Genomic DNA, 117,874 nt, shown 5'->3' on the forward strand with positions numbered 1-117,874 from the left:
ACGTCCCAGTTAACAGGGACTAGATCTGAACCCGAGAATGACTTCACGTCCGACGTCCCAGTTAACAGGGACTAGATCTGAACCCGAGAACGACTTCACGTCCGACGTCCCAGTTAACAGGGACTAGATCTGAACCCGAGAATGACTTAACGTCCCAGTTCACAGGGGCTATATCTGAACCCGAGAATGACTTCCCGTCCGACGTCCCAGTTAACAGGGACTAGATCTGAACAAATAACTTATCTAACAACTAAGTCCAGAAGGAACACATCAATAATCATATAATGTAACTGAATCTAAGCATGAAATATTCGTTTGTTATTCAAAACCAAAAATTGACTTTTTTTAAACTCGGGCAACAAATTACATTCTGCCATATCTGACACTGAACCACTGATAGGACGGTGTACGGTACAGTGTTGGGGTGTTTTTAGGTAAGTAAACCTTAATTAACCACACAGGCTGCACCTGATTCCGTATCGTGATTACGTCGACACTTTGAAGTAGTTAACAGGTGTTTCCTTAACATTCCCTGTGATTTATCGTATATGACTGCGTTTTTTCGGATAGTAAATTCAACTTTAAAGACATTTTTGAGGGTATGAAATATATAAACCGGTATCATTGCGTAATGAAATGAGGTAAGTTATGTAGATTTATGACAAGCCTGGTTTGAGCTTCACTTTAATGTGGAGCTAGGGAACCCCATATATCACGGCTCTTGTATGGGTTTTTGTCTTCGCTAATATCAGACACTTACAGTGAACAATAAGAAAGGTAATATTGGCGGGATGTGAGAAAAGAATTGGACATAAACCAGATATAATGTTATAAAAGTTAAACTGCGTTAAAATCACTTGACAAAACACTCAGAATGCAATACGTTAACAATATGTATATATGTGTATTATATGATATGTTGTACACGTCGCTCAAATTAATATTATTTTTTTTTTTTTTTTTTTATCAAATATTGACGTACATCATGTGATATTACAACTCTACAATATTGTGAAGTCTGCACAACTTAAAGATAGTTTAATTAAATATAAAATTGAAAAGAACCATAGAACGCCTTTACCGTTCTACTACGCTTTTGATATTTACTCTAAATGTGAGTATGTCGTGATGGTGTCGTGTCAATTCTATTTTTCATCTAATGGAGACTTGTGTCAGTGTAAAAATCCATAGGAGTAATAAAAATATTGATACACCTAGAAAAACAAGCAAAACGGGTAGCTTTACCCAGAAAAAATATGCTCGCCAGTCCATTATATAATATCTACAGTAATACATGTAGCGTCTTGGTTGGTGTACATCTTTCCTTTTGTGTCCGTATTTTAAACAATCATTTAAAGCGCCTGCGCAGAAATCGTAATAACCATTCCAGACCGCATAATATCCTTCATTCTATTCTGGGTAGGCGGATTCGAGCAACAAGGCGAATGCAAAAGACAAAAACAAAAACAAAAATTCCCCACACATACACAACCAAGGGGTAGTCGGATGGCGCAGTTGATGGCGCACTTGCCTTTCACCAAGGCGGCCGGTGTTCGATTCCCCGATCGGACATGAAAAAGTATGGGGGTCACCTGCCCGATCATGTGGGGTTTTTCCGGGTATTCCGGTTTCCTCCAAAAGTAAGACTAACATCCGGTCCAACAAGAATAATTAGAATAAGTTGTAAAAACTTGTTTCATAATTGTTGTAAAATAAATCAAGTTTATATTTATAACCACAACTAAAACTGTCATTGAAGATATGATACTACGATAGTTTTATATTTGATGTTTTGATACTATATATGCCGATTGTTCCGTCTCTCTACTAAACGCGGCAAAAATATAGTTCCTTCACATGTCTCAATCGAAGAAATAATAATCCGTGTAAATTATCTTTTTATTTTATTTTGGGTCAACATCGCGAAAATTTAAATCCGCTTGAATAGCATGTTATATGGTTCGCTTGCCAATCTAACCACCTTTGTAATATAGCTTCCTCCTCAGGCTTAGATGGTTGTAATAGGGCCGATTGGATTCGTATGGTAGAATTCAAACTGTTATCGAAAGCTAAGAACCATCATTGATCTTTCCAAAAAGTCGTACATCCTTCATAGAAACAGAGCCTGCCAAACTGGAAGTTAATTTAAACAGAGTCGCAAGTCCTGTCTGTAGTACACATGTATTACTGTCATACTAAATGGCTTTATTATATAGCATAAACGAATGTTGTATATAGTATTGTAAAATACACCATACGAAAAAAAGTAATATACAATATTATATACACTGTACCATCGTTTGATATAACCACTATACAACACTACTGTATTGAGATGGCATTCATGTCGGCTATGAATGCCATGGCCGATTGTTGGCTTTATATTTTCTATGACATTAATATATTCCAACAAAAGTCAATATAAATATTAAACTAAATCTTTCTGTTTGCGTTCAAAGTAAATATGAATGCCAACTAGACAAAGGGAAATCCAACATGAAGCACTAAAATCCAAAATGAAAGCACTTCAATGCTAAAGTAATATACAGTGTACAATCATTCGTATACAGTATACATGACTGTAAAATACACTATACACGACAGTGATAATTTATAAATAACGCTGATATCTCCATTATCTCCTCAATGTTAAAGTCGGTTTTTTAGTTCCCTGTCAGTATATATTTCTATATGAAGATGGATAAATTGAGTACCCGGTTTGTTTGTGTTGTGCTGACAGCTATGACATAATGGAGTGTGACTAGGCTACATGTTGTATCATTATTAACAGGCTACAGTTTCTAACGTACGTAACGTTACATCCCCAGTTAGTTTGGTTTGGCCGGTACATCCAGCCTCTGTAACATGAGACGCGTGACTGACGGGCCGTCATACTACTAAAATATTTATTATTACTGGAAAATTATCAAACTATTGAGAGTTTACTGGGATACAGGTGCCTGAGGAAACGTTAGCCCCGGGGAGGGGGATCTGGCGGGGGGGACGGGAGTTGTGACGGCGTGTTAACAGCTGGGGGGTGTCGGGTAACTTGAACGACTCCTAAATCATAACAATAAACAAAGAGATACACGGTGTGTCCGCTTTGATCTCCCGTCCGTTCGTAAGTAAACACAGCGTATTAATAAAATCTCCCCGACAAATGATAAATATACGTCAATGTTGTGTTTTTGTGAGTTTTAAATGCGAGGAATAGTGTAAGTAGGGTATCGCATGTGGGCGATAGCGTTCTATCGTACCTGGCCGGCAGGTGAGGTAGTTTGGCGGTATATTGGGCCATAAACACATACCGGGATAGGGTTTACACGTTAAACATCTTTATCCTTCCCTTTCCGATAATTCAGGAACAACTTTACAATAAAACACGAACCGTTGCATCAACTTCGAAGCTTGCCATTGATTACGGTGGATATAACGGCATGCTGTAGGGTTACTTGCTACTTATAGGGAGGGGAAGGGGGAGGGGAATCCGGAGGAACGCAGGGTCGGGGCTTCCATCACAGGTGACGGGTAGTGAGTCATTTGTAAACTCGTCAATTTCCTCAAATAAATTTATGACATACTAAATAAATATTATTGCACATATCTTGAATTTTTTAGCCAAAAATATGTAAAGGGAAATAGATTAGGATCAAACGTTTGACTATATTTTGAAAAGAATCCATTTTTATCAGCTCAAGACCATATCGTGTAAGTTTTCTCGATGTAACGATTGGTTAGTTTGGTTTCCGGTCTACGTGCTTCATTGAGAGAACCGGAAGTAGAAAAGTAAAATGACAGGAAGCCACTGTGACATTAGGAAAGGGGTAATTTCGGAGTAGGATTTCGTATTTTGTCAAATTTGAAATTATGCGCCTCCGACTGTAACCTGATAATTAACATGTTATAAACCAAATTCTATCTAATAAAGATATACGTTGGTATTGTCATAAAGTGTCTCTCAATGTCTACGACTCTCGTATCGATGATAAAAATACCAGGCTTTTATACAGATTATATAGCACATCTGTAGGATGTGTCATACACTTGTTATATGTAGTTTACGCATGTGCTTTGTATTACACCACTGTGAAATGAATTCCGAAACTCAACTGTGACACAAAATGAAAATTACACAGCACACCTGTGATATGTGTAACACAGGTGTGATATGTATTTTAAAGCTTACCTGATCTATTAATTATGCAGAACTCATATGCTATGTGTTACATTGTTAACAGTACACCTGTGATATGTATTATACTAAACACCTGTGAAATATATTAAAACATGCATGTGATATACAGTATACACCACACTCGTGATATGTATTATACTACACACCTGTGGTATGTAATGTACAGCACAGCTGTGGTATATATTATACAGCAGACCTGTGATATGTGTTATACAGCACAGCTGTGGTATATATTATACAGTAGACATGTGATATGTTTTATACAGCACAAATGTGATATGCGTTATACAGCACACATGTGATATGTATTATTCAACACACCTGTGATATGTATTACACAACACATGTGTGATGTGTATTATACAACACACTTGTGGTATGTATTATACAACACACCTGTGAACTGTATTAAAACATGCATGTGATATACAGTATACAGCACACTCGTGATATGTATTATACTACATACCTGTGGTATGTATTATATAGCACACCTGTGATATGTATTATACTACACACCTGTGGTATATATTAAACAGCACACCTGTGATATGTTTTATACAGCACACCTGTGATATGTGTTATACAGCACACATGTGATATGTGTTATACAGCACACATGTGATATGTATTATACAACACACCTGTGAAATGTATACCACTACACACATGTGATATGTATTATACAGCACACATGTGATATGTATTATAGAGCACACCTGTTATATGTTTTATACAACACACCTGTGATATGTGTTATACATAACACCTGTGATATGTTTTATACGGCACACATGTGATATGTATTATACAGCACACCCGTGATATGTGTAATACAGCACACCTGTTATATTTTTATACAGCACACCCGTGATATGTATTATACAGCACACCTGTGATATATATTATACAGCACACCTGTTATATGTATTATACAGCATACCTGTGATATGTGTTATACAGCAAACATGTGATATGTGTTATACAGCACACATGTGATATGTATTATACAACACACCTGTGATATGTATTATACAGCACACCTGTGATATGTATGTATTATACAGCACACCTGTGGTATGTATGTATTATACAGCACACCTGTGGTATGTATTACACAACACACGTGTGATATGTATTATACAACACACCTGTGATATGTATTACACAACACACCTGTGATAAGTATACCACTACACAAATGTGATATGTATTATACAGCACACATGTGATATGTATTATACAGCACACCTGTAATATGTATTATACAGCACACCCGTGATATGTGTTATACAGCACACATGTGATATGTGTTATACAACACACCTGTGATATGTTTTATACAGCACACCTGTGGTGTGTATTATACAGCATACCTGTTATATGTATTATACAGCACACCTGTGATATGTATTATACATAACACTTGTGATATGTATTATACAACACACCTGTGATATGTATTATACAGCACACCTGTGATATGTGTTATACATAACACATGTGATATGTATCATACAACACACCTGTGATATGTATTACACAACACACCTGTGATTTGTATACCACTACACACATGTGATATGTTTTATACAGCACACACGTGATATGTATTATGGAGCACACCTGTAATATGTATTATAGAGTACACCTGTTATATGTATTATACAACACACCTGTGATATGTATTATACAGCACACCTGTGATATTTATACCACTACACACATGTGATATGTAGTATACAGCACAACTATGATATGTTTTATACAACACACATGTGATATGTATTATACAGCACACTTGTGGTATGTAGTATACAGCACACCTGTGATATGTTTTATACAACACACATGTGATATGTGTTATACAGCACACCTGTGATATGTTTTATACGGCACACATGTGATATGTATTATACAGCACACCTGTGATATGTATTATACAGCACACCTGTGGTATGTATTATACGGCACACATGTGATATGTATTATACAGCACACCTGTGATGTGTATTACACAACACACAGGTGATATGTATTATAGAGCACACCTGTGATATGTATTATTCAGTGTTATACAGCACACCTGTGGTATGTATTATACAACACACATGTGATATGTATTATACAGCACACCTGTGATATGTATTATACAGCACACATGTGGTATGTATTATACAACGCACATGTGATATGTATTATTCAGCACACCTGTGGTATGTATTATACAGCACACCTGTGATATTTATACCACTACACACATGTGATATGTAGTATACAGCACAACTGTGATATGTTTTATGCAACACACATGTGATATGTGTTATACAGCACACTCGTGATATGTATTATACTATACACCTGTGGTATGTAATATACAGCACACCTGTGGTATGTATTATACAGCAAACATGTGATATGTTTTATACAGCACAGCTGTGGTATATATTATACAGCAGACCTGTGATATGTGTTATACAGCACAGCTGTGGTATATATTATACAGTAGACATGTGATATGTTTTATACAGCACAAATGTGATATGTGTTATACAGCACACTCGTGATATGTATTATACATCACACCTGTGGTATGTATTATACAACACACCTGTGATTAATGTATTAAAACATGCATGTGATATACAGTATACAGCACACTCGTGATATGTATTATACAGCATATCTGGGATATGTATTATAAACACATCTGTGATATGTATTATACAACACACCTGTGATATGTATTATACAACACACCTGTGAAATGTAATAAAACATGCATGTGATATACAGTATACAGCAGACCTGTGATATGTTTTATACAGCACACCTGTGATATGTATTATACAGCAGACCTGTGTTATGTATTATACAGCAGACCTGTGGTATGTATTATACAACACACCTGTGAAATGTATTATACAGCATATCCGGGATATGTATTATAAACACATCTGTGATATGTATTATACAACACACCTGTGATATGTATTATACAACACACCTGTGAAATGTATTAAAACATGCATGTGATATACAGTATACAGCAGACCTGTGATATGTTTTATACAGCACACCTGTAATATGTATTATACAACAGACCTGTGGTATGTATTATACATCACACCTGTGGTATTTATTATACAGCACACATGTGATATGTATTATACAGCACACCTGTGATATGTATTATACAGCACACATGTGATATGTATTATACAACACACCTGTGGTATATATTATACAGCAGACCTGTGATATGTTTTATACAGCACACATGTGATATGCATTATACAGCACACCTGTGGTATGTATTATACATCACACCTGTGAAATGTATTATACAACACACCTGTGCTATGTATTACACAAAACATCTGTGATATGTATTATACAACACATCTGTGATATGTATTATACAGCACACCTGTGATATGTGTTATACAGCACACCTGTGATATGTATTACACAACACACATGTGATATGTATTATACAACACACATGTAATATGTATTATACAACACACCTGTGATATGTATTATACTACACACCTGTGAAATGTATTCAAACATGCATGTGATATACAGTATACAGCACACTCGTGATATGTATTTTACTACACACCTGTGGTGTGTTATATACAGCACACCTGTGATATGTGTTATACAGCACACATGTGATATGTATTATACAGCACACATGTGATATGTATTTTACAACACACCTGTGGTATATATTATACAGCAGACCTGTGATATGTTTTATACAGCACACATGTGATATGCATTATACAGCACACCTGTGGTATGTATTATACATCACACCTGTGAAATGTATTATACAACACACCTGTGCTATGTATTACACAAAACATCTGTGATATGTATTATACAACACATCTGTGATATGTATTATACAGCACACCTGTGATATGTGTTATACAGCACACCTGTGATGTGTATTACACAACACACAGGTGATATGTATTATACAACACACATGTAATATGTATTATACAACACACCTCTGATATGTATTATACTACACACCTGTGGTATGTATTATACAGCACACCCGTGATATGTGTTATCCAGCCAACCTGTTATATGTATTATACTACACCCCTGTGGTATGTATTATACAGCACATATGTGATATGTATTATACAGCACACATGTGATATGTATTATACAGCAGACCTGTGATATGTTTTATACAGCAGACCTGTGATATGCGTTATACAGCACACCTGTGATATGTTTTATACGGCACACATGTGATATGTATTATACAACACACCTGTGATATGTATTATACAAAACACCTGTGAAATGTATTAAAACATGCATGTGATATACAGTATACAGCACACTCGTGATATGTATTATACTACACACCTGTGGTGTGTAATATACAGCACACCTATGATATGTATTATACAACACACATGTGATATGTATTATACAAAACACCTGTGAAATGTATTAAAACATGCATGTGATATACAGTATACAGCACACTCGTGATATGTATTATACTACACACCTGTGGTGTGTAATATACAACACACCTATGATATGTATTATACAACACACATGTGATATGTATTATACAACACTCCTGTGATATGTATTATTCAACACACCAGTGAAATGTATTAAAACATGCATGTAATATACAGTATACAGCACACCTGTGGTATGTTTTATACAGCACACCTGTGATATGTGTTATACAGCACACATGTGATATGTAGTATAAAACACACCTGTGATATGTATTACACAACACACCTGTGATATGCATTTTACAACACACCTGTGATATGTATTATACAGCACACCTGTGATATGTACACCACTACACACCTGTGATATGTATTATACATCACACATGTAAAATGTATTATACAGCACACCTGTGATATGTTTTATACAACACACCTGTGATATGTGTTATACAGCACACCTGTGATATGTTTTATACGGCACACATGTTATATGTATTATACTACACACCTGTGGTATGTATTATACATCACACCTGTGATATGTATTATACAACACACCTGTGATATGTATTATACAGCACACCTGTGATATGTTTTATACAGCACACCTGTTATATGTATTATACAGCAGACCTGTGGTATGTATTATACAGCACACCTGTGATATGTATTATACAGCACACCTGTTATATGTATTACACTACACACCTGTTATATGTATTATACCGCACACCTGTTATATGTATTATACTACACACCTGTGGTATGTATTATACAGCACACCTCTGGTATGTTTTATACAGCACATTCGTGATAGTTATTATACAGAACATCCGTGACGTGTATTATTCACCTGTGATCATATAGGTTAAGTAAGTAAAGGCAGTAACTACAAACAAGAGTGACAACTCGTTACAAACACCGTTTAATGGACAAAAAGATATTCACAGCAATCTTGTTCTAACAAAAACGTTAATTTGTTTCTCGCTATTTCTGTTTATTGGAGGAGGAATGAATGTCTAAACACAACCTCGGGGTGATATAGGTGTCAGCCATCGTCAGCGCGCGTTGAGGATCAGAGAGCGTTCTCACAAGGACTGGCCCCAGTCATCTCAGCTTAACCCAGACCTCCCTCAAACTTCTGTTAAAATAGTCGTTATCATTCCTACGTTTATAACTTCTGATTTTCAATTACTCCTATGAGTCAAATATGCACGATGTTTGAATCGGTCGAACTTTTACTGTTATTTGAAAGATTACAAGCGTCTCAGGGTCGCGGAGTAAAGTTGACGGTGTCGTGAACTGGTCGATCTCGATTTCGTTATTACGTAGGCAAAAGTCAGTGAGACTGGTACACAACCCGACTGTCGGATTTAGCCACTCGTAAAACAAGGATCAAAGATGGCTTGCAAATTACATAGGTCACGTGACGATATAAATGACACAAGTGTCAGTGAAAATCTCGCGCGATGAGAAGACAGTACTGGTGCGATCGCTCCTGCTCCAATGTTTCCGGAATGTACCACGGCGCACGTAAAGAGAGCAGACGAGGGTAGCCAATTCAGCTCGCGCCTCACTCGTGCCAAATAATGTTTAATGCTGTCTGATAGACGAGAAGAGATCCGTTTCAATGCTTCTGTTTTTTAGTTAAACGAAATTATATATCTGCGAACGTGATTGACCTTTCCCCGGTTGTTTTATGGATCTGTACCAGATACGTGAGTTCTCTCCTGATGCAGGTTCTACGGAACGGACAACAAGGCTGTCTGCAAGTGTCAACAGTGATGAAGCGACAGTATCTTCCCTTTTATATCTTCCTATCCCGACTATCCTAGTCTGCCCTACGATCGATCATTTTGCGGTACGTAAATCTCCTCACCGCGTCGCAATATCGCCACAATGTCTCCTTCCTGGTAATGTTGCGCGAGCTTCTCTACGCCGTAAAGTCGCCCTTGTGTCTCCGTCCCGCTAACGTTACGCGAGCTTTTCCGCGCCGTAACGTCGCTTTCATGTCCCTTTCCCGGTAACGTTACGCGAACTTCTCCGCTCCGTAACGTTAGCTCAATGTCTCCCTCCCTCCAACGTTACGCGAGCTTCTCTGCGTCATAACGTTGCCCCAATCTATACCTCCCGGATATTAACGAGAACTTCTCCACGCCGTAACGTCGCCCAAATGTCTCCCTCCAAGCGTATGGCTACGCTCTAATGTCTCCTTCCCGGTAACGTTACGCGAACTTCTCCACGCTGTAACGTTGCCCGGATATCCCCTTCCAGGTATCGTTACGCGAAATTCACCACGCCGTTTCGTCGCCCCGTGTCTCCTTTCCGTTTACGTTACGCGAACGTCGCCCTAGTGTATCCTTCCCAGTATCATTACGCGAAGTGCACCGAGCCGTCACGTTGCCCCAGTGTCTCCTCCCGCCAACGTTACGCGAACTTCACCACGACGTAACGTCGCCCTTATGTTTCTCTCCCAGTCACATTACGCGAAGTTGTCCACTTTTTAACATTGTCCGAATTTCCCCTTCAAGATATCGTTACGCGAGCTTCTCCGCGCCGTAGCGTCGCCCTAATGTCTCCTTCCCGGTATCATGCGAGAACTTCTCCTCGCCGTAACGTCGCCCCAATTTCCCCCCGTCGTCGCTATCTGACGTTGGCAGGATAACCAGTACGGCTGTGATATATGTATCTCGTCCTTCCTGGAGATGTTAAAGAGTTGAACGGACTGCCTTCGCCGACAATAAAATGCTGACGATCGGCGCTCTATATGATCCATGAAATGAAAGATGCCGAGTGTGGGTGCAGTGCTCGTTTTTATCGCTCACGTGCGTGTACGAGTACCATGTTGACATAGCGAGGTTAAGTTATGTTGTCCAGCATGTATTTCTGGTATTTGGAGATTCAGTGTGTTATTGTATGGTGTAAAGACAAAACTAAGCTCAAAGTAACCTAACATTTACGATATCAATATATACGACGGATAATATCAATATAAAAAAACGATTTGGTTTGGTTTAATAGAGTTTAACGTTCCATCAATATCTAAGGTCATTTAAAGACGTGCCACCATGTGTGTTGTGTAAACGTGTTTGTGTGTATTTGTGCTGAAGACAGGGTATGTTGGTGTACTTGCCTCCTTGTGATAGCGCGGATCTGGTGCCGACTTTATAGTGCTATCTCTCTGAAATACGACAGATTAAAACAATATATATATGTGACGGATAATAACAATAAATATCACGGATAATATCAATAAATATGACGAATAATGAAAATAAATATGACAGATGATATCAACACATATGACGGATAATATCAATATAAGCGACGGATAATAACACATATGACGAATAATACTAAAATAATTTATATAACTGATAAAATCAATACAAACAATGGATAGTAAAAATACTTACATGTAAAGCGGATATTACTTGTGTTACATGCATACTGGTACAAGAAATACCTTTTAAGCTTGTATTATTGTTATTATCATTTTTAATTTTTAATTAACTGGGTGGCTCTCAGGCCAGCCGAAACTATCAAACAAGCTCAAATACCCATCGACATATTCTGACATCGTGTAAAACATGTAGTTGATAAATTAATTTTTGTATATCTTGTGGCAACATTTATTCATTGTTTGCAATTAAATTTTCAGTATGCTATCAGGAGCATTTCACAACATAAAATAGCTGAGAAGCTATAATGAAAGGGAGGATTTTGATAGACAGTTGTAAAATATTTGTCAGTTACACCAATAATGATAATCGCTCTGTACCCTGCCATAATGTTCTCGGGTATTGAAAACGGGACAAGGACGGAATCAGGGTTGTAAAATTACGTGCCTAAGTGAATATTGTCAAGACGCTTCTTCTGAGAAAAATACACATTGGTTCCGAAATTATATCCGACGGTTAATTGATTGACAAGAATTGACAAGAAACTGATACTACACGTATGTGTCACTCTGAAATGCTGTCCTAATATCTAATTGACACATATATATTTCTGAAATATTTTTGTCAGGTTTATGTTAAGAACCACCAACTAAACAATATCAATAAAATAAATACTTAGAGACAGTTTCAGTCTTTACTATCATACCGGTGTTTTTACTCCCAATGGGGTCTACGGTGGCCATGTGGTTCAGGCGTCTGACATTCTGCTACCACTAGCCCTCCACCAATACGTCACGGGTTCGGGGCCTACGTGGGGCAGTCGTCAGGTACTGGCCGTAGGTCAGTGGTTTCTCTCCGGGAAATCCGGTTTTCCTCCACCACAAAAACCTGGCACGTCCTTAAATGACCATAGCTGTTAATAGAACGTAAAACACGAATAAACATACTCCTAGTCCCGTGCGATGACGTCACGTATATGTATATGTGTTGTGGGAGAAACAATATATCCTACTGTTATAAGACTGATTATGATAATAATAACTCTCATTAATTAATTCTAATTATATAATTTATTCAACAAATAAAACACAGAATTCAAAACGAATTTTCAATTGCTACAGGTATAATATTCATATTCACGAATGCATGACGATAAACGAACAAAGGGACCTGAGAATTTGTTACAGCTATTTTTGGACCTAAACTAAGGTGTACAGGTCACTGACGGAGGTGACACGATAGAGCAATTGTTACACAAATAGTTTAGGTATACGGATGTTGTTTACTCTAAAACACAGCTGTGTAAAACCGTGATCAGCTCTACAATACAGCTCTGTAGAATCCGTGATCCGCTCTAAAATACAGCTCCGTAGAAACCGTGATCAGCTCTAAAATACAGCCCTGTAGAATCCGTGATCCGTTCTAAAATACAGCTCCGTTGAATACGTGATCCGCTCAAAAATACAGCTCCGTTGAATCCGTGATCCGCTCAAAAATACAGCTCCGTAGATTCTGCGATCTGCTCAAAAATACAGCTCCGTAGATTCCGCGATCAGCTCTTTGTGACGTTACATTTGTTTTAAATGACCCTTGGTAGATAAGTTATTTTATACCAAAATATTCTCTTTACATATCATACTTGGCAACTCTCCCTATTTTTGAGAGACTGCCGATTTTAAACCCTAAAACCAGGGACCCTGCTAAAACTGAGCATTTTTAACCAGTGAATTTGTTAAACTTTTCATATTATCAAGGACGTATAATATACTGTCCCTGTATTATCCAAGATCTGATGAGTTCATCTGAAAGAACAACTCAAAAGACCACAAAATTAAGTGCTATCTTTCCATATCGTGCATATGTACACATTTTATTTATGTTTGTATTTTGAGCACACATAATCTCCCCATGCATATCACAACAAGTTGACAAGTATAAAATATTTCTGTATTTTATTGTCCTAAATGCCGCTTCTTGTTTACTTTGGTATATTTTACAGAACTGTTGATGGTTCTTAGCTGTGTGCGTCACTATGAGTATCGTATGTTACAGGGCAGGCTCGTACCACACACGGTGTTACGTCGAGTACGGGGTCGCTAATTGAAATTACCCCTGTCAGGTGAGAATACAACAGGTGTTATCACCTGTCAGATGTCTTACAGGTAGTCATGCGCAAATGTGTCGTCATCACATTAAACTATTTTTAAAACGATTAAAATGTACTTTAATTGCAAACCTTGGACATAAAAGTCGGAATAATTCGACTCTACAGCTTGTGTGAATAGTTTTAGTGTATGATATTGTAAGAATTTCTCTTGATTTAATAATTGTTTTATTTATTTTACAATTGTTATGAAACATGCTATTTCAGCTTATATTAATCACCCTTGTTGGCGAGGACGTTACCGCGCGGGGGTCTTAATGTGGGAGGAAACTGGAGTACCCAGAGAAAACCTACGTGGTCGGGCAGGTGATCCCATAACTTTTCACGTCCGATCGGAAAATCGAACCCCGATCACCTTGGTGAAAGGCAAGTGCGCTAACCACTGCGTCACCCGACCACCCTTGATCATGATTGTAAACCTTGATCATGATTGTAAACAGCAAATAATAATGGCATTGGATTTTAGATAGGATACAATATATATTGTAAAAGCAATATATATATATATATATATAAACAAACTTAAGACAGTCCGTTAATCTGAAGCGCTCATTGTCGAATGGCTGAGAAGATCCTAACTTACACTGCGGCACGGGTATAACGTAGGGAAGGATTAATAAGAATTTATCCAAGGACGACCTGCTGTTACAGGATTATCTCCGGATATTTTGAAGGACGAGCTCGCAGTATTAATGCCGAAATAAATTGATTTACAAATAAAGTCAACAAAGTTCAAGGTATTCACGAAGATGTCGCCTATTTTATAGTTTAGTACCTATAAGTATTGTATTAAAAACCAGCTTAAATAACATTTATTACCGGAACTATGTTATTTATAAAATAACGGGTGATGCGACAGAAATCTTATGATACCATCTGACTGACATTTAATCAAAAGCTCCTATAAAATGCGTGATGGCAAATCATATAGGATTTAGGCATAAACTTATCTCTTTTTTTTCATAGTGAAAGCAATTGACATCGGATATCACGGAAATGGAACTGCATTACGGTTGGAGCCGGAAAAATAAGCACGTAATTTTGCAAATACCTTGAAACGATGTCTACGTATTGTATACATGTACCAATGAAAATCGAAATATTAAAAAATAAAATAAGAAAAATGAAATAAAATATGTTAATAACAACCTTTTTAATCACCACAGGGTAATTCATTTTGACATAAGTAATAAAACATATTAGATATAAAATTGTACCCATGCAGTGCTACAACATCTAAGCGTTCAACGGATCTTGGCTTACGAGATTTTCAAACAAAAAGCCTACATTTTAAACCCAGGATCTTTATCTGCAAACATGAATATTAACGATATAAATCGTCTCCCACTAGTCCCTCTGTCGGCCTGGTTCATTACAGAACATGACTTAAAACCCTACCGATCAGATACACACCAATAGTCGCACCTGCCCCCGGCAGAATTTAAATTTAATTTAGGTGTAAAAGTAATAATTCGGAAAGATTTTAAGCATTTCGTCGCGAAGTGGTACACAAGCGCTACTGCATGGAAAAACATGTAATGGTGTATGCTTTTTTTTTCAGAAAACGTGTGTTGTGTGGTCGTTGGATTATAGAGACGGAAAGGAGATTTAAGCGATACTGCTGTGATGGTCAGAGATGGACATAAAAGCGGTCAGTATAATCATTTAAGCCGTAAGTCAAATGAAAGTACGGTAATCAATATAGAACACACGATGCTACCTGTTTTTTCCCATATATAACTTTATCTCCGAGAGGATTTTGAAACTTGTAGTAAGTTGGAATCTAGCACATAAAGTAGCGCCGGGGGAGGGAGAAGGGGTGGGAGGGTGAGGTACCCTTCCCATAGACGAAAAAAGCCCCTCCCATAGATGAAAAAGAAAACAATTCTACTAGGCCTTAGAAGCAAACTCGGATTCTGGGACATCCTTTAAGTCTGATCATTCACAAGTAAAACCAGACTTTTATATGAATAATATTAGTTTTGAACTTCACTAAGTATTTTTTTATATTTATAATTGTATATAAACCTTCTAGATTTTCACTGTGTATGGATATAACAACACTATTTAATCACACTAAAAGGGTCAAGAATATTTTTTTATTTCTTTCCTTTTTTATGATTGAGACGGATATTAATCATAGAAACAGATTTTAATAAAATCTATGATTAAAAAACAAAAATCTTGAACATTTTAGTGTTTGCTTGAGCATACAAGCATACATGTACGCTACGCCACTGAAGGAGGTGCCCTTTAAATACATTTATCGAAAATAAAGAACAGCAAGTACATAACTAGTATGAGGTGTTCGGAGCACTGGTGATAATGACTGCCGGAAACCTAAACTCCTTATCGTTAGCGCCTTTCTTAACACATTTAGTTTAATTACATCTTGTGATTCAGTGAATTTATGTTTTCATAAATATCCTTTCCAGTCGAATTGTTTTCTGCTATTAAATTTATGAAAATGTTGAGACCTAGTTTATAATGTCTTGTTTTAACTTTTAATACCATAAGTATTGAATAACGGCTGCTCCCACTTTGGTGTACAAACTTTATAAATAAGGAAGTCTCCTTTTAAACACCCGTCTACTTCCGGTTTATAGCCAGTAGATAACATGGCCTATGATTGAAATGACAACCGAATTCAATCTACTCGATAAATCTGAAATAACACATAAAGTTAATGGTTTAAATGAGAAACAGAAATCAGATAGCTGTTTAAATGCCCTTTTAATACATTTATAAAGAATCCATCTAGCACAAAGTTAATTTTTATCTTTTTATTTTTCAAATTTATTTCAGAGTTTTCGTGTTAAGAAATTGCGTGCTGTATGAACGATGTTTAATGCATTAAACTACAATTTATGACTGATATTGTGTAAAAAAATGAAAAAAAAAGTATTTGTTCTTGATAGCCGGTACATGTACATCAGTGCAGTCTGTCAGTATACCGTTATGATCTACTTGTTTTAATATACAAACCCTTTCTATTAATAAAATAGAAACAACTCGAGTGGCCAAAGTTTCATCAATACCTTCGAAATTAAAAGGTCACCTCTCTAATATATACAGTAAAATCTGTCTTGCAATATTTGCTCTAGAGCGCAGTACGTTATACAAACTCCGATGTTTCGAACTATTAGGACAAATTCGAAACATCGATACTTCGACTCACGAATGTTGAACTTCAAACATCTTTGAGATCTTTTTTTTTTTTTTTTTAGCAAACAGCGCCCCGTACTTTATAGTATCTATACCTGTATAGTCTCATTAGACTGACCTCCCTTTTTCATATCCGGTAGACCCTGCCTTGCCTTCAGCGAACAGTGTTTATGTTTGTAATTGTATTTATTGTGTCTCGTGAACAAAGTTTACTGAGAAATGTCAAGAAGTTATGGATGAGAAAAAAAATTGAAGTCAGACATTATTGTTTCTTAAAGTACAGGTAACTACAAATTCAACTGATTAGCCACCAAGAAAACAGTTTTGTAGTTATTGTTCCAATTATGCAAGTACCGTCAGAAAACCAGAAAAACAACTTGTTTTTAAAGTATACTTACTTATGTTTATAGCCTCATTTTGACTGGTGTGTGTAAGAAAATGTTGAATTACGACTTCATGTTTTGTTTGTAAAGAAACGGTTCAGTTACAGTCTCGCAACGAATCGGCACGAATCTAAGACAGAATATACAAAAACGTCTTGACATGGATCGACAGTACATGTAGCAAGTTAGAGATATTTTATCTATGAATTGTTGAACAGGTTTTCTGCTATAGAAAATGTAACGGTAACTGCAAAAATTACATTTTCAGAGTAAATTCCTTTGTCTTCCGATGAGGCAAAGTTCGGTACACCTCAGCATTGACCCCTAACTTAGCGACTGGCGAACAACCCAAGGAAGTCTCCGGCGGATAACGTCGATCTACAACGAGGATTCGGTGAGTACAAATACAATTCAATTCAATTTTATTGCATTTTACTACATGAAATGGATCAAACTACAAAAACATTACACAAAGAATTATATATAACAATAATGTTGCAAGCCTGTTTTCCTCATTAAAATAAATAATTAAAAAAAAAATGTATTTATATTCTGTGTAAACTATTTAGGGGGAACACTGTATACTCAGGACACCTGTATACACCGGACATTTTATGTAATCCTGTATAATCCGGACTCATGTATAATCTAGACCTGCATACAGGTTCCGCTATACCTATTTCTAGGTACAGTCAATTCCAGTGGCAGGAAATGCCGAGGGAACGTTCTATTGTAACCAATGACCAGTGGGTGGGATAAACATGATAAACTTTAGCATGTGTTTTTCCATTTGATTTTCAATTCAGGTCTACCTCTTTTTGCTCGCGGTTCTGCTACAAAATGATGTCCCCTTTATCACATTTTCACTGTAAAACGGGTGCTGCGACAGAAATCTTATGATACCATCTGACTGACGTTTAATCAGTAGCTCCTATAAAATGCGTGATGGCAAATCATATAGGATTTAGGCATAAACTTATCTTTATTTTATAGTGAAAGCAATTGACATCGAATACCACGGAAATGGAACTGCATTACGGTTGTAGCCGGAAAAATCAGAAAATTATGAGTTTTTTTATATGCCATTCCAGACTGACTTTTACAGTCGCCGCCATTTTCATTAATACTAAACAGTATCACCACCTGGCGGTAGACTGGGTACGCTGTAGATTGACCGAGTTGTCTCCCTTCCACATGCGAACATTAACTATTATATATGTACTTTAGTTTGGGATTAAGCAAAATGTTCAGAGATCGAGGTGAGGTACAATGAAGAAATGCATCAGGTTAACACTTCTTTTGGCCTGTCGCTATCATTCACTTTGCCATAGGCATTGTTTTTGAGTCAACGATATCGTATAGTCAACCGTACTATTGATAGCAGTTTCCGACCATTTAAACAAGTTTGAATCCACACATATGGAAGTAGTGTTGTCTACCTTTTCCGAATATAATCACGCATGCGTAGTTAGGGTTAGTGTACAGTACGCATACATCTAATACGTGAAATAGGGGTTGTCTAATACATGTTCGCGTGTATGGTTACACGCGCGTAATACGGCTTAAGTGTACATAAAGTATACCTAACACTATTATGAACGCGCGTTATGATGAATTTCCCGTACCACGTCAAACTTTTAAAAAGTGTATTGGCGTGTACGCGTATACCGACCCATACGTGTTTACAGATACGCGTGCAATGTCAACCACTCATGGAACCTAGTTTATATTGTACACTGTCACTCATATTCTAAGAGTTGTCACGTACATTTACGTGTTCGTCGTCACAAAAGTGTAAGAACTGGTTCGCGTGCTTACTGTCACACACGTACATAAAGACATAGACTTAAATTTACCAGTAACAATAGCTGTCATTAAACGCGTACGATAATACACGTGTCATACGTTTTTGTGTTAATAAAAATAACGGATACGTTGTCACACACGCATAATAAATATTAACGTATCCTACAAACGTACATTCACTCACGTAATAAAAAAATAACATGCACAAATATGAGTACACTGTTTCAAGCATGTGATATTTTAGTATGTACATGCAGACGACACTGTCACACATGGATACAAAAATTGCCTTGTGTATTAAAACGTACACTGCCATATGTTCACTGTGTCGAACTTCTAATAACGATTGACGTCCACATGCGCATGTGCTCTGTCACATATAGGTTCTGTCACATATAAAAATGATGTGCTCTGTCACATATAACGATTGATGTGCTCTGTCACATATAATGATTGATGTGCTCAGTGTACGCGTACACTGCTGTAACATACGTGTACAATGTACATTGTCAAACGAATGCCAAAGTGTTGTCATCATAGGCGTACACTAATAAAACGTGATGTGTATAGATACGCGTGCACCGTCACATACGTAAACGATTGACACTTATACACAGGTCTTCACAATATGTATAATACGACGAAATACACGTTCGTTAAAACGAGTAATAAGAGAACGACGTAAAAAACGTACATTTACACGTTTACACGTGTACATTTACACGTGTTATAGGAGAACGACGTAAAAAACGTACATTTACACGTGTTATAAGAGAACGACGTAAAACACATACATTTACACGTTATAAGAGAACGAAGTAAACACGTACATTTACACGTTATAAAAGAACGACGTAAAACATGTACATTTACATGTGTTATAAGAGAACGACGTAAAACACGTACATTTACACGTGTTATAAGAGAACGATGTAAAACACTTACATTAACACGTTATAAGAGAACGATGTAAAACACGTACATTTACATTGTTATAAGAGAACGATGTAAAACACGTACATTAACACGTTATAAGAGAACGACGTAAACACGTACATTTACACGTTATAAGAGAACGACGTAAAACATGTATATTTACACGTGTTATAAGAGAACGACGTAAAACACGTACATTTACACGTGTTATAAGAGAACGACGTAATACACGTACATTTACACGTGTTATAAGAGAACGATGTAAAACACGTACATTTACATTGTTATAAGAGAACGATGTAAAACACGTACATTAACACGTTATAAGAGAACGACGTAAACACGTACATTTACACGTTATGAGAGAACGACATAAAACATGTACATCTACACGTGTTATAAGAGAACGACGTAAAACACGTACATTTACACGTGTTGTAAGAGAACGATGTAAAACACGTACATTCACACGTTATAAGAGAACGACGTAATACACGTACATTTACACGTTTAATAAGAGAACGACGTAAAACATGTACATTTACATGTGTTAGAAGAGAACGACGTAAAACATGAACATTTACACGTGTATTAAGATAACGACGTAAAACACGTACATTTACACGTGTTATAAGAGAACGACATAAAACACGTATATTTACACGTGTTGTAAGAGAACGACGTAAAACATGTACATTTACACGTGTCATAACAGAACGACGTAAAACACGTACATTTACATGTGTTATAAGAGAACGATGTAAAACACGTACATTTACAGGTGTTATAAGAAAACGACGTAAAACATGTACATTTACAGGTGTTATAAGAGAACGACGTAAAACACGTACATTTACAGGTGTTATAAGAGAACGACATAAAACACGTATATTTACACGTGTTGTAAGAGAACGACGTAAAACATGTACATTTACACGTGTCATAACAGAACGACGTAAAACACGTACATTTACACGTGTTATAAGAGAACGACGTAAAACACATACACTTACACGTTATAAGAGAACGAGGTAAACACGTACATTAATATTGTTATAAGAGAACGATGTAAAACACGTACATTTACATTGTTATAAGAGAACGATGTAAAACACGTACATTTACACGTGCTATAAGAGAACGATGTAAAACACGTACATTAACACGTTATAAGAGAACGACGTAAACACGTACATTTACACGTTATGAGAGAACGACATAAAACATGTATATCTACACGTGTTATAAGAGAACGACGTAAAACACGTACATTCACACGTTATAAGAGAACGACTTAATACACGTACATTTACACGTTTAATAAGTGAACGACGTAAAACATGTACATTTACATGTGTTATAAGAGAACGATGTAAAACACGTACATTTACAGGTGTTATAAGAGAACGACGTAAAACATGTACATTTACATGTGTTATAAGAGAACGATGTAAAACACGTACATTAACACGTTATAAGAGAACGACGTAAACACGTACATTTACACGTTATGAGAGAACGACATAAAACATGTATATCTACACGTGTTATAAGAGAACGACGTAAAACACGTACATTCACACGTGTCATAAGAGAACGACGTAAAACACGTACATTTACACGTGTCATAAGAGAACGACGTAAAACACGTACATTTACACGTGTTATAAGAAAACGACGTAAAATACGACCATTTACATTGTTATAAGAGAACGACGTAAAACACGTACATTTACAGGTGTTATAAGAGAACGACGTAAAACATGTACATTTACACGTGTCATAACAGAACGACGTAAAACACGTACATTTACATTGTTATAAGAAAACGACGTAAAAAACGTTCATTTACACGTATACTAAGAGAACGACGTAAAACATGTACATTTACATTGTTATAAGAGAACGATGTAAAACACGTACATTTACATTGTTATAAGAGAACGACGTAAAACACGTACATTTACACGTGTTATAAGAAAACGACGTAAAATACGTACATTTACATTGTTATAAGAGAACGACGTAAAACACGTACATTTACAAGTGTTATAAGAGAACGACATAAAACACGTACATTTACAAGTGTTATAAGAGAACGACATAAAACACGTACATTTACACGTGTTATAAGAGAACGACGTAAAATACGTACATTTACATTGTTATAAGAGAACGACGTAAAGCACGTACATTTACATTGTTATAAGAGAACGACGTACTTCACGTTCATGATCACGTGTAAAAAGGGAAGGACGCAATACATTTAGTCGAAAAGGTTTTGTTCTTCTTAATTTATTAAAAAAATTGTCTGTAGTTTCAGATTTTTTTTTTCCTTTCTTCGAACAGAGATGGAATGAAAAATATTTGAAAAATTAAGTCTTTTTAGGAAAAATAACTTTTTTTACTGAAAAATCGGGCCCGTCTCCATGAAGCACCAAATAAAATAGGAACGAAAATTCATTTTCAAATTCGAAAAATGAGAACTAGACATGACTATATAAAAAGATAAGCAACAATATTTTTTGAGAAATTACTTAATTTTAAGCTCAGCAGTGATTTAAGAAATCTGACAATGGTGAAGATGTGTAAAAAGCACAGTATCATTGATTAATCAGCCACCATTATGCTGTAACACAATCCCGTGTTTTATATAGCATTGTACTACACGTAATAGTGTCTAAAATACTTGAATGCCATTACGATTATTAGATCCTTTATTCCCTGATGTGGAGATTCGGTATACAAATTAAATGTATTTGCCTTTCACCAAGGCGGCCGGGGTTCGTCCTCCCGATCGGACGTACACAGGTTTGAGGTCACCCGTCAACGTGGCTTTTTTCCGGATACTCCGGTTTCCTTCCACAGTAAGANATTGTTATAAGAGAACAACGTACTTCACGTTCATGATCACGTTCATGAAGAGGGAACGACGTAATACACTTTGTCGAAAAGTTTTGTTCTTCTTAATTTATTAAAAAATTGTCTGCAGTTTCTGAATTTGTTTCTCTCCTTTCTTCGAACAGAGATGGAATGAAAATATTTAAAAAATTAAAAGTCTTTTTAGGAAAAATTACTTTTAATATTTACTGAAAAACGGGGCCTGTCTCCACGAAGCACTAAATAAATTAGAACGAAAATTTATTTTCAAATTCGTAAAATGAGAACTACACATGACTTTATAAAAAGATAAGCAACAATATTTTTTGAAAATTACTTAATTTTAAGCTCAGCAGTGATTTAAGAAAAGTGATTAGTGTAAGCTGTAAAAACTTGTTTCATATTTAATGTAAAATGAATAAAGTTGATATTATTAAAGATATTAAATTATAAAAACTCAGAATGAGCAAATTTCAGGAAACGGTTTCTCGATTGTTGATTGGGAAGGTCGACTCCAATGAAATCTCTTTACAGTAATACGCGTGGGTGTGATATAATTAGGCCAAGTTGATCAGGCAACTGAATTTTAATATACAGCATGGCCTTGTCGTACATACATAACCTATTGTTTTATCTCTTTGTTATTAGCTATGCTAAATCATTCTCAGCGATCCGTCATCTGCTGTATTGTATACAACTGTTATAAAAATATAGTATTTTGAAATCGATATTACATTTAAGTGAGTAATAAAGCCATTGTTGAAAGATTATCCTGTTACATTTTATAAAAAACCAAAATAGCACCTTTAACAAACTTGTTATAACTATTAAATAATGTCGATATCGTATTTATATCTCTTTTTTTTTTTTAATTTTCGAACCCCTGAACTCTTGAAAAATTATAAATGCTATACATATTGTGTTTATATATAACTCAGCCATACGTTGTCGATGAAAAAATATATTAAAACAACAAAATCAGTAGTTTTAAGACTGGTTGACAGTCAGCACGTGTTTCACATTTTCTGGTGTCGAAAATTACTAAGTATCGGTTGTCAATTAGACACTGACTTGAGTGACCATTGTAACGATACTGGGATCGTTATGACAATCTAATTAAACCGGTTCGACAACGATATCGGTATACTTCGCTTGGGGCGTAGCATATTTAAAGGCATTATTGAGCCGACGGCAAAACGTTGGCTGAAACACTTCCGGTGGAGCATGACTTCCGGTAAAACTTTGAGGTTTGTTTAATAATTAAAAAAACAAAAGCGTAGGAGTTAGTTTGGCTAAGTAAAATGCGAACTGTCCATATTTTTATTAATAAGAGTGTTCATCTTGATTGATGAAACCAAATATTCTCAATATTGTTACACACACTGTACACAACGAACAACCACGAACTGTTGGAGGTCGTTGTTTATGTTACACGGATAATTTAGATTAGCCTATCAAACAAATCATAAGTAAGTGTGCCAGGGATGGTCTACAAAACTAACAACATGAACTAATTTACTATCTGTGACAATAAAACACTCAGAAACACCCGTGAAGAAGTTCCACTCCGTTCGCGGGATTGTAATTCAGTGTTGATTGAGTTATGTTGTCTTTTGAAAGTTTTGTACATCTTGTTAGCGGTTTTTTTACAAGGTATGCCATATTTATGAATGTCTCTAGATACATTCCGGAATCCTTATCGTTTCCGGGCGTTCGGAATCCACACCCCCTAGCTGTCGTGGAGGTACTAAGTCACGTCAAAGTTTAAAGTACACCAACAACAGCCTTGGACCAGATAAAGTACATTCTGCAGCCCATGTACACCAAAATGCTGCCTCGCTTGGCCTTTGACCCGGTTTCGACTAACCAGTACTCCCAAAACAGTGATAGAAAATGATACAGTCTGGTGCAAGAAATCAAACGGTGCATTCCACACTATAAGTACTTTGTTAACGCCGGGTTTCGCGGCCCTTGATGGACCGCAGACGGCCTGCAAAGGGTCACGGGTCACCTCCGGGTTGTGACGTCACTCGCCAAATTTCCACTGAAGTATTGATTCAATTCGCGCCCAAATCGCTTTATAATAGTTGCGAGTTAAACAGCTATTCGTTTCTACATCAACACTAAGGTTGTGCCTTTTAATCTATAAATAGGTCACGTTTAGATTTCGGTAACCGTGACGAAAAGTACCTTAACATGTACTTAAGTAAACGTTTACTGAAGACCAAAGATGTAGTGATACGTATCTATAAATAGATACAGAAACTAACACTTCATCAAAGGCGTACCTAAATAGCAACTGACCCAAAGTTAGACAAAAAAACAAAGACGAAAACATATAAGAAACAATTTAAAAGAATATCATATTTTCAAACAGAAAGTATCTTGCAACTTTAAAATAGATGTAAAAACAAATAAAACAGTCACAGCAATAGATTTTGAAACAACTAAACCACAGACGTACATACTTTTGTTTAATATATGTCTGGTCCAACCTGATCTATTCTCACTTCTGTAGTCAGGGAGACGAAATCCGTTTAAACGAAAAATACAAAAATCCCATCATTATCATTGCGACGCTGTGTGGGTAAGATCAAATCCGTTTAGCGTTTTGTGTTTTGAAGAAAATAGATAAACAACGAAAAGACCAACAACAACTAGCCCTTTGCGTTGCTGCATATCAATTGGTCCAGATGCTTAAACGGATCTTCAAATCTATATTGAAAGAAAATCCTACTCAAATTCAGATTGAGATTAATTCTATTATCACAAAAAGCAACTCAATGGTATTGAGAAATAACACAACAGATAAATCACCATGGCCCTAAATGACCACAGTTGTCGATGGGCCGTTAAACACAAACAAACAAACAAACAAACAAACAAACATATAATGCTTGTACACCAGTTGGATTGCACAATAAACAATGTAAACACATATATATTATATATATATATATATATATGTGTGTTTACATTGTACCCCATTTGGCGGAGTTATGGCCACTTGAATAACGAAAACGTAAATATCTGCTGGGTTTTGTTTCTGTGCAATAACTACGACAAAATGTTAACCGATTTTCCTCAAACTTGGTCAAAGCGTTAAATGCCTTCAAGGCTCGGCCAAGCATGATGACCTTTATATATATATATATATATATATAAATATTTAATCTAGTCTGAAGAATCTCCTAAGGAGATGAAAGTACTAAAGACTCGTTGTTGAGAATTTTTCTTTTTATAATACATATATTTACATACACTTCAAGGCTTATCATATAGAAAGACACATTCTACCATTTACGCATTTAATAAAATTAAAGAGATTTCTTTTTTCTTTTTGTTTGTTTTCGTTTTTTCTCTCTCTTTTTTCATTTGAACTATTCATTCAAGAAGAATATTTCAAAAAGTTCACAAAAGTATTGAACCAAGTGGTTATTTTTATGTCGTTAGGAAGATTACACAATCTGGCATAATATCACATATTATACCTGATTTTATTGTGTTAGTTAATTTAATTATTTTGTGTTTTTTTTTATGTAAATCATTAATCAAGTTCAAGTAATAAGTTTTAATTAGTCCTATGACACAGTGTTTTAATTACATATTAAAAGTATGCACCTATATCTTTTTATTTCCAAATCTTTTTCCTGCTAACCGAATCAGAGCTAAACAGAAACCCGTTATATCTTTTTTTCCCTGATCGTTTTAAATCATATGCTTTTAAACAAATTTAAAAAAAAATTGAAAATATGAGATTCTATCATGATTTAATAAGTTATTTAGTTAATTAATATTGATAAAACCGAATCTATTTCATCTGATTTGAGAATTGAATTAACTTAATTAAACTCAGTGAATGATTGAACGGTTCAACCTGCCTCTGTTTGTCGTTCAACTTTTTAATGTGATATTCTTTATTCCGCAAAAAACACATGTATTGTGTGTGTCTTTACAAAGATACAGATATACAGATTATATTCTGACTATTCCGTCTTTGCGTATTGCAGAGTTATCTTCTCTTGGGAACAGGTATTGATTGTTACGTCACTTGTTTGTGAGAGTAACGTCATCAATTTTTGAGAAAACGACGTGATTTTCTCACACAAACCAATGATGTAACAATCAATACCTGCTCCCAAGAGAAGATAACTCTGCAGTACGCAAAGACGGAATAGGACTCGAAAATCCTCTGCTGTCAGCTCAGTACAATTTAAAACAATTATATAATATTGTGTCGTCATCATGGACACATCAATCAATAGTGATTCTATCTGACAGATTTTATAATTTGGCTGTATATTAAATGCACATATTGTCATTTAAATTTATTACGTGTGTCCTTCACTTTGAAATAAATATTCAATCAATTTTATTTCACTACAGGTGGATCAGAATCATATCGTATCGGTTGGTTTCTCATGTGATAGTCGAGGAGCAAGATTCAAATGATATTTGTCTTCCTAAAAGCATAATATATAATGAACGTGGTAATAAAAAATATGTGAATGTACAAAATTAATATGTAAAAAAAACTATTTCCCGGACTTGTACGTATTACTATGTTGCAAGGAGTGTATAAGTCATACACAAAACAAGTCTTATATTGAATATTATATGACGTCCAAGACGTCACCGAAGACGAAAACTATTTCAACACTTAAGTCTGTTTTTTTAAGAAAACATTTTATAGATCTCCTTTCGGTGGATAGCTTAACCAGTAATGTACATTCAGGTTTGTATTACCGTGTAACAATCTGTAGCCTCGTGTTGGTAGGTTGCTGTTGAGCGAGGCATTACTTGAGAGGAAATTGATACTTTGTATTGTATTGATACAAGGCCAATGCATTTACCTACATGTACTTAAACGTATAATATAGTTTATATATCAATTAACGGCCAGGATATGTGTTACGCATAAAGAGCGGTCGTCGTCGTAAAATTGGGGAAGATCGACTTCTAAATCAGCGTTACGTCACCTCACCTCAATACCGTCCAACTCAGCTCAAGCTTGTGACACATGGAACATCCACAGACGTTTGTGATCATAATTTGCCAAACAAAAGTTATGTGTGATAATTGAATTGAATTAAAGGAATGTATAGACTGATGGGCCTTGGATTTGTCTGGTCAAAGCTGTCGTTAAACACCATTCGACGTGCCCCGGGGACTACACTGTTATGGCGTTTTAAAGTGACGGAAATTTTTACGACTCCGCGACCCGAGGCTACAACGATTATTAAGTTGTAAAAAAGCCGTTGCCTTTGTTCCTTACTCCGATCCGAATTCTTCATTTCAGAAATATAACTTCTAAGGCAATTGCGAAAATTGAGCTCTTCTCATATCCACTGGACCACGGACACCGCCGTTAGGGAACACAGTCGCTCCATTAGCCCATCCGTCTGACCGTCGGACAAATCACTCCAGACATTGGATTACGTTGATCTAAGGCGGTAAGTGTTACTTTCTCTAGTTTGTAGATTTCTGTTACATTCTATCGTTTCTGTCCTTATCTGCCCGTTCTTCTTTCGGTCTATCCTACTATCTGCCGTCACCAACAATCCGTAGCCGTCCAGTTTTAAAGTGTTTTTGTAGAATCAACTATAAAAAGCAAGTCTAGTGCTTTTATGCTTGACACAATGATAACCAAACGTTTTTAATATTTTGCAATAATATATACTCACATTGTTGTATGATCTTACATTATTGTTTATAATATGTCTCATGCATCTGTCGTTCCCATGAACTTCCTTCTTATTTCTTCTTCGTTTCTTTCTGTTTTCCCCCCCAATTGTTTGCAAAGCAACCATTTGTATAGTTGTGCAATTGTTGAGTAGAGAACTTGTATACATTCGCTTAACCTTTGCCCAATCCTATTGTTTAATATATACGAAGCAATAGATTTTATTTAGCCTAAACTAAGGTAAACAATGGTGCTGTACTATATATAGTAAGTGTTGCGTACACCACGCTAATTGACCACTAGTGATACGGTTTGTGTCAGGTAAGTATGTCATTACACAAAGGACATACAGTTGTGGGATCGCACAACGTTACACGATGTGCGGTGTGCGCACGATGTGTGCACGGTGTGTGAACGGTGTGTGCACGATGGGCGAACGATAAAAAGCTGGACGATCATTGCTTGCGCACATATGTGCGCACGATGGACGGACGTTGTGCGATAACAATCGTGGTTGGTGTAAATTAAGGAATGCCTCAACAATTTATACGGTTTCATGTTTAAACATAAAAACGTGATATTTACGTATGTTTCTATATTCTAGCAACATCTATAAACTTATCTTTCTGTCTATACATTCTTATATTTAGAAATTGTGTTTTCTGTGTTTTTAAACAAACTTAATCGACACATGTAAAATTCTGTATCTATATGTATAAAACACACAGGAAATGTGAGATTTTTGCATCTTGTTGTTTCCAACACTCTTTAACCTCAAACATATTTTTTTGCAAAAGGTACGATATGCATTGTTCCAAAATTTTTCCAACTTATTAATGCTCGCTCCAAATTGTACCAAGGACAACGTAATATAGTGTACTCAGAAGTAGCTGTTTCGGAGAGATTTGATATTTATATTGGGAAGGTAACTCAATATTGTTTTGATAATTGGATAATACAAACGCAACAACGTATTATAAAACATTTGTCTATCTCATTCTGACTTTTTAACTTGATTTAAAACATCTTGCATTATATTTCATCAAACGGCATATATATACCATTCTAACGTATTATAAAATTCACATTAGAATTCCAAAAGTTTATTGAATTCAATTTCATGTGCATTCATTTTGTTTTCGTTTAAATATTAATCACAATGTTTGAAAAAATGTCGAAGCAGAATAAAACCGGCGTATTCTCTGCCATCCTAAAATTTAACCGCCTTGTTCTCGGTGTCCTGCAATCGCGTTTTCACGGTAAACATGTTTACCAAGCTACGATTTATAGAGAGACGCGTCGACAATGTTTTTTACTCGTCCTCCATGTCTCCAAGGTATGCCGGCTCTCCTCCACGCCAGTATAGTATGCATCTAAATCAATAGCTAATAATCGCTTACCCGCACAAAGCTAAAATTGGTATTATTACAGGTTTTTATATATATATATTAGTCCATTTATCCGGTATTTACAATAAAACGGGTTTTAATCATGTCATTATTCCGGAATTATCGTTTCCAATGCGGGCAGGTCAGGGCTCCTTTCTTTATATAATTGTTATTGTTGCGAGGAGTTCAGAATTGAAATTCGAAATTGCCACTTTAGAAAATTTTATTTTCGTTTTAAAATTTGAAAATGAATTCTTTAAATGAAACAGGCGTTAAGGATACGGGCTAGACATGGCTATGAGTACATTGACCATATGCATACACAAACGGAACCTTCAATATCCTGATTCTACATCTCTCGCCTCCTTTTAATTTCTGTCTGCTTGATACATTAAATGTCGCCACACTGGGGTATATTTGATATCTCACAGAATCCTACGGACAAGTTCTAATTTTTAAATAAATGTAGATTTCCGGAAAACGATTGCGCACATTTCAATAATTAAAAATACCAGTTATCAGTTTGTTTTAAAAATTGTCATAGCCGACACGCAGATCTACGAAATGAGTATGACTGTTGTACTAAACGAATAAGGATATTGGTTTACAAGAACTTTGACTATTATCTTTCCGTGAAATTAAGAACTGAAATAAAAAAACCATAACCATAGCATTTAAAAATATCTGTTGTGTGGTCGGGTGGCACATTGGATAACGTACTCGCCTTTCTCCAAGGAGGCCGTGGTTCGATTCCCTGATCGGACGTAAAATGGTATGGGGGTCACCTGCCCGATCACATGGGTTTTCTCCGGGTACTCCGGCTTCCTCCCACATCAAGTCCCCACGCACGCGCGCAACCATCCGCGCCAACAAAAGTGATTGATATAAGTTAAAATAACTTGTTTCATAATTTTTGTAAACTTAACTTGTTTCATTGTTTCTGTAAAACAAATCAAGTTTATATCAAAATATGTTAAGTCAATGTTTCATATATAATGAAAAACTTTATCACTTATCATGTTTTGAAAATATATATGTTAAGAATGCAAGAAGTGTTATCAAGAATTGATACGAGCGTTTTTATCTTAAACAGTTCTACAGACGCCTGTTTTTGTTACTTTTCTGTCTATGTTATTTTGCAGTCCTCTGATATTTAAGAGTGCGTTAAATTACAGTTGTCGTAACAATCTATAGTGTTATGATTGCAACATAAATATGCAGTGTAAGAAGAATTTAGCGGATGAGAAGGAGTATTGGAAATTTTGCAAAATGAACAAAATAAATAGAATTTACACAGATACATTCCTGGGAAATCAAATTTGTAGGTTTCTGGTGGAACACACAGTGCTGATTTAATTGTAGCACCTGTGTTTAAGTGACTTTGATTTGAGGGAATGGTGCTAATTGAGCGGAGTTATAACAAGTTCTACAGGCGATAACTGGATTAGTAGGATTGTGCACGTGTAGATTACAACGCGAACACGTAAGGATTTTCTGCTGGTCCCACATATTTCTGAGAGAACAGTTTGAACTAGTTAGGCGGAGAGGGAGTGTCTTGGGAGGGGGTAAACAAACCACCACGGCCGCTTTAAATCCGGTGTTTGGCTGATTGTCCCAGATATCATGCTAAATTTTGATTGTTAATCTCAGCAATGATTGACCGAAGGGATTAGAGAGGATGTAATGCATCAAGTAGGCGTATTACATTTATACATACCCGACAGCGCCCACATAACAGTTTACCATAATACACTACAGAGATTAGAGAGAAGGCTTACAGTGTGTGTATTACATACCCGACAGCGCCGACATCACAGTTTACCATAATACACTACAGAGATATTACATACCCGACAGCGCCCACATAACAGTTTACCATAATACACTACAGAGATTAGAGGGAAGGGTTACATTGTGTGTATTACATACCCGACAGCGCCGACATCACAGTTTACCACAATACACTAGAGAGATTAGAGGGAAAGCTTACAGTGTGTGTATTACATACCCGACAGCGCCGACATAACAGTTTAACATAATATACTACGGAGATTAGAGGGAAGGCTTACAGTGTGTGTATTACAGACCCAACAGCGCCGACAAAACAGTTTAACATAATATACTAGAGAGATTAGAGGGAAGGCTCACAGTGTGTGTATTACATACCCGACAGCCCCGACATAACAGTTTACCATAATACACTAGAGAGATTAGAGGGAAGGCTTACAGTGTGTGTATTACATACCCGACAGCGCCGACAAAACAGTTTAACATAATATACTAGAGAGATTAGAGGGAAGGCTCACAGTGTGTGTATTACATACCCGACAGCGCCGACATAAAAGTTTAACATAATATACTACAGAGATTAGAGGGAAGTCTTACAGTGTATGTATTACATACCCGACAGCGCCGACAAAGCAGTTTAACATAATATACTAGAGAGATTACAGGGAAGGCTTACAGTGTGTGTATTACAGACCCAACAGCGCCGACAAAACAGTTTAACATAATATACTAGAGAGATTACAGGGAAGGCTTACAGTGTGTGTATTACAGACCCAACAGCGCCGACAAAACAGTTTAACATAATATACTAGAGAGATTACAGGGAAGGCTTACAGTGTGTGTATTACAGACCCAACAGCGCCGACAAAACAGTTTAACATAATATACTAGAGAGATTACAGGGAAGGCTTACAGTGTGTGTATTACAGACCCAACAGCGCCGACAAAACAGTTTAACATAATATACTAGAGAGATTACAGGGAAGGCTTACAGTGTGTGTATTACAGACCCAACAGCGCCGACAAAACAGTTTAACATAATATACCAGAGAGATTAGAGGGAAGGCTTACAGTGTGTGCATTACATACCCGACAGCGCCGACAAAACAGTTTACCATAATACACTAGAGAGATTAGAGGGAAGGCTTACAGTGTGTGTATTCCATACCCGACAGCGCCGACATAACAGTTTAACATAATACACTACAGAGATTAGAGGGAAGGCTTACGGTGTATGTATTACATGCCCGACAGCGCCGACATAACAGTTTAACATTATATACTACAGAGATTAGAGGGAAGGCTTACAGTGTGTGCATTACATACCCGACAGCGCCGACAAAACAGTTTAACATAATATACCAGAGAGATTAGAGGGAAGGCTTACAGTGTGTGCATTACATACCCGACAGCGCCGACAAAACAGTTTACCATAATATACTAGAGAGATTAGAGGGAAGGCTGACAGTGTGTGTATTACATACCCGACAGCGCAGACATAACAGTTTAACATAATATACTACAGAGATTAGAGGGAAGGCTTATAGTGTGTGTTTTACATACAAAAGATCGTATTCATATGTAATGTATTGTGCTTAATTCTAAATTCTTTTGAAACGGAAGTAGAAATTCAAATTTCGAAGATACCATTAAAAAGTCATTCTGTTTGCATAATTACATATTAATCACATATTTTTTCAATGTACTTGTATATGATTATTTTCCTTTAAAATTGCTATGAAATAACGTAAGGTCAAATCTGTACATACAATTATTACCAAATTCGTTTTTTTTTTGTCTGAAATCATTATTTTTTATACATTTTTATAACTGTTAAACTATTAATTCTAAAAAATCAGTATATTCTAATGTAATTCCTTGCTTTCACTGACAAGACAAATAACGCCCACGTGACTAGCTCTATGAAGGTTAAAAAAACGAATCAAGCTATACTTAACATGTAAATAGGTATCAATTCACCCAGCACGACCTTATCAAATTATACTGCTTATCGCCAGGCCGTATTTGACAACTGCGAACATACTCTCTCCGCGAAGCAGTTTTTGTTACAGTCTTGGCACACGCTTGAATCACGTCCTGACCTGAAGTCAACTTCATCTCGGCTCTTGAAAGAACCAATTTTGATTTGAGCTATAAATTGTCTAACGTTGCAGATACAATACCGACTTTAAAAGGTATATGTTCAAATTTAAAGGAAGTAAACTCAGACAGCATGCCGTTGCTAGTTCTCCCCCTGATTAATACATTAGGACATCCGCCGATGTGGGACCGACTCCTAAAATAGTCCACAGTAAGTGCTGTTCCATTCAAACTGTGAACATTAAGTATACATTTTTATCATTTGATGTACCAATTAATTCATTCATAAATGTCGTTTCAATTGAGAAATTCTACTCGATAAGAAGGGCCGAGAAAACATTATCGAATATTTAGAATATTTATAAGACAATACAAAAAAAGAAAAGAAATGAGACATCGAAACTGTTTTCTTTGCAGAAGAATTCCCGAAATTGCATACACGCCGTGTTTATAATGTGTTACTGTATATGAGATATTATTAATGAGACTTGGGGAACTCGGAACCATGCTTTAACCTTCGTGTGAACCTCAATGGCCACATAATTAACGTTGGCTATTTTACACATCATACAAAAGTATTCGACACGTCGAATGTAGAATTAATACAATGTGCACAACTTTATTCGAGGCATCGAATGCATCTTCGAAAAAGTATCTAACAGATATCTAAACCTCCAGGGTTGTCTTCCAAACGAGATAGATAATTAGCAATGGGTGGGGGTAATGATGAGAAACGAGAACACGTAAGCGTGTTGCACACTAGCTCAGTGAGGATTGCAGTATTTTTACATAAGACCATGTCTAGATATCTCGTAATTAATGCTCACACAAATGTAACCATGGGGATTCACGCTTAAACCTAATCATCATGAACATAACGAGGGTTAAACCTCCAATAATTTTCAGTAATCTTTATAGACACATACTTACCCCTAATCAATCTAACCGTCTACGTATATTCAAATACGAAATGTGTAAACGTTTTTTTTATATTCCGTTACACGATACCTGTCTTATTATCTATAACGGGAAACGTATTCAACTTTTTTGTTCGGATCAGAAAGTCTGTTAAATTTTTCGCAACATGTCAACGCACAGTGTTTAATTGTCCGTTGCACGATGTCTGTCTTATTATCCGTAACAATAATATATCGTCCGTAACACAATGTCTGTCTTATTATCCGTAACATGTAAACGAACAATATCTTATCGTCCGTAACATGATGTCTGTCTTATTATCCGTAACAATGTTATATCGTCCGTAACTCAATGTCTATCTTATTATCTGTAACGTTTAAACATGCAATGTTTTATTTTCCAGATCACAATGTCTGTCTTATTAGTATCAGTAACAATGTTATATCGTCCGTAACACAATGTCTGTCTTATTATCTGTAACGTTTAAACATGCAATGTTTTATTTTCCAGATCACAATGTCTGTCTTACTAGTATCTGTAGCGTGCAAACTCACACGATTTCTGTCTCAACGAATTCGCACTCAGTTCTACAGAAGGTCCGTGACCCGTTCAAACTTAAATCTAATGATCCATCGACTTCTCCAAACTCAACTGAATAATCCGTGAAGGTCCGTGACCCGTTCAAACTTAAATCTAGTGATCCACTGACCTCTCCAAACTCAACTGAATATTCCGTAACTCTTCACACTTTATTGTAATGATCCATACACTTTTTGCAATTTACTCCAATGTTCAAACTCTAATCAGTAAGATGTTTACACACAACTCCAGTCAGTAACATGTTCACACATACCTCCACTCAGAAACATGTTCACAGACAACTCCACTGAGAAACATGCTCACAAACAACTCCAATCAGTTACATGTTCACACACACCTCTAATCAGTAGCATTTGCACACACAACGCCAGTCCGTCACATGTTCACACACCACTTCAATCAGTAATATGTCCACACACAACTCCACTGAGAAACATGCTCACAAACAACTCCAATCAGTTACATGTTCACACACACCTCTAATCAGTAGCATTTTCACGCACAACTCCAGGCAGTAACATGTTCACACACGACTTCAATCAGTAATATGTCCACACACAACTCCACTCAGAAACATGTTCACCCACAACTCCACTGAGAAACATGTTTACAAACAACTCCAATCAGTTACATGTTCACACACAACTCCAGTCGGTAACATGTTCACACACAAATCCACTGAGAAACATGTTCCCAAACAACTCCAATCAGTTACATGTTCACACACAACTCCAGTCGGTAACATGTTCACACACAAATCCGCTCAGTTACATGTCCGCACACAACTCCACTGAGAAACATGCTCACAAACAACTCCAATCAGTTACATGTTCACACACAACTCCACTGAGAAACATGTTCACAAACAACCCCAATCAGTTACATGTTCACACACAACTCTAGTCAGTAACATGTTCACACCTAACTCCACTCAGAAACATGTTCACACACAAATCCACTGAGAAACATGTTCCCAAACAACTCCAATCAGTTACATGTTCACACACAACTCTACTGAGAAACATGTTCACAAACATCTCCAATCAGTTACATGTTCACACACAACTCCACTCAGAAACATGTTCACACACAAATCCGCTCAGTTACATGTTCGCACACAACTCCAATGATCCATAACTGTTCACACACAACTCATACGATCCGTAAATGTTCACACACAACTCCAATGATCCATAACTGTTCACACACAACTCCAGTCAGTAACATGTTCACCCATACCTCCACCCAGAAACATGTTCACACACAAATCCAATGATCCATAACTCTTCACACACAACTCCAATAAGCCGTAACTGTTCACACACGACTCCAATGATCCGTACCTGTTCTCTCACAACTCCAATGATCCGTACCTGTTCACACACAACTAATCCGATCCGTAACTGTTCACACACAACTCAAGTCAGCAACATGTTCACACACAAATCCAATGATCCATAACTGTTCACACACAACTCCAATGATCCGTAACTGTTCACACACAACTCATACGATCCGTAACTAATCACACACAACTCAAATGATCCATAACTGTTCACACACAACTCCAATGATCCGTTACTGTTCACACACAACTCATACGATCCGTAACTGTTCACACACAACTCCAATGATCCGTAACTGTTCACACACAACTCCAATGATCCGTTACTGTTCACACACAACTCATACGATCCGTAACTGTTCACACACGACTCCAATGATCCGTAACTGTTCACACACAACTCCAATGATCCGTAACTGCTCACACTCGACTCAATGGTCCGTAATCTGTTTACACTCACCTCTAATGTTTCATAATATTTTCACACTCCAATTATCAATAACTTGTTCACAATCAACTCCGATAACCCGTAAAATGTTCACACTCAACACGAATGAAGCGTTACATTTTCATTTTCAACAACAATTATACGTAACGTGCTCATACTCAACTTTAACAGTCCGCTACGTATTAAAGTAATACTTATAATTATCCGGAAAACCGGGACCCCGTTCTTCTAAAGATCCGTAACATGTTCACACTCAGTTCCAATGATCCGTAACATGTTCATGTTAAACTCCAATGTTCCCTGACGTGTGAACATGCACATGCAGTGATCCGTGACTTGTAAACACGTACCCGCCTGTACCCGTTGGCTGGTGTAGTGTGTATACATTGTCCCACTCTTAGATCTTTACACACTCCCGCTTGAGTCTACACCTGTCCTCGCGCACCCTAGCCGCAGTCTCGCGCATGTCAGCCTCTCGGACAGGCACGGTATAGGGAAAGTTCCGATGGTGGCCCAACTTTTGGTCTCTTTGAACAATGCTTCACAAAATGTGTAGGGAATCCACAATGGGCTACACAAACAAAGTAAAGTGTACCGGGATGTTCTCCGGAGGCGATGAGTTACTGGAACGAGGGGTGCAGTGTGCTCAGTGTTAGAGCTCCGTCAGATATGTTACCGGCACAATCTTTTACACTTATTCTCCTTTTATTTTCAGCATTTTGCAACAGCAAAGGGACTACAGGAAAGCCTTCTGAAGGATTTCTTATACTGCCGTGAGTTTTTGGGATTTAATCAGACACCCGGATTCCTGAATTGTGAAGATGTGTTTTGTGTGTGTTGTGATGGTGTCTGTCTGATTGGACGTTACATTTCCCTGTGTCCGTCCTAATGTCCGCGCTGTGACACGTGACAGGATGATACTAGGGCAGTGGATCAACTGCATCCTGCTGCTGTTCCTGGTCTGGGCAGACTGTGGCCTATCGGTCAAGTGGCTGTGAGTATTCTATATTGATCTATTCATCACCTCCAACAGGTTTCATATCAGTCTATTGATCGGCAGAATCAATATTTATATTGATTTTCTGAATATCAATACAAGTTTACTTTAAATTTAAATCAACAAATGAAAAAAAGGAATGAAAACGGATACATATAAAAATGCGTGAGAGTAAATAATGTGTATCTCTATGTAAATATAGACACACCATTTCTCTTTATCAACCCAGAGTACTACTTATCTGAAATCTGTTCTGTTGTTTGAAAAATGATACGAACAGGAAAAAAATAAGAAAAAGAAATACCCCATAGTCATATTAGGATTTGGGTGACAGCGGAGAAAATATATTTCTATTTAAAACAGGAGGCACGCCATTTCTCATCAATCCCTTTATCAAAATAGATAATTTTGATTGAACTTTTTTAAGTAGAGCGCTGGTAGTAAAGAGCTTGTATCTCTATATGAAGTAAAACCGTGATCAACGATTTCCGCTCTGATTTTAGTAGCAATTGTTTAATGAGTGAGATAGTATAGCTCTAATTTATCATAAAAAAACCTACAGGCAATTCATGTACATGTACACTATCAATCTACGTCATCACATCTACATGCAACTTCTGGCATGGAAATACCAACAACTCTGACTTCTGTATAAATATGATATTTTATTAAGAAAAAATGATATCAGTTTTGATAAGGTCGATACAAGAAATGTCCGTATGCGTCATACATGATCATTTAATAGACATTTATCATTAGCTATGCATTTTTGACAATTAACATTTTAAATGTGACATGTTCCTGTCGAAATCATTATCATCAAATTGAATATATAAATAATATGAATTTAAATCACTGTACAATAATAAATCGATGGAAAATCAAACACATGACAGCGCTGAAAAAAATAACTTATAAATTCATAATGTATGTATACATGTGTATAATTTCTGATAGCTCTTCCGCTAAAACAGGTGCAGCCAGGCAAAACAAGGTTAATTCAGTCAATAATGCATTAATTCTGTTCGGTCGGAGATATCTTTCACTGAAATACAGGTGTCGCTGACATATCATCCTTCAGTTAAACTCATTTGTGCACAATCGAACAACTTTAAATCATTTTTTTCATCACATCACCTATTTATTAATTAGACTTGTTAATTGAGGTCGAAATAGTGTTTATAACATGGTGTAATAGACTCATGTTTAATAGACGTATATACCGTAACGTCATCCTTACACGGTATACCAGTAATACCGAGCTAATTCTTAATTAACCTCAAGTCTTTTTTATTTTATTTATACCGGTACTGACAAGTATTACAAAATAGTATTACAAAATATGTTCAAATGACTAAAATAGGAAACCTCGCATGACACTATGTACCAGAGAATAAATAACATTTTAAATTTCTAACCTTCACATATTTGCGGCTAACAAAAATGTTTTAGTATTGCAGTTTCCTTCCAGATAACAACTATTGAGGTATGTTGTGTCTAAAATAAAATATTTTATTTTAACAATGTGCCCAGGACAAGCTTTTAAAAAAGATATGAATCCATCCTCTGTATCCTTCAAATAACACCTGGTACAAGTCCTTGGCCCTATCAATATTTCACCGCGGTTCCTTTTTTCAATTTTTACACAGAAATGACCTATTATCATATCATAGGAAACACGTGTAGAACGATTTGTCATAATCACCTCGCTATGAACGCACTAATGGCGGACTTTCTATTCGGGTTACATCCGATATTTATATTCTGGATGTAGACAATTCTCCCCACTCATACAAAACATGTATAAAAATATTAATATACAGTGTATGTATATATATATAAAAATTTAGCCAGTACGGACTGGTGTTAATAGCATTCAACGAAATATACTTTGTTCCCCTATGTCTTTACATCTCAGATATAACATATATCTCCAACACAGAGGCGGCTATTCCTTTGATCAGACGCATTCATCTGTTTGCCATTAAACCTAAGGTTTGTTATATACATGGTACATTTGCAGAGAGGTTAGATTTAATTCAAACATGCTTATGAAATATCGGCTAAGGTCGACACATAACACCCCGTACCACATACACTTGCCGTGCTGGTGGGGGTATTTATTTCTCACTCAAATCAAAGCCACTTTTGTGAGGACCGTTAAATAGAATTAACACTCATTAATGATATTTAATATCTATCTTTCTAACTCTGAGTCATGTTAATGTTACCATTTGTAATGATGATAAAGCGGGGATGGGTTTCGGGTGTAAATTGGTACCGATTACAGCTGTCTCAATACACATGGACGTTATTGGGTTGGCTTCTTGTTTTTTTAAACATCTTTACTAAGATTTTACCCTAATTTCCCCATAGGTAATCACTAGTACTAATACCAGTCTCACACCGTACGGGGACCAGTATGCACAGGCAAAATTCCCTCTCACAACTCTCTAAATGTAGGACTTCAGTTTGTAGGGGAACAGGGGTCCTGTAGGATGACACTTTTGTAGGTTAATAATGGTCCTGTAGGATTTTACTTGAGTGTGTAGGTTAAATTAATAACGGCCAATTAATAATAGTCCTTTAGGATTTTACTTAAGATTGTAGACGAATTAGGGCCCTGTAGGATGTGGCTTTAGTTTGTTGGCGAATCGCTTCTCCTTTTAAAAGAAGTATATTCATAGTTGAACATATTGAACGGTCTAAGGCTACTTCTGATTGTTTGGGTGTAAGATCTTTGTTCATTCGCAATTATTTCTTTGTGTGAGAGATGGAAAGCAGTATATGTGGGAAATGCATTGATACAATAGGCATTTATCATGGTTCACGAAGGAATCGTACTGCATATGTAAGTGCTGTTGTCATATATTGATAAGATCGAAGAATTTGCTAATGTGTGTGATTGCTTGTCCGGCAAATATTTTCCATGTTTGTGAGTGAGAGCCAATTTGTTATGACACCATACGAAACTCAAATGTAGCCTTAGAAAGGTTTAGGTCATTCTTCTCGGCTCATTCTTCTCGGCTTTTAACGAGGTTACCGACTGCTATTTGATTTGTAACGAAATCACGTTATACCTACATATGAAGTCAACGAATTGGTGTGAGAATAGGTGACATTAGCGCACTATTTATGTAGCTCTAGAGGGTTTGGATTATTAGGCTTAGCCCACGTTTGGTAATGGTATAGGGTGTGTGGATTTGCCTATCAACGAAAGCATCGAATGGTTGTTATTTTCCAGATCCAGAACACAATGAGTTATTGTTTTGGTGATTGTGCATGGTACATTTGGAATATAACAGAGATTAGAGTATATATTCGGGGGAGGTCTGTTACATGTGTCTGTTCGGTAACGATTCTCCTTTTGGGCTCTTGTTGGGTATATTCAAGAGCTTTGCATGTGTATATTCGGGAGCTTGTATGGGGATATTCGAGAGCATTGTAGAGATGGGATCCTGATGATGGAGCTTGGAGAGTACTGGAAAGCTCGTCCCGGTCTGAACGTCCCTGTCTCAGCCGGTAGATAAGCATGTAACAAGATATACTCAATTAAACACTTATATCGGCGCTAGTGTTGTGTAGCTGTTTATTACGTGTACATGTTGTTTCTATGTCTGGCCACAGACGTGACGGTATTCCATATTACTGTCAACAGACTTACGTGTTAATCAGGGGTACGACCGTGCTTCTCACGCATTCTGTCCTCGCCATTGTCATCCCGGCCCTAAAAACGAGCTGGCTAGGGCTGCTACACAGAACTCTCTCAGCGGCCTAGATTTACTCAGTAGCTTCCGTATTGTAAATAAAGTGCATATTCATTGCAATGTAAAGTCTATGTTTTGTACTATAAAATGTATATAAATTGTAATATAAAGTATACATATTGAAGTATAAAGTATGTCTACATTTTAACATAATGTATACGAATTGTAGTATAATGTATGTATTCGTATTGTAGTTAAGGTATATATACATTGTAATATAAAGTATACGTATTGTAATAAAGTAGGTGAACATTTTAATATGAAGTATACTTTGTATAAGGTATGAATACATTGTTATCTAAAGTATACGTATTATAGTATAAAATGTATATACATTTGTGCATTGTAATATAAGTGTATATATTTAAATCGTAATATAAATTATACAAACACATGTAATACATAGTATATGGACATTAAAATATAAAGTACTTAATACATTGTTTATGGAGTGTTAACAAATTGTCACGTCATTATTTCAGTATTATATAAATTATTCAAAATATGAACATAACTATAAAATACTTTTCGCTCTGCTCTTAAAATAAAAACAAAATCCTGCATAATTTCGCCTCATGACGCTCTGGTTTAACCGTTGGAACCATGCTTCCATGTAGTAATCCTAATATAAATACATGATAATACAAAACATTACCTTGTAGGCGTGTTAAGAGACATCATACGGTGAAGTATTACGTAGTAGGCCTACAATAAAGACATTAAGGAATAGACATATGATTATGGTAAGTAATTATATGTATATAAAAATATCATCTGTTACACTTTCATCTGATTAAATGATTTCCATTGCATATTTTATATAACTTGCTATGTTCGTCAAATACTTCAATTGGATAACAAATACATCATTCATTATATGAAACCCACACAGAATAGATTAGCTAAACATGGCATGGATGAACATTATAATTCAGATTAATTCCTGTAAGGTATAGATAGGGCGATGCATAAATGGATTGTAATAAAATTAAAACGACACAAAATTTGTCCGTTTGATTTAATGGTTAAACGATTTATTGTCATGCAGAATTTCTTAACACCTGTTTAAAAAGATTCTGCTTATATAAACTTGTAGATGTGTCGACGATCAGACATTATAAACAAAAAATACGGAATTTATGGTATTACAACTCAGACATTTTAAACAAACGATATATTTTCAGTATTTCTCTCGAGACATTATAAATAAGTATTTGATATTTTTTTCATTATTACTACAACATGGATATTAATGAAACACAACACAATATTTTCCAGTATAATAACGAAGACAATAAAATTACATATATAATTTTTTGACTAATTATAAATTTTGAAACAACACGACAACCACGTATACAGCTCACATTGAACGCCATTTTCTTCGGAAAAAAACAATTCTCATTTAACTTAGACAGTATAACTATTGACTTCTGGTAATTTGAAAACAATCTAAAATTAATCTATTACCATATGATCAAAGAGCTTTATTTTTAATATTAGTTTAAACTGTATTTTATGCAGTAAATATTCATCCTAGTATTATTATAACAAAATATGGTTGAAGATATTAATAGGACACGCTAACAAGTGTCAATTCGTCCCCTTAAATCTATGCTCCCAAATAAACCGTGTTAGGAAAATGGAGAAGAATCTGACAAGCCAATAAAAAGGATAATGGAATGAAATGGGGAGAATACGGAATTGTATACAGGATGTATTAGACACTGAGTTTTGTATAGCAACCTAGTAGTGTACACACAGCCAGATATCGCCAACATCTCTCAACGTAACCTCCACTGCTACATATGTACAGTATACAAGATCACAAGTGGGACTGATGTGTATTATACGTACAGCTCTACCAGGAAAGAAGAGGGTTTGTTCTTCAGAACGTTTTATTCACAATATTTCCAACACACATAAATAGAGCACGTCTTCAACAGGTACAAATGTATTGTGTACATCTGTATAATATTAGTACACTTTTTTTTTTGCGTCGAAACTAGAGATATTGTATTTGTCTGTATTGGTGTCGTTACATGCTTAAAGAAATATCTTATAGGGTATATTTCTTGTCGTTTCATTGTGATGGAGGGGGTAATGTCAACTTGCAGTTATAAGACTACATGGTGAGGTGGGTATGGACAGACAAAGTTTACACTAGACTGTGTTATTGCTGACAAGGACACAGTGACAATGCTGAAGATTTTATGAATGAACAGAGCTAGGTTTCCACTGGATTCGGTATTAGTTTACTCGTTTGATATTTTGTGAATGGGCAGGGTTGGTTTTCAACTTTTCCACTGGATTCGGTATAAGTCTACGCGTTTGTTATTTTATGAATGAACAGAGTTGGTTTTCCACTGGATTCGGTATTAGTTTACTCGTTTGATATTTTATGAATGGACAGTTTACTCCGGACGTAGTATTACTGACACTGTTGGGTGTCGGCCCAATGTCTGTCCACAAAGTTATCCGTGACAGATCGATCATTGATCAGTAAGAGATTGATACCAATCTGAGAGATCACACGGCTAGCTAGTGGGGCGTGGTGAGGGGGACAGGTTAGTTGTAGTTTGTTAGTCATGAGTGGATTGTGAGAAGTTGTTAGCCTGTGGGGGAAGTTTGTTGGTTGTGTGAGAAGGTTTCTGATTTGTGAATTGTGGTTAGGATATTTGTCAGTTGTGAGGGGTGCATTGTGTTTGGGATATTTGTGAGTTGGGGGGGGGGGGGGGTTGTTTTGTGTGGGGTGGGTGGGGTGGGGGGGGGGGGGGTGTTGCATTGTGATTGGGATATTTGTGAGTTGAGGGAGAGATTGGTGGATTGGGATGATAGAATTAGCGTTATACGCTTATGTAACGGATGGAAGCTGGCTGATATTTGGAATATTGAGGATGCGATGACGGGGACGGGTGTTAATGGTGCAAAATAAACGATACGATAGGAAAATGTCTTGTTGTTGGAGTGAGGACTGTCTGGGAGGGAATGGCTGGCTGTTGGGATGTGCTAGGGATTATTAGAGGGGGGGATTAATGATGGTAATGGATAGGTTTGCTTCACTTTACTTGCATGTGCGAGTATACGGATGAGATGGAGTTTGGGGGGAGAGGGATTCGCTAATTGATTTCAGGGAAGTGAACGTTACTCCCGAATCTAAACATTGACGATCTTTATTCGTTCGCAAATATAAATATATGTATCTAACCGCATCAACATTCCTATGATAATAAAAAAATTATGATAAATGTTTAACGTAGTTTGTGCATTTATATAACACAAATTGAAATATCAATGTTATTATACATCTTCACTTCAAAACTAATATAATTCACGTAACTTAATAACATGACTAAGACTTACTTCGTCATCTGATAACGTAAAACATGTTTGAATCTTTTAGTCGACCACCGTACGAATATATTTCACACCACTAATTCAATTACTTTTTTCGCCACAAGACACAATTGTATAAAACTAACCACATTTAATTTTACGAAATCACAAACTATATAATTTAATATACGCAAGTTGAATTCGTTCAATAAGGGTAGAAATGTGCGTTTTTATCACTTCAACCGTATGGCCGACCTTTGTAAGTGTGCGGTGAATGGGGTGTTTGTCCCCCTCCACGACCTCCCTTTCCACCCCAGGTTCCGCCCTACCGATCAAAAGATGTCGTATTCACGTTACTTAGTCTCAGTGAGTGCGCGCGCCATTTGCAGGTCGACGATAATGACACGGAATATAGTTACAAATTGATCAATTAATCGACTAAATTGTTTAGATAAACCAAATTAGAGAGTAGGGGTTCGGCGATGGGAGGTGCGATGTCCGACTGTTGTAATAAGGGTAGTCTGATCAGTGATCTGTACAACCCTAGGGTATCCACTCGGCCCGGTGGCCCTTTCTACAGGTGCTTGGTTTCTTAGCGCTGGTGCAATTTTCACCTGGACGAGAAATGATATTTAATTAAAGCTGTACCCCCGGTACACACCTTACGGCAGCAGAATTAGTGTCAAGACGATCGATAAAGACGCCCTATTGTTATCGTAAGGCAGACATCAACACATATCTCGGTTATCATCTAATTGAATTGTTAGACGGAAGACCGGAAATGTTATATTTACACGTTTGTCAAAAACATCTAACGAACCCTTCAACAGCGGCATTGTAATTGTTACTAAACGTATGTCAAAAACATCTAAAGAACGCTCAACAGGGGCATTGTAATTGTCACTAAAGACCTCACATCGCTGTCATAATTATCACAGTTACGGAATAACCAATATTACGTCAAAGTCTTTGTGTACACGATGCATTGTTTGTCGCAAGACTCAATTGATCGGGACATTTGCTCAGCAGGATTTTATAAAAAAAACATTTTATACAACCTTTAATCGGTAAATACATGAAATTATGAATTGCATGTTAAATATACACGCTCCAAATATAACAAACTTATGCATAGCTTTAAACTAAAAAATATATCGGACTAAATACTAAAAATTGCACATTAGTGCTTGCACATGATTTTGCAATCGAATTACGAAAACAAAAACTGTCTTTTTGTCCTTATCATTGGCACCGTGAACATGAAACAATGATACATAAAAAAACAATAAATCAATAATGACCATTAAACTAATTGAAATACTTCTTTTGTGAACAATTATTTCAATTATTTAATTTAATTATTTCTCATGTTTTTATCTTTATTTTATTAGAGATCATTTCTATTTTTCTAACAATTGCTGAGATTGCGCTTCCTTGTAGAAGGCTGTTTCACATGGCCGCTTTCTCGGTAATTATCTATACGTACATGTATTAAACGTTTTATATATATATATATTTTGTCAATAAGCAGCAGTAGGCCTACATGCATATATTTATTAAAAGTAATTACAAAGTACGTTAACTCATTCACCTCTGAAATTACATAATGAACTATTCCAACCTTTGAATTGGAAGAGTTTAAAAGTGTCTTCAGGGGTGAATTAGTTAACAGGACAGACCATAACAAACAGGAAATATAATGCAATGGAAATATATATCTAAATTCCATGAAAGTGAAAAAAAACTATCGTTACGTTTTAACTGTACTTTATTGTATATGGTTTTGATGTTGACAAACCATGCAAAAGCAATTTATAACGTGAAATAAAAATATTGAGTATTCCAAACGTTTATATAAGCTTTTTTCTACATATCTGTAACGACATCTTGGTAATGAGTCGAAAAGGTTAAGATGGAAAATAAGTAATAAAGGCAATAACATGTGTTTGAAGTTCATGAAATACGTAAGTAAATTTGTATGTTGTGACATAGAAACAAACATGTATATTATATGACAGTGTATATCGTCCGGTATCATCAGACCATTCCGAAAGGCTTCACCGAACTTCTCTGATACAAGACCATGCTTTGGTATGCCGAGACACAAATTTATAGCAGAACTTGGAGCCAGTCAGATGTTTAAACTGAAACTAGTCTGAGTTTTACACGAGATTTACAGCCCGGGGAATATTAACTTTAGTCAAGGAAGAGAATTGGCAAATAATTGGTGTGTTGGTAATTATAAAAGCGTACAGAGACAATGTCGGGTGTCTAGTATTAATTCGCTCGTAATGTACAGGTATTGCAAAGTTAACACGGGTCTACAGCGCGCAGATGTCAGACGGTCGGGCCAACAATTTGAAATGATGCCTATGTCCTTGCCTGTAAACCAACAACCGCCGAATCAACTTTTGATTAATTCTATCTCGACAGGAACGTTAAAGTACCAGAGGAAAATTAGACACCCATAAACCTCTAATCTGTCTTACAAATAGTGACAAATATCGAAATTTATTTTACAGAATGGTTGTATTTGCCTGAGATGTTGATGTAAGATCGCCTTAGCAATCCAGGCTAGTGTGCCAACACGTTGAAATAGTTTCACAAAGTGGAATACCAAGCAGTAACTGTGTTTGATGGTTGATTAAAAGGAGGTACCAGGAACACGCTTGAAGCATTATTACTTTAAAGCATTGACACAATTTGTTATAAATTCAATTTATATTTATTTCTGATTTTTTTTTTCGCGTTCTTTGTTAACTTTGATGAACACATTATACAAGCATAGATCATTGTTTATTTACTTCCTAAATCCTCTACATGTTGTTATACAGATATTTGGTATTTTTTTTATTTTTAAAACATTTTTTCCTTAAAATTTGATAGTTTTTTTTATGCTTCACATCTACAATACCGCCAATTAAAACTAAAATCGTATATAGTGTACATGTTGTTAATTTGAATCACCCACGTAATGATTCGTATTGCATACTCAGTATAAAATGTATCCGAATGTAAAACAAATGTGTTTCGTCATCATATTATTCATAAAGCTATATACCATATTGTTTCCGATAGTTCTCATGTTCATTTTTTTTCTTATGTTATTTATCATTTAGAGGTTCTGCCGTTTTTTCTGAAGACGTAACACTATATTTGATGTCTTACTACAGGTATTGATAGAATCTTTCAAAAGCGGGCTTCCACTACATGTAATTTTGATGAAACGAAATTCAGCGAGTTTCTTATACTCAGATGTGATATAAAGGCAATGAGTTGAACGTTAAATTCCACATTTTTAACACTTCGACTGATCAAAGAAGCAAGAAATCAGTAGATTTTCCTTTGTCTTGGATATATGACGTCATAATATTGTTCATGTGACGTCACAATGAGCGACAATATGTGACAAAAAATCACAAGATTCTCCATTGCCTTGGATGTGTGACGTCATTATATTGCTTCTGTGACGTCACAATTACAAACCACAAAAAATGTCTGTGCTGGTATTGTAACATTGCCTTATAGCACCGGTGTATGATAGATATATCAACCAAACTTGTCACACGCATTACGTGAACACTTTGTTTAACCTTTCTGCTAAAAACATAGTAAGTTTGAATGACGAAACGGTAGAGGAACAGATGTATACCTTCACCACAAATATCAATAAATGATTTATCACATCTGTAGAATCATGACAATTTATAATTAATGCATTAATACATACGCATATGTCACATGAAATCTTATTTTTATCTGATCTGCAAATGTTTTGCACTTACTACACCTGTATACATTATTATCTAAGAAAATAAGTTGACTTTGACCTATTCTACTTTTATATTTAGGTTTAAGACGTATTAGTGAAACCACTGAGATATTTTCTGATTTTGATCATTATCGATGTATTCTGCGTTTTAGACAGATAATGTGTACTTGTATTGAGCATGATCAAACGAGTTTGTTGTCAGCACTTAGACATTCGTGATATTATCATATTTCATTGACAATTTTCCTGGGTTCTCCAAGGTCAAATTAAGTATTTCAGTTTCTAAGCATTTCCCTGACTGGTTAAATGATTCAGCCTAAATCCGTCAGTTAGTTTAGCAAATCAATTCTGTTTAACCTTATTTGACACCAACAGTTTACCTTGTGACACCGGCCAGAGAAAAGATGACCCTTAAAACTGCAAAGGAGTCACTCATGTAAATTGGGTAGACAACTTTGTCTTTGCCGTCCTGTTTTCGTACAATAAAATTGATATTGTGTTTTTTTTGGGCCTCACCTCAATGTTGCTGTTTTATTTTTGCAATCGAATATTAGAAAATAAAATGAAAAATAACATCAGTGAAAAGTAATCGCGCCCGTTTACTCTTCCGTTGTGATCAGACATTATTTAATAAATAACCTATGGTATGGCAAATGATTCACTGCCGGTAGCTATTGAGCAACAGTGCGGATTCCTCGGATGATAACGACTACTTGTGTATGGAAACTATGGTAAACCAGATATACATTATATTCTCCCTGATGATAAACAATATAGACATCCTACATTCGGTACACATAACTTTCTGATTCTTCCCTTCGCCTGACGAACCATAAAGCTTGCCCACATCGGCGACTTTACATCCGTTTATATGATAAACATATTCTACACGACAGAAGTATTAGTATAGGGGACATTCACACAGATGTATTTAATATCGCGTGGGATTGTGTAGATGAGAATGAATCATAACAAGGAAAAACATACACGGTAGTTCTGATAGCTTACCGGGCCTGGCAGTGCACCGCATATATAAATTATTGACATATTTTAAAATTAATTCAAAGAATGGAAATGTCACTGAAATTGAAACCGTCAGAAAATTTAATGTCTTGTAAGATCAAACAAAATGAACACGGACGTAATTATATAAATAAATTCACCAATGAAATGAAAATTGTAATTAACCTAAATACATACATTTTCAATTTTACTTGAATCTTATTTCATTCAGAAAAACATCGATTTGAATTAATCGTGATGTTATATATTATTCAAGTAGTAAGAGTCTATATTAATGATTAATGTTGTAGGATACGATAACAATTAATTAACATATAACACTCAGAAACGTAACAAGAGTAACCTTGTTATAGATGATATACGAATCACTTCCCGAATAATAACATATCTGACTTACAAAGCAGTTTATTCGATACATTAACTCATTCACCCCTGAATACACATTTAAAATCTTCCAATTCAAAGGTTGGAATAGTTTATTATGAAATGTCAGGGGTGAATGAGTTAAGTTGATAATACGGAGAGGGACTCGCCTCGACAGACGCTCTAATTGTCGCAGCCTTTATAAACATATTTCATTTAATTTTTCTCGAATCTTTATAGAAAAAAGATTTTCCCATGCTAAAACTCAACCATCAACTTTTGATGGTATCTACATGCGGTAGTATTAAAGGTGAATCGGCTAGGTTGTAGTTCCATAGAAATGATTTTATAGCCCCAATGATAATCGCCTGATAGGGGACTTGATTGCTCTACGAGCGAAGATTTGTCGATAAACTTTAAGCTAAATCTAATATTGCTATGAGTCGCGACGATCGGATGCTGATCTAGAGCGTTCAAAAAGGCTTGAATACATCTTAAAATTAGAGATAAGACTGACGATTTGGGTATGACTCAATTTTAATTTCATTTTTTGGATAATCAGATATGAAGAAAAGTACGTGAGTGTATATTTTTGAATGACTTATATGTGTTAGTAGGTTATAGGTGGATAAATAAAGTAATGTCATTTGTCACGGGGCGATGTATTTACATAAATATTCCCAAGGGGCTAAAATATGATGCTATCTTACTATGAAAAAATATACATTAATATATGATAAATTCGACCTAGTTAACAAGCGTTTGAATGATATGATGGTGTTTGTTTGGTTAAGCATACAAAACACATAAATTTATCCGTTAATTATATTATCGTAAATCTTGTGATAGTAAATATAATAAATTATGACTGTTCTCATATGCGGAGAAAAAATGTTTCAAGAGAATCTAGTTTCGCTTCCAGTGGTTTCTTGGAAAATCATGGCGCCTTTAATTTTGATTTTTATCTTGATTGTCATTTTGTATCGACCTCAAGTTCTGATCTTGTTCTTTCGTTTTGATATTGTGGTACATTTGCCTTATTTAACTTTAAGCCGGATATATTTAGATATCGTAAGTGAAATACGCAGTGTGTGTGAGGAACCTATCAACATAGCCCTTTAAACGATTTATCACGAGACTTTGTTCAAGCTTTTGGCCTCTTACAAACGTCTTGTATTAGCCTTAGCAATTTGCTTGTTATGGAACGAGACTTCTTTTTAATGCTGAAAATAAAAATATTTTTGTTTTCCTGACCTAGATATATTTCCTATTACTAGGATATGTTTTCTTGTCTCTGATCCGTAAACAGTGATATATGTCCCGTCTTGAATACAACATAGCACATGAATTTTGCGAACGTTTGTTTTCCAATTTGTTCTTTCAAAGACTTCAACGCGAAGATACTCATTTTTTACATACCCGCATAACTGTTTGCAACATCTTTGAAATCGCGATCGGTTTACCATAGCAAAATACAGCGATTTTACAATCTGAACCATTTGGCTACTTACAGGAAGAACATTTCCATACCTGAAATGAGATGTTTTCGTAGAGCCCAAATGTCGTGGTTTTCCTGAATAAAAATACCATTTCGTCGGTAAATGAATGGCTTTATGTCAAATTTATAATTACTTCGTGGGCCAATGAATTCGTGGATGAAGATAACCAAGGAAATTAATAAAAACTCACCAAAAATACTGATTTCGCAGTATAGTATTCGATATAACTAGCCGTATAAAAGAGGCCATCTTGCTTTTTCTCCTTGTCACTTTATCTTCCACTTTATCTTCTTATCTTCCCTTTCCTTTATAATCATCAATTAGACGACACTAATTATCAATTATTCATACAGGACAGCTATAGACGACACTAATTATCAATTATTTATACAGGACAGCTATAGGGGATTTACTTGACAAATGATAAAGAAACTATAATAATTTATTTTTCACACAAGCCAGCTTTACGTAGTAAGAATTCATTGTATGTGAATGTTTAGTAATGTTTAGTAATAGTAATGTTTAGTGATATTTAGTAATGTTTAGTATTGTTTAGTAATGTTTAGTATTGTTCAGTAATGTTTAGTGATGTTTAGTAATGTTTAGGCTGATGCAGCACGTTCGGAGGGTTAATGATTGCTGTTTAAACACACAAAATGATGACTTAAATATTAAGTACGACAACTCTATTTAAGAAACTTAGTTAGTTGTAGCAGACAGCCTAACAAAGTATATATTGAATTCACCATTTGTATCATCAGTGTGACGTTATGTCAAAACATGTAAAAAAAAATAAGTCTAAAGTGTTTAGATACGCATTTACAAATACGGCAAAACGGGGAAAGGAGCTTTTAAAACTCTTCATAACCTTACGACTTCACAACATTTGACAACAACGGATGATAAATCACTTGAAACAAGTATTTTACATAAAATTTCGAAAAAAGAAAAATCAATGCTAAAAGTTACCAGAGTATTAAAACCGACGTATTGCTTTGCTAGGTATCATTAGTGATTATTAATATTCTTATTAACAGACATTTCGTATATATAACTAAAAAACAAACATATATGTTAAAATCGACAAACGGAATACCAGTTTTCATGAAAGTTGATGAGAGCACTATTTAATCATTTATAAACAATTTTATGGTAGTAAAGGCGGTCTTGCCTTACGTTTTTCAAAGGGATGAAGATATCAAAGACAAAAATAAGAACGAAATAAACATTATTAACATAAACAGTAATAAGGTTAAACGATGAGTAAATCTTAACGTATATCTGAACATTGAGATAATTTCCTTATATAATATAACTCATCGCTCATTGTTTTATTTTCAGTGAACATCTCGTTAACTTGAACGTGATATATTTAGTATGTGAAATAATCTTACACAAAAGGTAACAGTAACTTTTGCCATGAATTATTCTTCTACGCAGCTAATAACTCATTTTAAATATTTCAAAAAACAACAACCTCATTTTAATTTCAATTACCCTAATACAAACTAATTCTTCAAACAAATTTCCAATACTTTAATATAAACATTACTGCCATATATTGAAAAAAACTTTAGCCATAAAATATAAAATCCTCAATGACTTGTCACATAAATTTATTGCATAATTAAGACAAAACACTCGTTACCTTAAATTATTGTAAAAACAAGACACAACGTCAATTGCTTAAATTTTTTATTTATTTTATTGCAATGGTGCAATCTCGTGACAGGGAGTTATTATATAAACAGTCAAAACCGCAACGGCTTAATACATAAATTTCGTATATAATAATGCATAACCGCGATAAAGGAAATCACGGTATAAACAATGTAAAATCCAATGGTTTGTTATGATGCAGGTAATATATTATCAAGGGAAAATCTAGAAGGTGGTTTTTACTAAATACATAAAAATATGAAACATAGTTTTTGCGGTGTCGGTGCAAACCTCTTTTTGATATTTAGTATTAGTTCTTGTAATGGTCATTTTGAATCAGTGGAAAAACATGTATGTTTGTTTAATTTTACTAGTTATGGAATTATCAAACTGATTTATTTAAAATCTAACTCAGAATGTGAGAATAGAACTAATAAATAGTGCTATAGTTTGTTCCTCATCGTCACGATCCACTTGAAGAAAGGAATCATTTCCTGAGGTGCCTCCCTCAAAATAAACAGAATTTCACAGACTAATGGCACACCGACTTGCCACTTATCAGATACAATAACATTATGTGCCGTCCTACAGTAAGAATCATGTGGTCTGGGTGGGTCGCACGTGCGATTTAAAACCAGCAGCAGGACGCTGTAGTTCTAAATCCACGGTAGAACGTGGTAGTAGTAAACACGATATTCCATGATAGTACTGAACTCACGGTAGATGTGATAGTCGTGAACACGATATTCCATGATAGTACTAAACCCATGGTAGGACGTGGTAGTACTGAACTCACGGTAGAATGTGATAGTAGTAAACACGATATTCCATTATAGTACTGAACTCACGGTAGAATGTGATAGTCGTGAACACGAAATTCAATGGTAGTACTAAACCCATGGTAGAACGTGGTAGTACTGAACTCACGGTAGAATGTGATAGTAGTAAACACGATATTCAATTATAGTACTGAACTCACGGTAGAATGTGGTAGTAGTGAACACGATATTCCATGATAGTACTGAACTCCCGGTAGAATGTGGTAGTAGTGAACACGATATTCCATGATAGTACTGAACTCCCGGTAGAATGTGGTAGTAGTGAACACGATATTCCATGATAGTACTGAACTCACGGTAGAATGTGGTAGTAGTGAACACGATATTCCATGATAGTACTAAACCCATGGTAGGACGTGGTAGTAGTGAACTCGATATCCTATGATTGTACTAAACCCATGGTAGGGCATGGTAGTAGTAAACTCGATATCCTATGATTGTACTAAACCCGCGGTAGGACGTGGTAGTAGTGAACACGATATTCAATGATAGTACTAAACCCATGGTAGGACGTGGTAGTAGTGAACACGATATTAAATGATTGTACTAAACCCATGATAGGACGTGGTAGTAGTGAACACGATATCCTATGATAGTACTAAACCCATGGTAGGACGTGGTAGTAGCAAACTCGATATCCTATAATAGTACTAAACCCACGTTAGAACATGGTAGTAGTGAACTAGATATCCTATGATTGTACTAAACCCATGGTAGGGCATGGTAGTAGTGAACTAGATATCCTATGATTGTACTAAACCCATGGTAGGGCATGGTAGTAGTGAACTCGATATCCGATGATTGTACTAAACCCACGGTAGGACGTGGAAGTAGTGAACTAGATATTCAATGATAGTACTAAACCCATGGTAGGACGTGGTAGTAGTGAACTCGATATCCTATGATTGTACTAAACCCACGGTAGGACGTGGTAGTAGTGAACTAGATATTCAATGATAGTACTAAACCCATGGTAGGACGTGGTAGTAGTGAACTCGATATCCTATAATAGTACTAAACCCACGTTAGAACATGGTAGTAGTGAACTCGATATCCTATAATAGTACTAAACCCAAGGTAGGACGTGGTAGTAATGAACTCAATATCCTAGGATAATACTAAACCCGCGATATCAGTACCAGTGTTACCAGTGACCCCCAATCTTATCACTGTAATTAGGCTACTATCGGACCTGTCAATAGTGAGCTCATTAACCTTGTATCGCATTTAAACACACAAAGATGTAAGAAACGAAGATCTTACCGTAATGTCGACAAAACCGTTAATTCAATTCAAAGTCGACAAAACTAAGGCAAAAAGATATCCAAATTAAAGACTGACACGGAGACCCCTGAAGAAGTAAAATGAAAATAAGACCAGGTGTTCCTGAAGGGCGAGCGTCTTCTGTTTCATTGACGACTCATGTCATGAAAAATAAATATAAATCAACTCAAAGGAATGGCATGTCCTCAAAGTTATAGTCGGGATAGTGGCAGCGAAACAAGAAAGGTACACTAATCAGTATTTTCAAAAGTAAAATAAGGCAGTACGCGGTAACACACACACTACTATGCCCTTGTATCTTACTTTGCCCTCAACAGGATAGTTTTATTTTGTATTATTTTTAATTTTATGTGTTTTCCTATAATAACTTTACCAAAATGGATTTTCAATGCTACACATTTTTTTTTCACTGTAAAATAGAGGGACTTAGACATTTTTTTTTCTTATCTGTAGTTTCTTGCTTGATTCAGTGTCAGTTGCCGAATGACTCCATATCTGTGAGAGGTACGAGTGAATGTTACTGTTATAGTCAGTAGGTGATGAGAACTAGCCCGACATATGTCGCGCATAGTACACGTCCCGGGCTAAACGGCCTCAAAATCTCACACCGAACATAAAACAGAATAAAAACACATAACCTTAGGCACACATCATGCAAATAAAAATCATACTTTACGTCTTCAAAAAGAAACGAAAAGTTGGCGCACAACAGCTGCACAGGCTGGGACCGTACATCATTCCCCAAGCCTTTATATCGCGGCACGCGTACGTCTGTCCATGCAGCTTATCTCTCCAGCTCAAACGTACCAACTATGCAATATGTCGGTATTAAACACATCTTCATGTTGTAGTATCGCACTAGCCACTCGATCGTCAGTCGTTACAAACCGCTTGCTCCTGATGTGGTTAATGTTTCCAGAGTACGTAGGGGTCCTGGAAAGAACTGCCGTGTTTTCACGCTGTCTACTTCATGTGAAGTCAGTACTCATTAAGACTATGCCTTTATGAAACCCTGGATATCGATAACAGGCCATGCTTTTCTGTCATTGAAACTGGTAGTATTTATATAACACTTCTACTTAAAATAAACCATTTGAAAAAAATAAACTTGTCACCTGTTTCTCTGTATTTCAGCACAAGCGGAGTTTATTATTGTTTAAACTTAAAATAACTATTATCATGCTATTCAATTTTTTAGTCGAAAATTAATATTTGTCACTTTGTAGCTTTGTTTACAGTATGGTCTTTTTCGGCTTTATTTGATTTGAGAGTAAAGTCTATGTTCCATAAACATGGTTCCCGTTACATGTTAAGTTGGCAATTCCATTTTCTACATTTTTTTCAATTGGTTCGAGCTTTTAATTTGTCAAATATGTTAGCAATTCGCACAATATCCCGGCGAGTTGCTGTAAATGATATATACAAGTACGGTAACAGATGAATATTACATCTGGTTATAGAGTCAGGGAGGGGTTAATACAAAAATAAGAGCTTATTTTAACACGGGGATTCTTCGTTAAATATATTAGCATACAAGGAGTTGCAGGAAAACAACTAAAAACACATCACTCGCAGAAATAAAATTATACGTATATTATTTAATATTTTTGGTATTCTCGATGGAAATCATTAGACTGTTTTTGACCTGTGGAGTCTTTCATTGACTGTTCTCTGACCAACATATTTTCAGTTTAATATTTTAAATAAAAAAGATTGATTTATCAAATACATTGTACCTGATTGTGTCTGCAATTGTGTTGGTGACGTACCACATTTTTGGATTCTTTGATTGGATAGGAATACTTGTCCTTCAAGAGTATCTGATTTAATATGCAGTTTATTTGTGTTAAGTTCAAGTTGTCTTCCATTTTGTTTCGGTATCTTTCCGATGCTTTTATTGTGTTTCGTTTATTATTTAACTTACAGTTTTATTTTATATATCTTACTATACTATTTTCAAAGCATATGGACTTTCTTCATATGAAATCCCTCCAAAAAGGTGTCGATGAATCTACATTCTTTGTTCTTGAATTAATCGATTTTTTTATTAATACAATATGTTTTCATATATTTTTAAATGATGGCTGGTCTGCAGTTCTGCAGTGGGGTAACTAACCTGCTTATTACTGCTATAGGAGACATGAATGGGGCTACCTCTTCATGCTTGCTTTTGTCTGTTTCCTTTACTCACTGTAGAACCCCCCTGTTCTACTCATTGCCAAACTCACTACTCTATCATAATAGTTAACATACCGCTCCACTTAAAACCAGTCATCAGATACCCTATAAGGCCTACGTTGTGACGACGTCACACAATAAATACCTCAGTGGGTGAAATATGTATTTATGTCGAAATTGAGTCCTAATTTTCCCATTCACGCCGTGATCGCTGTGGTATATATATATTACCTACAGCAAACATTGCATAATGATGTCGGTTAGCAATTTCCTTACATAAAATAAAGGGTTACTGTAAAATTGCTAGTTTTCGTAGGGTTTTTAATTTCGTTGTTTATGTGGCTAATCTTCATCCACGAGTCCACGAAGTAATTTAAGTTTGATATAAGGCGATTCTCCGTTTGAGTGGGTACTCGTTATCCACGAAATCCTGTACCAAATTGTGGCCAAACAGAAACATATTATTTCACGGTTTTTCTTCAAGATTTTATCAACTATTGTCTTCTTCCAATTGTAATAACTTGAAAGACTGGATGGATCAAACCCTTATAACGTGTTCATTATAACGCGTTAAAAGATTTCTGTAGGAATGAACGGCACAGTAAAGGCACTTATTTTGGCCCAATTTTTCACTATAAACTTAAACAAAAATGACATCTGGTTCAACGTAAACATTTTTATTTCAATTAAAGACAGCAGCAGCCATAACGAGTCGAGAGATAATGAATGCATATAATTAAAGTGTTCACCAATACTTATAATAGCGAAAATCAATTTATGTTTTATTGCCAATAAAACAGAAACTGCAGTGCATCAAACCCCAATGCGCTTCCTGTCCAGCAAAACGCGTATATTACCAGGGTTGTATAGTATACTGGTGTATATTGTATCAGTGCTGGACTTAATACATAGATGTCGGCGGCGATGTGTACTTTATGGAAAAACATTTTTATTTGTTTTTAAGGAAATTTATTAATAGTTTAAAATACCGCATTTCGGCTTAGCTTTGATGTACATGCCCAATAAATCAGCTTTAGTGTATATAACCCTCTTCTTTATACCACCAAATATTTCTTCAGACAAAGCAAAAACGATTGTATATTCTCATCAAAGTCAAGACCAACCCATGTGTTTAACATAGCAACATTTACTTCAGTACGATTCTGGTTAACACCACCTATATTATGAATCAAGGAAGTTCCAAGACTTCTTAACATACCGCCACGTGATATTGTGCGTCAATACTCGTTTAACGGCATGCAACACATTTTGATATAAAACAGATCGTATTGAATTTTAATGAATTAAACAGAACAAATCAGAGTCAATTTGAAATGCCACACGAGAAATATTCAGTCGCGGACGATTTTCTTGACTACATAATTAAATTATTTAATAAAACCTTCTTATAACACTTTTTCTACATCTTGTAAGCTGTATAACATTGTACATGAATTAAGAGGTTTTTGGTAAACGGAAGTACGTTGCAGTCACTCAACAAAATTTGACCATTCCAACTTGATTTGACTTCCATGTACTTGCAGCTAACTTAGGAAACATCGATGAATTTTATATAGAAAAACTGCTATGCGGTGCTACAAAATGCTGACTTTGTTTGGATATCTGTATCTATCTAACTGAGTCAAGTTCAAATGAGGCTCATCCATACGTTATACACCAGTCAATGTAGTTTTAGCAGTGTTCAAATGCTAACCACAACTATGGTTGTGGTTCCTTCATATAATGTCTTTCTTTTTAATCAGCCATTATAACCGTGGCGCCTTCCGTTGTACATCTTGCTAGCCCTTTCTAAAAATAATATCCTTGGGTGAAGTGTCATGCCGTTGTGTTCAAGATGCGACTCTAAGTGGTCCCGTTGCCATTGGAAATCCTCATCATCCGACTTTCGTTGTAAGGAAGATATAACACGAAAAAAATAAAATTCTCCACCGCTCTGACAAGTGTTATCGTGTTCAATATGTAAACCCGCATGTCATTCGTGTGACCTTGAAGTGATGCCAAGGTGAGATTGTGTCGCAGTAATTGCTGTTGAGTCGGCGGGATATTTTGGTGCGTTTGAGTCTATTGTTGGAGTAGACGCATCCTACAAGTGTTCTGTGGGAGCAGGGTTCCACCAACAGGTGTTTTGGAGAAACCTGTTTACACTGACGCTACCAATATGTACGCTAACACCTAATCTATTTAGAAATTTGCTCGGCACTAAAAATGTCATTTACGCTAGAGTTATCGCGTAGTGTAATATCCCCTTACAGAACTCTCGTAAAGCTCTGACATTCCTCGCATACATCATGCAATTGTTTCATTTGACCTCTGAAAAAGAGGAACACAGTTGACTTTGGTGTTGAGACTACTCCTTGTTACCCAATATGATTGCTAGCTTTTGTTCTTGCTTTGATCCGTTACACGTAACTAACGTTCAATTCACGACACCATCCACTGAGGCGCTAACATGGCTGTAAATAAGGAGAATCATGTCTACCAGCAGGACCCCTAGCCCATAATAACTTAACTTTATCGCCGTATCAAATATGTGATACCATCTCGGCCGTTACCTATGTAACTGTTAACATACAAACTAGCTCAGCCTTGATCAGATCAAGTATTACGTAATTCCACTTACGTGTTACCTGTTTAGCAACACAACGTTTGTGGTTGTCTTCTACATGCTTTGGATGTTACATGTACTCCCCACATACCATTCTAGCGAACAACTGACACAGAACGTTTGCAAAACTGAACAATATATAACAGTCTACCGATTTTTCTTACGACGTACATACATATTGTTTATTTTTGTAAAAGAAACAAAAAAAGAAAAAAAAAAATTCTTGAAAAAACAAAAATGTGACAAAAAATCTCGGGTAACCTTCCAACGATTTTCTTCTATTACCTGCTATTGTATTAATATGCTTTCAAAAATGCTCATGTAATAGTATGCGTCTGGTGACTGCCTATCTACCGACCCGTGAGGGAGGCTGTTTGTAACCCGTGAATGAAACCTGCTATCGATACCTGTAGCCGATGTTGGAAATTATAGTAGGGTGCTACTACATGAACGCTACACACCTGATACAGGGCTGTCATCGTCCGCGGATAACACGCAGAACTGTGTGTAGCGTACAATGTATGAAGGGTCAGCCGCGGATGTATTTGATCCGGAGACACCCATTACATAATGCTAATGCCGATTGCTGAAACAGATAAGTTTTGTACATATCGCTACAACGCAATACTGGCAGGCATGATTGAGTAGCACAAGGGTTGAGGTTGGACGACCCAGCTCTCGTCAAGGTCTCGAACGCTACGAGTTTATATTGCTATCTCGAGTTTTGTCATATGATCTCCGTGAGGTCTCGTTATGAGCGCTAGTCGGAGGGCATGCATGAGTTGCTCCACTATCAGCAGTTCTCTGATCTTACTTATTTCGAGGATAATAAAATAATCTCTCGTTGCGTCAGATAGTCTTGCATATTATGAGTGAGACTCTGTAGTCATTTTAAAGCCATCAGATGATTTAAACCACCAATTACATGGTATCAAAGAGTTACCAATTAGTCCGTCTGATGCAGAGGGAGATTGATGGTTGCTCGACTAGACCTGTCAAAGTGGTTACACCTAACCAAGCGGTTAACCTACCTTGAATGGTTTTGTTTCAGTGATAAAGACTGAAGATAGATTCTTTAGTCTGTTCATGTCAGTAACATGGTGTAAGAGAACATGCACTATAAGACAAATGTCAATTTCTAATAATTTCACAACATAACATCTTGTACGGCATATTGTGATAAACTTCAGAGAAATTGGATTGCTTTATTTTAGAAGACATGCATCAATTCCATTGCTGATGCTTTTTTTTATATGAATTTGTGTTTTGTTTTTTGAATTTATATCCACCGTTGGTTAGCCTGTTGTAAGAATAATGAGACCGGATGGGATATTAATACTTGTGTCGAGATATTGTCATTGAGATAACCTTTTCAAGGAGTCCTTGAGAAGCGCCTTCATCTGTGGGTGCCGTCTTTTATGCATGCAGCAATAACAGATGTGTGAATCCGTAAATAAACAAAATAAAAATGCTTTTAGTTATGCATCCCGTGTTTTCTAAAAGTATAACCATTGAAGGCTAAGTAAAATTTGAAGCTGTAAACGGGTCAACCAATTGGAAGCGTTGGCAGCAATCTTGAATCCCAATTATAAGTCAATAGCCCTGAAGTATTCCTCATAGACCGACCGACCGACCGACAGACAGACAGACATTCTTTAGTTCCTCGTAGGTCGAGCTTATTACGGAACAAAATAATTAAAACATGTACACTCACACTATTTTTTGCATTTCATGAATTGTTTTGTCATATGTAAAACTCTCACAAAACCAATCAAGGGTCACATTAAAGAACCCTATCTTATGATAAGGGTCTTACCAAAAGTCCATAGAGAGACACCATCGAAAAGTTTTCAAGAGAAATAAGGAAGAGATAAAGATATGTCCTGTGTTTTAATGACCGCAGCAGTTTAGTTTTGGTGTTTCTGTCTCTTCGAAAGAGCAAAAAAGAAAACAATGCAACGGGTCCCATATCAATCGGCTTTTGCAATTGTGAATACAACAGGTCAATTCTTCTCGAATCTTTAAGGGTTTACACGTGAGGTAAACAGGAAAGTTGATAATACGACACTCAAGTTAAAAGCGTGAAACATATGATGTACGTTAACAGGAGACACCACAATGCATGTCCCAGATTACTTGTGTATGAAAAACAGGTAATTTAAAAATGGGTTGACGTTTGTGTTGATGCTTAGCACTCTAAAATAAATAAATTTATTAAAGATACATTTTAACACAGTGTGGTGATATGTTTCACAAGGCTTATAAAGATAAATCATCTATTTAAACATAGGGTAATCTTTTTCATAACAGTCATTTCGTTAAGTAGCATGACCCAGGATTAGTTGGTGGAATTTCGTTTTAAAGTGGTTAAATAGCCGGATCTCATTTCTACCTGATGGCTTCAATACTTCGTCGGTGCAGGACTTCCTCTCTGCAATGCCAACACAAACCACCCTAACGCCAAGCCACAATTACTTTTGGATGGGTACATCTTTTAAACTAAGTTAGGAATCTTTATTGTTTAGAAGAATTCTCAGATGACGTGTTTTGGACAACGATTGCCTCTAATTTGTCCTATGAATGTCTTTTAGCTTGGCATTGTTCTTATGTCGGATGCCATATTTTACTTTCTACCGGAAATGAATGGACGGCACGGTGAGTAACTTACATATGGCGTATGATAGGAATTCCGTGAGATGAAGACGTTTTGATGTTCGACAGTTTGGAGCTTCAGTCGTTAGTTTCCCATTATGTAACTATAAACCTGTACCTGCTATCGCTGACAGCAATCGTTTTATGTGGCAATAACCAAACTAAGCTTCCAAATGTAATTACTTCCAAGCTACAGAAAACCAATACAAACAGGCGATGCTCTTTCTTCTCTTTACAATATATAAACCTTAATCCTGAAAATAAAAATGTTAATTGTATATATAAAAAAACCTGCCTCAAATGCATTTACTTAATGATTATATACAGAGCAGTAACATTTCATTGAAGTTTGAAATATTTTATATCTAAACTGTTAAATTCTATTATGTAGGATAGACGAGCGCCAACCTACATACCTGGGATAGCATGCCTTCTCCGAGGGCGAACGGTCATTTCTAAATCAAACACACACAAGATAACATTAAGCAAATAACTTGATGTCTTGACAGGAATATTCATTTTGTGTTTGAAAAATGGAAACAATATTATTCCTGCGTTGCAATATAAATGCAACGTGAACTAATCAAATCCTAGCGTTGGTGCGGATCTATTGTTGACGTCACGTGACACTGATCTCTTCTCGTGACCTTGGTTCTGACCTTTTCCGTCTGTGAATGCTAACAGTGGAATGCCTCCTTACAAAGGCGATATTGAATAAGCTGTTATGATCGGTCATCACCGTTAATGATCTAATAACTAGCAATATGACACCAGGTGTAGCGATATCCTGAACATACGGCGGAGAACATTGCAAACAGACCTGTGAGTAGTTTAGGTGAAGACGGGCGCTAGATTATACATATTTATTTAACGAGGATTAGGAAACAACTTATACTAATCTCTCTGTAGGCCGTCTCGAAGAGTGTGTCAGTTATCTGGATGTTTGTCACAAAAGAAATAGTTAGCATGCACGAATCACTCATCATTCCAAAACACTAGGTCATTGCTGTATCCGTTATTGAAATATGTGTTGAAATTGGTTAAGTGTAGCGTTGTGAATAAGCCTGTTTAACTAGTTGTACTCCATATTTCCTGTTACTAGTGTTGTTTCCTCGCTCCTGTTGTCGTCTTTTCATTTTGACTTCTTTTTCTGGTATTTTCGTTTTGTATTGAAACTGTTGTATTTTTGACATTTTGAGTGGAGATGTGGTAGAGTCATCCTTTTGTGTTGACGCTGTCGTTTTATCTGGCGCTGTTGTCGTTTTGTTCTATTGTGTTGACGCTGTGGAGTAATGTGATAATTTGTTCCTGTTTTGCTTTGTCCTGACATCTTTGTCCTACAGTGTAGCTTTCAGCTCATCTAAATATAAAGTTGCATCCCGTTGACCAATCAAATTCTTAGTCAGGGTTTTTTACATGAAGGAATATCATGCTGGGGAAATCATACGGTTCTCATCCAGGCTTACCTGCGACATTTCAGTATCTACCTCCCACCTGTCTGAGGAAGATATACTGACAGGTACACATATGATGAAGTAAACATAGAGAACAGCCGTTGACCAATTACAGGGTTCATGATGTTTTCCCTTCTCTTTTATGGTCCTAGGTCATTTCTTTTCTTTCTGTGTTGATTACAGCTGTGAATTGTTTTCTTATTTTTTCATACCTACACTTTAGTTTTTAAAACGCAATGAGGGTTTGCACAAACAGATTTTATTAGGAGGCACGGTATTCTTGTGGTAGAACGCCGGGTTCGTGAACGAAGGGTTGCGGGTTCGAGTCACGGCACGGCACTGTATTGTAACTTTGAGCAGGATGCTTTACTCCGCTTGTTCCATTCTACTCAGCTGTAAACGAGTACGTTGTTGGGCAGTGCTAGAATTGTTGAATGCTAGCTGTGAGCGCCGAAATGACAGCACCGGCTGTATGCTCCCCAGGGAGTTGAGAAAGGTATTGGCTGGTTGCAAATGCTATATAACCACAGATAATAAATTTTCGAACCGCTCTGAGACGACCTACGAACTAGGTTGTGATACAGCGGTATATAAGAACCTCGAATTATTATTATCATTATACTTATTTGTGATGTCTACATTGATGTCAAAAATATATCATAGTTTTGCAGTCAGACTTAAAGGTCAAATATGCTTCATTTAAAGATCATATTCCTTTCGCTTTGAATGTTTTCGTACGGTTACAAATTTAATGGATGTTTAATTAAAGCAATGAGTACATCTTAACAAAACTGCAAAATACTATTTAGATCGATTTGAGAGAAACAATCATTAATGCCCAGCTCTGGCGTTAATTCATTGTTGCTGATCTGTATTTTCGGGACATTTTCATAGTAGAATATCTGGTAAGATATTGGCTGTCATGTGTTTTAATTGTATGCAGACTAAGTACTTTGCTTTGCTGCTTCTGCTTAAGCACTATACATCCATGCTATATTAGGCTTTAGTTGCAAATTAGACAATATATTCTGTTCAACTGAAAACAAGAATGAATTGATTTCGTTGAAAATAGGTTACTATGAGATAATTCAGCGTTAAAAAACTAATCACGATATAAAAATCGTTTGTGTACATTTGTAAAAGGGATAGGCCTGAAGCTATCGGCGTACATGCAACAGTGAATTTAATTGACTAGACAGTTTTTACACTGTTTATAAAGAAGGTTATCGTCGCATTGTTAGACCATTAACCCATAGACAAGAAGCAAATCACAGCGCATATAAAACGAACATGTTTAATATGCATTTCTATCAGAGGCACGTGGATGGGCGGGTATCACAAAAGTTGACGGTATCTCCACGACTGATAAGCGGTATACAGTTACTCTGGGCCAGCAGCGATTTCTTTAAATTAATATCGATAGACAGGTTTTTAAATTCGTGTAGTTGTATGCGCCAATGCTATCGTTCGTGTAAGAATGTTTTCTGCGTATTCTATCTGATATGGACTCCCTGGCACTTGGCGTAATGTGTCGTTGACGTCTTAAACATTCTACCTAGATTTTGTTTTGTTTATGTTTGCGGTTTTTTTTTTTTACATTTTAAGTTGCACTATTTTATCATCTTATAATAGCCTAATATCGGATTATAATATCACGAGTTGATTATATTTGATTTAATTAAATAATCAGAATTAACCAAATAAAGTCTGCAATGTACAGTTGTTGCAGGCTGTTTCCATATTGTATAAAATATAACGAACTTGATTATATCTAACGTAACCAAGGAAAATTTTGTCAACATTTTACAAGGATAATATAGGAAGACATATATTAATTGATATATTCAATTTTATCAATATATTTAGTATGAATATCGGATGAACGATGAAAAAAGTAGTCAGTGCTTATGTTTCGTTTCCTAACAGTTAGCATATTACAGATATTATTGACCTATTAGCATAGTGTTCGTGAAGAGCATGCCAATCCTATCCCACTCAATTCGTTTTTTCAATTTTTGAAATTGTGAACGAAAATTTCTACTTATATTTTCAAAGTATTCAACTGTCCATTTTGTTTCATGAAACAAAATGTGATCTTACTGTTAAAAGAAAACATATTTCTATTTATTTCATAACTAGTAAATATTCTCGCCCAAATATCTTTTTCCTGGTAGTGGTCATGTGCTAATTTTAGTAAGTTCGTGTATTAAAAGTATTGTCTTTTTAAATAGATCTGTACAATGTATTATGTTAAGGGTTTCTAAGAACGACCTTACAAAGTTGATGTGAAATATGTGAAATTTGGTTGGATATATAAAAGATAGAGTTACAAATCTTCATTTTACAATTATTTGGAAAAATCAAACTGTTTAATGATGGTATAATATTGTGATAAATCTGCTTTATTTCAACTGGTTGTTTCATAGGTTTGCCAATTACACATTTTAAGTGCACATCGAATGGTAGAAAGAAAGAAAGAAAATCCTGTTAATGATTGGTATTTATTTATCAATTAATTGTTTGTTTTCATTTCATAATATTTTATTAAATCCATGCGATTTAATTGCTTGTTTTGGGTGTAAAGTCTTCTCGACTGACTAAGGCATTTGACGACAGTAACCACAGATGGTGGACGACTCGAAGGCAGTTTATGTGATCAAAGGGGAATCTCACTGAAATTTCATACCTGATATTAAACTGTATTTGGTGGTTTGTAAAATGGCTGATCATTCATCTAGATATAATAAATGTTGGAAGCAATATTAACATTTAAAATCATTTCGACCTTTTTGATATATGAATTTATTTTCTGAAAAGTTCATAATACTTTCCTTTTCTTTAAGCAGGTAAACCCACATTTAACTGAATCCAAAATATGACCTAAATATATTTTTCTCTTTTGACTCTTGAAAAGTAACCTTTGATTAATGAAATAATTAGACAGATTCATGACAAATATAGTCTCTAAGTATATTTATCATTTAGGCGTGTTATGTAGAACAAACGAGTGCGCCTGGAGCTACAGTGTGTGATACGTAACATTACGTATACTGGCCTCTGTTTTCACACACATACCTGATGTCTGGACTGCCCCAATACATCCTTGGTGATTAGCTACTCGCATCTGGTTAACATTGGGAATGAATGGAGTATATTTGATTTGATTTATATATTAGTTTTATAAATATAGTTTGATGATGGAGTACTTAACTCCTAGAGGGCGACTGGTGGCTGTATTTTTATCTTGCTACATATGTTATGTTTTACCGGCCCTTTCCTCTGAAATTAACGTTACAGTGCTCGGCCGGGAATTGGTTGTGTTTGGATGTGGCTCGCCTGTGAAGTAATACATACAAGCCAACTTTTTTTTTACATTAAACTATTCAAGATGTAACTGTGTAGTTGTACTTTGACTTAATTTGAAATGATTTATTTTTAATCGTCATCACAAGTGTATCTTGCAATTTTATTGCAGAGCTCTTGGAAATGTTTTAGTTAATCAGCCGCACTGCGGAGGAGCAATGCGCTATCACCCGTACGTTGATATAAGGGACGGATAGCACGAGTAAATGCCTCGTTTATTAAAATATTTGTGCAACCTTATGCCTGATAATGTGACCGAAAACTAGGTAGCTAGGATAACATAGCTGATATGTTAATGCCTTTTGGATGATTCGTTCTATAATCATCTTCATTCACTAATCAGCTTCGAATATATATTTTAAATACACGTAAAAAACCAACTCATACTGTAGTGCATGTACTTACGTAATATACCGAAAATATATGTGTTTATTTAAGGAAAAAAGATGCAGTTAAAATAATACCTTTTTATTTAAAGTAATGGTTATACATATTATACTGTTCTGATAAAGTCTCAGCAGCTCATGAACATAAAGTTGCCGCCGTACAGGGCCACACCTTAGAAACAAGTAGGCATATCAAGAGCGACATGGTAGTGTAACACTTATATAAAAGTGTAAAATGTGAAAAGATGCATATCCCAATAAGTGTAGTAGTTACATCGGATCTATTTTCTGTTTATTTCTCAAAAATGTTTCAAAATAAGAGACACATAGAACCCTGTCAAATATGCATGGGATTCCACAAAGGTAGCCTCGTACAACATTGCAGGGGATTCCACATAGGTAGCCTCGTACAATAATGCAGGGGATTCCACATAGGTAGCCTCGTACAACAATGCTGGGGATTCCAAAAAGGTGTCCTCTTACAATACTGCAGGGGATTTCACATATGTATCCTCGTACATTAATGTAGGGGATGATTCCACATTGAAAACATCTTACAACAATACAGGGGATTCTACATAGGTAGCCTCGCCTCGTACAATAATACAGGGGATTCCACATAGTTAGCCTCGCCTCGTACAATAATACAGGGGAATCCACATAGGTAGCATCGTACAGCAATACAGGGGATTCCACATAGGTAGCCTCGCCTCGTACAATAATACAGGGAAATCCACATAGGTAGCATCGTACAATAATACAGGGGATTCCACATAGTTAGCATCGCCTCGTACAATAATACAGGGGAATCCACATTGGTAGCATCGTACAGCAATACAGGGGATTCCACATAGGTAGCCTCGCCTCGTACAATAATACAGGGGATTCCACATAGTTAGCCTCGCCTCGTACAATAATACAGGGGAATCCACATAGGTATCCTCTCACAATAACACATGGGTTTCCACATAGGTAGCCTCGTACAATAAGACAATTGGGAACAGGTTATACCGAGAGTACACCATTGCATCGTATTAATTAGCACTTGAAAGATCGTGCCGGAATTGATGCACGAACTTCATGTTTTAGATGAGATTATCACAGTATCTGTAAATAAATAACTATATGAACTTATTTTATGTTATGAAATAAATTAGCTTTATATTTGGACGAAATATACGAAAAAGAACTGCAGGATTGAGCATGTTTCAATTTTGTTTGGTAAAAATGTGTACTTTTTGTAGGTGATATGTGCAAATGTAATGACCTGATGGTTGAAATTGATGCATTGGACTTATGAATGAAAGTAATGAGCTGATAATGTAACAAGATAAGATTAATACAGTTGCATGATGGTATTTAAGCGAAAAGCAAAAACTTTAAAAATTAAAAATTAAACGAACAAGCTGATGATGTATAAAACTTATATAATATGATGGTAATATAAATTAAAATGAAAGTAACTGTCTGATGGTTTAATACATGTAAGTTTTAAATAGTTCAATGGCATGCTGATATATTAAACTAAATTTGAACTGATGATGTATTATACAAATAAATCTATCGTTATATATAATTTAAAATGAAAGTAATAAATCAAAATTATTAGGTAAAGTTATGCATAAATGTAAAACTGTTAGTGTTACATATTTACTTTTAATAGAACAAAATATACCCTGAAAATATTTAAAACTATATAATTTTATAGTGCATTTTGATTTTGATAACTTGAAATTATAAAAACCACCTAGAAACTGGGTCCTTTGGAAAACAATATAACGTCTTCACAAACAGAAACGGAACGAATTCGCTCATGTTGCTTGATAAACTCACGAGAGAATTGATGTCAGAGTTGGATAGTCTGTTTCTCCAATAACCCTAAACGTAACATAAAGACATTTCGATATGACACTGCGTTGTATTATGTCATACTATTCAATTACAACTAAAATAACACCATGGCAAGAAGTTAAATAAAATGTCCGAACATGTGCGAAAGAAATAAACCACTAGCTAGGTAGGATAAACCACTAGCTAGGTAAGGTAAATGTAAAGCAGAGATGAGATAATAGACCACTGGTTAGGGGAGAGGAAATCTCTAGCTGGTTAGAGAGAAATAAATTATTGGCTAGGAGAGATGAAATCTCTTACATGTATAGGCGCAATAAACCATTGGCTAGGAGAGATGAAATCTCTTACATGTATGGCAGAAATAAACCATTGGCTAGGAGAGATGAAATCTCCAGCATGTATGGCAGAAATAAACCATTGGCTAGGAGAGATGAAATCTCTTACATGTATGGAAGAAATAAAACATTGGCTAGGAGAGATGAAATCTCTAGCATGTATGGGAGAAGTAGATCACTGTCTGGATATTGGAGAAACGCGGTTACATATAATATTAGTCATAATAAGATTGCAAGTATCACTCATATAATGTTATTGAGAAAAGGGACACCCTAGATATATTAACACTTTGATTTGTCACGAGAATATTTGCCGTCACAGATAATCTCGTAAACTCTTTGTATGACACAAGTATAGCACTCGAGATTTGGAAGTTATAAACATTGATTCCTGATAACAGGCTTTATAAATCATACCCAGGGATCACACAGATGGTGGTGAACACAGGTATACAATAAATCTGTTTGGTAAAATACAACACTTATTTCACAAAGAAAGGTCTTCAGACAATAACAATGGTACAAACATGATTCAAAAGATGTAACAGAACGGATCTAATTTGTTTTCAATTCATGTATTATATCCAAAACATAATTAATCGTAATAAATAAATTACGTGGTATTTACAAGTTGCCATGTACAAAAGACGTACTTTTCGCGAAAATAGCTAAACCTTTAACCTCGTCATTTAGTTTTCATTTCCAGATTTGAAATCTAGACATAAATAGGCTTACATTATGGTATATAGGACACTTCATACAATTTATACATAATGATAATTTGTAGCAAAGGTTTCGACCTCTCACCAAAATAAATTAAGTGGTTGAAGTAACAAACATTTTATCCAGGTATCTACCCATTGTTTCTTTTAGGGTCACATACGACAGTATATAATAGTATTTAAAACGATGATTAAGTACGAACCGTATATGACGTATAGTTACATGTATAACAAAGATGACGTACGTCGGTATACATAACGGGAATGTATAATAAGGATGATGTACTACGCCGTATAGGGGACTATTTACAGCAGGGACATCGCACGTCGGTATATAACGGTATTTAATGGGATTTTGTAGCAAGAATGACGTACAATGCCATATATTGGTTAATTATAACAAGGTTAACGTGCGACGGTATGTATCGGTTATTTGAAGGATGACATATTACGGTATAAACCGGGTATTTATAACAACAGATTTTGTACGTCGGTATGTGACGTGTACTTAAAACAAGGTTTACATTAGATCGGTATATAATAAGGGTTTAAATAATGGATGACATACGGCGGTATATATAACGGGTGTTTGTAACATGCATTACGTCCGTTGCCCTCTCTTTGCTATTTGTAACAAGGATGTGGTATATATAACAGCTATTTGAAATCAAGATTACGTACGTCATCCTCAATTTGTTAATTGTAAGAAGGATGGCATATGGCGGTACATATAATGGGTAGTTGTTACCAGCACTATGTACGTCATCCTCATTTTGTTTATTGTAGCAAGGTTGAAATATGAAGGTATACAACGGGTAGTTGTTACCAGCACTATGTACGTCATCCTCATTTTGTTTATTGTAGCAAGGTTGAAATATGAAGGTATATAACGGTGAATTGAAAACAGCATTATGTACGTCATCCTTAATTTGTTAATTGTAACAAGGATGACATATGATGGTATATAACGGGTATTGGTAGCCAGGATTATGTACGTCATCCGCAAATTGTTAATTGTAACAAGGATGCCATATGGCGGTATGTAACGGGTATTTGTTACAAGCATTACATGCGACAGTTTATAGCGGATTTAGAGGATAATACGGGCGATCACATATGTACTCGAGAGAGATCAGGCTTGTTACCTGCCATTAGGCTTCGAGTGGCCACCCCACCACTTTACATTGAGCGGTAAATCGACAATAGCTGTGCTGAATGGTTTTGTGTTATGACTTTGATGTCGCTCGGCTGTGTACATAGGATAGCCGTGAAAGGCGGACCTCTCAGACTCGCATCTCAAGTACCTTATTTATGACAAGCTGAAGCAATGATCTACTTCAGCTCAACAACACAACGTTTGATATTTCGTTTTGATAAATTTTCAAGTATCACTTATACTTTCATTGATGTCTAAAATAACGAAACGAAAGTTTTCAAAAGTGTTATCAATGAAAAGAAGTAGAACTCCAAATTACCATGTCAAGGGGATTGAAACCAGATTGGGGGTAAGGCGAGATAGGGCTATTTTACTGTGGGGTCAAAGGTCACTCCATTAGAACATGAAACATTGCAATGCATCAGACTCATAGGTAGACATATTATATAATTGGTGGCCTGTACTGTTAGCATAAAAGGGATTGGTAAACGCACGGGAACATACACGTTAAATTGCTAGTGTTGACTACTTTTATCAACTCTCACTGTGCAAATATGAAGGGCAAAGATTGTGACGAATATCGCCACCAGAACTTGTTCTGTTAAAAGGGCAATACAATGTACATTATTCCTACCTAACGATATCACGTGATCTGCACGGTGAGTTGTGTGCAGGTTTCATTATCTTAATTGGTAGTTAATGCATCTCAGTATTGGAAAATTAGGCCTATGACAAGAGATCGTGTAGTATTCAATGCTCCTCCGAGCCGTTTATTGTTTCGATTCAAGGCCGGAGTGAGGTCTCAAGCATTGAAGTCGTGTGTGGTATCGTAATTTCTCATGGGATGGATGTTTAAACGCCATATAAAACGGAGCAAGTGTTGGAGTTGGATCTAGTGACAAAGCGTTTAGATCAGCAGAGACAGGTCTTTTGTTTCATTTTTATGAATCTCACAAAAGAGACATTTATGTCCTGCTTGATGAGGAGCAGGCTAGTGTCTGGTTTAGTTACTCATACGGGATGTTCTATGTACCTCGATTAATGCACGTTCGCGTCACGAGACAGGCATAATCTCACCTACATGTACAAAGTATTTACCTAGAAGATGGTACTTTCTGAATTCTGATTATGTAGCTGTAGTGGTATTAATTTGTACAACACTGCAGTGACTTCTTGAATTTTTGTTTAGAGCTAATAGACGCGTTGAAGACGTAAATATTATTCCTGGATTGACATGCTGAATTATAAGCAAAATAAAAATTAAAATGCATGGTAACAGAGAAGGTACACATGCCAGTTAAGATGTTATGAACCTACTGACATTTAGTGAAATGAGTTTCTAATTTAAATGCAGATTTTCAATATAATGACAAACAGAACGTAGGAAAATGAATTTCTCCAAATGGTATTGGTGTGTAAGTTGAATGCATCCTTGCTTACCTACACCTTTTATATGTTAATTATTAATAGGGAGATAACGGTAACAAAAAACATTCAAAAGGTTTGCTGATTTTTTGTTATGTTTCCGTTATGTTTCGAATTGATACAAATAATAATATAATATACAAATAATGCAAACATAAAGCAACGTACTTCATTTCTTTTTGGGCGGGATACATCAGTGTTTTACCTACTTAAAGCCTGAATTTGATGTTATTGTTTATATAATCTAATCAACAGTAAGTAGCACACCGACATCTCCATTCACAACATTACTGGCATGGCAGCAGGTCGAGTTGGCGACCCCCACCACAGTGACACATAACGACAACAAATTAGATATATTTACGGTGTGGGTAGGCATCTCATATTGTTACAGAGCGAGAATTACCGGATAGTTTATTCTATAACATGACAAGTATTATTAGGTAGTTTATGTTCCGCCTTCCCAGAGTGTACGCGCGTGTGCCATGGTTTATAGTGGCCCCACCAGCGCGGCTCGGCAAATCCTAGGTGTTCCCGTTAGTGATAGCGATGGCACGAACTGCCCCTGACATTGTATTGCGTACACGTAGCATTTCATACAATAGTATATTTGTTACCCAATGTGGTATGTTCAACATGTAAATAGCTCAATTGACACTAACGACCAAACATTCCAGAAAGATTTCTTTCCTGAAATAGTGTCAAGCCATGATATATACTTTATTGGATATTTTAAATGTTTGGAAGGAAAATGCAATAATGCTTATATATATGATTCCGTAAAGAGTTCATATACCGGAAATATTCCTATTTAGCAAAGCGTATTTGAGCAATTGTTGTCCTTCGTTTTGTTTTCATGCCTCCTTGGTTGTTGTTGTTTACTTTTCATATCAAAATTAGCTTGCGGTTTCGCCTTTTATATTGCCGCCATGGTATGGTAGATTTGTTCTATTTCCTACTTTTCTCTTTCGATACTATTTTCCATGGCACTGTTAGGCCCATTGTCTGAAGGAGTGGCACGGTACAGTGTCCAGGTTATGGCATTTCAGTTAGATAGCACTTTAAAGTAGCCCTTGATTGACCCTATTGTTTGTAGATGCCGTCTGCAAATGACCTTAGCTGTTGCAAGGACGCAAAACCCTAAACAAACACATATCATACAACCATACATTAAATATTTACAAAATGAAATATATTTGTATATGATTTGAATTACAAATATTGTATTGTCTAGCTCTTCTTCTCTGTTTATATATCCATGTCCTACAGCAGCAAGACATTTGGAACTTCAACTGGCCTCATAACAGTACATTACAGTTGGTACCAGGTGTACTGCAAGCTATGATAAGTGTTTTGTGTCTTAATTGATAGCTTTCTCTCGTTAGTAGCAGTATGCTAATTGTGAGAACGATTCGCACCTTTTCCACTTGGGATTCCACATGAGACACGTGTTTTCACGGCTCGATATAGGATCTCCTCACACCAAACCCCACTTCACGTGTAAATCTGTTAACACCGTCATTGAAACAATAAGGAGCTAGCACCTCGTGACACGAACACATTCCATTGCCCACGTGACTGGCTCTAGAATACCTCCCCTCCTCCTCCCTCTCTAGCATCATTATACAGCTATCAACACACGCGCACCCCTGTAACTGCCAATTGGAGGAATATCTATACTTTACAGCCAAATCATCCAACCTCCAGAAACCCTGCACGTTCCGTGTAATTGCTAGCAAATCTGTTTGTTTCGGCTTCAGTGTTGAGTACAATTGGGTATGTGGCTTTGATCGGTGCATTTGTACCTTCCAAGTTTATATAAAATGGAAACCTTATCACAAACAATCGAAATAATGTCGTTTGTAAATTGAGGCTAAATAAACACAAGGGAACTCGTCATTAGGAAAACTTCCTGTTGCTAGCATTAACGAGGTAGTTTATAATTCATTCACAAAACTATGTGGGAACTAGACTTGTTATATAACAAAGTCGGTTTTCTTTGTTTTGAATGCTGGCATTCTCTCCGACTCATAACCGCAATATGCATTTAACACACCCTCTCTCAAACAAAGTCATGGGAACATGCTACAAGGGCAGACAACGTCATTATCACACAAGATATCTTTTGTTTACTGATATAATATTTGATAAACCGATAAAATTCGTTAGTTCACATATATGTATTGTCGTATATGATTAAAATAATGTTTGTTTTTAAAGTTTGCATCAAAGTAATGAATACGTTTTCATTTATAATATTTTTTAAGCATTATGAAAAGCTTTTATATATATATATTACATTATATACAAAATTATCATATGGAAAAACAATTCAAATAATTCAGACAAGGATATCCGGAAGTTTATTTTTATATCAAAAATGTGAATGTTTACTTACTTGTTAATATATATGTATGACGAATACTGATACTTGATCGAATATTTTGAAAGTATGTATATTACTTAAAGGCGATTCTAGACGCCCATGTACATTGTATATATATATATATATATATATATGTTTATGTTAACCATTTTTGGAAAATATAATAAATGATAATAAAAAACCCAATTCAAATAGCAAGAACTATTTGGTTGCTATCACGTCTCTACAGACAAATCAACAAGTAAGCAACCAACCATTGTGTAAAAATCTCAAATGGACCTGGGTAGGAATCAACAATTGTTTATAAATTTCATACCGACCATTGTGTACAAATCTCAAATGGACCTGGGTAGGAATCAACAATTGTTTATACATTTCATACCGACCATTGTGTACAAATCTCAAATCGACTTGGGTAGGCATCAACCATCATGTTTACTTCTTATCCTCCGTTGTTTATAATGTTCTGGCATGACTTACATGAAACATCTCAAATTTACAAGGGATATGCCGTTGAAAGGAAGAAAGTTTTAAAAAAATCTTTGATGGTTCCTATTAAGCTGTATTTTAGTGACAAAAGCAACATCTATGTTTGTTTTCTGAAGCCTTGCTAGATATGTTACCTTATTTATGTTCCTATTTCTTTGTTTATAAAATTTGTCTGAATCGATCTTAGTTTTGAAAAAAATCCTACGAAATGCACCAGGATGTTTGTTTCGTGCGAATGCAATTAAGAGAATGGTGAAAAAAACTCGTATTTACAAGAAAAATCAAAGGACTAATGCTTAAAGGGTGTTCCTCACTCACGGTATTCAAGTGTTTAGTGGCATTGTCTGTCAGTGAGCATTATCACGACAAATTAGGCCAGAGATGGCGATCTGTAGATGAAGAAGAGATGAAAGGCGACTGTCTGTTGGACAGGATAATATGCTGACGGGAAGAGGTAGATACAGTTGTTTACGAGAGTCACTCGTTTGTCCCATTATATGGACTAAACACCGCTTAAGAATGGTACATAGCACATTTACACTGTGGTCAATCGACCACGAAAGCCACGGTAGCGTCTGATGGTCCGTATTTCACGAAAATAGTATTTAGCCCAAGTTTGTATGTCAACATAAATAATTGAAGATAATTAGAATGTTTGTCAGCCATGTCGAGTATTTGACATGCAGATATGTTCTACATGTCGAATTTGAAATGATTTTACAAGCTATACATTGTTGATTATTGATTTAATATACATTTTTAAGCCATATATTATCGTAGCAAAAACACTAGGACATCTCTAAGTTACACTATTTAGCTGGATATTTAATTGAACGTCTGTTTACCTTTTAAGTGTTTCCGTGTAAAGAAATTTTCAAAGTTATTGTTTATACACTGTAATATTTGAATTAACCCAATGTAAATATACACATATTCAAATGAAATACCAAACGTGTTTTACCATTTATCTTTAATTTTTCTTTATTTCTTTCAGAGCTTTGTATCAGAGTAAACAGAAGCCTTGGCAAGGCAACCAGAACTGTTCTAAAGCTTTCGGCATGGTGAAACGACAGATTAAAATATGTAAACAAAATCTCGACCTAATGGGCACTGTATCACATGCTGCCATACTTACAAAAGACACATGCGAGTCACAGTTCAGTGACCGGAGGTGGAACTGTTCATCTATCCAGAAGGCCCCTCGTCTTACACGTGACCTTGTGAGAGGTGAGTGATTTTAGTTTTTTATGAAGAAGTAATTTTATTTTCGTATTTTCAGTATCTTCTCACTAGTGGATGAATAAGTGATTTTAGTTTCGTATTTTTAGTATCCACTCATCGGTGGATGAATCAAAATGCTTATTTGTATGGGATATTGCATAATGCACGTTTAAAAATATATACTGATAATTAAAAATCTTTTAAAATATAAACTAGATTTTCTTATACGTCTGTCCTATTACTGAAACAAATTATCTTGTCTAGGCTCAGGTTTCGTGATAGCTTTAAATTTGAAATATAAACCAGGTTTTAATTAACAAGGTGTGTGAACTCGAAACTTTAAATTATATTGTGATGTGCTTGTGGTTTTGTAAATAGGATATCACTATAAACTATAGTATCAAACCGGAACCTGATGTAAAGACGTTTGTATATCAAAACTAGTTATTAGTTTGATAACGTTAAAGGTATGTGATTGAAATCCTAAATGAAACGTAAAATATAAATGATATAGTTGTCAGCTTAAGAACGTCTACGTAAGTAATTAGGGTGGCATTGTCACTCTGAATAGAAGATCGCACGAGAAAAAACAATTGATAACATATCAACACACTTATACATCTTAGGATCCCCATACCACCACCGAAAACTTAAATACGAAGTGGAACCTGTTTTAACAAGCAGGACACGTGTTCTGTGAGTTAACATGCAATACAACCAGGCTGGGATTCGAACCCTTGACCTTGGATCAAAATACGGGCACTCTAACCAACTGAGCATGTGTGCCTGATCAGTCGGTCGTTTCCTGGCCCTAACTTAATACTGCTGTTACTGTGTGTGTGGAAAACTTAAGTTTAATTATCTAGAGTTTTATGTGCCATGGGACAGGGATCTTTAAGCCAGGCTGCACCTAAATATCAACTTTCTCATTTGGTCGAAATACTACAAGCATATATAAACGTATAGATAGAACCGTCTTGTCATTAAACCATATTTTGAAAAAATAATCGAAAAGAAAATCCGAAAAGAGAAAATACCGAAGTATGAACAAAACCGTTATTGGAACGCAAACTCAGAGTGAAAAGCGGTAAGAAAAATTGTGTCTTAGACATGTACAGTCCTCCTATAGTGATTCCCTACTAATAACACTCTACAAGACAGTTCCGAAAGAGGAAGTGTTTTCTCCTGTAACCAATCTGTAGAGTTTCTCACTCCTAAAACATCGGATAAATATGCAAGAAATCAACAAGAAACCGGATGCTACACACGTGTTCCCCACATTTTGGTAGAATCTTCGACGTGATTTCATTGGTCAATCTGATCCAATCAGGATATCACGTAAAAAGACTTCTTCGCATCGGCATCGTACATTTGGTGTCATGCTTCACTGCAACTGTTTCTCCTATAGGAAACTGGTATCATATATTCACCACAAAACCTTGCCTTTATGACATTGTATGAAAGTTATGGAAGGAGAGGAATCCCTTAACCTGTTGTGGTTGGTTATCATAATATAACTAATTGTCATTAATTTTTCATATTGTTAAAAACATACACGGTAATCTTAATGGCCTTTACCATCTTGAAAACTTCCGATATTCAGACATGATTAAGAAGAAAAAAAACCATCACTCATTACAACTTTTGGTACTGGCTGTAATTGAATAAACATGAAAAACCACCACAGCCTTTTAAAGGCCCCTTATAACTAACCGAAGTTAAATAAACATGATAACCAACCATCTCTCAGTTGGAATCCCACTAACTAACTCCAGTTAAGATTTAGATAAATATAACAACAAACTTCTACACGTTTGGAAAATATCTAACTAACTATAAGTAAATAATGAAACATAAAATAAAAACAAATAACTTTTCAAAAACACTAGAAAAAAACTTTTGCTAGATAAACATAATAAAATCAATCACTCGTTTGGGAATCATTATAACTAACACAAGTAGGAAATATACGATAACAAACCATCACTCGTCGAGGGCCTCCCTAACTATTTATATTGAAAAAACGTATTGATAACCATCCATCAATTGTTACTTAGGAACCTCATTGACTAACTAGAGTTAGATAAACATGGTAACTCGATTAGAACTTTTGTAAGATAAACATGAAAACGACCCATCACTCCATAACAACTTGTGTTAGATAAACATTATAATAGGCAATCACTATTTTAAGAACCTCTTTAACAAACTAGAGTTAGATAAACATTATAATCATCAATCACTCTTCGGGGAACCTCTTTAACAAACTAGAGTTAGAAAAACATGACAACCATCAATCACTCTTTGGGGATCCTGTATAACCAACTAGAGTTAGATAAACATGATAACCATCAATCACTCTTAAGGGAACCTGAATGACTAACTAGAGTTAAATACACATGATAACGCCATAACAACTTGTGTTAGATAAACATTATAATAAGCAATCACTCTTTGGGGATCCTCTGTAACTAACAAGAGTTAGATACACATTTTAACCATCAATCACTCTTTCGGGAACCACTGTTACTTACTCAAGTAAGAAACACATGATAACCAACAACCACTCGTTTAGGAACCTCTATATATCAACCGAACTATAAAAACCTAGGAGGATATATAAAATTTCAGACGGGAACAATAACACCATTGCATGGCTGTTTAGTCAGTTTAAGAGGAGGAAGTTGCAGATATAAAATGTCTCAAACGTGTAAATAAGATACTGGGAGGGTACAAAGGGTAAGCCTGTTGCCAGGCTACCGATGTTTGGCGTGGCTGTTAGATAGGGGTGATAGTACTGAAAAAAGGTGTGAAGAGCCAGAGCTTATCTCCATAAACAAACTGGCTACAATGGACCTCCATGAAAGTATCCAGTGCAGGGGAGGCTTTGTCATCGAGGACATTCAATGCGCCCAACTTTATGTGGGTAGCAGACAAAGAACTGCCTAGAGGACAGGGCAAGCTCCATACACTCTACCAGGAATTAATCCTACTCGCTCCATTGTCGTTTTACTGTGGGTTTACTCTATCAATGGGATATTCATGTACAATAAAACTATATTGTACAAATTGACAAGATTTTGTTAACAAAGATATCGACATTAAATTGCACCAACTTGGTGTTGTGTTAGATTTTATGACGTGCCAATTTTAAGATTGCTTTTCAGTTTAGCATCGCGTTACAAAGCGGACTACACGGTGGTGCTGTGTGGTTTCAGGTCGGGCCGTATTACCGCTGTATACCCGCACGTCGTAACCAGTGTTTTATGGGCTTACATGGGTCATGTACATATAAGTTAGACCCGTGTACACAATGAGGATCTCATTGATGTGTCAGTAACACAAGGATATGTGAAAATATCCTTTTCGCATATTGAATTAAGAGATATGTTAAAGACTCTCGTATCAGTCTGTTTAAGGAGGATTCTCACTCCGCATGTCATCATTAAACAGGCTGAGGGTGTTTTTGCGCCGTCTTATTTAGATGAAGAATATATAAATTTCTAATGCATCATTGACCTCATTTTCCTATTATAAGTGTACATGCACCATGATCATTTTCATTTAACATGAATAAATATTTATCAATAATTCTGTAATGCATCAGTGACTGCATTTTTCGCTTTTGTCAAAATATTCAATATTATACAATGCTGAACATTATCTATTAATAGTAACACTCCTCGTAATTACACCGAAAACACAGTTCCTCAGAAGTATTTAAGCTTGAAATGAGCAAACATGAAATTGGATGAGCTGTCCAATGGCTTGTGTTCAGAATTGAAGTCAAGTGATAAACAGTCATCATTTTCAAGTCATCAAATTCGTTCTCGAAATCCAGCCATTATACGACTCCAATCCTTGATGAGCAAGTGTCAACAGGAAGATGTTACGACTATTTATTTAATATTTGAGTATTTTTTATGTTTGAAATTCCTAAAACTCTTACTTGTTTTTAACAGGTACTAGGGAGCAGGCATATCTTTACGCAATATCGTCAGCATCTCTCGTGCATTCTGTTGCACGTGCGTGCAGTATAGGTGTGACGACAAAATGCAGTTGTGGAGCTCTCCCTAACAGCCCCCCTCATGGCGAGTTTAAGTGGGGAGGATGTGGCGACGATGTAAAGTTTGGACTTTATCTTAGTGAAAGCTTTACAGACGCTTCTCTGTCAAAACGTGGTAAAATTCGAACGTCTAAAAAGGCACAGATGAATCGCCATAATAATGCGGCAGGTCGGAAGGTATGTATATAATAATGAGGTTGATGAACATGCATTATATATATTTCTTTTGGGCTTGATGAACATGCATTATATATAGTTTATTGGGCTTGATGAACTTGCATTATAAATAGTTTGTTGTGGTTGATACACATGCATTATACTAGTTTATTAGGGTTGACAAACATGCATCATATTAGGTTTATTGGGCTTGATGAACATGACCTATATATAGTTTATTGGGCTCGATGAACTTGCATTAAATATAATGTACATAATTTATTTGGGTGGATAAACATGCATTATAATTATTTATTAGGGTTGACAAAAATGCATTATATATAGTTTATTGGGTTTAATGAACTTGCATTATATATAGTTTATTGGATTTGATGAACTTGCATTATATATAGTTTATTGGGCTTGATGAACTTGCATTATATATAGATTATTGGGCTCGATAAACATGCATTATAAATAGTTTGTTGTGCTTGACAAACATGCATTATATATTGTGTATTGGGTTTGATAAACATGCATTATACATTGTTTATTGGGTTTGTAAAAAATCATTTAAATGAATGTTTATGTACAATATGTACGTTATATTCTATGTATTTATCAAAATAAGTATTTGACAGATAATGACCCTGTCACTAAGACTATACTTTGATTGCCATTGTTCTTTATTATGCATTTGTTAACTGACGTCATAATGTATATGCATTGTTACTTCAGTTAACAAATGCATATTAAAGAACAATGGCAATCAAAGTATAGTCTTAGTGACAGGGTCATTATCTGTCAAATACTTATTTTGATTTTAATTGATTAAACTTATAATAATACATGGAGATCCTTGGATTGCACAATGTATTTTATTACAGCACGGAGAAAACAACCAACATTAATTGTGTGTGCTAATTGTTTTACAGATCGTGTCTGACAGCCTGACAATGGCCTGTAAGTGTCATGGTGTTTCAGGCTCCTGCTCCATCAAGACGTGCTGGAAGGCCCTTCCCGATTTCTCAGCCATCGGGAGCATATTAAAACAGCGCTATACAAGTGCTGTAGAGGTTAAAAGGAAACGACGGAAAGGCGTTAAAGTGTTCCTTCCGCAGAATCCGAAAATTTCATCGATAACGAAGGATTCCCTGCTTTATTATACAAAGTCTCCGGACTACTGTAGTCCCGACCCGAAAACAGGGTCGGTGGGTACTAAAGGAAGGTACGTACTCTACCTCCATAGGCGGAGACAAAATCTGTATATTTATCTGCGCATTGGAATTTCTGTTATAAATTATGACAAAAGAAAATGATTCATGTAAGATAATATAAAGACTAGTTACTGTAACATGGAGCAGTTTCAATGGTGGAGTTGTTCCCGCTGTGACTCACCAGATTAATCGCTATGGGGATATTATTTTTGTGTTGGCAAGGGCTTTGAAAGGCATTTATTATGTTATTTATCTACAAATAAAAATATTCGTATATTGATATTTTCGCGCTTATTTACTAAACACAAAAAAATTGCGGCAAATTCCACATCGCCAACATTTTTACTTTAACAGTATGTTGAATATTCATGTATTTCTTGTACTAATGTATTGTTTACACAGTGTGTTTTTAACTGATTTCAAGAACATTTTGATTTGTAATTCTGATGTTTCTTGAAATGCATCTATGTGTATGAAGTACCTCTACAGTATACAGTGAGGTGACATCCTTCATATCACCTATGTAGCTGATTTGTATATTTTTCCTTTTTCAGGGTATGTGAGAGGAACGGAGACGGTTGGGGAGGATGTGATACCATGTGCTGTGGAAGAGGATTCAAAAGTTTTTCTATAGAAATCACTGAACGTTGTGAATGCAAATACTACTGGTGTTGTTATGTGAAGTGCAAGACATGCAGAAAGACACTGCACTTAAACACTTGTCAATAGGTAGTGATCCATGTGCTCAAAAGTGATGGGACATTTGTACTGTTTGTATTAATATACGGACACTCAAGGACATCTACAGGACAGTTTCGTATTCACAATATTGTGTCAAACGCTGGATTCAGATTAACATAAACTATTAACACTGTGTGTTATGCAGTCCGGTATGAAAAATGACATGATTATAGTTCTAGTAGTTCCTGTGAATTCTCCAATTTTGAAATCAACACAGATGTTGATATCTAAATGTAAGCTTGTTAAGTATTCGTTAATGACAAAAACTGTCGAATGCCTGTTAGTAATTTGCATGTTAATTTATCCCTTTCGCTGAAGGTGAAAAATATGTCCTAAACTTAAACATTTGTGATAGTGTTAAAATAGTAATTCGTATTGTAATCAAAATGAAAATATAGTGCATGTCTCCTTATCGAAACTGATCCAACGTTAAATATCCACAAACAATTTACTGATTTAGTGCTGTGATTATATATCCCCTTATGAACATCTAGGAAAATCTAGTGTTCGAGTTGATAAATGATATTGTGGACGGCATAAGACATTTTCTTCTTGGAACACCAATATTCGGCTCTGAGGACATGTAAATAAACTGCCAAAGAGTCATAAGAAACTCAAATGACGTTTAAAACATCAAAGGCTAACATTGGCCGAGTGATTGTTAAACCACGTGACAACCTCCAGCAATAGATGTTTCCACGTCATTCTAATGGATTATACACATTGTTTTAATAGAAGCTGTTTAGAGACGGAGAACGACTGATCTAGACAGGCTTTGTCCCTTCGAGGATCATGTGTCAGACGATACATCAAAGGGATGATACTGACATTTACCCCTAATTGAAGTAATGGTTCTGTTCACATGTTGTGGTATATATTAGTAGGCGATACTTAATTTATAACTATGTGTATAATGCTGGAGATCATGTTGTTATATTTTTGTATATAATGTCATAAGCACATTTACAATGTTAAGTATGATTGTAAAATTATGTCACCCTATGTATATAAGTGTACCTAAAGAAATAAATTAATTAACTACTTGGCAAATTTTGGTTACCCTGCTAGTATATTGCTAGATGAAATCGGGACGTGTATTCATGAAACTCTTCGTATACTTAAACCAAGATTGTATGCTTCAGTCCAATCCCCTCGCTCTGATAATTAATTTTGAAAGGTACATTTTTCAATCATTTGGAGGATCAATGGAAAGACTTGATTCAGGATACTTTTTGTCGCTTTATCCAAAGATTTTTGCGAGTTACACATGCAAGAGAGTGGTGGTTTTGGCTTAAATTCATGCTAGAGCTAAGGAATAGTTTCATGAATACAAACCCAGTAACATTATACTTCCAATATTAAAAATGGCTATTTCGCTGACTTAATATTTGATGCAAAAGAAATTGATATAAATATCAGTTTTTATACTTGTAAATTGATTAACAGATTTATGTAGACTTCTTACACGGCATTACAAACAAACTATGAAAAACATCACAGAAATGTGTGTGTCAAAGGGAACAAATACATTGTTTAAAATTAATATCGTTGATATTCTGGCATACGTCAAAACAATAACCTACAGTTTATATATGTTTATCCAATATGTAATGATAGAGATACTTCAATACAATAACCTTTATGACACCGTAATTCTGTGCTCAAATCATGTGGCAATGTCAAGTGCAAACATATCTAGATAAAGGTATATCGCTTTAATATATCTGGATAACGTTATATCGTCCCTGCATATTTAGCTAACGTTATATCGCCCCAATATATCTTGCTCACGCAATATGATTCTACAGAGTGCCAGTAACTGACTTTATATCGATTACTTCTATAAGTATATCATGTGTTAAAACAATATCGTACGTTTAATATATAAATATAATAATATACAACATTTATATCGCGCCCTTTATAATTTGCAAAATCACTTTAAAGCGCTTTACACCGCATGACAAATAGTACAATTGTATCCCTATTAAGTGGTAAGCCAGATGTTAATTTCAGGGATAGTGTTTTGATAACTTCAAGAGTTCCGTTTAAGAACAGTCTCCTCTAATCCTGACTTGCGGAGTCTATACTTGACCCCGGGTAAAACATATACACAAATCTTCTGTGAGATCTACTCCTCTGTGGTTTATTGTACCACGTGGTACACAACTTTTGACGGCAGTTAAAGGCTACATGTACTTACTACTCTGCCATATGGACACTACAATGACAGCGAGCTTTGGAAATGAAGCGCTCTGTGCCCGTGTTCATGAAACCGTTCTCGTGCTTAAGCATGGACTCTGTGCTCAAACCATGTGACAATGAAAAGGTACATTTTAAACAGCTTTCTGCATGGAGAATCTTCGAAATTCTTTCAAATCATGGAAAAGTGTGAAAGTTCATTTATTTAACACAGACTCTGAGTTTGAGCATGAGAACATGTTCATGAATGTGGGCCCGCGAGTTTACAGCAGAACAACAAAGAAAAGATCACAGGGACGATGTACTGTAGGTGCGAAAAGAGATTTATGTCCTGCATTCAAAGGACAAGTATGCAGACAGTTATTTAAAAAAAATGTTAATCCTTTCTCGATAGGAACTTCCCTGTTTCCCTACCTACAGTGTTAAAATGTCGCAGTTACGTCAGCACTCCATATATCATTTATCGTGACTTCCGTGATAGCTGTCGGCTGCTGACGGAAAAACTGACAACAGGGTTTTAAAAGATGCTTGTTGATGAAGACTTATGACAAGATTTATGGTCGCCCTCATGATCCTGCAGGGAAATATGCTATTGTCTTCGCGTGATATAAAGGTCAATATTTTTATGATGCACTTTTAGAGTGGCTTGTGGTTTTGTTATCACTGCCCAAGTTATCGATATGAGAACGTGGCATAACTTGGATTCAGTTAAGAATCAGCGGACGCTTACCCTTCTTGAACACCTGGTCTCACTCTTGTTCTTTTTCAAGGTTTATATTTTGCCCTGGTTTTATCGATTTTGAGTTAGGAGTATGGTATTGTTGACACTCTGGTATTTTCTTGTTGTTTTTGAATATATAAACATAAATAAACAATGATTGCATAAACGTCTGCAAAGAACTTGATGGGAAATATGCAGATAAAGGAGGCAAGCACATCTTTATGAAATGAAAAATATATGTTTTATATATTCAAAGCTAGCTGGTTCCAAGCCCATTGATTATATTTGAATAGTTTCACGTCGCGTGACGTCATCCTGTGGTTATATGTTATGTGTATTGTGGGAGGTATGATCACCTCGCCAAAACACCTTGTTCATACTAAATAAATCACTCACTGGAGTGGATATAGATAATGTTAATCAGGATACATTTGCTGGGTGACAGCTATTTCCAAATTTATTTGATGTAATTTTATCTGAACGTGAAATAGCGAAAACCCATGATTCACAAGTAGTCTCTGCCTGTTTCAACAAGTTTTTCAGGAGAATAGGAGAGTTGATTTTCTTTCACCTGAAGAGCCTGCTGAAAGCTGATAGAAAGTACTTGTAAATATTCGTTACCATTTTTTTGTATTTACCAACATCACAAGGACACAATGTTTCCAACAGGAACATTTGAATACATATCTACATGTAAATAAATACTTGTGAGGCATCGCTGTGGGCGGTTTCTTAATTGACGTTTCACTACGTTTTTTAAATTGAAGAAGTGCACTTTTTGGCATATACCAGGATCTATAATCGACATCTTTACAAAACAAACGAACCAGAGAGAACCACCATGGAAATACCTACGGAGCAGTGGAAGAAAAAGAAAGAAAAAAATCTGATGAAGGAACTATACATTTTAAATTTAGCATTTGATAATTCCTGACAAATCATACAACTAAATAACCCAACCGCTACAATCATTTACCATACAGACGAACTTCTAGACAACGTATACTTGGTTTAAACAATACTTAATTTCACTCGTCATATATAACGAGTACACAGGTATATAGGAATAGGATCAGGCAACAAGATGTTTTAAATTTTATATAAAGCCGTCTCCATTGAAACGTAATTATATTAGAGAGGTACTTCTACATACAGTTAATTATTACACATACATTGTTTAAATTAACAGTTTGTGATAACACCGACCATTTTTTTGTTGTGATGAACCAAGCAAAATTTTAGGTTAATGTATACTTTGCAATTGTTTACAAAATCACTTTATGTTACGAAACTCAAAGTGTACACAATATCAAGCGGTTTGCTAATTTATACTGTTTTCACTTATTATAACATTGTTATTAATAAATCTCAAAATTCTTAGTTCTCAATGTAGGGGTGACATCGACTCCAACGTCACAGAACAATGTCATACATTGTATAAGTAATGTCAGCTGAAATTCTATATTGAATATACTAAGATGCGTTGTTTTTATTTCATCCATTTTATGAAATAGATCTTTAAAACTTTATAGTGTCAACATACAATTTATTTACATTCAACGTTTAATAAGAGATTAATGTGATGATAACTAAAACATAAAATGCAGTAAAATTTTAATTCAAACGTCTCAATTTAAAAGTTTTTTTTGTTTCATTTTGGTTTGAAGAAAGCTGGAATGAAAAGTTATTTACAATCTTGACAGACGCTTCATTTAGTAAAATGAAAATAACAGTCTAGCAAGCAGATGTAAAAGATGATCAATTTAAAATTCAACGTTGCAATTACTGGAACTCCTTTTGGGAACAAAACGCTATCTGTTTCTAGTATTAGTTAACATTTCAACACGTTACCGTTACCGGAATATAATCCTTAGATAAGATCCTTTTGTCAACTGTTCGATGAACTGTTCTATAATACTAGGAAAGTTTGTACTCTAAAAAATAATGAATTTATCACTTATTTTGGCAGTTTTGTACAAAAGAGGTAAACATTCATACAAATGTATTGCTACATTTAATAAGAATAAGAATCCATGTTTTAACATCACAGTGTTTCTTCTAGTTTTGAGGTCGATCGTTATATCTTTTTTCTTTATATATATCTATATAACATATTTTTTTCTATTTCGTTTCCCGAAACCAATATGCTCGTCAATCAGTAATTACCTAGATAAATAAAATCAAGGGACACGTCAACACTATAATCAAGATTCTAGATGCTATATTTTCCGAGAAAGGCCAACCATGTTAAACGTGAATACAAGCGTTATTATTATTATCAACGTCATAGTACTTTCATTGGACCATCACTAAGCATGATGTATAATAATTATAATATACAACATTTGATAAAGCGCCCATTCTAGCAAACATAGACCACTCTAAAGCGCTTTACGGTACATAGATATACAATTTATACAATTAGCATATACATTAATCAGTACAATTTTGAGGAATTCGAAGGAGATGCCTTATCAGGCGCTTACTGCTAGTCCTATGCCACCTGGCTAATATCTCCCAATCTGTGTATGTCTGCGTGTTTGCTGGAAATGTAATGATAATACAGTTACTTAGCACCAAACGTTTATGATTATAAGAATGCCGGAACTATGACTATCGATAGGGATCTTTATGCCTACTACACACAAAACTCAACGCAAATATAGAATTGAACAAGGCCATCATAAGATGACAATTTATCATAAATGACATCATGACACAAACTATTAACATGATATTTACTGTCTATTTATATCCGTAGGTTGGGATTCGACAGAATTACGCCACAACAGACACATGAGGTCGGGTGTCTAGAGAGACAGAACAGAAAGGGTCATATGATAATGGGTGTCTAGGGAGAAACAACAGGAAGGGTCCTATGAGGACGGGTGTCTAGGGAGACAGAACAGAAAGGGTCATATGAGGATGGGTGTCTGGGAGCCATAACAACCATGGTTATATAAGGACGGGTACCTAGGGAGACACAACAGAAAGGGTTCTATGAGGACTGATACCGAGAAAGACACAACAGAAAGGATCACATGAGGTCGGGTGTCTAGAGAGACAGAACAGAAAGGGTCATATGAGGATGGGTGTCTAGGGAGAAACAACAGGAAGGGTCCGATGAGGACGGGTGTCTAGGGAGACACAACAGCCATGTTCATATACGGACGGGTACCTAGGGAGACACAACAGAAAGGGTCCTATGAGAAGGGGTGTCTAGGGAGACACAACAGCCATGATCATATAAGGAGGGGTACCTAGGGAGATACAACAGAACGGGTCCTACGAGGAAGGGTGTCTAGGGAGACAATAAAAAGATGATTGATTTCTTATTGTTCACTTCCACAGTTTCTGTTTAAATGTTCCATAAAGTGAGAACCGCAGACCGCAAAATGAGTATCAATGAGTGTTCTGCGTTAGTCTAAACCCTTATATAGAAAATAAAACCTCAACAAAAATATCTTATACACAGTTGCTCGCCTGTCCAGAAAGAAAAATAGTAGAGGAACACATTGGTCAATGATTACGCAAATGTTCCAATTTTCCTATTCATCAAGATATTGTAGCATTTGTAAACGCTAATTTTCGTTTTGAACACAAACAGGAAAGGACGATTTATTTAACGAGCTTTCGTAACGCCTGTTTCTTTTGTCAAGCACAAAAACGTCTATTTTCTTTGTCTTTGCTTGAAAAAGTTTTCGAAAACTCGCAAAATAATTTTGTGTTCAAAACAAATTGAGCATTTATCGTCTTTACCAAACTGATGAGTCTCGCTCCGAATTGTAGTATTTATATAAGTGTAACAACCAACAAGTAATTTGTTGTAATAATAGGCCCTAGGTATTACCACATCGGCGTCGTTAATGGACTGTATGCAGGTATTTTTTCCTGCTTCGTATGTGTCCTGTGCTGGCTGAAGTGTATTTTTCTCTGTTTAAAATGTAACGTACAGCTTTACATATGACTCTGTGCTTTTTGTCAGCTTTGTAGTTTACAATTTGATGCGTGTGTCATATGTTTATTTTCTGCAAATGTGCTGTACATGCTTTATATGCTTCATATTTTTACTGTTTAACGTTTCAATATGTATGTGTATTTTGTATTTTTGTGGGTTTTTTTTCTTGTTATGTATTTTTTGTTCTTTACATGTGTTTGTCGAAATATAAGCTCTTCGTAGCTTATGTTGTATGCTTATAATATTCGACGTAAAATAAAGCTTCTGTATCTGTATCTGTAGGTCTTGTCTGTCATGATATTAACAATATGACAGAAAGGTTCATTCATCTGTAATTTTGTCCTTGAACATTTTTTTGTACATATTCATTGATTTCGTAGGGTGCCTTGGTATCTGTCCCTCTCTATGATTAATTAATGACATATTTGTTTTTTCTATTTTCTCCTCTTACAACTGTTGTTGACGATAGATTTTGTTTTTAACCCGAAGCTGCATTTTTCACAAGAAGACAACTTTTTTCTTTTCAATAAGAATGCAATACAAGTGCTCATTGTTTTCTCTAGACAAGAAGATTTCTGTGCTTCTGTCTGTGGTCGTCGTCTTCAGAAAAGAAAATGAACCCATACTAAAAATGCAAGATGGTTCATACGCTAAAATTATGTCTGTGAACATAAGAGAACGTCTAAAAAAAGGAAACGACGAAATCTGATTATAATGCAAAACTCTTTGTATTCACTTCTGAATCTAGTTATAAAATGGGAGGCATGATATACAATATCATAATAGGTGATCCATGGTTGGACAGGAAACATAAAAAATAAACAAAAAATGCCTTTAACGATTTTGAATATAACCCGTTTCGTTGCATATGCATGATATACAATATCATAATAGCATAAACAAAATATCTGGAGGCGTTGAAATGTATTGCAGTATCATACACGCAAATATTTTAAGAGATAACACTTTAAATTCGTGATTATCAAACAGACTTGTTTAAAATTGGACTTACTGAATTCAAATAAGATTTTCCATGTTAATCTCTTGTAACACACTTTCGTACTAAGGCTGCTAACCTTTAAGTTTCGTCAAAAAGTATTGACTGACGGCAATAGAATAACTAGGTCCTCAAAAACACATTTTTCTGGAGCGTACTCAAATACATTTGATACAAATTCATGTGTAAAGGGACAAAACTCCTAGACATAGCCTGACACAAAATTGTGTTCCAAATATTAATTAAATGTTATACCACTTTATTTCTGTATCTTATCAATTATTGATCTTGTTCCATCTCCGTCATATGTTAGATAACACGAGGACCGCACTTTGTCTCCTCGGTTTCCGGGATTTCTATCAAAAAACAGTTCCATCCTTGCCCTCATGTTTTCATTAAGAAGAATTTCTTTATTTCATTTTACCACATTTTTAAGGAGATAACTACTTTGAGGATATGTTTATTAAAAGATCACGGTTACTTATTTTCGGGAAAGGGCGTCGATAATGTTCATCTACTTACTTACTTAATCCTCCTCGCCCCGTATGGGACATAAGTCATCACCAATGCGTCTCCATTTGTGTCTGTCGTTGGCAGCGTGTTGTGCCTTGCCTCATGAAAGCCCCATCTCTTCCAATTCCAATGTGATGGTTCGTCTCCAATGTTCATGTAACTTGTACCCATTCCCTTTGCTGTATGTATCCTTATGGCAATAAAATATGTTTGAACTATTTTTTAACGTTTTGCAACTGGTATATAGTGTGTTCTTATGTGATGTAATTACACACTGATTGTAACTATACTTTGTAATCGAATAATGAAAAACAATTATCTTTAATAATACGTGTATGTTGCAAAACAAACCGTAATCAGAAACAGATGAAGCAGAAGGCTATTTATAGATTCATTATTCGGTACTTGGAAACAGTAATGGTTAGGTAAAGACGATGTTCCTTGCAATAAAATCAATGAAGAGTTCAAAGATTTTGAAGTGCAAAAATATCTCATTGAAATGTTATAAGGATTCGTACAACTAAATCGGCTAATCAGAAAGTGTTTTCAACGATTATAATCCCTACCTAAAATTTGTTCCGGTAATGCAGTGCCTTTTAGTAATTTAAATTGGTAATTTTTGACAGAGTTTTCATTGAATAACATCTACAGATATTTAACTTTGGAAAAACATACAATTTTAGTAGATTTTATTGTTTGATGACATATAGCAATGAGGTCAAGAGTCGGGGGGAGTTCCCGTCTGCTACCTTGGTTTGGCTTGTACACGTTTGGCTTTCAAAAGAAACGCCTGTAAAGCTCTAATATGCCATTTAGCCTGCTAAAAAAGCCCATTTAAGCCTTCGTCTGGTGTGTGTATATGAATCTTGACAGTTGTCACGCGTGTTGATCTTCAAATATATAGGCTATTAACGCAAAAATTAAGTAAAACAATTATAATCCGGTCATGAAAGCATGACATTATATCCGGTCACATTGTTCTGTCAACGATGGAACAGCAGGTAAACAGAGATACAAAAATAGTGTCTTCTGAAAACATAAGTCACGTTTCAAGGTTAAACTGTAGAATGGAGCTTGAGTTTAAAAACAACGTCACCTAACCTGAAGGGGACTCGATATCATTTGTCGAGTTATAGAAAACGTCAATTAACAGTTATGTGAAATCAAATGCTTACATGAACGTATGTGTAAATTAAACCAGAAGATTATAGAAACATGTTGTAAAGTATCAACGAACCCTCCCCCCCTTTATTTTTAGAATCTACGTATTATATCAAAAATGAAATACAATTAACCTGTTAGATGTGTATTTGAAGTTAGAGCAATGAGTTTCTATTCAGCAAAGGGCGTTATCGGGCAAACGACAGATTTTTAATGATAAATGTTATTTAAAATGAAAGGAGTCGCTTTATTCTGCTGCAAATGTTCCTTGTGCGTAAAAAAGGTCGATGTTGTTAATAATGTTCATCGATGTTCCTTACAGTTTCGTTTTCATTTTGCCGGTTCTTAATATGATGACTTGGCATTTCTTGTTAATGAGGCAGCAGACACTTACCCGTCCGAAACATCTAGTACATTGTATTATTTCCCTTTTAAATGGCCTCTGTGTACATCTTCCTGTTGTTCAAATATTTGTTAAAGGAATTAAGATATTCCGGATTATGTAGTTATAAAATTACAATATATGTTATATTACAAGTGAAAGCAGAATTGGGAACAAAAATAATAAGTTACAAAACAATAATGATATATACTTCATTTCCGTTACATGGTTGTGTGAAAAGTTATTTTGAGTGAAATGGTTTTACTTTAAATTTTAAACTTGTATCTGATTAAATTTATTTGAATTTAAACATTTACTGCCACAAATACTCATTAATTATTTACACTAGCATTAAAATGCAGACATCTGAATAGATTGTATAGACACAAATAGGCATTAATTGTGTAATTTATCCGTGTCTTAAATCATCATTATAATATTTCTTCTTTTAATGTTATTACTATTTTGCTTTGATGACATCATAATTCGTCGTGTACTTGTTCAGAGTACCATTCATTTACGTGGTGAGGCTTCGGGTTATTTATGTGAATATGCTTTCCCTTTTTATTTATTTTTAAATCGATTTTTACGACAAAAACAATTTTAGGAGTTTCATGTAACAGAATAAGGCGAATCCCTCCTTCAGAGTCATACCTTCTGATAGAGGGCGTATAAGTCGGGTATCGCACGTGCTGGGTGTGTCGGGTCATTCAGCGATAGTCGCACCGACAGTACATGTACACATGGTTTTTGTTTTTTAACTGATGCATGTGCACCTTTTCTCTGAAATTGATATAATGGTTTTACGTTTATTCATGATGTAGGTACGGAAATGTGAGGAATTTGAGCGAGTTTGATCTGAAAATACTGTCGGCGTTTATGAACTCCATACAATAAATATTTGAATTGTTATTTGAGTGTAGCTTATGTCTACTAAATAATTACAACATGTGTAAAGGGAAGTAACTCCTATACTTAACCTGTATACATAAGAAACGTGAAGCCGGATTTGAAACGCTTAATCATATAATAGTACATCCTACTACCTGATACCAGCATTTAACCAGATGCTTTCATTGGTTTTGCCTCGGTTGTTTGTTTGAGTGAATGGTATATGTCAATGTCTCCTCAATATCTGTTGTTGTTTTTGTTTGTGTCGAAAATAAGTTTGAATTTGGTCTTGGTGTATTGGTGTGTTGTATGTTTAATTCTATTTCCCTGCAATATATTATATAACTTGTATATCTTCATTATTACCTATTTTCTTATTGTTCCTGGTATAGAAAGAATTGTTTATGATAACTGATGCTGACAGCAGTCGCTCCTATCGAGAAGGTTCCTCTAGCAAGACATCATCTCGTATAAGACCAAACCCGGTGATGCCAGATTTCCCTTATTCACTAAAAAAGACACGGAATCATCATCCACATCTCCCACCCCATCTAATAAGCTCTTCATCAATGAGGCATTAACCAGAGCTAGGACGCTGGCATCTAACCGGGGCAGATCCAACAACAGGGAGCCACATCACACCAGGTTACCAAGCTTCAAGAGTTGGGATCCTACCCCGACCCCCTCCTAAGAAACAACCCGGCCCAAGGACGCTGGCTTCCAACCGTGAAAGATCCAACAACAGGCACCCACATCACACCAGGTTACCAAGCTTCAAGAGTTAGGATCCCACTCTGACCGCCTCCTAAGAAACAACCCGGTCCAAGGACGCTGGCTTCCAACCGTGATAGATCCAACAATAGGCAGCCACATCAAAAGTGATATAGTGAACGCATAGACTAATCATAATCGTGTGTCATTTGGTTGTTTTGTTTCTTCTTTGCTTGATTTGTATAATTAAAGTCAAATGTGTACCATCATTGTATATATCTCACCATATGACTATGTGTGTAGAACCAATTATACATATAACATATAAGTAATTTATTTGATACAAATGTTCAACTAAGTATGATATTATAGGATCTTACATGAGTTTCCATTTCATATGAGATTTATGAAACAAGTCTAAGATTTTTTTTAATTTAGCGAGCGTCTGGCGAGCTAAAATGAAATATTCGTTACGAGAACTTTTTTATTACATAATCAAGATTTGTGACATTTATTCGTGAAACTGGACAATTTTCATGAAACCTTCGAAATGTAAAAAGCCGACATTTTGACTTCAGTGCCGAAGTCTGTGACGTCATGTACTTGTCCTAGGCGTTACGTCACAATTGAAACTTACAACTAACCACATGGCTGATAGTTAACAGTTAAAGTATGGGTATGAGGGATATAGCAAGTTTATGATCCCCCGCTCTCGTCCAACACAGAAAACCTGGGGGTTGCCATTTCTGTTGTCGTCTGTCAACAACAATGCNAAAATTTAGCGAGCGTCTGGCGAGCTAAAATGAAATATTCGTTACGAGAACTTTTTTATTACATAATCAAGATTTGTGACATTTATTCGTGAAACTGGACAATTTTCATGAAACCTTCGAAATGTAAAAAGCCGCCATTTTGACTTCAGTGCGGAAGTCTGTGACGTCATGTATACGTACTTGTCCTAGGCGTGACGTCACAATTGCAACTTACAGCTTACCACAGGGCTGATAGTCCATATTACACGGGTTTGTACGCAAAAAAATATGACATGGGTATATTCACTGGATAACACAGTACATTATTTGATAATTTGCTATATCATCAGTATAACAACAACAATTACTGCAGCAAAGCTGAGTAATATGTATGTGTTGCTCTTGGATTAAAACATGCGCAAATATTCTGTTACAAGTAAAACTTGCATGCCTAGATACAAAAAAAACACCTTACATTGTCCAATGTTTGATGTTCCATCAAATGAAAACATATATAGATGTATATAAATTATGAACACCTAATCTACCAACATTATATATAGGAATCACAAAATGTAAACACTGAATATAGATCATACATTTTTCCAAACATGTATCTCTTTATTATCACCTATATTGTAGAACATGCATGCCTCATACTACTAGTACAATGATTTTATATTTAAAAATTTACTACAGAAAAGCTGTGTTATCTAACTTGTATGTGTTATCGTTCTTGGAACATAACATGTGACAACAATATGCCTCCACAAAATGAAAGCTAGCTTATTTAATAAGTAATGTTCCATCAATTGATTGCATACATGTACATGCATCACTAAATGAAAACACTGAATATGTTATGCATATGTGTTTCTTAATATATATATATTCCATATAATTTGTTATGCACTCTGTGTATATAATTATGATACAGTACCAAAGATCTGTGCCTATGAAATTGTATTGAATGCAATAATAATAATAACATATATATATATATATATATATGTAATATGCCTGTATCATAGAATATTAGTTATGCAAGTATGTCATGTGATGTATTTACAGTATTTTAAACAATGCACTCATACTATATGTGTACAGTATGTGTATATAGTACTCATCGAAAAAATGATAGACTTAATCTGTATTGTAGCATAAATATATAACTGCACCATGATAATGCAGGCTTCAATCAAACCCCTTCATTGTGTTGATTCACTGTATGTAGTCTATTCCGTCTTTGCGTATTGCAGAGTTATCTTCTCTTGGGAGCAGGCATTGATTGTTACGTCACTTGTTTGTGAGAGTAACGTCATCAATTTTTGAGAAAACGACGTAATTTTCTCGCACAAACCGATGACGTAACGATCAATATCTGCTCCCAAGAGAAGATAACTCTGCAATACGCAAAGACGGAATATATACTATGAAACATCTTGTTTTCACATTGTGAACAATAATAATGCATCATCTAATAGTCTGTACCCATTGCCTGCTTTGCCTTATGAACCACGTGACTATGTAATTGTGCTATATACAAAATATACTTATATCAATGGGTGCAAATAACGATATGAACTTCAGTGTAATAGTCATATGTATGTCTATCAATGACAAAAAAAACCCACTACCACATATAGTTTTGCATTTCATGCCATAAATGCACATACCTGTGTTCAAATATAATCCGAAATACATTTTTTTTTTTACTATCAGCAAGTATCATTGCCAAATGTAAAACACGTACATACTATCTTACAAATCGCGTGTTTGTGGTCTACCCCTTCCAATCTGCAGGTAACTATTTTGTATCGTTATTGACAGTATTACTATATCATCAAACTTGGCCTATTGGCAAAATGTTAATAATGACCCAACACTAAAACTATTTGAGACTAACATTCTAAAATATATTTTAAAATACTCAATGTCAGATATATCTCATGAAAATACATACGATTTTTACGCAACTTACCTCGTGCTCCATTGGATTGATTTTCTCATATACTAAACAAAATAAAACGTTAATCCTTAAATAAAATGCTAAAGGTTAACCAAATCTTGTTCACTACTATGTTTGTGACGTAAAAATCTGTGTCTTGTCATGCTGTCTCCGAGCATGTTGATCCCGTATTGCTTGTGGATGGTAATGAATCAGTTAAAAGTTGTTTATACGGTCTATTTATTTACCATTCTGTTATACCTTGCATTCAATGCACTGTTTTACTAAAATATATGTCCATTCAATCTAAAGTCGAACTCAAGAGATTGTCATATTATAATTATTATGACTATCATAAGCTTGTTTACATCAGAAACATATTGATGTGTCCTTAAGTTTACCTCTCGGTTGTCTTTGATAATGGATAAGTACAAGAATATCGTTTTTTATATTTTCTGGGACACATCTATATTGTGAGGAGTATTATTATATCAAAACATTGACTATTTGAGCATTTGCAGGTAAAATTTCATATCCTAGCTATTACATTACATATTGTTTTACATTTTGGTGAATCACATTTTTTCAAACTTAAAAACATTGAATATCTTGTATACACTTTTAAAAACATATTTACTCTTTGCAACGATATTGAACTAAACCCAGGACCCCAGTGTACCATAGAAATATCACATCTTAATGTTAGATCTCTCAGAACCAAACTTGGTATCATTGAAGCAGAATGACATGGAAGTGGCATATTTTGTGTTACTGAAACACAGCTTTCTCCCAATGTAACTGATGCTGAAATAACACTTAACTCCAATTCCTAAAACATTCACATACTTTATTAAAAAACTGAACCTTGGGAGGAGTTTTTATTTATCACAAAGACACAGTGCATACTAAAAGAAGATTTGAACTTGAGCATAATGATATAGAAATGATATAGTTTGAAGTAATGTTTAATAAGCAAACAATATTGTTAGGATGTGTTTATAGACCTCAATCAAATATAGAATATTGGGATAAATTAGACCATGTTTTAGATAATGCATGTAACACATCACTTAACATCATAATGACTGTGGATATAGATGTAAATATGTTAAGTATACCTACTAACCACCATTTGAATAGACTAATGGTAAAATATAACTTTACAAATCTAATTAATAAACCTACCAGGATAACACAAACTACTGCCATTGCTATTGCTATTTTATTCACTAATAATATTAATCTTATCAAACATAATACAGTGAATACACTTATATGCAGTGATCACTCTGTTATTCATGTTACCTGTTCAAACTGTATTTAAGCGAAAATCTTACCAGAAAAACATATTAAACTATGAAAATGTAGATTAAAAATGAAAAGAGCTCTGAATGAAATAAATGAGAAGTACTTTTAGATAATCTTGACTCAAATGAATTTAATAAATTTTTAACAGATTCTATCAATTATCAAATAGAAGAATGTATACTATCCAAAACTATAACTGTTCGCCCTAATGACGATAAACCTTGGATGAGGAAGAATGTAAGACAGTATATTAGACAGAGAAAAAGATTTCATAAAAAGCTGTAAATGACATCACTGCAATTAATTGGGGAAATTTCAGAAAGGCTAGAAATGAAGTAGTAGACCGCGTTGGAGAAACTTATTACGAAAAATTACAGCAATCACTAAGTACTAACCAATCTGTACCTCCTAATAAATGGTGGAAAATTGCTGGATCTGTGTCATGAATTCAAATACTGTATCAAATAGTTTCCCTCCTCTCTCTAAAAATAATCACTTCATACATCATCCATTTGAAAAAGCAGAATGTCTTAAGAACTATTTCAGCTCAATATCAACTTCTTCTGAAAATCTTGAACCCCTTACCCATCAAGAAAATACTTTTCCCTTCATTCTAGACAATATTATTATATCTGAACAGGACATGAAAGATCAACTGTTTTTACTTAATGATAAAAAAAACTCCTCGCCCAGATGGCATGATACCCAAGATGATAAAGAAATAAGCTCCTTCACTAATATGTTTTCTAACTTTACTTTGTACATTTAATACGACTATTGAATCTGGTATAATACCTCTTTCTGGGAAAAGAGCTAATATTAATGGAATATACAATGGTAAAGTTACTAAGAATGATGTATCTAACTACAGGTCAATATCTATAACATCATGCTTTAGCAAACTGTTGAAAAAGTTATTTTTAAATATATGTTTGATTATATGAAAATAATGTGATATCAAAACGGAACAACAATCACGCTTCTTACCAAGAGAATCAACTGTAAACCAGTATTATCTATATATGACACTATTGTAAATAACTTGGATCAAAACAATGAAATCAGATTTGTTATTTGTGATGTTAGTAAGGCGTTTGATAGAGTTTGGCACGAAGGTGTACTTTTTAGATTGGAATCATATGGCATAAAAGGGGAAAATGTTGCATTGTTTTAGCAGTTATCTTTCTGATAGAAAGCGGAGGGTATCAACAGAGGGTTTTTATTCAACTTTTAAGCATGTCAAAGCCGGTGTACCCCAAGGTTCGGTCCTCGGTCCATTTCTTTTTTAATCTATATTAATGATATAACAGAATGTGTAACAAGTAAAATAAAACTTTTTGCGTTGATACTTCTCTCTATGAAGTAATAGACAACAATCAAGATAAAATTGCAGTGAAATAACCAATGATCTAGGTTCTATTAATGCGTAGGCGAAAAAATGGGATATCAAATTTAATTTACTGAAAACTGCATCTGTAATTTTCTCAAGGAAAAGGGAACAAAATCATCCAGATATCTTATTTGGTAATGAGACTGTAATTGATAAACAAACTCATAAGCATCTTGGTTTAACTTTTAGTAGTGATGGAAAATGGACATATATTAACAATATTTATAAGATAGCCTGTAGAAGAATGAATATATTGAGAATGTTAAAACACAAATTAGATAGAAAAAGTCTTACAACAATATATACCTCTTTTATTAGATCAATACTTGAATATGGGGATGTAGTATGGGATAACCGTAGTAACCAAAATAATAATATTCTTGAGTCAATCCAGCTACAGGCATTACGAATTATTGCAGAATTGGGTAGAGGAACCTCACATAGTAAGCTTTATGCAGAAACTGGACTTGAAGTACTTTGCTGTAGGCGAAAAAAATCATTAACTAATACTTATTTCAAAACTTTAAATGATGAAAATCTCCTAAGTACTTAGACGAAATCATTGAACCGTACCTTTACAACTATATAAATGTAAGATATTCACTAAGAAATAGCCGTATTTTTAATCCCCCATTTTGTAGAACTGAGAATTATGTGTACAGATAATTTAACCTTCTATCTGCAGAAACTTCTAATGCTACTTCCGTTCAACAATTTAAAAATTTCATCAGGTCTGATAATGTAACCAACACAGAAGAAATTTCTAGCACATTTAAATACTATGGGCCAAGACAATTTAATATAATAATTTGTCAGCTTAGAAATCATGCTAGCAACCTAAATAATGACTTATAAATGGATCATCTGAATGCCACACCAGCATGTAGATGTGGACATGAAAATGAAAATGCATTTCATTTTATATCTGAATGCCCACTCTATATTAACATTAGAATGCAATCAGTACAAAACATTTCTCAATTTGGTATAACTGATAACCATAATCATTTTAATCTAAAAACTCTATCAAATGGGTGCATAATATGCAGCACTGATACCAATAAATACATTTTTACAAAATATATCTGACTATATTCGTCAAACTAATAGACTTGATCTGTAATCTCACTCACAATCAAACTTTACCTTGAAAGTGATGCTAATATTTATAGTGTCCTTTTACTATAAAACATTATACTGGAGTATATCTATCTTTACAACATCTCTGCTATTTGACTCGACTGGATGGAATTTATGATTACTACTCTGAACAATATTCTAATTATTTTATAGTAACATGATTATCCTATAGTGATTTGTAACCTTAACTTAAAGAGAATCAACTCCAATAATATATAATAATAACTGCATTTTCCCATAATGATCCATATCATATTCTGAAATTTTACAAAATGTGTAGTTTTTGGTAACACCTCCTATATATCCAGTGGGTGGATGGCCACAGGGAATTTTTGGGCCTGTGTCCCTTGGATTTTATGTAGGATGGGTTGTCAACAAATATACATGATATATTTAATTGTTAATATCCAAAACATCAACACAAAATGATTAAATAATAGTTGAAAAGTATATTTTTCGCAAATTAAACTAGTTATCTTCCCTACACTATTTATTTGGATTGTTATGACCGAATATATGTAATGTTTGTAAATAAGTTTGGAAGGAATTAAATAGGCCTAGCCTGATGTCCAATCCAAAGTCAATAAAATCTATTGAAATTGAAATTGAAATTAGAAAGAATGAGAAATATTTCTCTGACAAATAGATATATTATTTATAGGTTAACTGCTAGCTGTAGTATTATACGGCGAATAAGTAGTCAGGGAAAAAATGTAGAACATTTCCAACTGTTCGATCATTCGATAACAGCTTCGTAACATACATGTTATTTATATTGTAATTTTGATGCATTTAGATACGTTGATGCATTAGGAGTTCAAACACAGCAAATACTTGATCTGCTTGCTGTATTTGTCTGCATAGATGCATGAGCTATTTAATATTTGCCTGCGGAATCTTGGTATTTTTCGATGTCCTCTTCTTTGGACGACGTCGCAACGTCCACCATTGATGTGTTGCCCCCACTTCAAATCCTTATTGAGAATCTCTGTTTCAACAAAGACCTAGATAAAAAATAAATCTATTCTACAAAAAAGTGTATACAATTTTGAAAGTAGTATGTGAAAATATCACAGTATGTACATTATTTAAAGGCGATTCTAGACGCCCATGTACATTGTATGTATATATATGTATGTTTATGTCATACAATTTTGGAAAATATATTAAAAAAATACCCAAAAAACCTACAAAATACATAATACTATTCCAACTTTTCCCCTGTACTTCTTCATCCTTTAGTTTTTTAAAACTGTCGATATAAAAGACTTGTTACATTGAACCTTTTATTTTGTCCTTCTACCAACAGACAATGGAATCAGGTAGACGCTCACATGAATTACAGCGTAACTTTCCCAACATATTTCCTGCTTTGATGACAAGAACAACATCCTTTAACACGGCAGATAATAGAAAAGATCTAACACTTTACTTATGATTTCGTTTCTGAGGAGACTTTCACTATTTTTATCAAATGTGAAATGTATGCATAACATCGATTTAATAACTCATTTATCCTTCCCTTTCACTATCCCTTTTCCCCACCCTTACACTAATTTTCCGATAGAATGGCTATGCTCTGATGAGATTCTAATAACATAAACTTGATTTTAGGAATACCAAGACACAGCATCAGCTTGTATAGCCAACAGACCTAAATCAGTTCTAGACCATATTATTTCCGAGACACAAACAGGTTTTTTTAAGTGGTAGATATAATGGTGAAAACACTAGACTAATTTATGATATTATGAATTATACTGAATTAAACAATATACCTGGACTTCCATTGATTTTGAAAAAGCTTTTGATTCGGTTTCATGATTTTTTTTATACAAGGTAATTGATTTTTTTAATTTTGGTGAAAGCATTAAGAAATGGATCAAAACTTTATATCAAAATACTTTTTCTGAAATAACACAAAATTGCATACTGTCTGATTTTTTTGAGATACAAAGAGGATGTCGACAAGGTGATCCAGTCTCCCCGTATCTGTTCTTACTAGTAGCTGAAATATTAGCAATTTTGTTCAAAACAATAAAAATATCAAAGGTATACAAATAAAACATAAGGATTATAAACTCTCTCAGGTTGCAGATGATACCTCAATAATTTTAGATGGATCTAGAAACTCATTCAATGAAGCTTTAAATACTTTATATTGTTTTGGTAAAATGTCAGGTCTCAAAGTTAATAATGATAAATTTTTTTATTTGGATTGGCAGCAGGATATTCAGCGCAGATGTCTACCATCATGGATGGAAATTAAAATGGGGGGATACAAAATTTGATTTGCTAGGTATTCCTTTATCAGTTAACTTAGAAGAGATTATAAGCTTGAATTATGTGAAATCGCTAAAAATGTAAATAACAGTATAACCCAATGGTCACGTAGGAGTTTAACCCCTATTGGTCGTATTGTAGTATTGAAATAATAATATAATTATACCAAACCTTAATCATCTGTTTATTGCAATTCCTAAACCAACCAGCACTTTTATTCAGCAGCTGAACAAAATATTTTTTAACTTCTTTTGCCAATCTCCTGTTGACAAAATTAAACGAAATACTATAATCAAAAAGTATGAAAGTGGAGGCCTTAACATGAATAACATCAATAATTTCATTTCTAGTTTGGATACGAAGTTTACTGAAAAATAATGGTAAAAGCTGGATACATATTTTTGAAGCAGAGCACTTTCCAGTAGAAAATATATCAGATATGGGAATTTATTTTATTATAAAATTTAAGACCAGTACTATTTTTTTGAAGGATGTTTTTCAGGCATGGGTAAATGTTTCAGAAGTAACACAAGTAAAATATATTAAGCAGTTCTTAACTCTCCCTATCTGGTATAATCCACCTTTTGGTATTGGCAAAAAGTCTGTTTAAAAATGTTTGTGGTCTATCAGAGCAAAATAAAGTTTTTTTAACTGTTGTAAATTTTAAACTGAAATACAATGTAAAATCTGGAAACTTCTTGATTTATCATAGTATATGCCTGTCTATTAGGCAATGTTTTAAACAATTAAGTTATAACTTAACTGCAGAAACAACTTTGGAGAGGCCCTTCATACCAAGTCGTATTTATATTATCACAAAGAAAAAGAAAGTTGTAAAGACATGTATGATATATATCAAATAGTAAAATTAAATTAGTAAATACAGCTGAAAGAAAATGGGTATTGAAAGATTTTTTTAGAAATATTGATTGGAAAAGTTCATATAGTATTGTCTTTAAAGTTACAAAAGACACAACACTTCAATGGTTTCAATACAGATTACAAAATTGTAACCTCCCAATTAAAAACTATTTAAATACTATTGGGATGTCAAATTACAATATCTGTCATATGTGTAAAATACAAGTAGAAATTACAGAACATCTATTCTGGGAATGTCCACAGTCCTTAAAGCTATGGCAAGATTTAAAAGAGAGATTATTTAGCATAATAAGGAAAATCATTGATTTTAAGTTGGAAACAATACTTTTTGGATTTACTGAAAATGCTCATATGCCCATTAACTATATCATTTTGTATACAAAATATTATATATATACTGTTTCCAGAAAAAAACCCAGAAGTTAAGTTCAAATGGTTTGAATGAGTTTCTTGCATTCAGATATAATATTGAGAAAACTTTATTAGTAAAAAAAGATTATACAATGAAACATTTGATCAAAGATGGATGGAATGGAAGGATTTATTTTGAAAATATTTTGTATACTACAATTTGTCTTTTTGTTGATTGATATTTTTCTCTCCAAAAACAAACACAACAATACGGGTTAGTAGAGTGCATGAACATTATATGTATTTTCTGGTGCTTATATAGATACATGCAATACTGGGCATGCATGTTTGTATTTACATACATGTGTATGCACACTTGCTGATGTAAGTGTGTATGTACGTGCATGTGTATGCATGTATGTATGTACGTATGTAGATCGTAGGAGTGTATATTATGTACGTATGTATATGTGTATGTATATTTGTGTATACTGTTGTATATGTAAACACGTCTGGATGTGTGTGCTGTGTGTGAAATGTTGTAGTATGTTCTTTTTCTGTAGATGTCCAATACTCTATGTACAAATATTTTATTTCCCAATCAAATTTCTGAATGTTATATTGATGAAATAATGTTATGAAATTGAAATAATTGAATTTAGATAAAATTAGCAGAGAAAAATGAATGAGAGCCCTTCTGTGTGAGGACACCATATTGTTTAGGGGACTGACTCCAGGGCTCCCCAACCCTGGCAGTTCCTATCAATTTGTTTATATATATCTGTATATACTTATTTGACAACCTAAACTTGTCAACACTGTTGGATTTACTTCTTTGCCCCATATCAGTATTATATGTATATATAATATTTGACAGGAGGAATAAAATATTTAAAAAATAAATAAAAATGTTTGCTACAAAATAGAAGAATGGAATCAGGCCTGTGGCCGCTGCTAACAATTTAACCATTTAATCTCATTTTACATAAAATGGTGCGGTAAAAAAAATCGATGTCAGATTTTATACTTTCTGAAAAGAACGTTGGGTCCATGAAAAATGAGTTTGTTCATGATTGAGAGAGGTTTTCACTAAGCGGTAGAACTCGGTAGAAGCGATAGGTTAGCATTAACAAATACTTAACAGAGTATTTCCTTTCCTGCGTGATACATGTTTCGATGTCAGGTTGTCCTTTATAGGAATTACTGTTAAAGTAATGACTGGGTAATCATCTTTGCTCGGGTTTTAAAAAAATAACACATTTGAAAGCAGCATTTGAGGCTGTCATAAAGGTTGCATCAGCATATTTTCACTATTCAATTGAAGTCACTTCTTTGTTTATGTGAAATGAGCTGGTTCAAAAACATTCTTCCGTCAATCACGACCATACTGTGTAACAAAGCTGTACATTAAACCTCGTATTCAACACGTTTTTAACAAAGTCTAGGGATGTGATTATAGGTTGAAAATCTTATATCGACAAGTGTTCAGTCCGTTCGAGGAGTCTACACTTAGTTTTATAATTGCATAGATCTATAATATGATTTTGATGTTTTGTATAAAGATATAACAATACACACATACTTCATATAAGTTCACCAAGTGGTTTTTTTGTTGCCTCCGTTGTCTTACACATTTTACTTTTCGTGAATGTTTTGACATCAAAGGTCACGGATATGCATCGATAGATACAAGTAACAGGTACGTACACAGGTAACACATGTGTGTTAGCCAATGAAGCACGTCGGTAGCTGCCGATAAGAGTATACATAAGCCGCAGGCCATCTGTAAAATTGTTTTTACATATGCCGCTAATTTGAGGCTTTGCGGGCTTTACGGTGTAGCGGGTAATCCACAGGAAATTACGGTAGACACAAAGATAGAACTAACTTACCGGTATATAAAATGTCCATTTTGTTATCCTCGATTAAATAACTTCGGACGCATGCCATTTTACTGACGTCTTTGTCAGGGAATCTTTAGTTTAACTAATAAGAAGTTTTGAAAATTATTTTTAAATGTCTCTGTTGGAACTAGTTTGTTTGATTCATGTGAAAAAGAATGTATGTCTACGTAATTTCTTCGTATGTTTTCAATATCTGTTTTCAAATGCGAACTACAGGCCAAATGTGATCACTTAAGATCTTATTTAGCTTCAAATATAAACGTTTGAAATGGATCGATACTTCATACCAATCGCTATAGAAAACATATTCTTGTTTAGGCAACATACTGTTAAGAAGATATAAACAAATTAAATCGGACCCGTGTGATTAGAAAAGAGTTAATATCATTAATTAATTACTGCTCTAAATTATTTCAGTAAGATATAATACACATATTAGAATAAGACTAATAAAACGGTCTATGCCTCATTGGTCTTGCATGAAATCGTGTGAAGTCCGTCATGTTGAATGTTAATAAAGGTTAATCATTTAAACAAACATTGTAGCCATTTCCCCTTCACACCAAGCATCAATGTTCTGGATCTTATAAATCCTGGAAAGTCAAATGCACCTGCCAAAGTACGTCACGCCATAACATCAGCTTCGTGCCGTGTAAACTGACAGACGACAAAGAAAGATATTATCAAACGTATGAATGTAGCTTGTATTGTTATTGTGGTAGGGTTTCACAAGCCTTATTCATAATCAGAATCTTCCAATCTTCAACAAGCTTCATAAACATGGTAGCAAAGTCTACATCAAGTCAACGTTATTCTTAATCTTGCGAAACTTCTGATGATAATTCTGCCATCCTGTGTCCAAGCACCGGTGAATGTTCCTATGGACTTCAGATACCTGGCTTTGGCGTTCACAGTCGATCTCTGTTTGGTCAGGGCCTTGTTAAGGTAGAAGGGGGGTTTTGCATCATAGACTTGCGCCCGGGTGGAGTACGAGATGAATCTCACTATAATGTCTCTTGGATGAGTTGGATACTTGGGGCCTACTCGGTGAGAGTTACTTATGTCAGCAACTGATACCATCACGCCAAGAGGATTATTACAGGCTTCAATTATGATAGCCGTTGTGTGTCTTCCTTCTCTTCCTCTTTTAACCCACGGAATTTTAAGCATTTTTTTTCTTGAATACTGTTCAGCATCGCCAAAACGCTGTTCAAGGTCATCTATCTGCTAGATCAGATTTTGGGATGCCTAGACTGGCCATTAATGAAGTCTTGAATAAAGGGTTTTTCATTAGTTGACCAACAACTTCGCCAATAATGTTAGGATCAGTGATGTTAGCTATTGTCGCCACACTATTTTAGACTTGCTGAGGTAAACCAACACGAGATGAATCAGTTGATGACATGATTTAAGATGGCGGTGAATGACCGTTGTAGTGACCATTTGAAATATTTACAAAAATATCAATAACGACTCGACGTGTCCATTTAAAAGTCACAATATATGCACTACCAGTTGTAGTTATTACATTGACATTATCTTACTTATAACACATCGTCATTAGTGGTGTGGATGGTGATCGATCCCTTCTTCCGTTTGGTCAGTTAGAAAAAAAAGTCCATTACGGCCACCGGTAATTACCATATATTAGCCACACCTAAGGACTGACCAATAAACCGTATCCTAGAGGTTGACAGAGTATTTATGAACAGGTAAAACGGGATAAAATTCAGTTAAAGGTGTAATATATATGTTATATGTATATATATATATTTATGATGTCTACTGTCACAAGTTAGGAAGTTGTATAACCTTTCGTGAAAAGTTAACATGTGCTTGCCAGGCTAATTGCATGATATAGTCATTGTTATAATGGTGGGAAGCGATCATGCTATGGAATTCTTTACTGTCAGTACCTACCCTTGTCCAGATAAAGATATTGACGTTATTCTGTGGAGTTATTCCTAATTTGAACACAACTATAGCAAGAAATATGTCATCGAATATAAAGTTCTTGGTATATTGCATAGCAATTTGAATATCTTTTAACAAATGCATGGATGTGATCATTGCCCCGGCACTTAGAAAAGGTGGGTATTTGTCGTAAGGATAGTATTCATACTTGACATACCAACTGCACAAAGGAAAACGAAAAGGCCTGTCGTTTTGTAAAAAACCTTCGAATAGTGTTTTCTGTTGAGCTAAAGAGAGCGTGCTAAGATATCTAACGAGAAAATGTGTGGCTACGAAGAAGTCATCGTCCACAAACATGACGAACCTGGCGTGGTTGCAGTTATGGACAGCCCAGTGAATTCCACCAACAGTCTTTTGTGTATTGTTGTAATAGGAATCAGTAAACGACATCTGAAGTATGTCTTTATAATAATCGATCTCGTGCTCCAGTATCTTCTGAAGACCAGGATTGGCGTTTTTCTGTTCTCCCACCAAAAATATCGTCTTGAATGTGAAGTTAGTCAATAACGAGTCTTCGTTTCCCCATGTAGATCTTATAGAACTCCTTCTGTCAAAATGACTGACAGCAGACTTGACGAGAAAGAGAAGGAACAAATCTTTCTGTCGACATTTCGTAGAGATATTGGTCTTGTAATTGTAAAGATATGGATTTATAGTGGGTATGCCTACATCTTTCCCCGCACGATGAGCCCGAACCACAGCCGGCATATCAATATCCAAGGGATATCTAAATTCATCAAACGGAATTTGGTTCATATACCTGTATAGATTTATTAGCACTTGACTGATGAAAAAGAATAGCACAAAACACTTAATCGTCGTATAAAATAATCTCTTCATCCTAAGTCTTCTCATCGCTTCTTGCCTTCAGTTGGGATTTGAACCTTGTCAGGGATTTCAATAATCTGAAAAATATCAGAAAAAAACACAATACAGCGTGTGTTTAATTAATGTACCAAAAATAAGTAGATACACAATCACTGTATATGTTGCATAAACATTCGAGCTGTTAGACCTCGAACAGTAACCGACCATAATAAAACTCATAACTTCAAATATGAGGCGACTAATGTCGGACCAAACGTTACAGCGTTGGCATCATACTTTCATGTCCAAGGAAATAAGGAAATTTCAACTTCTACCAAATACTATACACTATCATAAATATGTCTGAGCGGGCAATGGCTAAAAACAATTTTCATGCAATGAATATAATTAGAAAAATTGAAATCATGAGATAACAAAAAAGGAAAATCAAATAATAATGTTAATATAATCAGAAAGATTATTGAATATTATGATGAGGCAACTTGGAATAATATTTAGAGAACATTATCATACTAAAAAAGTATTTATAAGTTTGTAGCCCTCCAATGCTTCTTGCTTCTTATACCTTTCGGTAAGGTAAACACTTTTATTAACATAACTTACCATAGTTAAAGCTCATTAACCATGCATTCTCTCAAAGTTCAAACCATTGCGGACCAGGATACAAGATGAAATCGCACAAGCAGCGCTTTTGCACTTATGGATTCAAAACCGAATTCATAAGTCGATAAAAAGTGTTCAGTGTAAGGGTTTACACAGACTATCATTCAATTATTCCAATTTATGGAAAATCAATGAGTTTCCATCAATACTCATCCGACCTCTCGAGAATAAAACGGATACAAAACTAAGCTGAAGCAATTCAATGTGAATAGTGATCGTACTCACTGGTGTTCAATGACAAGGACTATCACAGTGTCCTTGTGGACTGTTGATGAATAGTTACCAGGGAGATATACAAATAGTTACCACTGAGCTATACAAACAGTTACATTGGATATTTACAAATAGTTACCCCTGAGCTATACACACAGTTACAATGGATACATACAAAAAGTTACCACTGAGCTATACAAACAGTTACAATGGATACATACAAATAGTTACCACTGAGCTATACAAACAGTTACATTAATACATACAAATAGTTACCACTGAGCTATGCAAACAGTTACAATGGATACATACAAATAGTTACCACTGAGCTATGCAAACAGTTACAATGGATACATACAAATAGTTACCACTGAGCTATACAAACAGTTACAATGGATACATACAAATAGTTGCCATTGACATTTAAAAACAGTTACCAGATACATTTTACAAATAGTTACCAGGGAGATATACAAATAGTTACCACTGAGCTATACAAACAGTTACAATGGATACATACAAATAGTTACCACTGAGCTATACAAACAGTTACAATGGATACATACAAATTGTTGCCATTGCCATTTAAAAACAGTTACCAGATATATTTTACAAATAGTTACCAGGGAAATATAAAAAAAAAAAACAGTTACCAGAGAAACATACAAATGGCTACCAGGAACATATACAAATAATTACAAGGGATATACAGCTATCATGGAAATATTCGGATAGTTACCAGTGACAGATACAAATAGTTACCAGGGATTAATGCAAACAGTTACCAGGGACACATACAAACAGCTTCCATGAAAATAAACAAACAGTAACCAGGGATATATACAAACAGTAACCAGGGATATATACAAACAGTTACCGTGGAGATATACGACGTTTCCATTGACGCATACAAACAGTTACCGGGGATATATACAAACAGTTACCATGGGGATATATGAAGTTACCAGTGACACATACAAACAGTTACCAGGGATATATACATATAGTTACCAGAGACACATACAAATAGTTTCAAGGTATACATACATTCACACATACATATACATATGTATGCATGCAGAAACGTATATAAACACATAGATGCATACACCCATGCATACACGCATGCACCCATATATGCACACATACAGATGTTTACACAGATACCCATGTCTAAGAATGTGCAAGTACATACATACATACATACATACATACGTACATAAACATACTACATAAACGAACAAAAACATAAACATGTATACACATGGCTATATTTCATGTGATTTCGTTTTAATTTATTTAAGATTATATGTAAATCATCAGTTTCGTATCACCGTATTTTGCATATAGAATATCATACAAGTGTATACCTTTATAATATATATACATATACAATTTAGAATATTCTATATGCTATCAAAGATAAAAAGGATATTATATCTTAACTGTATGTTAATATATACTGAATTGATATTATATATATGATATAGTTCTAAAGTATTCTCGAGTGTCAACTAGGTTTATTCATTTCTTTACCCATAGAGGATTTAAAATAAGATATTATAGGCTTGTAACATTTTTAGCTTTAGAGTATAAAAATATTCGGCAATGATTCCCATGTTTTTTCAAAGGTCTCAATTTCATCCCTCCCGTGGGCTATTACCTTGTCAATCTCGTGTACATTGAATATTTTTTTTTTTTTTTTAAATTCAGTCACACCAGGGTTTCTTTTCTTTCTGGAGCTAAGGAAAATAAAGAGTTTAGCATGAATCATGGTGATATTAGTTGGAATGTATTTTTGAAATTCAGAAGTTTTGGCAAAGAGTATTTCGAATGTTTGGTCAGCTTGTAAGGATATCAATCTACGTAAAGGATTAAGAGGAAGTGTTCTTGACAGAAGCCTGAAAATGAACCATTGAATGCTAGTGTTTCTTGTTATATTGAAAGGGAGTGTGAAACTAGATCTTCAGTTAACAGTGGAGAAAAATTAATGAGATAGCCATTTTACCTTTGCTGTATTAGTTAGGTTTCTTCTATTAATAAGGGTGTTCTACATATCTCTACTTCCCTTTTTACTTCCTAATATTACATTAATGTGAAAGGGTATAAATGGTCTTTCAATAAATTAATTATTTGATCATATCATTATCTCTCATGCATGTTTTAATTGAATAATTGATTTGCAAATGCTTCTGTACTGTAGAAAATTACCAGAGGTAACAGTATATACTTTTTTTTTTTTTTTTTTAAATCTGTATAGGGACCACGGAACCAAATCAAAAATAGATTGTTGTTTTTTCCCTTTTGGGCAGAAGATTTGATAGGAAGGCAGAGGAATCTAACCAAGAGCTTGTTGATGTTGACACTTCGACCGCCATTTTTGAACTGACAAACCGACATCCGGCGATCGGTAATATAGTCTGTATTTGCGTGCCGTGTGCAAAACGAAACACCTCCTCTGATAGGAAGGTGAATGCCTCGGGGCCTGCTGGTTGGATATTAAGGTGGCAAAAGTTTCAAAAGTTTTATGTGCGGGTTGAGCAATATAGATAGATGTGAAATGTATAAAAAAAATAATGTGCAAGTCTGTTTTTGTCTGGGGGAGTTTATTAAGTGTTTAATTTGTTGTAAGTTTTGATCAATTTTTGATGCCGAATTCAATACAAAATGGCGGCCCCCATATAAAAAAAGTTCAAATAGGTAGAATTTTTAATCTATTTTTTTTACAGGTGTGTGAGATGACATTCTTCAAAATGAGGGCTGCTGAACCAGTGTGGATAACCCCATTTAACCAGGACAGTGGTTAACGTTAATACTATCTTCTATGGAAAATAATTTGGTTCTGCGGTCCCTAATCTGCGGTCCCCTAATCTTAAAATTTCTATTGTACCATATCGGCGATTTTAAAAGGTAATCAAAATTTTGAATATTTGTCATTTCTGCCACTTTGATCCATGCTTCAAAAACGTCTTTCAAACATTCTTTTTCTGTATGAACAGTTTTAATGTGTTCAGTTCCTGTATCTCTTATTTTAACCCTGATATTTTAGCATAATTATCTAACATGTTTATAGCCTCTATGAATGAAGATTTTGTGCCATTTGAAATAAAGGATGTGTCATCAGCGAACTGTGAGAGCCTGTGTTTTTGTTATTTATGTTTATGTCCTTAAAGCTTTTATTATTTTTACCAATATAGCTAATATTTCAGCTACCAAAAGAAATAAGTAAGATGATACTGCATCCCTTGTCTACAGCCCCTTTTTTATGCCTACAAAGTTGTATAAAAACCATTCTGTATGATAGCCGAGAAAGTATTTGTATTAAAAACCTGTATCCATTTCTTTATACTATTTCCAAAATTAAAAAACCTTAATACTTTTGTAAGAAAGTCCCATGACACAGAGTCGAAAGCCTTTTCAAAATCAATAAAAATAAGTTGTCCAGGAATATCATGTTTCGCTTTGTATAGTTCATTATGTCATATATATTAAGCGTGTATTTGCCCTAATGTATCTCCCACTTAAAAAACCTGTTTGTGTTTTAGAAATTATAGAGTCTAAAACTAATCTCAATCTATTTGCAATACATGCAGATGCTAATCTATAAATTATGTTCAGAAGAACACTAGGTCTCCAATTCTTTAAATATTGTCTGGTGAATTACCTTTTCGAAGACATATTATGAGACATTGTATTTGTGTACAATTAGATAACTGCCCATTTTTGTACCCTTCATTTAAAGATCTAATAATAAAATGTTTTAGATCTTACCAAAAACCCCACCAATATTTCCAAATCAATCCAATGTTATACAATGTGATGACACAGCCTAACACAATGTCCTCTCCATTCATTATGAATGATCTCATTTTAAATGACAAATGACACAGAGACATATATACTGTAATAATTATCTGCATTATAGTTAAACATTGCAATAGAGAAAAGTATATGTGCAAGAATTCACCAAGAACTTTTCGTGTCACAGTTACACACAAAAATAGTCAGTTTGTTGAATCCATGCAAATAATATTTCATCTTTACAATGCTGTTTTTTTTTTTAACTTCTAAACCAATATTAGTAGTGATCATACAAGAATTTAAGAAATGCTTTAACTTTAATTTTAGTTTTTTTGACGGAGAGTAGGAGTCACGCGTAAAAACACCCCATTAATTCTAGCATGAATGGAAAATGTTTTAAGTATAAGTTCATATCAATAATGTATACCTGTTTACCTGTGTAATACCTGTGTGTGGTAGTATATACATGTGTACTATCTGTGTGTGGTAGTATAAACATGTGTAATACCTATGTGTGGTAGTATATACATGTGTAATACCTGTGTGTGATGGTATAAACATGTGTAATACCTGTGTGTGATAGTATATACATGTGTTATACCTGCGTAAGATGGTATATACATGTGTCATACCTGTGTGTGATAGTATATACATGTGTAATACCTGTGTCTGACGGTATAAACATGTTTAATACCTGTTTGTGATAGAATATACATGTGTAATACCTGTTTGTGGTAGTATATACATGTGTAATACCTGTGTGTAATGGTATAAACATGTGTAATACCTGTTTGTGATAGTATATACATGTGTAATACCTGTGTGTGATGGTATATATACATGTGTAATACCTGTGTGTGATGGTATAAGTATGTGTAATACCTGTTTGTGATAATATATATACCTGTGTAATACCTGTGTGTGATGGTATATATACATGTGAAAAACCTGTGTGTGACGGTATAAACATGTTTAATACCTGTTTGTGATAGTATATATACATGTGTAATAACTGTGTGTGATGGTATATATACATGTGAAAAACCTGTGTGTGACGGTATAAACATGTGTAATACCTGTTTGTGATAGTATATATACATGTGTAATACCTGTTTGTGATGGTATAAGCATGTGTAATACCTATTTGTGATAGTATATATACATGTGTAATACATGTGTGTGATGATATATACATGTGTAATACATGTGTGTGATGATACATACATGTGTAATAACTGTGTGTGATGGTACAATGTATATACATGTGTAATACCGGTGTGTGATGATATATACATGTGTAATACCTGTGTGTGATGATATATACATGTGTAAGCTTACGTGTAAAAGTATAAGTGAAGTAGTATTACATACATTTGCCTCCTACAAAATGTGATTTAAATCTGTCCACTGGTAAAATAGAACGGAAAACTGACGACGACAGGACACGAATGGTAATATCTCACTTTAACCCACGAGGTGTGTTTATTATACATACTGATATAAGCCACAGAGACATTCAGAGGTCATGTAGAATGCCGTATTGGTTGCACTATTACTTGTACAGTGTGGAAGATATATATAAATGGTACAGATTTTATTGACTGTCATTTACACACGAAAGATATCAAAATTTGTGTTGAAACAATGCCTCATGAAATTATGTAAGGAATATAAAGTACACCTGGAAAAAGATCACCGCTCGAGGAAAATGGCTTTTATCACTGTTATGTACAAAAACAAAATGTTTTATACATACCAGATGGTTACAGTCATAGCTCACTAATGTCTTTACACACCGGTAGCTGTATTCCACACTCACGGTGACGTTATAAACAGGCCCCCTACAGTCAGAGCTCACCAATGTCTTTATACACGGGGTAGCTATAATCCACACGGTAACTTCATAAACATGTTCCTAAAGTCATAGCACCCTAAATGTCTTAATACACAGGTAGCCAAAATCAACACGGTGACGTCATAGACTGGTTCCCTAGTGTCTTTGTACACAGGTAGCCGGATGACTTTAAAGTGTAAACAATGTCTCTGTGGTAAGCTAACCAAAAAACCCCGATAATGATTCCTTGTTCATTCACGTGACATATCTGGTGATATTCTAGGTTGTAGTGAAATCGTTACGGCGAGATACACTCACGGACTAACAGAATTCATTAGTACGGTACACACTGTAATAAGGCATGTGACGGAGTAGGCACCAGGGGCGTTT

General features: G+C 35.1%; 2 protein-coding genes across 3 annotated transcripts; one reads left to right on the plus strand and one right to left on the minus strand.

The window, feature by feature from the left end:
• The first annotated feature begins 15,846 nt into the window (after positions 1-15,846).
• On the plus strand, positions 15,847-85,746 carry LOC110452245 (protein Wnt-11b-2-like). 2 transcript variants are annotated; one of them, XM_021500631.1, is made up of 8 exons: positions 15,847-15,925; positions 18,091-18,216; positions 28,744-28,897; positions 38,430-38,708; positions 78,271-78,503; positions 82,460-82,740; positions 83,655-83,947; positions 84,491-85,746. In XM_021500631.1, exons 4-8 carry the CDS (start codon positions 38,629-38,631, stop codon positions 84,663-84,665), a joined length of 1,062 nt encoding a protein of 353 aa, XP_021356306.1. In that variant the 5' UTR covers positions 15,847-15,925; positions 18,091-18,216; positions 28,744-28,897; positions 38,430-38,628; the 3' UTR covers positions 84,666-85,746. The 2 variants fall into 2 exon arrangements, with proteins under 2 accessions (XP_021356306.1, XP_021356305.1); XM_021500630.1 differs by lacking the exons at positions 15,847-15,925; positions 18,091-18,216; positions 28,744-28,897 and having other exon boundaries at positions 38,111-38,708.
• A 24,213-nt stretch (positions 85,747-109,959) lies between these two features.
• Positions 109,960-110,853, minus strand: LOC110452229 (beta-1,3-galactosyltransferase brn-like). The gene has a single exon (XM_021500607.1). The coding sequence runs from the start codon at positions 110,851-110,853 to the stop codon at positions 109,960-109,962; it is 894 nt and encodes a 297-aa protein (XP_021356282.1).
• Positions 110,854-117,874: the final 7,021 nt, after the last annotated feature.

This window comes from Mizuhopecten yessoensis, unplaced genomic scaffold (assembly GCF_002113885.1).
Source record: "Mizuhopecten yessoensis strain PY_sf001 unplaced genomic scaffold, ASM211388v2 scaffold6505, whole genome shotgun sequence".
Lineage (NCBI taxonomy): Eukaryota > Metazoa > Mollusca > Bivalvia > Pectinida > Pectinidae > Mizuhopecten > Mizuhopecten yessoensis.

Bases quoted from the DNA above. Each gene is read 5' to 3' on its own strand.
- LOC110452245 (XM_021500631.1), top strand. From the start codon at position 38,629: ATGATACTAGGGCAGTGGATCAACTGCATCCTGCTGCTGTTCCTGGTC. The intron at 78,504-82,459 runs GTGAGTGATTTT...TGTTTTTAACAG, and splicing joins TACACGTGACCTTGTGAGAG to GTACTAGGGAGCAGGCATAT. The intron at 82,741-83,654 runs GTATGTATATAA...ATTGTTTTACAG, and splicing joins ATAATGCGGCAGGTCGGAAG to ATCGTGTCTGACAGCCTGAC.
- LOC110452229 (XM_021500607.1), bottom strand. From the start codon at position 110,853: ATGCCGGCTGTGGTTCGGGCTCATCGTGCGGGGAAAGATGTAGGCATA.